The sequence below is a fragment of the Haemaphysalis longicornis genome, unplaced genomic scaffold (genome assembly GCF_048455015.1).
Source record: "Haemaphysalis longicornis isolate Haplotype H1 unplaced genomic scaffold, Haemaphysalis longicornis Haplotype H1 scaffold_8, whole genome shotgun sequence".
In the NCBI taxonomy this organism is placed as follows: Eukaryota; Metazoa; Arthropoda; class Arachnida; order Ixodida; family Ixodidae; genus Haemaphysalis; species Haemaphysalis longicornis.
The window spans coordinates 137,654,730-137,798,908 of record NW_027526445.1 but is presented as its reverse complement, the minus strand read 5'-3'; the positions used below and the strand labels follow the sequence as shown (position 1 = coordinate 137,798,908).

General features: G+C 49.1%; 1 protein-coding gene and 1 non-coding gene across 2 annotated transcripts; one reads left to right on the top strand and one right to left on the bottom strand.

Moving 5' to 3' along the window:
• Positions 1-28,946: 28,946 nt before the first annotated feature.
• On the top strand, positions 28,947-106,060 carry LOC144150209 (pancreatic lipase-related protein 2-like). Its single transcript, XM_077682057.1, has 6 exons — positions 28,947-29,066; positions 46,503-46,853; positions 67,908-68,157; positions 71,303-71,515; positions 104,182-104,436; positions 105,849-106,060. The coding sequence occupies exons 2-6, from the start codon at positions 46,578-46,580 to the stop codon at positions 105,926-105,928; spliced, it is 1,074 nt and encodes a 357-aa protein (XP_077538183.1). The 5' UTR covers positions 28,947-29,066; positions 46,503-46,577; the 3' UTR covers positions 105,929-106,060.
• A 24,479-nt stretch (positions 106,061-130,539) lies between these two features.
• On the bottom strand, positions 130,540-130,611 carry Trnak-uuu (transfer RNA lysine (anticodon UUU)). The gene has a single exon. It is a non-coding gene; the product is annotated as a tRNA-Lys (tRNA).
• Positions 130,612-144,179: the final 13,568 nt, after the last annotated feature.

The following is a 144,179-nucleotide window of genomic DNA, read 5'->3' as shown; positions in this document are numbered from 1 at the left end:
GCTAAGGGCAATGTTCCGATACTGCAATAGCTGACAAGCGGAATTCATGTACGCGTGTTCCTTCTGAAGCAGTGCAACGCTGGGCTGACTAACAGACTATTCGCCTCTTTTTACTATCGTATATGCTTCAAAAATGGGGTGCGTGCGGGAGCCTAAGTAGCACTTAAGAACCTTTCTGCTCTCTAAAAGTAGAGCTGTGCACCCTCACAACTTGCAATGCAAAGAGAGAGAGAATAAACATATGTAATTCCGAGCTTATTGGTGCAAGATTGTGGGAGCAGTCCGCTAGCCCGGGATGCCCTGGTCCTTGATGGCTGCTCGAGCCCTCCCTATCAGCATGCGGTGGGTCGAGAGGCCTGAGGTGAACAGCCGGTCCTCCCATTGCTCATACGCGGAACGGAGATTGGGTGTGAGGGATGGACATTGTTGGCTTTCCCAGACTAGACGGTGCAGGGTGCCTGGCTGGGAGCAAAAGTTGCCGGCACTATAATATTGGGTGGGGTAGATGGGTGGAGAAGGGTAGAGTTGTGGTTGGAGTTGGCCTGGAGCCGACGAAGTGGGGTCGCTTGGGCTCGGGAATGGTGGTAGTGGGGTGGAGGAAATAGTTGACGTTCGTGTCTGAAGTGCGAGAGGATGTCCGCGTAGCCATTGAGTATGTGGCGGGTCTTCTCCTGGTCTAGACTTTCTTCGGAGATGGCTTAGGGGGTGTGTAATCGGGCAGCAGCGTGTGCCACTTCGTTTCCGTCGAGGGATTCGTGTTCAGGTGTCCAAATAATATAGATGTCGCGAAGCTGCGGAGTAATCTTAAGGATCATGAGGTTGAAGGGGGGATATGCGGTCGAGCTAATAGTTGCGGCACGCTACTTGCGAGTCCGTGACGACAGGGATGTGTTCATTGTTTGTTGTGGCTGCTGAGGCGATGGCAACTTCCTTAAAGGCGTTTGTAGAGGGGACGCATGTCGTGGCTGCAGTAAGTTCGTTCCTCTGGTGTTCCATCACCGTGATTGCGTGGGCAAGTTTGCGGGTGTGGAGTGCGGCGTCCGTCTAGCACGTCGTGCTTTCGGCGTGCTTTATTGCAATGGGGGTGCATATTTCGCGGCACAGGAGCTACACGAATGTGTTGTGGCTGGTATTCTTGTGGCGGAGACGTTGTGGCCGGTCCTCTTTGGGTGGTACTGGACATCCGAGGAGTGTAAGGGTGTCTCGTCCGGTTGAGGTGAGCGTGAGACGAGTGGTTTGGGAGCAACGATGAGCTTCGTGCAATTCTTCCAAAGTGTCGTGTATTCCTAGTTGGAGCAACTTGCTTGGGTATATTAAGGGGGTAGGCCTAGGGAGGGTTTGTAGGCTTGGTGGATAAGAGTATTGAGTTTTTCTTTTTCGGCGAATATAGAAACCAAGCATAATGTTCCGCAATTTAGGTGACTGGTTACTATTGATAGTGCTATTTTCACACTGTCCTTCTTCTGAAGGACGTAGCAGCGGTGAGTAATGCGTTGCACGGGTGTGTGAGTTGGGTAAGCGTGCATTTTATTGCAGGTAATGTTTGATAGCCGCTTTCGTTTTTGAGGATGCTGAGACGGATTATGCGGAGGTGGGAGACTGGTTACTGCTAGGTTGTTGATCCTTAACACCGGATCGGGGATTGAGTCTGTCCGCTTTTTTAGGTGCGGGCACACAGCGTGAGGAGGGCCCAATTTTAGTGTGCATTCTAGTCCACGAGCTTGGAGGCGCGTTTGGTTGACGTGTATGCTTTTCTGAAGTGCGTCTTGTTGGGAGCCGGTGCAGCCGTTGGGAACCCACAAGGTGAGGTCTTCCGCGTAAAGTGCAAGGCGTAAATTGGGGATTACTGCGAGCAGCGGAAGTAAATCTTTAATAGTTATGGTGAGTAATAATGGCGAAACGACGGATCCTTGTGGGGTTCCCTTGGGAGCCATTGGTGGTGGGTCGAAACGGTGATGGTCAGTGCTTATCGTTGCTGTGCGGTTTGTCCAAAATGAGGCGATGTAGGGATATGTGGCTTCACCGCAGTTCATAGAGGCAAGACCTTGGAAGAGGGAGTGATGTGCTACGTTATTAAATGCCCATTTGATGTCTAGCGCTAGTACTGATTTGTGGCTGCTGGTGCCGACAAGAAGGGTATAAGCGTCCTCACATGAGCATTCATTGAGGTATCTCCCTGTCTATCCAATGCACACGGAGCCGCATCTGAGAACTCGTAGACTACGGTTTCGCCGCAGGGAATGAAGCGTGCGGCTTGTATTATTCTGCATGCCGCCCTTGGCGGTGTTACAGTATTCATAGCTTTGCCCGCTCTCCCAATATTCTTAAATACAGAAAAAACAGTCCTTGTTCTCACCTTCTGTTCTATCTTCTAAAGTTCATGAGACACCTTGTGCACGTAGGGAATGACGTTTAAGCGTTCATGCCTCGTCTCCGGCATCGGAGACGCGACCTTTGATGTCGTCGATTTAAAGCAGTCTCGGGGATGGTTCGAAGAAAAGTCCGCAGGTACCCTGGCTTAAGAAGCCTTTCTGCTTGTGCCTGGAGACACTTGAACATCGTGTGAACACGCGAACGGAGCACTGAATTCTTCATGGCCGCAGTCGCAATGCCTCGGTTTACGAGCTTTGCATGGGCGGGCAAAAAAGGCAAAAAACACTTGCGGTTTGCGGCTTCTGGGCGCATACGTCCAGCAGGCATGACTATCAGATAAAATAAAGCTCACATCAAGGCCAAGTTGCAGGTGCAGGAGACGAGGCGTGTGCGCCTAAACGTCATACCATGGGTGCAGAAAGTATCGCATGGACTGAAGAAGACTAGACAGTAGGCGGCAATAAGGGCTCTGTTTTCTGCTACCAATAAAATTGAGAGAGCGCGCAGAGCTGTGAATACTGTGACGCCGCCAAGGGAGGCATGCAGGATAAAAAAAAAACGGTCGCCATCCCACCCTGGGAAAGTAGATGTCCCGCGAAGCTGATGTAAACAACTACGCATGCTGATGGGGCAGGGCATGAAGTATTTGTTGTCGTAGCGGCGGCTTTGTCGCTTGCGCTCAGGCTCTCTTGTGGCAAATTCTTCGTCCTGCCAAGCCTGACGCAGGCGCTCGGCGTCTTGGGCAAGAACTGCTCCATTGAGTGACACTAGTCCTGCTTAGACTTCAAACGTAATCTGCGAACATAACCTTTACCAGGAATACATAGGGGCGGGGTGGTGCCTTTGTTCACAGGCGCCCAGGCGCCTTAGAATCCATAATGCGGTTTCGATGCTTGTTTTGGTGGTGGTGAAAAACGTTCTTTAATGAGCTCAAGGGGTAGGGAAAGGGGTGTGGTCAGCCTCCTTCGTCCAAGAGGCCGCGGGCCTGCGCTGCATCCGTGGCTCGTTGCACCAGCGCGAGTTGACGCTCCGGCGCCGAGCTGGTCAGCGCAGACTCCCACTGCTCAGGGGATGGGGATGGGATGGGGTGAGGGTGGTGGGGACAGGAGTATACTAGGTGGTAAGTTGAGAGTGGGATGTCACACTGTGGGCAATTGTAGGGGAACAGAGATGGGGAGATGTGGGACAGGATGGTGTGGTTGTAGTATGTCTCGGTTTGCAGTCGCCGGTAGATATACGCTTGATGGTTGGAAAGAGTGTGATGAGGAGGTGGGTATATCCTTCTTGTGTTTGTGTAATGAGAGAGAATGGAGCTGTATGTGAGGTCGAGTGGGGTCAGTGCCTGTGGGAAAGGTGGGGCTTGTCCGGTTCTTCCTGGCCTTGCTGTTGGGAGTGCCCGGTTGAGGAGGTCGCGGGCTACGGCGTGGGCCGCCTCATTCCCTGCAAGGCCGGTGTGGCCTGGTGTCCAGATGATAGAGATGTCGATGTCTTCGGGGAGGTGTTGTAGGATCTGGATGGCTTGAGGGGGTGCGAGGCCAGCTTGGTATAGGCGGCAGGCTTGTTGGGAATCCGATATGATGGTCAAGTAGGGTTTTTGTTGGTGGGTAGTGGTGGCGTGAGCGATGGCTAGCGCTTCGGCCGTTGCTACAGGTAGGTTCCGATAGGAGGCTGCAGTTGCTAATTTACCAGTTGAGTCGAGGACTACCAGGGTTGTGTGCTTGTGGTCTGTAGATCGAGCAATGTCTGTGTACCGTGTGTGAGGGTCTGAGCTGTGTCGTTTTTCAAAGAGCCTCACCCTGGCCTCTCGGCGTCCCCGGTTGTAGGTAGGATGCATGTGTTTTGGAACAGGATGGACCTTGAGGCGTTGACGGATGGTAAGAGGAATACGTTGCGGTGCTTGCTGTAAAGAAGGGGTAGTGCGTCCGATGTCCTGGAGAACTTTTCTTCCTGCTGGTGTCAATATGAGTCTCTGGAGGTGTGATGCGCGCTGTGCTTCCAACAGTTCACTTAAGGTATTATGCAGGCCGAGTTTGAGGAGACGATCGTTAGATGTGTAGGTTGGGAGGCCGAGGGCTGCTTTGTAGGCTTTTCTGATGAGGGTGTCCAGTTTGTTGATTTCCTGCGGTTTCAGGTTGACAAATGGGGTGCCATAGGTGATGCGGCTGACTATCAGCGCTTGGATTAGCTTGCAGGTATCGTGTTCTTTAAGTCCGTATGTAGAGCCTCGTATTCTTCGGATGAGGTGTGTTAGCTGTGTGACTGTTTTTTGGAGTTGTGGTAGAAGGGCCGCTCCGGAGCCATCGTAGTGGAAAGGCACGCCGAGCACGCGGAGCGTGGTAACTTGTGGGATGGGGGATCCTTGAATGACGACTTGGGGATCTGGGGTAGTGGGAGGGGGTCGGCCTCTTGTGCGGGATCGTAGAATCAACAGGGCCGATTTGTTAGGTTCTGCTGTGAGGCCCCTGGGTTGGAGATAAGCAATGGTGGTGTCGATGGCTTGCTGGAGTGCGTCTTCTTGTTCTCCGCTCGAGCCATGTGTCGTCCAAATGGTTAAATCGTCCGCGTATAGGGCATGACGAATGCCGGGGATATTGTCTAGTTTGCTTGGTAATTGGAGGAGTGCGATGTTAAATAGCAGGGGTGAAATTACGGACCCTTGCGGGGTGCCTTTGGCCGGTGTTTCGAAAGTTGGGGATTGTATGGGTCCGAGTCGCAACGTGGCTGTGCGGTTTCCCAGGAACGCCTTGACGAAGTAAAAGATTCGGTGGCCGCATTCGGTATGGTTGAGGTTTTCGAGAATGGCTTGGTGTGTTACGTTATCAAAGGCGCCCTTAACATCTAATGTGAGTAGGGCCTTTGGAGCGTCACGGCTGAGGTGGTCTAGTATTTGCTCTTTGATTTGTATAAGGATGTCCTGCGTAGAGAGGTGCTGGCGAAAGCCGAACATTGTTAGGGGGTACAGGTGTTTTTCTTCTAGGTGGGTAGTTAGGCGTTGATGTGCTAAATGTTCGTAGATTTTTCCGAGACATGATGTCAGGGAGATAGGTCGGAGGGTGGTGGGTGATACAGGCTTGTTAGGTTTCGGGATTAGCGTGATGTCGGAATGCCGCCACTGTTCTGGATAGGTGCCTTGTTGCCAGTGATGATTGTAGTAGTCAAGCAGAACTTGGAGGGTATCTTCGCTTAGGTTGCGGATGGTGCGATAAGTGATGCGGTCCTTACCCGGCGTGGTGTTGCTGGTTAGCCGGGCCAGGATGGCTCGGAGTTCGGCCAGGGTGAAGGGAATGTCAAGAGCTTCGTTAGTTGGTCCGGTGTATTGAATGTCCGGTGTGGAGAGGTAAGTTGCAGGATCTCCGAAGAGGTGTAGCTGTATGGATTGCAGGAGGTCTCTTGGGGGGAGGGCACTATTTCGTATGAGTTGTTGTATCCGGTGATTCGTTTGTTTGTGAGTCGAGCTATTGTCCAGGAGAGATCGCAGCAAGTGCCACGTTTTCTTAGTGTGTAGGGTTCCTTGCAGTTGGTTACAAAAATCGTGCCAGTTCTGGGTTTGGAGTTGGGCTGCATATGTCTGGGCTTTCTGGATCAAAATGGCAATGCGCTTTTTTAGGGTTCGATTGTGTTTTTGGCGTTTCCACCGCTTTGTGAGGCTCCGCCGAGCATCCCAAATATGCATAAGGTGGGGGTCTACCGCAGGTATGTCTTCCGTGAGGGCAATGAGTTGGGTGTGTTTCCCGACCCGTTGCTCAAGGGCTTGGGTCCAATCTTCCAGGTTTTCGCTGATGGGTGGGAGGTCTGAGTCGTCCTTGCGAAAGGCTGGCCAGTTGGTAAGATGGGCAGTGCCTTTTCTGCGCGGTTTTCTTTCGAAGGGTATGCTTGTCAATATTATATGGTGATCACTGCCAAGTGTTTCGCTTAGGCAGAGCCAGGTGGTGTTGGGGCAGTTTTTTGAGAAGGTGAGGTCCGGTATAGTGTCGCGGGCAACGCTATTTCCGATTCTCGTAGGGGTAGTAAGGTCGTTTTGGAGGACCAGTTGATTGTTTTGGGCAGCATGGAGTAGGGCAGTGCCCTTTTTTGATGCGAAATGATAACCCCATGCTGGGTGGGGGGCATTGAAGTCGCCAAGAATAAGTAATGGATTATTGCAGGCCTTCCGTGTGGCTTCATGTATGAGGTTGTCTATGGTTTTCAGGTTTTCGGATGGCGGGCTGTAGATGTTCAGGATGTAAACGCTTGGGCTTGACGGGCGGGTCGGGATGAGTTCTACAAAGGTGTGCGGGATGGTCTGGTTGAGGTAGTGGGGCTGGGCTGGGTGGATGTTATGTACTAGTATGGCGGTGCGGTATTGAGGGTCCTGCGTGAATGCAGTATACTGAGGCAGACAGGGGGTGGAGGTGTTAGTTTCTTGCAGGGCTATTACGTCCGGGGGCTCAGTCTGTATGAAGAGAGATAGTTCGTGCCGTTTGCTGTTGAAAGAGCGGCAATTCCACTGGTACACTATGATGGTGTCGGCCATGGCTTTAGTCATAGTATGGGTGGTGCTTGGTTTTTTTGGGGGGATGGGCATTCGATAGGGTTTCCTTTATTCCTTGCATGGCCAGTTCAATCTTGTTTTGACGATCCGTGAGTGTTTGAAGATTTCTGCATAGAGTGTTGAGATTTTCAGCCTGTGTGTCGATGAGTTGCTTAAGGGCTTGAGCTAGTTTTGTTTCGATTATTTGTGTGAACGTAGTTTCGATGAGGGCAGAAATTTGTTCCGGAGGGGTAGTTGGTTGTGAAAGCGTTGAGGGGAGTGGGGTTTGCACCAGCTTTTCTATTTTGTTTGTGAGGTCGTCCAGCTGTCTCTGGAATCGTTGTTGCTGCTGTCTGAACTCTTCAAGCATGACAGTGAAGGTGTAGTTGTGCTGAGGGGGTAGGGGGTGGGTAGAGGACAAAGGGATTTGAGCAGTGGGAGCATTCGTGAGTTTGGCTGACCAGCTCACCTTTGTTGGGGTAGCTTTTGGTGTCTCCTTGCTGATGACCGTTGTTGGAGGGGAGAGTGGCGGGTAGTCTTCAGCTGGAACCTGAAGGTTGCCGTGATTGTTAGTCTGGTTGTTAGGGCGCGTCTCATGTGGAGTCGGGGTTGGGCGGAAGCGTTTAGGGCAGTCCCGGTTGGCAGTGGGATGGGGTCCGTTGCACAGTTGGCAATGGGGGACACAGTCGTGGTCTTGTGGAGGGTTGGAGAATCCGCAATTCGGGCAGCGTGGTTTGTCGGGTTGGGGACATACGTCTTGGCGATGCCCAACATCTCCGCAGCACTTGCAGGTCTGGAGCGTGCGACGGTACGGTCGGCAACGGAGCATTTCGCAGTCAAACTTGATGTAATAGGGGACCCGGGTTCCCCCGAAAGTCAGAAGGGCTGACCGCGTTTTGCCCATTATACGTGCGTGGATCAGATATGGGCGGTTTGTGGCTGTTAGTTCCAGAAGTTGGGCTTGCGTGATATTATCTGGAATGCCGTGTATCACTCCTCTTGAGGTGCCGGGGGTAGGCTTCATGTAGGCCGTTATGTGGTAGGTAGAGTTTCGCAGAGTGAGGGACGTTAGTTGTGAAAGCCGGTCTGCAACGTGTAGATCGGGTGTGCCGGCAACGATAAGGTTGGTCGTCGGTTGTGCCTGGATCGTGATGAGAGTCCGAAATTGTTGTTCAGGGATGTGGCTGGCGGCAGCGATGCTTCGGGCCAATTCGTGAGTTTGCCATTCGCTTATACGTAGACCGTCATGTGGGCGAATAACGGTGATGTAATGGCTTGGCGGGAAACGTGTTTTGGTTTTTTTTAAACGAATACTATGCTCTATGCTGTATGCCTGATTAAACTTATGTATGCGATCGGTCTTGGGCAAGAACTGCTGGGTCCTGCGTGCGTTTTTTGTTGTGCGACACGAAATTTTCCGACCAACTAGAGGCTAACAGCTCCGCTGTTAAACATGCCATCAATTTCGTTTCCTCTGCTGTGAAAACGTAGGCTACGAGATCTCGCTAAGATTCGGGGCAGTGTATATTGGACAACCAGCCTTGTTGAACATTTCCGTTAGCACGCGTATGCCTTCCGTGTCGGCACCGGCACCCACCTTGTTTCCCATTGTAAGGTCTGTGGGTGCACCCCCCCCCTTTTTTTTTGTTAGAGCAGAAAGATCCTTAAGCAGCACTTCAGCTCGGGCACGCGCGTGTTTGGAGCATGTACGATAGTGGAGAGGGGCAAATATTTTGTTAGTAAGCACTCTGTTGCACTGCTCCCAGTGTGTCGAACGGAAAAAAGTACCGGTTCGGTTACGGTTCTGGTTCAGGCGAAATCATTTCGTTCTGGTTCAGTTCCGGTTCGACAAAATCACGTTCCAAACCGGTTCGCGAACCGGTACGGGAGCTTGAAGCGGTTCGCGAACCGGTTCGATGAGTTGAATTATCACTGAGACTAGAAAAAAAGATTTAGTAGTTTAAAACGACAGTCAAATCAAAATACAAACACAATTCAAAACGCTACTGTTCCCCAAGGGCAGTGGCGCAATTGCAAAGCCAAATTTAAAACAATTACGAGATAATAGAAAAACAGATGAAGTGGCGGCGATTTACCGCCTTCTTTCTCGCCCAGACTTTATGTTGTCCTAGCGACTATTCGTAAGCCCACCGCCAAGAGATGTGACGCCGGAATATATTTTCTGCCGTTTCCTTTTTTGTTCAAATTGCAATCTTCGCTATGGAATCGCCCATCACGCTAACCTTGAAGCCTTAAATTTACGTCTGCGTACTGGCGCGTTCAAATACCAGCGCTTAATACCAATGGCGCACATTTTTTATATTTGTAACAAAACAGAAAAATCCTACAACAAGCACATCAATACTAGCAGTGAATTAGATTATTTGGTCACTCTGAATAATTTGTTAGCTGTCACGTACCTTATCGAATGTCTTAGCCACACTTTTGTTAAAAGTAAGCTTCACTTACCGCTCAGTCACTGCATTATTGCTCTGACCACTGCAATTCCTTTTGCGATAGCTATAGCGGATGTGTTCATTACAATCAGTATGTCATTGTACCGCCTAACCCCTGGCCATCGTTCCGTGTGCTACATTGCGGAATCTTATAACAGATTATGCTGTTACAAAATGGAATGAAAATTTGACGCACGGAGCATGAAATGGGAATTTTTCGGGTGGACGCTCCTTAATTCTTCCCCAGCAGTACTCCCCTCCGGAACGAGTAGCAGTAGAAGTAATGTAGCGAGTTGGGCAGTCATTACAAGTGCACCTTCGAAAAAAAGCAGATCTGAAAGAGACAAAACTGTAGAATAAGCAGAAAAGATGATCGCTGGGCGAATGGGGCAGTGTGAGGTACCGGCCTGCCTTTCTGCACGTGTCATCTGCTTTATTACTGTTTCTGCTTCCAAGACAAGATCGAGCGCTGCAGTTTCTTGCCAAGGGTTTAAGTGCGCACCTTAACAGTTTTCCCTGGCATACCTGTTGTTATTTGTATCTGTAAAAACGAAACTTGTCCACTGTACTGTCCTCAAGAACTGACCACGAAACTCACTTCCTTCGAACTGATGACACGTTTGGTTGTAAAAGGCAGGGCAAAAAAAAAAAAAAAAAAAAACGTATAGAGCAATGTCCACGTTTTGGTGTTTTTTTACTTTTAAGTTTTACTTGCTTTTCGCGTAATATTTTAAAACAACGTGATTCGCCTTTTCTTTTTGTTGTTTTCCGTGTAAACAGATAAAAAAAAAATTCCCCCGCATTTCCCCGTGGGGGAGAATGTGAAAGTGCGAATGCACGGTTGTCGGCCCGCTTGCGGCGCTTGCGCTCGGTCCCCGCAGCCCACCGCCTCGCTGCCTTCTCTTCCATCTCTTCCATCGGGTTTGTAGTATCACGTGTACACCACGCAGTTATCAAGCCGCTATAACGCCGCTGAGTCGCCAACGCACGCCGCTGACGACGTAGTTTGAATGCGTTAAAGATATAAGGCGCGTCACTAACACTGATATCAGCGTCGGGTCCGTGGCTTGATCGGTAGAGCGTCGCGCTGCGGCCGCGATGTCCTCGGATCGAAACCTGGCGCCGGATGCTGTTTCTTTTTTAAATATGGAGGAGCACTGCGGACGCCGACGCCGCCGCCGACGCCGCCGCCGCCGCCGCCGGCGGTGGATGGTTTGGGGTCGATTCGCACTTAAAAACTGGCGCATGTGATGCTTCGTGCTATTTCTCTGCTCCGAGGCGCAGCTTATGTTGCAGGCCGACCGATTTAGTTTAACCAGCTGGGGATATTAAACGTGGATCAAAATCTCGATGCACGGACGTTCTCGATTTACATCTACTTCAGAAAAACGGTCGTGGGGAAGGGTGATCGAGGCCACTTGTGGTCAGCATCAAATGGGTGAGCCACTGAGCAGCTCCTGCGGTCACACTTGTCAAGTATTAACAATTTGCAGGTGTCGGACCTTTTAAAGAATTAATGAAATGCAAAAAGTTTGCACACATCGGGTGTGGGCTTTCGCTGTTGCGCAGTGGAGCACTCCTGCAGCCTGATTGCTCCAATAAAGTCGCAGCTAGGGAAGGGCAAAGTCGTTTTATATCCCCTGCAAGCTGCCGAGAATAACATTTCGTTTGGTCAGCTTGAACTACGCTCGCGCTTCTAGCAGCAACAGACCATTGCTACATTGGTGCTCATTCATTTCCCCTGTTGTTACTTAGAGCGTAATAGTGTTCAATTGTCTGGAGGGGAAAGTGTGCGAGCGGGTACGAAGTTGATGGTACGTGGAAGAAAAAAAAAGGCCTGAATTACATTCACTGTGAATAGCAACAATGGGGGGCAAACCCTTTCGGCATGAACCGGTAACCGTGATTTCTTTCTCCGGTTCAATTCCTGTTCGGGTTCAGCGTGCTCGAAAAATAACGGTTCGGGTTCAGTTCCGGCAGAATTATCGGTTCAGTTCCGGTTTTTGGTTCGATTCCGGTTCGACACCTTGACTGCTCCAGAAGGTACTCGAGTGAATGGACGGCGCGTGTCAGGGACTGAGTGTCGGAACGTTGATCTTAGCGTCGTGAACGTAGTTTGTTTTATACTTCCATGTTTTCTATTTCTTCATCGTAGTGCGGTGATACCATTCGTGTCTTAGTTTATATTGGGGCACGCAATAAAGTGCCCCCATTTGTCGGTAAGCGCCCGTAATGTCTATCTTTTTTTCGCTCCTCATCCCTGGGCTATTTTCTCCGATGTGTCATGCAAGCAACGAGAGCAAGCTCAAGCTTTAATTACATCAGACAGCCATAATAGAACTAACAGCCCTATGCTTGTGAAAGTACAATTTTCTTGCTTCAATAAAAATAGTTTAGAAGGAGGGTAAACCGACGTTTGCAAAGAATTGTGTTTGTTTCTTGCACCTAACGAACTGAGCCCCAGTAAAACTGCGATTCAACGCGGATGGGTGTCATTCATTTTGTGTTGCCATTTTCGTTAGTATTTTAACAGCTTCGTGCGGCAATTGTGGCATCAAGGCTGATCGGTAATTCCGTTGTAAAGTAGCAACATTGTAGTACTAGGAAAGTTGTAAATGTGTAGCCTCCAAAGGAAGTTCGCGGATTTGTGTGGCGGACCGGTCCGCATGTCTTCGAAACGCGTAGGCAAGGGCAGTGAGGCTTAAATGTAATTTGCATCAGCAGGCACTGCTGGTTGATCTTGAAAAGGATGCTTGCCTCATAGGTATACGATGCGCACAACGGTCATTGTGAAATACAGCTGAGCTTGCCATATGAAATATAGCTACAAAGGATATATTGAATGCGCGCCCTAGTGCGGTGACTAATCATTCTGTAAAGAACGTGTGACCGTAGAAGACCGTAGTTTTGGAAAAGTGAGGCGGTGTCAACTGGCGCCACAATACTAACGTTCCACTAGCGCATTGCGAACGAAACCGAAGCTGCAAATGTTCTGGGGAATAGTTCAAGGATGACGAGTTTAATACAACATGACCTGTCTTGCGTTCAAGCGGGCTTTGGAGCTACAAAAAAAAGCTACAGTGACCACAAGGGTGGTGACGTGGCAGAGAAGCAGCCTCGTCATCACTAAGCTGTGGTGATGAGTGACGAGGCAAGAAGAGAGCTAAGTTGGCTCCCAGGTTGGAACGTCGGTACTGTGTATGCGTCGCGTTTCTCCGAGGCCGTGACCCGTCGGCTACAGGCACCGTGCAACATAAGTGGGCGTGCGCGGCCCGCCTCTACGCGACGGCGTGCCCTGCCTATATACATATAAAGCAACATTTACACGGGCGGGCAGTCTGGGTGTGCGTTAAAGAGGTCTTTGCTGTTGTGTACACCGCCGTGTGCTACGCCTATCGTGAAATCCAAATTTAACAAAAAGAAAAATCCCGCCATCTCCACGAAATGAATGATGATGAGAGGGGCGAAGCCAAAATGCTTATCGGTAAATCCGTGAAACATTCGCCGGCACATCATATAAAGACTCGACACGTCAAGCTTACCACCGCTCCGTTGACAAGCCCGTCGACGACGTCGATGTTTGTGGTGATTATGTAGGGCTTGTTTGGGACGATGATAATTTCCATGGGTAAGTTGGCGAATTCGGTGTGTGACATTTTAGCCACCTTGGCCGTCGCCTTCTGCAGGCCGTCTTGTGTCGCGTACCCCCGTTACGTGTCTTGAGCTATCAGGCGACGAGCGACAACCTCTTCTTCTTCCTCTCCTTCTTTTTGGGTAGCAACGAACGCGTTGAACGTTTTGACCTCTTCGGCCAATCTTGGGTTGGCCAATCCCTAGGGGGATCCTGCCACAATCATCATCAATGTGCCGGATACAGCAGCAACGAGGGACGGGACAGGGCCCAAGCAAGAGGAGCTTCGCCCCTAAAACTTTGGGGTCAAAAATAATACTGTCACGTGTACAAGAAGTTTAAAGATGACGACGACGACGAAGGGAACGCCTCCAGCCACCTGTCTTCAGCGCGTGCCCACGAACTATCGACGACGACGAGGAGGAGCGGAGTGTCTCGGGCAGTGGCGCGCGAGAGCACGTGGACCGAGCTGGGCGAGCTAGAACGGCAGTCTAGCGCGTGGTGGGCTGGAGGAAGGAACTTCTTCGCTGAGTGGCTAGGAGGCACAAGTTCGCCTTATTAAATTACCATCACTCACCCGGACTATTTCGTCCTTATTCTTGTTACGTGACACTGGTGGAGGTGCGGGGTAAGCCCCTAATGTTCAAGACCCCTCCTGCCTCTCGTCTGTCTAGCCCCGAGCGGCCTACCTTCGTGGACACACCAGTTCATCGCTCCAGCCGGCGCCTGTTAGGCTTATCTCCCGAGTTCAGCGCCCTGTCTGAAACACGCTCTGTTCGTGGCCCCCAAGCGATGGCGTCAGCGAATGCAGCGCAGGTGACGTTCCAGCAGCCTCGTGAACCCAACTGCTTTCACGGGGAGGCCTTCGAGGATGTAGAAGATTGGTTGGACCACTTAGAACGTGTCGCCAGATTCAACCAGTGGAACAACAACAACAAGCTGCATAACGTCTATTTCTCTCTTAAAGACGGCGCAGAGACCTGGTTTCTAAATAACGAGGCGAGTATGCGGACGTGGGAAGAATTCCGTGAAAAGCTTCTCGAGAAGTTTTCGAGTACAGACCGGGGTGACCACGCGATGCTTTTGCTCGACTCCCGCATCCAAAAACCAAACGAAAGTGTTGCCATGTTCGCCGAAGATATGGCACGTCTGTTCAAGCGGGCTGATCCTGCGATGGCCGAAGCTAAAAAGTTGCGCTACTTGATGCATGGGGTGAAAGAACAACTTTTCGCCGGACTGGTGCGAAATCCTCCTCAGACGGTGCAGGCGTTCATTAAGGAAGCCACTGCAATTGAACGCGCCCTTCAAGACCGGTCTCGCCAGTACAACAGGCATACGAACCATGCATCGAGCAACGTTGCCTTGCTGTCCACTGTCAACGAGAGGGAGCTGCGTGACCTCGTTCGGACCATCGTCCCGGAAGAACTGGGGAAATTGAAAGTGAGTTCCCCAGAGCCGGCAATCGCTTCTGCCTCTTCGATCGCCGAAATCGTACGCGAGGAACTCCGACAGACACTTGTTACCCCGGAACACAGTGTAGAAGCGCCCCAAGTAACCTACGCAGGGGCCCTCCGTCGTCGCCAATTCGTCCCTGCAGCGCCACGTCAGGAGCCACTAGCTGACTTCATGCCTCCCACACGGCCTACCTTTCGTCCTCAGGTCCCCAAGACCGACGTGTGGCGCACCGTGGACAACCGCCCTCTGTGTTACCATTGTGGAGAACCAGGTCATGTCATCCATCGATGCCCGTACCGCGAGATAGGGCTGCCGGGATTCTCGCCTACTGCTCGCCGTCCACGCATCGGGGAACGACCAGCAGCAATCGAAGATTACCTGGCTAATAGGCCCGCCAACACGCCGAACCATCATCGGTCCCGCTCTCCGTCGCCGGCTCGTCCCAGTTCCCCCTACCGCAGCAGCGAGACACGAGGACCAAGGTCGGCAAGCCCCCTTCGGGGAAACTAGAGGCAGCAACCTCAGGAGGGAAGGTTGCCGACGGCCGAATTACTAATGTCCCTCCATCAGCGCCGCGATGCGATCCACAGACGAATTCCCACGAAGAGGTGAGCGCGGACCTCTCCGTATGTGTCGACGGGCACCCCATAGTTTCTTTAGTGGATACCGGTGCAGATTACTCAATTCTAAGCAAAAAACTGGCAGATCGCCTGCGGAAAGTAAAGACCCCGTGGAGTGGACCCCAGATCCGTTCCGCAGGAGGTCATCTAATGACGCCCATTGGAAAGTGCACCGCGAGGATTGCCATCGGTAACTGTGATTTTGTTGCCACCTTCCTCGTGCTCCCACAGTGCTGCAGAGACATGATCTTGGGAATGGACTTCCTGCGGGAGCATGGTGCCATCATAAACATTCGTGAGCGTTCAGTCATTTTTTCGCCAAACGGTGCACCGTCCACAGAAAGTGAAAGAGAGCGAATTCACGTGCCCCTGCGCATAGGTGGCAGCGACGTACTAATGCCTGCCAGGTCATGCGCGCTTGTTTCAGTCGTCTGTGACAATCCGCACAGTGGTGATGGCATAGCCGAGCAGATAAGCGGCCTTTTGCTCAACCAAGGAATTGCGATTGCCCGGGGTCTGGTGCACCTTACCGAAGGCTGCGCGCAGGTGTTGCTCACGAATTTCACTAACGAACGTCAGAGCATCGCGAAGGGAACTGCAGTGGCCTGCTTTGAGGAAATCGACGACGGGCAAGCCGGCTTTGTACTACAGAGCGATACGTCTAGCGATTGTACATCTCCTGCCGCTGTTGACGTGAATCCTGACTTGCCACCTGATAAGCAACAAGTTCTCTATGAGCTGCTGAACCAGTTTTCCGACTGCTTCTCCACGACATCAGGCGTCCGTCAAACTGCACTAGTGAAACACCGCATCATAACAGACGAAACTGAGAGGCCTATTCACCAGAATCCATACCGTGTATCCCCAAGAGAACGCGAGGCGATACGGGACCAAATCGAACAAATGCTTAAGGATGACGTCATCCAACCGTCAAGGAGCCCATGGGCGTCACCTGTCGTGTTAGTCAGGAAGAAAGATGGGAGCCTCCGTTTTTGCGTGGACTATCGCAAGCTGAACCACGTAACTAAGAAGGACGTATACCCTTTGCCAAGGATCGATGACTCCCTCGACAGGTTGCGCCATGCGCGCTATTTCTCATCCATGGACCTAAAAAGTGGATATTGGCAAATAGAAGTGGATGAGCGTGATCGCGAAAAAACAGCCTGTATCACGCCAGACGGTTTGTACGAATTTAAGGTTCTTCCTTTCGGACTATGCTCTGCACCAGCAACATTCCAAAGGATGATGGATACCATTTTGTCCGGGCTAAAATGGCAAACATGTCTGGTGTATCTGGATGATGTGGTTGTATTCTCGCCGACGTTTGACGAGCATGTCAAGCGGCTGTCCGCAGTGCTACAGGCTATACGGTCCGCCGGACTCACACTGAAGCGAGAAAAATGCCACTTTGGATTCAAGAAACTACGCTTTCTAGGTCACGTCGTCAGCCGTGATGGAGTTCGTCCAGATCCTGATAAAATTGCAGCTGTTTCCAAGTTTCCCACGCCGGTTGACAAAAGGGCTGTTCGGCGGTTTCTAGGACTCTGCTCCTACTACAGGCGCTTTATCGCAAACTTTTCCCGAATAGCGGCCCCACTTACTCACCTTACCCGGGATGACGTTGTTTTCCAGTGGACCGACAAGGAGCAAGTCGCTTTCCATGAACTTAGACATCGCCTACAGACACCACCCGTCCTAGCCCACTTTGACGAAGAGGCTCCTACGATCATCCACACCGATTCAAGCAACGTCGGACTTGGAGCCGTTCTTATACAGCTACAGGATGGAGTCGAAAGAGTGGTTGCTTACGCAAGTAGGTCTCTGTCCCGTGCGGAGATGAACTATTCAACAACCGAGAAAGAATGTCTAGCGGTTGTTTGGGCCACAAGCAAATTCCGTCCATACATATACGGCCGGCCATTCAGTGTTGTGAGCGATCACCGCTCGCTCTGCTGGCTAGCAAATTTGAAAAACCCTTGTGGACGTCTCGCACGCTGGAGTCTGAGGCTGCAGGAATTTGACATGGTTATCCAATACAAATCTGGAAAGCAGCATAGCGATGCTGACTGTCTCTCACGAGCCCCCGTTGAGCCTGCAGGTGGAGAAGACGACGCTTCATTTGTGTGTGCGGTGCAGGCGACAACCCTTGCAAAGCAACAGCGGAATGACCAGGAACTGCGGCCGCTAATTGATTTCTTGGAGGGACACACTTCGACTGCACCTAGGCTATTCTCCAGAGGGCTTTCCTCCTTTTGCTTGTTCAATAACATACTGTACAAGAAAAACTTTACCCCCAACGGCAGAAGCATCTTGCTTGTAGTCCCAACTCCCCTGCGAGAAGACGTTTTGCAGGCCTGCCACGACGAACCCTCGGCAGGTCACTTGGGCTACACTCGAACATTAGCAAGGATACAACAAAGCTATTACTGGCCTAGGCTGTCCAGCGTTGTCAGGGAGTACGTCCGTACCTGCAGGGATTGCCAGCGACGCAAAACGCCCCCGAACCGACCTGCCGGCTTGCTCCAGCCAATTCAAATACCTGCGAGGTTATTCGAACAAGTGGGAATGGATCTGCTTGGCCCCTTCCCAACATATTCGCAAGGTAACAAATGGATTATCGTGGCTACAGATTACCTGACCCGGTATGCGGAAACAAAGGCTGTCTCGCGGGGCACTGCAGAAGAAGTAGCCAATTTTTCGTGGAAAACATCGTGCTTCGACACGGTGCCCCTGCTTGCGTTATCACGGACAGAGGCACAGCCTTTACAGCCAAGCTGGTGAGCGCCATCATGACGCTGAGTGGCACATCCCACCGACGAACGACCGCCTACCATCCTCAAACCAACGGGCTTACGGAGCGCATGAATAAAACAATTGCCGACATGTTAAGCATGTACGTGGATGCCGAGCACAAGACCTGGGACGTCGTTCTACCTTACATCACGTTCGCCTATAATACGGCACAACAGGAAACGACGCGGATGACACCTTTCCAGATTCTGTACGGTCGAGAGGTTTCTACCATGCTGGACGCCATGCTCCCTCACGATTCAAGGGACGACGCTGCACCTTCCTTCGACTTCACCCAGCGCGCCGAAGACGCACGGCAGATTGCGCGTCAGAGGATACGGCAGCAACAGCACTTTGACGCTGCGCGTTACAATCTGAGGCACAGACACGTGCAGTTTGTAGAAGGCGACCAAGTCTGGATATGGACGCCGGTTCGTCGACGGGGCTTATCGGAAAAGCTACTCCGGCGATTTTTCGGGCCCTATACAGTGCAAAGGAAGTTAAGCGACGTGACTTATGAAGTTGTTCCGTCCTGCCCTTCTCCTCGAACACGCCACCGACAACAACCTGAAGTAGTCCACGTGGTACGCATGAAGCCTTATTTCTCCCGATGACGACCTTTGTGACCTCAGCGCTACGTGACCCCACCATTTACGCTGCATACCATACGGTGACTCTACGCATCGGGACGATGCTCTCTTGGGAGGGGGGCAAATGTCACGTGCACAAGAAGTTTAAAGATGACGACGACGACGAAGGGAACGCCTCCAGCCACCTGTCTTCAGCGCGTGCCCACGAACTATCGACGACGACGAGGAGGAGCGGAGTGTCTCGGGCAGTGGCGCGCGAGAGCACGTGGACCGAGCTGGGCGAGCTAGAACGGCAGTCTAGCGCGTGGTGGGCTGGAGGAAGGAACTTCTTCGCTGAGTGGCTAGGAGGCACAAGTTCGCCTTATTAAATTACCATCACTCACCCGGACTATTCCGTCCTTATTCTTGTTACGTGACAATACATTAGCTACGCTTCAAAATGCGTAGCTAATGCGTAAGAATGCATGAAAATCTCCTGTCCCCCTCAAATTTGAGGCTTGGCTCGTTGCGCACTGGTCTGTCCGGCATTAAAAAATCCGCAATGAGGTGTTTGTACACCTCTCGTACATTGGGCCAACCGTGAGCTTTGTGCTATAAGCGTCGCAGTAGTCACTTTAGAAGCGGCCTTCCCTGCTGCTCATTTTGTTGTCCGCCAGTATCGCCATTTTGTCCTTTTCATTTCCATTGAATTCTTCCTGGAAACCTCAACGTCTGTGCAAGGGCAGCGCGCCTACAGCCACGAGCTTTCTTATTTTCTCTACTTATTTCGCTGTAATCACGAATCAACAAAAATTTATGCCGACGTGTTAAGGCTGTCGCTCACGCAATGTAATAGGACTTTCGAATTGGCCAGTGCAAAAAAATAGTGTGATATTATTCCAGAAAAAGAGTTAAAGGTGAATAGAAGTCTTTGCCAGCATCACGGATCGTGTAATTGCATGAGGTAGGAAACCCTGTGAGGTTCGCAAGAGATATTTTCCCCGTACAAAACTTACTTGTACGAAAACTTACTTGTGCTTGTGACGGCTCGTGTTAGCCGAAAAGACTTTGGCGGGTGGTTGGCCTCAAGAAGCTGAGCATGGTGCCATACTTGTAAGGTGCCATCCGGCAGCACCACCAATCTCGGGAACCGGTGCTAAAAGAGACTATCGCTGGTTGTAATCTTGTACAGGTCCGTGTATTTGTGTGCGCGTGTGTGCATTGAACTTATAAGGATCAGCGATGGGACACCGGCCTGTCACCCTTTCGAAAAACGGTCCAGCGCGCCACATGTGGACGGCGTCACCAGGCCAGCAATACGCCAATGACTCACAGTGCAAAGGGCACCTTGGTACCGTCTTGAAGACGCTGCTCGAACCTCCCCGATAAGAACTCCTTTTGTGACAACCTGAGTGGCTCATTATGCCCCTGCCGGACAGAAGGAGACAGCGGTCGCTGACGGCGCGGGAGGAGGAGTGGAAGAACGGCGAAAGGTTTAAAAGAGGAGACCTCCGGGAGGGAAGGGGAGTGATTGGGGGCGGACGAGACTGGTCGCAAGAAGCGCTAGGCAGAAAACAGGGGTGCTTAGGGCTCCGGAGTCTAGCCATAGCTAGGGTGCGGCTACTGACCACCCGCCTCCACACTTAGTCAGCCGACGTCCAGCTACCTTTCGAGCCAGCAGCCCAGCAGGCTCATTGCGGCAGACATCTGGCCTTCGTTCGAGCCCGAGCCATAGGGGCGTGAACGCGGGGTACTCCACGTTTAAGCCCGCACAAGCCTCGTTGCAGCAAACGTCAGGCCCTTCCTAAAAGCCCATGCCGCATCACGCTGAAGCAGCACATGACGCCATGCCTTAAGCGAGATCGAGCCAGTTGATCCTAATAAATAATATGTAAAATCTTCCACCTGTCCGTGCCTCAATGTCCTCATGCCCAGTGTGGATCCAGGATCACGTTGACAATCGCCGACCATCACAGCGCGCCTACGCTCTCATTTTCTTTACATATTTCGCTGTAATCATGAATCAACGAAAATCGAAAGTAATCCGGGGACCTCTAGCACGGCTTGCCTCATAGCCCAAGTGTAGCTTGTGGATTTTAAACCCCCTAATAATAATCGGTCTGTGGATTCACTCCTAGAAGAAGAGAAACAGGTCGCTTTCCATCCGCAGAATTTGCAGTTATGTTCTCCGAAAAACCGGCGTTGTAGTTGCCAGGTACAGAACCGAGTGGCTGCTCTACGGAATAAATCTAAAAGATCTCAGGTCGTATGGGATTTCAATACGGGTCTCTAGAGCAGGAGCCGAGTGCACTGCGGCAAAGCTACTCCCCTTTCCTCGTCACTTCAAGAGGGGTACGGCAAGAGTTTCAATCTTTGTGCCACGTACTGGCTTGGGGTAATGCTCAGGAATCTGCCGCCTTCCCGAAAATAGGGTTTGGAAGCAGAAAAGTTATAGGATTGTATGCAGTGGCTGACAGGCAGGGAGAGAAATACCAATCACATACCAGACGGTCACACACTGGGAATATTTCCCACGTGCTTGTATCTACCCTCATATCGACACGTCGCAACACAACAGAAATACTATTCACTGTCCCAGGACGATTACTTGCCCCCCGTTACTCCCTTTTGAGATTGCTAACCAGAAATGCGATTTCTATGCGAGATAAACAAATTCATCCTATTCACCACCAAGTTACCCTACCGGAACGAATGCTTACTTGCCCAGTCTGGCCCCGGATAACGTGGCACGCGATAACCACACGGAAAACTAAACCTTGCATATACAGAGATTTAGCATAGCGTCTAGCATCTTCTGAGGCTACGGCAGCGTGTGCCTGGATCCGACGGGGTTGATACACATTCGTTCGGCGGGAATGGTCGGCTATTGGGCCTATAAGCGCCTATATAAGCGCCTATAAGCGCCTATATATATAGGTCGGCTATAAGCGCCTGTGTCGTTCCCTTTCTCGTCCCTGTGAAAAATTTTGCACTTAAGTTTCACTCATGGAAATTGCGAACCAACTAGCTCGTCTCTCCATTTTGCTTCGGCTATTGGCGCTGAGCGCGACCACAGGCCTTGCTGCGAAGCGCACCTCCATGACGTCGGCTCAGGGATTCTCGCATTTTTCGTCTGCGTACATGGGGATCACTCTCCCTGCTGTTTCTTTGCGCTAGGTTGACGTCTGATGCTTGCCCGCACCAGATTGTGTGCGTCCGTAACTTTTAAAGACGAACTTCGGCTACATAAGCGCAGAAATTTGGTCTGTCCGTCGGTCTTTCTGTCTGTTTGGGTTTAAAGGATAAATTTATTATAAAAAATCCTGGTGTCAATGATGCAACGTAACAGCCAGAAACAATCAAACAAGTGCAGCATTTGTTGCTACAAAACTAATAGAGCCCGAAGGCTAGCAATTACAAACGCTTACAGACACACAAACTGCTTCAAATTCATTGCAGACAAAATATTAACATAGAAACAATTTAGTGTTACTTACAACCAAAAGATAAACATGCAAGGGAAACAATGATACAAAAAAACAGCCAATGCACTCGCAGTTTGTACAAGTGCGGCACGCACACACACAACTGGCTGGCGCCGCATCTTTTCAAAGTGCTACGAGTTGTGCCGCGCCTCCGCCAGATGGCGCCACGGGTCCCGCGACCGAGAGAAGACGCAGTGAAACATCCCCCTCGCGAGGGGCACGATCAAATGCAGAGCATTTCCGGGGGCGCACGACGTTAAGTAGTTTGCGTTACGTTAATGTTGTTGCACTTGTGGCAACTGCTGACGAGAGAGCGCTCGTCAGCAGTAATTTGAATGAGTCAACGATATAAGGCGCGTTCGTAGCGTCCCATTCTGTGTCTGCTTTGTGGCGCAGTGGGTAGAGCACTGCTAATTGAGTTTGCAGAACGGAATAACCTACGCATAATGAATACCTTCTTCTGTAAACGGGAGAGTCGGAAGTGGACCTGGAGGAGCCCGAATGGGGAGCACAAAAATGAAATAGACTTCATATTATGCGATAACCCTGGCGTCGTGCAGGATGTGGAAGTGCTCGGAAGGGTAAGGTGCAGTGACCACCGTATGGTAAGATCTCGAATTAGGCTAGATCTGAGGAGGGACCGCAACAAGCTAGTACGAAAGAAGCCGATAAATGAGCTAACAGTAAGACGTAAAGTAGAAGAATTCAGGATCGCGCTGCAGAACCGATATTCCGCCCTTAACGAGGAAGCCGAGCTTACGACACAGGAAGCCAGCGACGACCTTACACGCATTATCACGGAGTGTGCAGTAGAAGTCGGGGGCACTATGGCTAGACAGGATACTGGTAAACTTTCACAGGAGACGAAAGATCTAATCAGGAAACGGCAAACCATGAGAATCTCTACCGCAGCTGACAGAATAGAACTAGCCGAGCTCTCGAAGTTAATCAATAAGCGTAAGACAGCTGGCATACGGAAGTATAATATGGAGAGGATCGAATACGCTGTAAAGAACGCAGGTAGCCTGAAAGCAGTGAAGAGAAAAATCAGATGTATGCACTTAAGGATAAGCAAGGCAATGTCATCACAAATACGGATAAAATAGTCACAGTGGCTGAGGAGTTCTATAGGGATCTGTACAGTAGCCGGGACATACAGGATAATGCCGAACGAGACAGTAGTTCAGAGGAGATAGACATCCCACCAGTAACGACCGAAGAAGTAAGGAAGGCTTTCAAAGAAATGAAAGGGGGCAAAGCACCTGGTGAGGATCAGATAACAGCAGACCTCTTGAAGGATGGCGGAGAAATTGTACTTGAAAAACTGGCAAGCCTGTATACGCAATGCCTAATGACCGCAATGGTACCGGAATCTTGGAAGAACGCGAACATCATCCTAATCCATAAGAAAGGCGACATGAAGGACTTTAAAAATTACAGGCCGATCAGCTTACTGTCAGTCGTCTACAAGCTATTTACCAAGGTAATCGCCAACCGAATCTCTGCAACCTTAAATTTCAGTCAACCTAAAGAACAAGCAGGGTTCCGTAAACGTTATTCAACAATGGACCATATTCACATGATCAATCAGGTGATAGAAAAGTGCGCTGAGTATACTGAACCCCTATATATAGGCTTCATAGATTATGAGAAAGCATTTGACTCGGTCGAAACCCTAGCAGTCATTCAGGCATTACGGAACCAGGGGGTAGATGAGGATTATGTAAGAATACTAGAGGATATCTACAATGGGTCTACAGCTACCATCATCCTCCATAGGGAGAGCAGCAAAATACCTATAAGGAAGGGTGTCAGACAAGGAGACACAATCTCTCCAATGTTATTCACAGCATGCTTACAAGAAGTATTCAGAACGTTGGATTGGGAACAGGTGGGAGTAAGGGTTAATGAAGAATACCTCAGGAACCTCAGATTTGCTGATGACGTTGCCTTGCTAAGTAACTCGGGGGACGAATTGCAAAGCATGCTTTCCGCACTAGGTGAACAGAGTAGAACTGTGGGTCTGAAAATTAATATGCAGAAAACTAAAGTAATGATCAATAACCTCGGGACAGCACAGCGATTTGAGATAGGTGGCGAGGCAGTGGAAGTGGTAAGCGAATATATCTACTTAGGTCAAGTTGTGATCCCAGATCCCAACCATGAGGCAGAGATAATTAGAAGGATCAGAATGGGGTGGGGTGCATATGGCAGACATTCTCAGATAATGAATAGCAGCCTACCATTGTCGCTGAAGAAGAAAGTGTATGACAGCTGCATCTTACCGGTACTTACCTACGGGGCAGAAACTTTGAGGCTCACTAAGAGGGCTCAACTTAAATTGAGAACGACTCAGCGGGCAATGGAGCGGAAAATGATAGGTGTAACATTAAGGGACAAGAAGAGAGCGGAGTGGGTCAGGGAGCAAACTGGTGTTAAAGACATATTAGTAGAAATTAAGAGGAAGAAATGGACGTGGGCAGGGCATGTAATGCGAAGGCAAGATAATCACTGGTCATTAAGGGTAACAGAGTGGATCCCTACAGGAGGCAAGCGTTGCAGGGGGCGGCAGAAAGTTAGATGGGCAGATGAGATCAAGAAGTTTGCGGGGATAAATTGGTCACAGTTGGCACAGGACCGATATAATTGGAGAATAATGGGAGAGGCCTTTGCCCTGCAGTGGGCGTAGATAGGCTGGTGATGATGATGATGATGATAGGTAGAGCACTATGTACATTGCGTTCCGCCCGCAGGGTAGAGGGATCAAAACCGGGCGCCGGATAGTATTTTTTTTTATATAGTAGGGAGGGGACGGTGCGGACTACGGACGTTAACGCGGGTGACATCGTGAGTTACTGAAATGCTCTGCATTTAAAACATTCGCTTCAATAATGCAGCAATAATCAGAACAGGTTTGGTGTTATGTCACAACGAGTACTGTAGCGCACTAACACACAATTCTAACACCAAAATCAATTGTTATAACAAAATCCCTGAAAACACGGGTCTGGAAAACTGGCATGAATAATAACCCTTTCGTTCGAAACCTTTATAAACCGGGTACACCAATGTCGCAGAAACCCTTCCTCATGCAAAAGGGCTAACTCGCCTTCCAAAAAGGTCACGAGGGGTTGTCTGAAAAAGGAAAGCAAGGGCCACTGCATCCGTAGCCTGCGATTAGGTGCAACGGCCCCGTAGCGATTACGCCGTAGTATATAATCGCCAATTACTACGAAAGTGTGCCAAGGGGAGTTCCAGGGCACTGTTCTCTCAGTTGGTACCGTGCAACTCGATTCAGCCACCCGGCCATAGAAAATCAGAAGCTGCACAATAACTGTATATACCCGCAGCGAAATCTATACGTCTAAGTCCGGTGGCAGTGTTTATAGTTGTCAACATTGTTGAACAAGAACAAAACATTAGGCAAATATGAGACAGAAAATCAATACATAAGGGATATTTGCAGTGTTCTTTTATAACAAGTTAATGGATGCTTGATTTTTTGCGATATCAAATGAAATACTACATCCACGGCGTTCATGCTGTCACACGCACCACTATAGCTTCTGGAGGAATTTTATGAAATCAAACGACCACAGTTTCGAAAGGTTCCACTAGATAGACTCCACGTTCCGCTTGGTACGCACCTGGAGTAGGGCAACGGGGTTCTATGAATGTTGATGCACGGTGCATCGATTCCCGCGCGTCTCCGCCGTACGGCAGTGCTGGCATCGAGGCACCCAGCCTGGAGCAGCGGAACTCGGTAAATTTAAATTGAATTCAGCAAACCTCTCGAGCATTTACTTTGGGAGGAGCGCGATCGAAGAGGAACAGCATGACAGGTGAGCGGGAAAGCGCAGGGAGGCATTCACTTTACAAATGTCGGCGAAACACTAGTCTTTTGATTAAATGTCCAACAAAAGGAGCAGATGCGCGGCCCGTTTTGCTATCAATAAATTAACTTAAAATCGCATTCACAAGATCAAGGCGTGATTTAGAGTATAGTGTTGGATACCGCTGCGTAAGAAACATTGTCGGTGCCGCCACATTCCTTGCGAAGTCGCGGTCCTGTGCGGAGGATGAAGAGTCGGAGGCAGGCGTCAGCTACTGTAGTCAGCAATCATTCAAACAACTAGAACAGCCAGCTGCTAATCACCGCAACAGCGAAAATGCAAGACCAAAACAAATTACAGGCCTGCGGGGCTGTCGGCTCTTTACAGAAGGCGTTGTGGTTCCAGGTAATCGTATGTAAGGTAAAACAGTTTTTGTAACCTTGCCGAACGCTCAGAAGTATTCGAGTACGTTGTCATGACATTGAAGTATTCCGACATGCAATATGGGCCGCAAAACCTGTAGGTTCAGTTCCAAATAACCTAGTACGTGCATTGGCGCGAGCTGGTTTTATACCAGGATTATACATCGGTTTGATTGATTGATTGATTGTAGGGTTTAACGCGCCGACGCAACGCAGGCGATGAGGCGCGCCGCAATGGAGGGCTCCGGATTAATTTTGACCACCTATCTCTATCGTGCGCCGAAATCTCGTACACACGGGCGTTTTTGCTTTTCGCCTACATCAGAAAAGTGGCCGCCGCGGCCAGGAATCGGACCCGCTACCTCGTGCTTAGCAGCGCAATGCCCTTAGCCACTGAGCCACCGCGACGGGTATTCATCGGTTTCGATTCCTGTTATACTGGAAACCGGCACGTATTCTACTTATTGCCTTGGTTAGCGAGTATATGTAGCCTTTAGTACCGCAATCATGTCATAACTGTTCGAGTTGAGAGTCTGTTCGTTATGATAACGACGGCCACCATAGAAATTCGGAGCCCCAAAAAGCCGCCTTCGAGTACTCTGGACAACGTTGTCTGAGGCACGATCCCGGTGACTTAGCACAAACCTCGTCGTTGTATTTGCATGTGAATAGACAACGCATGCTGCGGATATATGCCCTTTCTGGCCGGCAGCCATAACGAAAGTAATTTGTAAATAGGGGAATGTATCCCATACAGCCACACCATCTTTGAGAGCCTCCCAAACATCCCCAGACCTCCTAATAAGACGGTTGTGACGATGCCGAGAACTTAATGCGTTGGGCACAGAAAAAAAGCATTCATCTGATACAACTCAACAACAACGGAATAAATAGAAGACAGCCGCTTTATTTCCTGCTGTGAGATGCGTGTGTAAAGGCCCAATCCTTAGTGCGTAGCATTAGACTATCGAGCCTTCATAAGAGCACATCAAAAATACTGTAGGGAAGCCTCCGCACTTTCAAAACTTATAGAGGAGCTCTGAGCACGGAAGCCCGAAAATAAGCTAGAAATGACGAGTTACACACGATCTTCTGATCGATGTTCTGAAGAAAGTTGTTCTCTATCCCCTCGTGTCTTACACACTTGTGTGGGATACAACTTGAAATTGTTCCGATGTGTCAGAATCAGGCAAAATTAACTGAATTACTGGAAATGCGCTTTTTCACCCACTAAAACATCAAAGCGAGCGATTTCTAGCACAGGCACTGCTGCCCGTCGCAAGCGGTGTGTAGCAGACGACAGGGGCGCGAGTCCCCAAGCTGACGTCAGAGCCAGGGGGCGCCACTCAAACATCCCACCGCAAATACTTCATGGAGCGCTCGTATTCATTCCACTGAGGGTCAACCTCCTCCCTCCCCTCCCCCCGCGCGCGTACGCGCAGGCAGGTCCTAGTACCCGCCGATGTCGCGTAAGGGTACGCTAGCCGCTATGCTAAAACTCTCGATTATTGCGCTTTCGTATAGTAAGATTCCCTCAAAGCATTGATGGATTCTGGCATAGCGTACGCTAAGATAGCGTTAGCGTTTATCGGGACCCGACTGCACATGCGCGGGCTCACTTCGTTCGCAAAACAGGCGATTTGCTACCGTAGTATCCTGGTGGTTCCGGGGCCGCCAGCTGGACCGGCACGCGCCACCTAAATATTATAAGGTGGAACTCGAATTTGGGGGGATGAGATACAGAGGATAAGAATTTTTGCCGTAGCCTATCCGTAAAACACACTTGGGGTTTCCTCTTTATTGCGCTAGATGCATACGAGAAAATTTCGTGATACCGCGTAATGTCGTAAAAACGTACAGAGCATAAAAAAAATCATGCAGCGATATGAGCAGAATAGGACTTTGTTACAACCTACCGGCTACTTCATTCAGTGTAGCTAAGAGTTATACTGCTCATACCAAGAGACATACTAAATACATTTAAAGGCTACTATATTAATTCAAAGCGTGAAAATAAATGCTTCATTGCCTGTTTGATTGATTGTAGTGTTTAACGCGCCGACGCAACGCAGGAAATGAGGCGCGCATTGTGGAGGGTTCCGGAATAATTTTGACGACCTGGGGATGTTTATCGTGCGCCGAACTCCAGTACACACAGCTAAATGCTTGCTACCGACGTTCGCATCCAACCGCCCTTATAGGTGGAAACAAAGACAAGTAGTGCATTGCGTGGTTACAAAGGGGTGATTAAACTCGAACCGCACGCACGCTCGCACGCACGCACACACACACGCACACACGCGCACACGCAAGCACGCACACGCGCACGCGCACTCATGCACACACACACAATGACTCCTGTGCGTCGTATGACAATTCCAGTTCTAAACCTGGCCAGTTTTAGGGGTCGCTTTGCAATATAAATAATAACACACTGAGGATTCGGCCTCGAATCCCAGACGCACTAAATTTCCTTTTTTGCTTTTATTCCATTGGCGCTATTGATTGTTTTTTGGACAATTTTCAGGTCGAGAGGGTGTTTGGGGCCACATTTTGGCTTAATTGAGAATTTAATGGTTTCGCAGTGCTTCCTACGAGGTCACAATGTTTAGGTGAGGCAATGGCCGTTTAAACATACGGGAAATGGCCTAGTTCAAGTTCGTATTTTCATTATGGTGTTTCCTTTATACCTGACTTCCATGTGCGCGTGTAATTGTGAAATATACCTGTGGCTATATCTAACTTAGATAAAAAATTACTAACGAAAACCTTTGTCTTGTGGACTTCTGTGTATTTCAGGAGAGTCGAAGTGTGGACCATGTTAGTAGCGGGTCAGGAAGACCAGTTCCTGAAGCAAGATTTCTATCTTGGGCACAAAGTTTTTTGCCGGCTAGAATCTTATTGGATGCGGCGATAATTTATGTAAGTAGAAAACCATGTTTCATCAGCGTCGATAGCTACTAATTGCTGTCGCAATCATTGCCCTACTGCCTAGGAATTTATCTGACGTCGTGAACCTCCCTATTGGGCAATGTTTTTTGCCGTGTCCTAAATATTGCCACAGTGACAGCATGTATCTAGTCTGAATTTGTGGTGCGATAAAAACAGCCTAAACACGATTCGCGTCGGAACTGATAATTTAGTTGCTTTAGTTTTTAAACTACTGGCAAAGAGAATGCATAGAAAGTAATGCCACACGCGGTGCCGAAACTACTGGAGGGATACAATTTTCATGGTATTGGGGCAATATTTTGTACAATTTGATTATCTCGTAGGTGTTTCTTATGCCATTACCGGTGAAGGTAGACCGTGTTTTGTGGCATAAAAGTTGACATCGTTGGCGAGTTGGAATCGGTGAATGGTTGAGTCTCGGTAAAGCAACCGTTGTGATTACAAAGGTTTTTTTGGGAGGACTTTGCTTAAGCTTTTATTTTAACATACCATGACAAAATATTTAAACGCTTTTGTCCCATGTAGTACGCGCAGTTAAAAATATTTGTTTCTGGCTGTGGTGCGAATACAATGGGTAATTGAGCTGGTTTTAGGTGTAAATTTCAAGCCGGTTGGATTCATAGTTACACGTGAAACAGACGGTACTACTAATGCACAAAAATACATAACATATCAGTGGAGGTGGTCTTCACTGGCACCCTCCACATTTATGTTTTGAAATGCAGCGAGAGCTTTGTAATTCTAACTTCAGTTTTTTTAATTTATCCTAATTTAAATTGTACGATTTGGTCCGACCAGTCTCCGTAAAAGTCGATGTGTTTAATAGACCGTTCAGCTGAACAGAGCTACGTTCTTCTAGGTTTAATTTAAACTACCCACCACAGCGCTGGCGGCTTGAAACCAGAGAACCTTACCTTTCTGCTACACGCGAGGCTGTGTCACTTCCGAAACGGAAAAAGGAAGTCTGTGTCACTTCCGAAACGGAAAAAGGAAGTGAAGTCGAGTGAAAACCATCATGGCGTACGGTTTAGAAGACACTTTTTGCGGAATATGCCAATGTGGACACGAGGGTAATGGTGTGTGGTGCGTTGCCGGACAAGCACATCATTTCTCAGGCCACAAGCCCAAAAGCGTTTATAGTAGCGACGACGAGATGGACGACGCCGTACCAGTATGACCGTCTGTTCGAAAGTGATGGAAATATACAATGCAATTCGTCTCAGCTTCCGTTCTGATGAATGTGAAATATCTTTATCGCCACATTTACTCTTTAGAGAAAGAAGTGCTGGCTGTCGCCTTTTAATCACTGACTTTTTCAGGCATCAAAGTGTTTAAAATTCCCTACTTTTCCTCAGTCTCCCTGAACTGTTGTTATTATCCACTTTCATTAGTTCGAAACTTCCTTAATTACAACAAAGATGGATTCCCCCTGCGGTTTGAATGAACGTGCGTTCACAGTAGTTGCTATCTTCTTACTGTTTGTTTTATAAAAAAGCTTGTCACCAAAACAGTACAGTTCTTCTATGCGTATTCATGTTGCTTCGAGGCTTTGTTGGCGAATCACCGAACTTTGATTTAACGTTTGTTTGAAGCGTGAAGTGTACTTTTCAAACAAGTCTGTCAGCACTGAAGTCCAACATCTTGGGATCACATGTAAGCTTTTACAGCAATAGAAAGAAAGCAAAGCCAAAAAAAAAAACTCGTAATTTGAAGCTTTAGATTGGGATTTGTATTGGTGAAAAGACGTTGTACACACGGAAGTCCATGTAAAACGTCTTATGTGGTAGTTTTTCTCCCCTAGTATCAGTGGTAACGATTGAACAGACTGCATAGAATGTTGATAGAAATAATAAAGAAGCGGCTCGCATGGGCATGGGGACAAGGACAAAGGTCATTGCTCGCATGATGCCGAAACCGGGGAAACTGAAGCCATGAGCTGACCTGACCAGATGCGGCACATAAGTTGATGACGAAAGGCCTGATATATCTTTGAAGCGACCCGATTCTTCTGGTCTCGTCATCAAACGTGTCTGCCCCTTGTTCGTGCCGAAGAAACCCGGTCGCCTGGCTTTGCTGATTCAGCAGCCATGAAGGAGCTACGTCGCCGCCTTGCCTTTGTGAGAAAAGCCGTCACAGGGGCATAGCTGCATTTTAAAGGCTTCTTAAGAATCCTGATACCTCGACCATCCAGTTCTGCTAACACCTGCGCGCTGTAAACAGGAGGAACGAGGAAATGAAGTTTCACGATAAGTGTACTCATCATAGAATCGCTTTGTACGAACTGGAGGCCGATTTGTTCGTCAGCGATGAGTACGACGAAAAGGACATCAATACCTGAATGAAGTCTACTTCGACAAACCCTCCGCAAATTCTTCCTTCATTTGCTGCGCAGAGTACCGGAGCACTAAGTCCTAACTTCGCCTTCATCCGGCACGGAAAGACCGCGGTGCCCCTGGCGACAGCAAGCGAAAGGAGGAGGCGGACATGGTTGCGACCGGGCCCTCGTTGTGTGGGACGTGCGCCTGCGGCTTACACGTCCTGACAGCCAGCGAGGAATCTGGTTACCCAGAAAAACTAGCGGAGTAGTGCACCCAGTTCCCCCAGCAGTGCACCCAGTGCAATAGTGCACCCAGCAGACTGCGACGTGCTCGCGGGTGGCTAGGGCACCAGGATTTAGAAGAACTTCGTTATCACTACGTATAATGAGGCGGCCGACCCTGAACCGCCCAGATTGACGTTCTCCGACGGCACGGATGTCGTTGCCGGTAGTTGGGGTGCCTTGGTGAAAGCGTATGTTGTTTGGCATCGGGAACGGGTGCTGTTGCCACTTGCTACGCGGTGGCCGTGATACTCCCGGCGCTTGCTTCTTTACTGGCGTCTCCGCAGGCATCTCAGCTTCCTAGAATCTGTGCGTGATCGGAGAATCGGCGCTCCGATTCGGATCACGCGAACCACCAAGTGAACCTAGTTGCGGCAGGCTCATGTACGGCAACCGGGCAGCTTCAATGGCCGTGCTTGGCTACCGCCTGAAAAGATCCTGGAGGTTCCCCCCCCCCACTGCCTCAATAATCGCTTCGAAGGCACACTGGTGCACCTAAATATGCACCTAAAAAAATTCACCCCACCTCCCCGAAGGGAATCGTGAGGACATGCGAATGCACCAGGATCGGCCCGGCGCCGCTGCCGCTTGGTCTCGGCCTCGCGCCTCTTCACCTGAGGATCGACCGAGCGAACGGGAGAGTGGGGCGAGCGTCGAGAGGAGAAGCACCGAAGCACCGCGCCTACCCTCGCCTACACTCTCCCACACACGCGGGAGCTCCGGTGAGCTCCCGCGATGCGAGCGCCCTCACACGCCCGAGCGCGCTCCTCCTCTCCACTCACTCGCCGCTGATCCGCCCGCACCACCTGCTCCGGTTGCTAGGGGAGAGGAGGAGCGGGCGTGCTCGCAGCTGTTGCTATGGGAGAGGGGGTGAGAGCGGAGAGATAACATCTGCGGGCGCGTGGACGTCGCACGGCGCCTGACATGGCTCGACTATGAAATGCATTCGCATTTAAAAAATCACACAGGCACCGGCAGGATTCGAGCCTGTGTCTGGTAGACCAGGCATAGTTGGTGTCAGTCGTCTTACCCATTGGGTTACGATCGTGAGTTGGGACACGAGAGTCAAACGGCTTACTCCCTCGCCTGTAACGGTGCGGAGTGCCTTAGGACCTCCCAATGTCCGTCCGCGTCCATCCGTGCGCACACCACCATCAAGCGAAAATCAAGCGAAATTATTTGAGCCATGAGTTGCTGTTTTATTTAGGGAAGAATCGAAGTGCAACTCACGGCTCACATCGAATGACGGTCGGGGCGCAAATCAGATGTCACTCGGGGCGCAACTTGGATGTCATTTCGAGTCCCCGTAATACGCACCCTCGCCATCATCCACGGAGTGGAAATGCTGCTATTTTTTTCTTGTATTTTCAGCTTTGATTTTCTGGTTTGCTTTTTTTGACAGTGCGTTTTGGTATTAACCTGTTTACTTCACTTTTCGTTTGTTTTTTTTGTTATTTTTTTATTTATTTCTTCTCTTTTGAAGAAAACGGTTCCGTTTTCTACTTCCCCTAACGAAAATATTGGATAGGAGATGGGCTAATAGGACGTGACAACATATTTGTTTTATGCACACTTGGCTTTCCCTTTTCGTTTTTCATGTTTTTTCCTGTGCTTCGTTTTTTGATGTGTCAAGCGGCTGTTGCCAATTGGTTGGTTGTTGCTAATAATGTAGTTACAGCAGGTATCCAACACTTCCCCTTCCGAGACACCGCTGCAGTCCCGCCCTTGGCTCCGACGAACAGCAAGCAGACTGCCAGCTTTACAGTACACGCTATGGAGCCGCAAGCCGCACGTGCTCGTGGAGCCAGGGCGGGCTTGCGCTGGTGTTGTGCTTTTATGTTTTATTTCTCCTTTTGAAATAGTTCGTTAGCCGCATTCTATGCGCGCACGAGGAACTCTGGGACAACCACTGCTGGAAACACTGCCTCTTAACCTCATGAGGTGCACAAGGCTTTCACTTTCAATGGCTTCTGCTGCCATTATACCTGTCCTGCTCTTCGGCCGCACAGGATCGCCAATTATATCCTGGTGAGTACACCCTCCCAAGAGCGCGCAAAAACATATGTGGCGATACCCTCCCTTCAAATCAAGAACCAGCCTTTCTCGGTCTCGTCCAATGTGGCCGCTCCGTCCAACACGGTCACTGGAGTAATATTTAATATCCCTGAGGAGGACACCGAAGAGCAAGCCTAGAAGAGTATTTGCGAGTTCAACCCTGACCTTCTAATTTTGGACGCTAAAAGACTGAACACGTCGAACATGGCCCAGATTCTCTTTCACAGAACAAGGGTACCTTTCTGGATACGATATCGCTCAACGACGAACCGTTGCCACCCATTTCGATGAAAAACCGAAGCCTGCCCCCTGTGCTTGTCTTCAGGCCACAGGTCGGACGTGTGTCCCCGCACCAAGTTGCCCCCCCCCCCCCCGTTGCCCCCGGTGCGGCCAAGTCAACCCCACGGAGCAACACCCATGTCACGCCCAATGCATCGTGTGTGGTGGCACCCTTCTCAACGGCTCATCGCACTTCCCCAGGAGATATCAACTCAAGCGCCGCACATCCACCTACGCCCAGATCGCATCGCAGAACCTTTCCCAGTCCGCCACTACCCCACCTGGCCATGGAAAAGAGGACTCCACACGTCACCCTCCCGGGCCCGGTTCCTCCGGACAAACCGGGCGTGGACCGGACCTCTCTCATCGATCCCAAGCCGGAGCTGCTACCTCGCCACCCCTGCTGAGCGCAGCAGGAACGACCCACCAAGCCAGCAATCTCTTGACCCCCAGGTGATCTGCTTAGCGCCGTCCCACCACTGCTCAGGGCCATTCTACTCTTCCCCTCGGTCGCATACGCGGATTTCCTCAAGGAGCTTGCGGCCATCAAAGCCGAAGTAGTCTTTCTGAAAAAACAAAATGAAGCTCTCCGCCAGGAGAGTCTTATGCTCAAAACACATGCTTCCCCCTCGCGTGATGACACCTCCCATCCTGCACCTCCTCCCATTAAACGGAAGGCAGTCTCGGAAGCCCCATCCACCCTCGAGGGCGTTCACCAACAGGACGCTGTATTGAGAGACCAGATCGATCAAGTCGAGAGCAAATGTACTCAAGTCCTTGCGACGCAACAGGCTGAATACATCTGCCTCCACCAGACCCTCTTCGCCAATATAGGCACTATTCAAGGCAACATTGAGTCATGGGGCGCGGAAATGCACCCAGCCGTCCGCGAACTATTCGTTGCAGTAAACGCTCTTACTCCCTCCCGCACACCTCTCCCGGATTCCGATGCACTCACCGACGAAATGTAAAACGGATACTCTACGGGTCTGGCAGTGGAACTGTAGGGGGTATCGTAACCAGCGATGCGCCTTACGGACCTTCGTACAGGCCGAAGAAACTCCCCTCATTGTAGTCACTCTTCAGGAAGCAGCTACAAAAGTCTCGCTTGCCGGCTACAAGGCCCATCAAGGAACGCGCGATCTAACCATTGCCGTTTTGGTGAATCGAAACGTGTCGGCCGTGCGTATACAATTTTACGGCATCTCGATCCCTCACGATTTATTGGCGGTATACCCTCCGCAAAGTGGTGATATCAAACTGTACGTACTAAACCTTTATAGCACTCCCAGATCAGTCAACGACTCATTCGACCAATTACTCTCCTTAGCAAAACGCGAGGCCGGTCCCCACGCACTCCTTGTCACGGGGGATTTCAATCCGTCACATACCGCCGGGGGCATCACCACAGCACCCGCAAAGGACAGCGCCTCTGGGATCTCATACAGGCACTCCGCTTTGTGATTGAATCGGACTGGCAGACCCCAAAGCGTGTGGGTAACGGCGTTTAGAAGGACTCCTCCCCGGACCTCACGCTCACGTTAAACGGCTCTGAGACAGCCTGGGCCAACCTGACTCACACACTAGGCAGCGATCATTTCATCATTCAAACCACGCTGTCCTTAAGCAAACATTCTCATACTCGTCTCCGCAGGACCCACTTACCGAACTGAGACATATTCCGAGAGGTGCGCCGTGGTCATGACGACCCAGAAATTTCACCGCTAGGTCTCGAGCGCTAGGTCCAGAAAATGGCAGCCGATGTCCGACACCAGTACTCCCCTTGATCCACGCATACCGGCGGAAACGGTCGACCCACACCTACATCTTTGGGCAGCGCACTGCGGCATACAGCGCCGATGGCGGAAGCAAAAACATAATAGGAAACTTCGGCTTAGGGTTGCTCGTCTCGAATTCTCAGATATCCGGCTGAGGTTACCCGTAACCGATGGTTTGAGATCTGTGACGGCTTTAAAGGCACCCTAAACATGAAACACACCTGGTCCCTCTTAAGGCACCTTCTAGATCCGACGGGCTCTAAGACGGAACAACGCAACCACCTCACAGTTATATTGCAGAAATTCTCGGGGGATAACGAACAACTCCTGCGCACATTGAGCAAGTATTACATCCCCACCGGTCCCTCGATTCCACTCGCGTCATACCCCGGCTCGCCTAACGAAACACTGGACGCACCCGTCATGGAAGCAGAAGTAAGAAGCACCCTCTTACTGATTCGGCCAGGATCCGCACCTGTGCAGATGGCGTGACCAACAAACTTCTTCGCAACCGAGATGAACCTGCTATTGCGGCTCTAACTGCTTACTTTAATTATTACTGGACTCAAGCCACCCTTCCCCCAGCATGGAAACATGCCTCCATAACATTCCTAAGCAAGGCAAACCTCTTACCATCGAACACCTTCGACCCATATCTCTCACTTCGTGTATGGGCAAGGTGCTAGAACATGTAATCCTTAACAGACTAACCGCTCACATCACGAGCACGGAAGCCTTTCCCTCACAGTTCTAGGGCTTAGACCTAAACTGTCCACCCAGGATGTTCTCCTGCAGCTACACCAAGAGATAATTTCCCAACGACCTAAACGCGACGCAGCGGCGATCCTTGCGCTAGGTTTGACAAAAGCATTCGACAGACTCTCCCATAGTGCGATCCTCAGGGCAGCCAGGGCACCCCACAAGGGGCAGTCATCTCCCCCATGCTCTTTAACCTCGTGATGATCCGAGTGGCCAAGAGATTGATACAGATCAAAGACCTGTGCCACACAATCTACGCGGACGACATTACACTGTGGGTGAATGGCGGAAGCGACGCGCACATTTAGGCCACTATGCAAAGGGCGGTAGAGGCGATAAAAGAAAGTTTGGAAGGGTCTGGCCTGTGATGGTCTCCCAGCAAATCAAAGCTGCTGATCTACCAGCTAAAGAAAGCGCACCGAACCAAGACCAGAGAGAGCGAAAAAATCAAAATCAGAACCGGCGAAGGCAACGAAATCCCAACAGTCAACAAGATCCAAACCCTGGGCATGCTTATTGAAGCACACTGAACCAACGGCGGCACCATCACACGAATAACAGGCAAGGCAGCAAACGCACTAAGAATGCTCAAACGGATCATGAACAGGAGAGATGGCGTGAGAGAAGACAATCTCACAAGGCTAGTCCACTCCTTTGTGATATGCCATATCACGTACGTGGCAGCGGATCACAGATGGAACCAAAGCGAGAAGAACAACTCAGTGTGCTCATCAGAAGAGCGTATAAGACGGCCCCAGGACTACCGGAAGACACGAGCACGAAGAGACTGCTCCGGCTAGGCCTGCACAACAGGCTCGACGAAATAGCGGAAGCGCAGCGTGCAGCCCAACTGGAGAGACTCACTACAACAAATGCCGGAAGAAGAATTCTGGGTAACCTAAACATCACGCATCACAGACAGCAAGGCTCCAAATGCTCAATACCGGACGAAGCCAGAAGATGCATCAGGGTGGACCCTCTAACGCGGAATATGCATCCAGAGCATAACGCGGGCAGAATACAAGCCAGAGCGAAAGCCATGGTGGGCATGCATGCAACCGATACATATGTCAGATACGTGGACGCGGCGGAGTACGCCCATAGAGACAGCTATGCCATAGTACTAGTGGACAACGAAGGGAAGACAAGAACAGCAGCCAGGGTGAACTGTAAGAAGGCTGAAGAAGCCGAAGAAATAGCCATTGCCTTGGCCCTTGCTGATCAAGACTGCAGAACAATCGTCAGTGACTCAAGACAAGCAGTCAAGAGCTATGCCACAGGAAGGATCAGCCCTAAGGCCATGAACATCCTAGAGGCGACCGAAATAAAAAAACGAAACGTTAAAATCAAGTCGATACCGGCACACACCGGAGAAGTATCGGAGAAAAACACAAGCCGCAACGAAACGGCAAATACTCGGGTGCGAGAGCTAACGGACCGCGCCCGAGAGGAATGCCCGGAGCTGTGGTACATCAACAAAGACAGAATGACAGGATACGATGAAATCACCAAACTGTAGAGACTGGCAAGGAGAGAACTGCAACAACCACTCAAGAGCCTAAAAAGGAGACAGGCGGCCCTGTTCTGACAGCTACAAACATGAAGGCTGCCGAACCCAGCACTACTACACAAGGTGTACCCGAACACGTACCCAGACGACAAGTGCAAGGTGTGCCGTGACGAAAGAGCCACCATGAAACACATTCTGTGTGATGGCAAAAAGCATCCGGATGAAGCACAAAGACGAATGTTGCCGCCGCCGCTTGAACGGGCGACGCGGACAGAAGACCAAGAAACGCAACTCAAGGACATCCAGCGGGTCATCAAGGCGTTAGCCAGGCAGGGAATCGTCGAGCCTGAAAAGGTGAGTCGAGACACTTGCAGGCGCGCCAAGAAGACGAAGTAGGCCGCGTCTAAAGCGCGCGAGCTTTACTGCAGGTCAAATAAACGTTTTCCAATCCAATCCAATCAGAGGCCTAGAGTCTATCTACTCAGGAGAGCGCACTTACAACTACGTACGTGATGTTCTCACCGCACGCACCGCCGTACTCCAGGTAGGCGAGCTCCGTACTGATCGCATCCGACTTCCTTACATAGGTACACCCCAGGGTTCTGTATTGCGTCCTCTTTTGTTCAATTTGGCAATCCTGAACATCCACAAAAAGTTAGATTCGGTACCTGGCCTCCGATACGGTCTATATACCGACGTCATTACGATGTGGGTACCTGGAGGTAGCGATGCTCAGATAGAAACCATCCTTCCACAGGGTGCCCATATCGTGGAGACAGAGGCTCAACTCGCTGGGTTATGCTGTTCTCCAGAAAAACCTGCCCTACTCATTCTCTCTGCCCGGTCTTGTCGTGATTCGCCGAACATACAAGTTTCCCTCGGTAACCGAATCATGCCAACGGTGGAAACACTTAAAGTGCTAGGCGTAATAATACAACGCAATCGAGGTAACGCTAAATTTCTCTCCCTACTTAAATCTCAAGTAAATCAAACAATTGGCCTTATTCGACGAATCGCTAGCCGTCACCACGGGCTCAAGGAAAGAGAACGAATCAGTCTAGTTCAGGCTTTCATCATCAGTCGGATCACGTACTCTCTCCTCTACCTTAAGCTTACCACCTCCGACATAGACAAAATTGACTGCCTCATCCGAAAGGCATACAAGGCAGCATTAATCCCCCCCCTCGTTCACTGCCAGACTCGCCTCGTATGGAGTACACAATACTGCCCACGAGCTACTAGAGGCCCATCGTATTAACCAGTTACGCCGCCTCCCTTCCTCTTACACAGGCCGGTACATTCTTCCCCGCTTACGAATTGGCATCCCGGAATTGGTAGAGAACGAAGCGTCGCTGCCTCGAGACATCCTAGACTGCCTCCGCATACGTCCATTCCCGCGCAACATGCCCCCAGTACTTCACGCGGAGCGCAGGTGCCCTACAGATAAATACAGGTGCCCGTGCCCTTACAAATAAATACCCCATCTCCCCGACCACCATGTATGTAGACGCCGCGGAGTACCGACACGCGGAAGGATTTGCTCTAGTAGTGGTCACTCACCCCAACTCTCCCCCAGTCACTTCCCTCACCGTACGAACATCTTACCCCGCAACGGCGGAAGAGGCGGCAATAGCCCTGGCCCTTATCACTTGGCCGCAACCACACATTATAATCACTGATTCGAAGACGGCCGTTCGAAACTTCATTCGCGGTAGCATTTGGGCTACGGCACTCAAAATTATCCTCCAAAATCTCCTAATCAACCAGTCGACATCGTCTGGACCCCGGCCCACACTGGTGTGGGAGGCAACGAGGCGGCGCACAAAGCAGCACGAGAACTCACCAGCCGTGCCAGGCTCGCTCCTGCTCTCTACCATGGTGCTCGGTCAGCCCGCGATCGTCTGCTCTCGTACCAAGAGGTCACGGAACATTACCGCCTCTCCCGCCACCGCTACCACTTAGCCACACATCCCTCACCTACGATCAGGAGCGCCTATGGCGACTGCTTCAGACATACTCCCTCACCAGTCGGTCCCTCCTCCAGAAGATCTAACCCTCTGAGTTCCCTACACCCAACTGTCCCCTCTGTGACTCCCTGGACACACTAACCCACGCCATGTGGGCCTGCCGTCTTAACCCACTCCCCCCCCCCCCATCTCCAGCGTCGAGCAGTGGGAGGACGCGTTGGGCAGCTCGCAACCGGGGGTGCAGCTACTTCGGGTTGACGGAGCTGCCAGCTTCGCCGCCAGCCTTTGGCCGGCCGCCACCAAGCGTTCCTAGCCAATTGCTTGGAAAATAAAGTGATTTCTCTCTCTCTCTCGGTATTGTTTGCGTACTTGCGTAGTCCACTGTGCGTAGCCTGCACAGAAACTGCTCCACCTTAAAGTACTTTTCATACTCTTCATGCATATACATTACGAGTATCATTCCGAGAGTTCCTATGAACAAAAGGCAGACTGATGGCGTTTCCTGGCACGCAATGTGTCGTACGGTCTCGTGGAGCCATGATGGGTCGCTCTGTATGTGGTTTTTGCGTTTAGTTTCTCTTCTTGGCTCGATTGTGTTCTACAGCTGCGTTCCACGCGAGCACGGGAAATTACCTGGGGCACCCGCAAGTCGCAACGCCGGCCTTTTTGCCTTGTTGGGCAGATAGTGTATTCGCCTTAGTAACAACGCAAATTAGCAGGGCAGAGCATATGAAACTAATACTTAGTATTAAATTTCAAACATCGTTCAATATTACCCGTCACGACAAATGACGGCCGTCCGAGTGAAACTACTTATGAGTTACCGAGCTGCTCCTCCTACACAATCCGTCTCTCGTTTTTTTTGAGGGGGGGGGGGGGTTGAACCACACTGCGTCAGCTACACGGAAGCGTCCTCCGCTCTGCGGCTGGTTGTGCACGTGTTTGAGCAAAACCCTGATTTTTGAAAGTTTTAGGTGTTCATTCGGGCTTCTTCCGTCAGGCCAACAGAGATGTATCTTTTAAACCTTGAGCGGAGCGTGAGTTCCTGCTGCCTCCATTCTTCCAGATTCTTTTATTTTTTTTATTTCTGGCTCTCAGAGAACTGGTAGACGGCTGTGTCGCCTTCATTCTTTTCCTCGTTTTATAACGACAATAGTCTTTCTTGGGCGACTTCGACGCGGAAATGTCTTGTTTTAGGTTTTTGTTTGTTCCACATCTCTTATGCTTCCAACTCTTTTTACATACTGAAAGCAGAACCCTTCTGACCGTGACTGGTAACTTCTGCACACGGTTTGCAACAAATTCCTATGCGGAGTCATGATTTCTTCAAGCTTATAGTTCGAGTCTTCTAAACTGAGGATCTGACAGACAGTGTTATGTTTTCCTGAAGACATAGATTTTAGAAGAATGATAACATTTTTCATGGACGTAGCATGGTACTCCTTGACCTTTACTTCATGTGAAAAATATTTTGTAATGGTCTCATTGATGTCTATTAGCTCTCTCTACGGCGAATGATTCGCAACACACGTTAGCAGGGCTGCAACGCTACACATTCTGTCGCCCCAAGAATGCGGGCAGACCTCGCTTATGTGTGCGCATATTTCAACACGTTTCCTAAACTTGCTTGGCTTAAGCGAGCAAATTGTGAGCAGCTTATACCTGTTTATACGTAAGCTTGAAAACGCATGTATAAAACGAATTTTAAGGCGAAAGCGACAAGTGCCCCCTTCAGCGATTGACTGTCGCTGTCGTGTTGCAGTTGCGGTTCGGTCAAGAAAATGGCAGCTGTTTTTAAAAACAGGTATCCACCGTAGCAGGTAAATGCTCCACCACTGCGCTATTCTAGAACGTTGCCAGCGGCGGGGAGAAATGTTGTCGTTTCTGTCGCCTTTTTAGGGGCGAAGCTCCTAAAGCCATGGGTCTGTCCATCCCTTGTGTCTCGTGGTACGTGACCGCCGCATGCTTTCGGAGATGTCGCAAAGTGGGACGCGTTGCACGCGCAAGAACCGGCTGCAACCGGCAGCGCAAACTCGGCACCGGGAGCGCGAGCTTGTCTGTGTTCGCCAACGGAGGCGCGAGCGCACGTGCACTGCGAGGGGGAGATCACGCAAGAGATCACGCCACGAACGCAGGCAGTCATTCTCGGAGATCGAACGAGACGCAAGGACCTTTGCTCGTTTCCTCGCGGGTTGCTCAGCTCGTTGCAGGTGCCGCCGATCCCGCGCCACATGCACCCAGAGGTGGATCGAGGGCGACGGCTGGCGAGGGCGAAGTCCCTCACGGCCACGCATGCGACGGACAACGGAGCACGATACGTCGACGTGGCGAGGTACCCGGACAAGCCGGGAGCCTACGCCGTGGCGGTGTGTGCGGCGACTACCGGAGAGCTACTAGCGTCATGCAGCGTGCGGGCGCGAAGCCCGGGACAAGCGGAGGAGCTGGCTATCGCGTTAGCCCTGGCGGACCCACACTGTACCACGGTGCTGAGTGATTCGAGGAGCGCGATCATGAAATTTGCAAAGGACAATGTGTCCCCGCGCGCGGACAGGGTGTGCGGGGCCCTAAGACACAGAACGATGCCGGTCACCGTGAAGTGGTTCCCGGCCCACATGAGGCCGGTGACCACCGGAGAGAACCGCAATGAGGGAGCGGACCGGGCGGCGCGTGCGCTCACAAGTCGTGATGCGTGCCCGAGCCCCCGACATGCAGAAGACGAAGACCACGACGAGGTGTTGCCGATCACCTCCTACCGGGAGGTGTTGGAGTGGTACCGGGAGGGCAGGCGAGTGTACCCGCCGCGCCACCGAAAACTCACGAAGCAGGAGGCGACGACGCAACGTCAACTACAGACCCGAGTGGTGTGGACACCGGTTGTTGCAAAACACGTGTGCCCTGAGGTGTACGCGAGTGATGTGTGCGCGGTGTGCGGCAAGGGCCGGGCGACCATGGCGCACATACTGTGGAACTGCAAAGTGAGCGAAGGGACTACGGACGCGTTGCCACCGAGCCTGGAAAAGGCGGTGGCAAAGGTTGACTACGACGCCCAGCGCGAGGCCGTCCAGCAGACGTTGGTGGCCCTCGAGCGACAGAGGCTGAAAGCGCAGCCCTGCGAAGGGGCGGTGCGAGTAGGCAGCTGAAGCCGAGCGGCCCGCCAACGTGACGTTTAGGCCGCGTCACAACTTGCCGGAAATAAAGATGTTGTTTCTCTCTCTCTCTCGTCTTGTTCGGGCACAAGTTCGCCCTAAATATCTCGTCTAGAAAGTCGCCCTTAAACCGCGCGTCGGCAGCTTCGGGCTGAGCTCGCTTGATGCGTTTTGCAGCCGCCTCGCGAGCTCTCACTGCATCGGGGTTTGCTTGCCGATACGAGCGCTTGCTTGCAGCCTCATGAACCCTACAACAACAACAACAAACGAACAAGAACAAAATAAAAGTTGATTTGTACAATGTACGCACACAGTCTTACGTCTTTCTTAATGATGTAATGGGCGAACTTTCACGGGAGAGTTACGGTTACCGATGATCTCCCCCTCTCGAGCTTCGCCCCACTTATCATCATTCATCCCGTGGATATGGCGTGATTTTTTTTGTACCCGTACCCACTTGAAGGTTGGCCAGGAATCTGAAGATTTGAGGGGAAAATGTGCCAGCTTCAGAAAGTTTACGATACTCTTGAATCACAGACCTAAAAGATTTAAAACAGTACCACAACACGTCAGTAGCCAAGGTGCACATGAGGTGCGCAGAACACTCGTTTTAGGGAAGCTGGGATGTGCGCCACTGTGGTTGTTTACGTATTTCGCGCCGAAATGCGAAAAAACGGAGGTGAACAAAGATACGCAAACACGGTACAGCAGAAAAAAAGCCGGCTGAAGTATTTCACAGTAAACAACAAAAAAAAAAGAAAGAGAAGAAGGAGAAGCAAATACAATTAGGCGAAAGGAAGTTTTCATTAGGTGTTACAAGGCTTTCACATTCAAAGCAAGTACCGTATTTACCTGGTTCTAACGCGCCCCCGATTCTAACGCGCACCCGATTTTCTTGGCAAAAAAAACCGAAAAAAATTGCACCTCCGATTGTAACGCGCACGGAACTTTGTGAGCAAGAAAAACGAATGCGAAAGAAACGGACGATTTATTTCCCGAATTGACCTCACTCATCTCACTCCTCGTCGCTCTCCGCTGACCAAAACATCTCGTACTCGGTGCCATCAAGCGCGTTCGCGATGCCACACTTCTGAACGAGCGTTCAACCATGGTCGATGGGATCGTCGCCACCGCCTCGCAACCCCATCCCGCGAGCTTCCCCAGAGGCGCACGCTTCAGCCGACCGCTCGTTTTGAACGCGTGAGAGCCGCGTCTGCCACTGCTGTTATCAAGCGCGCAAGTGGAACGATTTGACGATTTGTGTGAACGCCGATATAAAAGCCCAGGCGCCTATGCTTCATGCGTCCGAAAAATTGTTGCTTAAAAACTTTGGTGCCATCTTGAGATGGCGATGGCGATGGGTGGGACGAAATTTCCGCTGTTGCGGCAATTTCGGTTTCGTATCTGATTCTAACGCGCATGCGATTTTTCGACCTATTTTTCCGGGAAAAAAGTGCGCGTTAGAATCGGGTAAGTACGGTAGGCAGATTTCAGTGCCCCGAGGAATTCGTTCATGTGCTTGCTATCGATTTTTGCACTGTCGTCTATCAGCTCATGTTCAAGTTTGCTTATGTCCCTTTTTCATTTTCACCGTATAACTGCATGAATGTGCGGATAATGAGTTTGTTGGCCAGGGATAGATTCATTAAAACATATCACAAAGGAATCAGTGGGTATGCTACGTACAATCCGATGTTTGATTGAAATGAACTATGTACAGGCGCCCCAAAAATTTGTCAATAAAAAGCATGTGTTGGAATAGCAAAGACGCATTCAAGATTAATTGCAGTGCTGAAAACAAACGCTCGCTTTTATACAGACAAATTAAACTACGAATAAGGCCGCTGTGGATAGTTCACATTGCAATAACACACATACAGCAGACCACGCGTCAGGAATGAAATACATCGTCAGTGGTAGATATGACAGACATGATCGCTGTCCCCAAGACAGCAGCAGTCAAATTCATGTACAAGGCATTGTCAGTCGATGTTACTTATACTTTTTTAGGGGCGAAGCTCCTTAGGGCGTGGGTCTGTCCTACCTCGACGTATGTATGTAGCCACCTCTAGTTTAGTTCTTGGATTGTTTACTAGATGGCGTGGCTACCTCTAGTTTAGTTCTTGGATTGTTTACTAGATGGCGGTACTTGTATATGATGAAAAGATGCGCTTGGATTGTTTACTGGATGGCGTGGCTACCTCTAGTTTAGTTCTTGGATTGTTTACTAGATGGCGGGGAGCGTTGTAATAAAATCCGTTCGCTGTTGGCGCGCGCTCGGAGTCGCCCGATGGATAAGGCTGCAGATGTGCGAGCCCGCGAGGCAGAAGCGCTCCGTGAAGCTGTGCGACGCCGCCGCCAAGATCCTGCCGTACGAGAGCGGGAGGCCGAAGCGTGTCGTCTGGCTGCGCGACGACGCCGCCAAGATCCCAGCGTTCGAGAACGAGAGGCCCAAGCGTCACGGCAACGGCGCGAGGACCCTGCCGTACGCGAAGCGGCACGGCTGCGGCGCGAAGAGGATCTCTAAAACGTCAGAGAACGGGAAGCGGCGAGAAAGCGCGCGTATCGGCAGGCAGACCCCGATGCAGTGATAGCTCGTGAGGCGTCTGCAAAACGCATCAGGCGAGCTCAGACCCAAGGTGCCGACGCGCGGTTTAAGCGAGACTTTCTAGACGTTACGTTCGGACACAGATGTAGTGGGCGAACTTTCACTGAAGAGTCATGGTTTCACCGATGATTTCCCCTCAGGAGCTTCGCCCACTCATCATCATTCACCCCGTGGATATGCTGTGAATTTTTTTCCCCTTTTTGTTGTTCGTTGTGCTTGATATTGTGTGATGCGAAAAAAAGTCTTTCAAAACCTGATCTACCCTGGTTGATTGTAAAACGGATGACGGAAGATCATTCTAAACTTTAACTCCGGTGTACTTGAGGTAGCGTTGTCCGGATGTACTAAGAGAGAGAGGAATTAAAATTTTTTCCTCGGAGGCTGGGTGTTTGGAAAATTTTCCCTCGGAGGCTGGGTGTACTGGGTGTTTGGAAAATACTTTAGAAAATGGCTGATTTTGTGCCTTAATTTACAGGAGTAAGCAAAGGCGTAAATGTACCAATTATTAGTGTCAATTATTATTATTACTGTCAATTTGGAGGGCGTACAATGAATTGAATGAATTTATTGTTTGTGGGGTTGATCGCATAAACAGTGGAAGCTTTATATATTTTCAACCACAGGTGGGAAGAAATTTCAGAGCCATTTAATTAAGTAGCACTTAATTTATTTTGACAAAAATCATGAATATGTCCTGTTTTTCAGGCAACAAGTTTAAGCCGTCCATTCGTCCCAGATAAATGCTATAACGGTGTTGGCTGTTTCAACTCATCTGAGGGAATGCGACTTTCCATTGGGGGTCCACAGTCACCTGAAGACATTAATGCGACTTTCTACTTTTTCGACAATGCCTCCAGTGACAGCATAGAAAAGCTGTTGAACGCAAGTAGGAACGACTCCATACCGGAAATGACATGGACACTTCAGAATTGGAACCTGACCGCTATGAACGGGACCCTTGACACGAGCAAGCCCTTGGCAGTTGTGACCCACGGCCTCACAGGCAACAAGCGCACACCATGGATGGAACCACTAGTCCGAGCGATTCTTCAAAACGTAAGCAAATTTCGGCTACTCTTGTAATGTATTGCGAACTTAATCTTTCATTGACGTTCTGGAGAACGCGAAATCTAAAATAGTGTCCTTGTGGTTTTGATTTTATTCAATTTAATTCAAGGATTCTTGTAGGTAACGCCTAGCGTTAAGTACGGCAAATATGGGTCAGTTGAAATTTATGGCTAGCTTCGGATTTAGATAGGATTTTGGGTCGTAGCGGAAACATTTATAATTTTTAATTTTTGCAAAGGCGTTTCGCAGGTTTCTTGTGTGAAGTACAAAAGAAAATACAATAAATGTAATGTTTTTGTTTCGGGAAATGTATTGACTAATTAAATAAAAAAAATCTCAAAACACCTATTTGTTATTTCGTGTAATTTGCTGACAAAGGTGAATGTGACACTCCAAATATTCAGGTAAAACCAGTTCATCAGGAGTTATTATATTCTTAGGGAGTTTCTGTAGAACGTAAAGAAATAGCCCAATCAGAGAGAAAGCAACGCCATGCGCAATGAGATCAAGGTATTTACTCGGTGAAGGTGTTGCTGCTATTTAAAAATGGGGCTAGATATTAAGAACGATTGCGGTCGCGGTGTAGTTAATTGTTTCTACCTGTATGGGGCTATTATACAATGATTATCGACAGTTTAAGGGGCACAGTGGTGGCATAGAGGTTGAGCAATGGTCTCGCGTGCAGAAGGATCGTGGCTCGAATCCCGGTGCCAGGCATTTCACACCGGATTAAAAAATTACACCATCTTCCCGGAGGGGAACCCTGAGTAGCATGCGAAGCTGGCATGGGGTGCCCATTCAAGTGCCCATTAGTTTTCAGTTCGTCGTTCCCGTGAGGTTGAGGTACGTAGCTACCGTTATATTTACCCTTTGGTTTCCATAGTAATTACCACACTTTTCACTTACCGGAACTACGAAATGGGATATTGCGTTGACCTGATGGCTGTTTCACATACTACCCAGGTTTCCCCTACGGGAAGGTGGTGTAACATTATTGGACGGGAGGGGGGTGCTACAGTGGAGAGGCATTAAAGATAGAGAGAGAGAGAGAAAGAGAGAGAGAAAGAGAGAGAGATGTTGTACGTGGAATAAGTTTGCGTTTATTTAAGCATTATCATCATCATGTTCAACGTAGTTGATGTCGAGCTGTGGTTGGCGTTCCGCTTTGACTATGACCACCTTATGATCTGTGAAATGTAAAGTCAAGGGCTCTTTTAGTGGATGAACCCTGAAGTTGCTGAAGAGGAGGTCGCTGCACGTTCCCCGGATGGTTGTGGGCTGCTTGTAATCACGGCCCGCCGAGACTCGCCGACGCAGGCCGCTGCTGATGACGATGAAACATCGAAGGCACGTGAAGCGTGCTCGTCTCGTGCCGGCCCAGGAAGACACCGGCAACACTGTCGCTCCAGGAGCTATGGAAGAAGGGACCGGGCATTCAGCAAGCCGAGCATGCGCAGTGGGGGTGTGGACGGCGCAAAAACGACAACGACAAGGAAGGGACATAGCCCCGACCATGAGATACTTCGCATCTAAAAAAAAGTACGCGTGTTCTTGAAATTGTAGAATGAGGCTGGGGGTGCGGCCGGACCCCGGCGATCATTGCCGGTAACGCATTCTTTCACCAGAGCAGGATTGGCCACCCTGGTGTGGTAATGGCCCCAACCAGCCCTCATTCTTGAGTGGCTGCGAAGCAACTGACCACGGCGGCGGTCAGACCTGTGATGCAGCTGAGGGTGCTAAGAATCCCTGGAGCCGGACAGGACGCAATTGGAATCTGAACTTGGCAACGTTTAACACGAGAACTTTATCTAGCGAAGCGATTCTAGAGGTGTTGTTCGAGGAATTAGAGGACATTAAATCGGATGTAATGGGGCTTAATGAGGTTACGAGGACAGGTGAAGCCTTTACAGTGCTGGGAAATGGACATGTCCTATGTTACTGTGGTCTAGTGGACAGAAGAAAACTGAGAGTAGGATTTCTTGTCAATAAAAGCATAGCTGGCAACATAGACGAATACTATAGCATTAACGAAAGGGTAGCCGGTCTTGTAATCCGGCCTAATAAGAGGTATAAATTCAAGGTGGTACAAGGCTACGCGCCTACATCAAGCCACGACGACCAGCTAGTATCATAGGTCGGCGTACTCACTCGTGAGTACACTCATTTGTACTCATTTGTACTCAAACTCACGAGTGAGTACAATTATGATTGAGTACACACCCAGAAAAAAAAGGTGAGTATGATGATGAGTGAGTACAGGGGTAAGTCCACTACTCGTGAGTACAGTACTCATGAGTACACTACTCATGATTATGAGTACTCAAGAGTACAGTATTCATGAGTATGAGTACTCATGAGTTTGAGTACTAATGAGTATGAGTACTCATGAGTACACAGTACTCATGAGTACAATACTCGTGAATACTGGTTTTGCGAGTGCTTGCACTCTTGAGTATACTCGTGAGTACAGTAGTGCAAACAGTTTTATCACGTGCTCGAGTCCGGACGGGCGTGTACGAGTCGCAAACATTTAGCGGTGCCGCTGTGCAGCTTCGCAGTCAAGGATGGCAAAATTAGACAACGAAAACTGCACCTCCCCCCTTTCCGGGTCCCTGTTTGGCGCTGTAAGCGTTTCTGGGGGGTCGCTCGCAAAGGGGTCACGGTGAAGGGGGAAAAACGAGGGGGTGAGGGCCCGTTGGGAAACGTGGCCGCAGTTGCTCTTCTCCTATGGCACTTTTTGACTGCGGCAGTTATTTTAAATGCAGAGCATTTCAGTAACTTACGATGTCACCCGCGTTGGCGTCCGTAGTCCGCACCGTCGTTGTCCCTACTATATAAAAAGGATATACCATCCGACGCCAGGTTTCGATCCCTCGACCCTGCGGGGGGAACGCTATGTACATTGTGCTGTAACCACTGCGCCACAAAAAGCTTTATATGCGCCTTATATCATTGACTTATTCAAATTACTGCTGACGAGCGCTCTCTCGTCAGCAGTTGCCACAAGTGCAAGAACATTAACGTAACGCAAACTACTTAACGTCGTGCGCCCCAGGAAATGCTCTGCATTTGATCGTGCCCCTCGCGAGGGGCATGTTTCACTGCTGCTTCCTACTGGCCAGTACACTCGTCGCCATCTGTCGGATGTTGTGCGAACCCTTTACGGCTGATAGCGCGCGATTTGAAATTTATGTACACTTATGTTCATACTTGTCAACAATTTCTGCGGTGCTAACGCTTTTTAACGACAGCAGCGCCCTACGTCTCAACGTTTACGGAAGCTAGTTTTTGTTCATCCGCATGCAGCGCAACCAGTGGCCTTCTATAGCGGTTTTCTTTGTTGACGCGGCCTGTGAACGCGTGGCGACTTCATTGCGCTTGCTCCCATCCAGTTGTTTTAGGGGAGAGGCGGTGGAGGCTGCTAACAATGCGCGCACTAGGCGTACTGAATTCCCTCTTTTTCAGTCTTCAGAAGTTTCCATAGACGCATGTCACGCTGTTTAGTCCTTTCGTGAGCCGAACCGCTCATTTCAACAGTCGCAGTTAATTTACGTAACTCGCGCCAAACCGACTGTGTGGTTTGTAACGTTTGTCTCACCGAAATTGTCCGCACCATTCCGCTGGGCGTATACACGCGACAATTTGGCTGATGCACGTGCGCCCATATGGTTTTATTAGGTTCTCGTTTTGAAACATTTTGCTCAGGTTCGCTAGTAATATGGTCTCGTGTAGTGCCATTTACAAGTGAGCATATAGCCGCACCGTACAGGCGCGGCGGTGGAATTTGTCCCAGCAATGGAAATAAAATATCCGAGTACACCTAAGCACGTTTGAGAGTTGTGAATCGGACATCATAACATCCAGTTGAACGCGTGCGACGCCTGGTTTAGCCTCGCATATTTTGTTTAGCCTCGCATAATTAGTTAAACATTTTATTTTTTTGTGTTTAGCCTTTTATTCGAGCCACGACCTAGCTAAGATGTTGCAGTCGACAGGATCAGGATTTGAGGCCATGAGAGGACGAACGGATGAAGAGACGAACAACGTGGACGAACCGCACCACGACTGCGAGAGTGAGGCACGCAGACGTGAGGCACCGACGGACTCCATGTCAGTGGTGGTCGACACACTGCTGTCTTCAACGGAACGCTACGTCCTATGCTCTGCGAAGAAACAGCAGTTCGTGAGCGCACTAGGATTACGAAAGCTACCCTGCTCTGGCCGTAAGGACGACATCGTCTTGCGTCTTCTCGAGGACAACGGAGAACGTCGCCATCTCTCCAAACGAACGAATGTGCCAACGCTACGTCAGGCTACCTCCGACACCAAACGGCAGAGGACCCTGCAAGCGGCGCTGTTTGAGAGCAGGAGGCTGCGTGAGGAGGAGAAGGAGGAGGAGGAAAAACTTTCTTAATGTACAAGACAGAGTTAAAGAGAGGGAGAGGTGGTTAGGCCTTTCTTGCGTGGGTGGTATTCCTCAGTCCGGAATCCCATTGGTCGAGGCCGCCGCCCGTGCCCGCTGGACGAGAGCCCGCTGAGACTCTAGGTCCGAGCAGTCGGACAGGGCCGCCTCCTAGCCGTCCCTCGTTGGCTTCACTTTGACTTTTAACCCTGGATTATACTGGCAGGCCCATACCATATCATACGTGTCTGCCCACTGACCGCAGAAGTTACACGAACCCGAGAAGGACGGGTTGATGTGTTTGAGCATTGCGGGGCTGTAGACTGAGCCCGTCTGCAGCCGGCGAAGATGGCGCTCCTCAGTTCTATCCAGGCCCTTGGCGGGCACCGGGAACGCCCGCCTACTTTGGCGCAGGTATGTTGTGACCTCAGAGAATGTGGTTAGCGGGTAAGGTACAAGTGTACAGTCAGAGCCTGGGAAGTCAGAGGAACTCCGGGGGAGAGACGCTCGGGCGGCTGTGTGCGCAGCCTCGTACCCCTCTACTCCCTGGTGGCCAGGTACCTATACAAGTTGTTTTATGGTGTCGGATATTTCTGGATTGGCATTTGTGAGAATTTGTTTTTCTAGCTAGGAGTGCTATCCGACCCCTGATGAAATTTCGGCAAGCTTGTTGAGAGTCAGACATTATGTGCGTTGCGTCAGAGTGAGGGCCGGCCAAAGCTATAGCCGTCGCTTCAGCAAAGTCAATTTTACTCGTTTTCACCGATAGTCCATCTACCTGTGTTCCCTCGTACAGGACCGCAACCGTACAGATGCCCTCCGGTGTGGGCCCCGCTGCGTATACATAATACACGCCTTTACGGGTGCCATATTGTTTTGTTATGCACTGTTGCTCGGGCTTGCCTTCTTCCTGAGTTTCGGTCAGGATGCATATTACGGGGCAGAAGTTTAACGATTAGTTTGCGGAGCCAAGGTGGAGGGATGTCTGCTCTGTCTTCAGTGGTAGGGGGTAGAGCGATGTGGAGATCTTCAAGGACCTGCCTGCCAGTAGTTGTCATTGACAGTTGCATGATTTGACTCATGCACTGAGCCTCTCTGAGCTCAGCGATCGTATTGTGCATCCCGAGCTGTGTTAAACGTTCGGTGGACGTTTTAGAAGGGAGTAATAACAAATGCAATAACGCCATTGCCCTTCACAAACTTAAATCCACGTGTGAACAAATCTGCCGCATGATCGGTCGAGTATCAGTCAAACACGGGGGCCTCCAGGAATGCGAGACGCTCCGCCTAGTGCAGGCCTTCGTCACCAGCCGCATAACATATGCAGTGCCCTATCTCAAGGTACGAGAAAACGATCTTAAGAAACTTGACAATATGATGAGGTCAGTTGTTAGGAGTGCGTGATGAACGAGAAAGTTTTCAGAGACAACTGGCGAGAGCCGGCCGCACGTTTCCCACGGTGCCTGGACTGCACGAGATCCGGACACAGGCAGAATGCACGACGGCACGCACAAGAACGAGACTACGCATGCAAAATTGTGATTGCGTGCTCACCGGACCTCTCCCAGGTAATCCCCACGATTACGGAAACGCATCGAAGGTCAGTGCATTTCTGGCGAGATAACGAACACACGTTGCTTTACTACATCGCCCACGCGCAGGTCATTCCAGCAACGAGCAACGAGACGCGCTACGTACGCACCGTGCACGAGCCAGAAGGCACCACGTTCCGGCACCCGCTATTCCGGTACAGACGTACACGAACGGAACGCTGAGAGCACGGAACGCAACGGAGCCAGTACGTACATTTATCGCTCGTGCTGTCACTGCGCCGGTCCACGCAACCAACGACATCACATCCGGATTGGTGGATATGGCCACGACAAGCAAACAAGACGCACGGCGGCCGAAATGCACCATACGTGGCGAACAACCGCACACCAATTATAGGGGAGTTTCCTAGATAAAACGAGACGCACAGCGCACGAAACGCACCCAAGGCGACGAACGACATCCAACTTGAACCAGTGGAGCTGACCACGGCGAACGAAATGCACAGCGCACGGATCGCCACCAAGCCAGCACACACGGAGGAAACTACTATTCGCGACATCCTTCGCTCCCACTGCTGCTATCTGGACTTGGCCAGCGAATGTTACAACCGCAGAAATCACCTGGCCACAAGCAACAATAGACCCAGCGCACGCAGTTCAACCTTACCGGAACGTACGAGCTCTCCACACCGCTGCTCCGGCCCGATGTCCAGCGGACGAACGACATAACACTTGTGCAGGTGGGTCCGTCAGCGAGCAACGACACGGCCAGTGCACGCGGCATGTCCGAGCTAGAACGAAGAAGATCCCCGGCACCCACGCTCCGACCGAGACTCACACGACAAACACCACTTCGTACAAGAGGACGCAACCGCGAGCACGCGGACTCGGGACAAACGGAGCCTGCTAGCTTGTATGGGAGAGATAGCGATTATAACATTCTCGAAACAACGGGCAAAAGACGAGGGCTTGAGCGACGACATGGACACGGCAAGAATGGCAACAAATGAACCCGATCCAGACGAAGGCATCGAATGCCCTAACGATGAAGTCACGCTTGCGACACCAAGGAATGTGGGACCGAACTGACGGCATGAACCACGCCTGCTTCCCCACCACAACGGTTTCACTTCCGAAACAACCACTGCGACTGCGAGCACGGAGCCGCAACGACGTTGACCGATCAGCCATGCCCCACTACGAAAACGCCACGCTACCGCACACTAAACGAAAAGACAAACGGCTCCCGCACCATACGCAACGCACACGACAATTCAATCAACGTCCTCAACGCGCCGAACTATGCCATCCCTACACAACGCAGCTCGCCACCGGACAAACCGGACGTCTAAGCGTCCACATGCAACAAGCACGCGACGAGCTACATGAACACAATCGCCGACGGAATTGGCGCGGCTAACGCAACGCCGTAAACACTGTCAAGTTCAGGTCTGACGAAAGCAATCCTACGGCACACACACAATAAAATCAAGCAGATTTGAAATTCATCAAAACTCAACGAGACGAACACCCTCTTAACGAAGTTTCTAGTATCCGGAACAACAAGAAACAAACGCCAGCATCGAGCATCTGTGAATAAGCGGACAGTGATCTGGATACGAACGTAAGTCAATCTACGCGAGTGCTTCATTGTGCCTGGGGGCAGGCACAATTCGGATTCGGAGCACGATTACGAGAGTATCAGCGTGCTCGGAAACGAAAACGGACGACAAAAGATGCCACCCGAAGACACGCACAAAACCGTAGTTTATGGCCACGGCCGCACCGACAAGCCCCGAGCTCCCGTGAGCCCGATCCTGCCCAGACTTAGTCCTTTTATTCCCGAGAACAAGAGACGCCAAACGCAACGCGAGTGCTTACGCTACGTTTTTCTCTCTCACATGTACGTCCTTCGCGCAGTAAGTCGCCCTATGACAGTGCACCACCTCAGACGTTTCTTCCTCTGTCCTGATATATACGCAACCTGCGTTTTTCTAATCAATTAAACATTTAATTTTTTTCTATTTATTCTTCCATTCGAGATATGGCCTAGCTAACAGTGCAGATAAGTTGATTATTCATGAGTAATACAAATTGAGTACTCATGAGTGCAGAATGAGTAGTACTCATGAGTACAGAAAGTTTAGTACTCATGAGTACAGATTGAGTACTCATGAGTGCAGAATGAGTAGTACTCATGAGTACAGAAGGTTGAGTACTCATGAGTACAGATACAGTACTCATGAGTACAGATTGAGTACGAATACTCGTGAGGACAAATGAGTTTGAGTACAAGTGAGTATGATTATAAATGAGTATTTGATAAGCGAGTACGAGTGATTTTGTGAACAGACGAGCCTTTTGAGTCTGAGTTTGATTGAGTACAGCGTGAATGAAAAAAATTGTGATTGATTTTGAGTGAGTTCTTTCTGTTTTACCGACCTATGACAGGCAGTGAATAGTCTTATTGTGAATATTTCACATCGACGGTTATACCGTCGTCACCTGCAGCTTTTCCTTTTTTCGTTCCCGTGATAGCCTTCCCTATCTCCTCTTTAGTAACTAGTGGGGCACCGAAAGCTAATCTCGTACTTTCAGTAGTTCCCCTGATCTGACGTCGCTGCCATACAGTCTGGTGTAGGATCGTTATGCTTCTTCGATGCTACCTCGACGGCGGCAGATTGCAAGATCTCAGCGGGCGGCTCACGTGCAACTCCCGCCTTTATATTTACCAATAAACTACCAAACCCCCTTGGGTGAGCTTCGAGTACGTACATACTACAGCGAATGACAATGCGACCGACCTTTGCCCCGGCGGGATGTGGTGGCCAGCGTGCCTTATTCGGCAAGCACCATTCCCGCAGCAAAGCGAGATGTTCCCGCACACCATCGTGAGGTGCCCTACTCCTTCAGCTGTACGTGGCCACCGGCCAGCCCGTCACAGTCGCACCCTCCACGCGGGCCCAGAGGGGCTCCTGAGGCGATGTGAAGCCGATCTGGTGCGCGATCGTTGCTCATGCGGCGCACTACAACACTACATATATGCACCAACATGCCATCAGACCTCCGTGGGTGAGCTTAGAGTACATAATGCGGCGACTGACGCTTTGAGCGACCCCCGCCTCAACGGGAGGTGGCCGCCAGCGTGCCCACTTCAGATGCGGTGTTTGAGTAGACCTCACAGGCGTAAAACTGGCTTTAATTTCTTTATCTTGTTTTGTTTGATTCTCTTTATCTTGTTTTATATTCGCAGATGAAGTGACCTCCATCTGGGAATGTAAACTTCTCCCGCTCTCTTTAACACCACCCTCCCCACACGCACCACTTAGGCCAGGTTGCCATTTTTATGCCAATAAAATTCTATTCGTTATTTCATTCATTTCGTTTTTCTTCCTGCCCGGAACAGCACGAGTAGAAGCTCTGTTCTTCCTGTTTGGTTCTACCGCACCTGATAACGCCTTTCCCCGGCATTTTTATAGCGTTTTTTTCTCTTGCTGTCGCAAGAAGTAATCCAACGTACAGTCTTAACTAATAAAATGCGTACTACCAGTTAAGTACCTACATTTTACCTTGAATGTGCGTGAGGCATTCTTAGCGCTCGGGACATGTATGACTTGGTCAAGCAGTTTAGAAGTTGGGAACTGTCCTGCTTATATAAAATTTATTTTTTAAGAAACATTTTCACTTGTGATGGGAAGGCTGAATCCAGGACGAAAAACACAGATACAAATACAGAGCAAACCTTTCGCGTTTTAGTAACCCACGAATTAAACATGTAGCCAGAAGCACTCCAAACTACTAAAACCGCTGGACCAAGTTATACATGTCCCAATTTCTTAACGCAAATAAATTCACGCCCATTCGAGGCAGAATATGTATGTATTACCCTGAGTTCTTGTAATATTTTAGTTAAGGATATATTTCGGGATGGTGTTTACGATAGCAAGTGCAAAAAAAGTGCGATTTAAAAATTGCGCAGGTAGGCTACAGCTTGTGCGGTAATAAAGCAAGAAGAAAGAGAAGAATGCATGCGCGCTTGTGCTGGTGCCGGCATAAGAGCCAATAAGCATAAAGAAAGATGTTTGCACTGTCCCAACAGACAGCTCACGAGCAGTGTGAAGACGGGAAAATTGAATTGCATTGAGCAAACCTTTCTTAAATTGGTTATGATAGGAGGGAGGGGAGCAGGAGAGCTTATAAGGAGTTGCGTGGAATGAACGGTTGACGACTATCGTCCTTCATTGATATTCGTAGCGAAGCAAGCAGATACACGGCCAATTTCTTAAACAGTTATCAACAAGTGAGGTTTTAAATACTGTGTTTCTTGGAAAACAAACTTTACAAATAAACAAGCAGCAAGGGTCGCGACCTTTGGATAAAATGGGTGTGCAGGGCAAACTTTTAGGGTGTGCACACTCGCACTTTGTTAATAATGGGTTCGTGAGAGCACAGACAGGATTCAATATACTGATACATTTAACACTCGCAACACTTACACCTTGACCACACATTTAGTAGGCTGGAAAACTAAGCTGAGATGCCGGCTGAGCGCAAATACACTTACGGGACCTCTTGGATATGCTGCTCTTCTTAGTTTATAGCGCGAACAGGGAAATAGTTTGTTATAATTTGTAGGCTCGTAAGAAAATCTAAATATTTTGGCGCCAATTTTGGATTCAGGAATACTAATTTTCGCACAAACACGTCAGCATGCAGGTTTCTAAAAACTGTTTATAGTACTAAAAAGTTCGACTATTGTTGTGTTGCTTTGCATACGAAGTATAACATTACTATTTGCTAGCAATAACCAGTTCCCCACCCCTATATCATATATATATATTTAATATCATATATTCCGTAAAATATCATCGCCATGGTTCTCCGGAGCATGCAGGAAGATGACGAAGACGACGGAGACGCTGCGATGGAGACGCTGAGGGCATAGCTCGTGCGCCGGGCTCGATTCTCGCGGCACGAGGCTCGCTGTTCCCACTGTCGAACATCGAACGCCAGTCCTGGGGTCCACGTAAATAAATCCTCTTCTTCTGTTTTTTCACGACAAGCTTCATTCATCGGTTCATGCCATGCCTTGGCTCAACATATTTTGGTGCCGACGACCGGGACCCACAGCCGGCACCTGCCGAGAGCATCGAGGCAGCGGAGCCAACATGGAGGAGGAGCTCAAGTTCAAGAGGACATCGAGGTGGGCGCAGAACACAAGGATCATCAACGAGGCAAGTGCCGCCATGACCGATCCTTGCGCAACGACCAACCAGCAAGCGTCGCTTTAAGAGAGGCTTAAGGCGAATAACGACGAGTTAAATAAGATCAACGGAGAGCTAGAAGCTTACATTCAGGATCAAGGGGCATTTGAGGCCGAATATGCGAGCATGATCGAGTACCAAGATAACGCGACACGTGTCCTCGCTGAGCTAAAAAGCAAGATCAACCACCTTTCCCAGGCACCTGCACCTGCCAGGGCCTGTAACAAATGTCGCGCCCCCAGTCGCCGCTACAGCTTTGCAGAGAACCGGGAAAAACCCGCCGAAATTGACCATCACTCCTTGTGTAGTGACCTGGGCCGATGGAATGAATTTTGGGAGCAAGACGATCAAACGATAAATAAAAATAGCGGCCTTTCAGCTTGTGATAAATTCAACTACCTACGACTCTTTCTGAAAAGAGATGCTGCTTCGGCCATTGGAGGGCTACCTACGATGGAGGCGTGCTACCAGGATGCTCTTGCAATGATGAAAAAGCGTTTAGTTGATCGCACACAACTCGAGCAAGAATATTTCGCCAGGCTCCGAATGATCAAGGCGGTCAGCTCCTCAAGTGACACAAGAGGTCTACGCAGGCTCAATGACCAGGCTGTAGTAAACATCCGTGGCCTCGAAACCCTCGGCGTGAAACGGTCCTCCTTTTTATCGCCGCTCTCAGACATCCTGTTGCGACCGCTACCGCATGACATCATTCACCAGTATCACCACACGCGCGCTGCTGAAACGCCTACATCGCAAGCGGACGCTTTTGAGGAAGTGACAACAGACCTAGACAGGCTTCTGAAGTTCCTCAGCACCTGGCTGGAGAACCTTGAAAAGAGCGACTTCAAAAGTCAGAGAGGACGAGACACCAGGAGTGAATGTGAGACAGAAAAGAACTTCCGCCTTAGAGAGTCCAAGCCCGCGTCATGTGTTGTCCACAGCGATTCGGCGAAGTCCGTTGACGGATGCGCATTCTGCAAGTCCGAAGGCCACATTACAGAGTCTTGTCCTGCGTATACACCCCAGGAGAAGAAGAAGCAAATTTTATATAAGGACATGCGATGCTTTCGGTGCACGCTGAAAGGGCACCGAGCACGTGACTGTCGCCGGAAGATTACCTGCGATGGATTTTGCGGTTGGCATGCATCAAGTTTGTGCGAGCCGAGAAAAAGCCATCCACGGGAGTTTCGTACTGAAGGGGGTCTGCGCATCAGTCGGAAAGAAGTCACGAGTTGACTATAGCAGTGGCTGCGTTCTCCTTCAATGTTTTTGCCTGGGCGGTGAATAACAACGCTTGGCACTACGTCAGAGACATATTCGATGGTGGCAGCCAGCGGACATTCGTGACCGAAGAACTTTGCCGGCACCTCAAGTTGAAGTGCATAGGATTCATCGATGTTGCTCTGAACCCTTTCGCAAACGCCAAAATTCAACTGGTCGCGAGGCGTCGGACCGTTGAGCGTCGACTATAGAGCCTATTTTCCGACACAGAAGTTGTGATGAGCGCCATAGAAATACCGCACATCTGCCAGGACATTGAGGGCCCGATGATAGATTCGTCCTTCGTTCTGGCTTGCAAAACAATGCGGAAAGGACATTGCTGATGAGCAGCTTAACCCTGACGTCATTACTCACGGTGGCATAAGCATTCTCATTGGATCGGATCAGATGTGGACCATAATGTCTGGCGAATTGGTGAGGTCCGACGAAAACCAGGCTCTGATCTCTATAAACACGAAATTGGGATGGACGTTTCAAGGTAGCAGTACCGAGGTAACAGCGACAGCGAATATTTCGCGTACGATGGTGGGCGTTCTCAAGGACAACGTAACCCAGTACGACGATATCCTTCGAACATTTGGGGAAGTCAACAGCACAGGTAATTTGGATCCGGCGAGAAGTGGTACCTCAAAGAGAACAGCGTTAGATCACGTCGACATGGACGATACGAAGTGGCGCTACCTTGAAAAACTAACGTCAATGTTTCGGAGAAGAAGCACGTGGAATCCGAAAGTTTTGCGACAGATATCAACTATACGACGGGTGCAGGGGCTTCTGATGCTTCAAGAATAAACGATCGCAACCCTTCCTTCGGTGTGGACGGTATCCTGCGGGTCGATGGGCGCTTAGCACATTTGAAAGCTGCGGACATGCAGAAGCACCCAATCATATTGCCTGCAAATCACCCATTTTCGTCTCTGCTGGCAGCTAGAGCCCACACTGAAGTTCTACATAGCGGCGTGAGAGACACGATGACACAACTCGGAGAGAAATACTAGATTTACCGAACAAGATACTTGGTGAAGCGAGTGGTCAACGGCTGTCATCTGTGCAAGCGGTTCCAACTGAGGCCCGGAGATGCTCCAGCTGCCTCCCTCTTGAGTGACCGCGTATTGTCTACAACCGCGTTTTAGGTTGTAGGAGTGGACTTCGCTGGGCGTCTCTACATATGATCCCCAAGCGGCGACTCCAAGTGCTACATCGCTCTGTTCACGTGCGCCGCATCACGAGCGCTCCCATTGGAGTATGCCTCTTCGACCACAGCAAATGACTTCTTGCTCGCCTTTGGGAGCTTCGTGGGACGCAGGGGTTTACCCAGGGTCTTGTACTCAGTCAACGTCCGAACTTTCAAGAAAGCCTCGGTGGAAGTAAATCGAGTCTGCCGACTACTCTCCGATCAAGAAGTCACTGAGCATTTAAGCAATGCTGGGATCGTGTGGAAGTTCATTGTACCTAACGCCCCGTGGTTGGGTGGTTGGTGGGAGAGGCTGGTTAGGACTGTTAACCAAGCAATCAGAAATGTACTGGGGGGAGCCGAGCTTGGGTTTGAAGAACAAGGTACCATCCTCACCGAAGTGGAAGCCGTTGTGAACTCGAGGCCTCTTACTTTCGTCGAGTCGACATAAGGGAGCCGTGTGCTCCCAGTCCTGCCGATCTCCTCATTTATCGCTGACTCATGCATGTACCGACCAATAGCGACAACCACCTGTTCGCGCACAGTTGCCGTGTGGCGGTGTCCGTATCGAGAACGTTTGACAGAACACTTCTGGGCAGGGTGGATGAAAGAATACCTGTTGCGGCTTCAGTCGGCACACTTCACAATGAAAAAAGCGGCCACTGAAGTCAAAGTAGGAAGCGTGGTGTTACTGTACCAAGAAAAAACAACGCGCGAAATGTGGAAACTAGCTGGAGTTCAGGAGGTCTACAAAAACACCGGTGGTGTCATACGTTCTTGCAAGATCAAGCTGTAAGGTGGACGTGTGGCAACCAGACCCATACAAAGACTTTACCCTCTCGAAATTCGAGTCTAGCCATTTTCTCGGGGCTCGGAATGTGTGAAAAATATCATCACCATGGCTCTCCGGAGCATGCAGGAAGACGACGAAGGCGACACCTAGATACGAAGGAGAGGCTGTGGGCATAGCTCGTGCACCGTGCTCGCTTCTCGGGGCTCGCGCATACAGCAGGCGAGCGTCGATCCCCAGCCTGGGTGCCACGCAAATAAATCATCTTGCTTTGTTTGTTTACGACGAGCTTCATTTATCGGTTACCGCCACGTCTTGGCCCAACACCCTTAAAAAACATTCTGTGCCTAACCACTGCTCCCCCAATCCAGAAAATGTAAACCTGTGTTGGCACTAGGGAAAAATAAGTGTAATCACCTTGCAAAATTTTCGCGTCTTTTTTAGAGGATTAAAATGCCGTGAAGTATAGTGCATGCCATTAGGGTATACAGCTTCTTACCTTTTGAAAATTTATTCTAACTGATACAAGAAAATTTATTTATAACATAGAAAAAAAACCTGTGCTTTACTACACATTATTCACGACACAATTTTCTCCATCAGTACCAACAATTATATATTGTTCGAATGAGTGACTCTGATTGGTTGCTGTGTAATTAACGTGCAACCGTAATTAGCCTAACAGTAATCTTAGAGATATATGAAGGGGACCGTACAGACTGAAGAACTGGGGCTGGGCTTAAACTTTTTCATCAAGGGATGGGGTGGGGATGTCTTGTGCATCGCAGTGTTTAAAGTTATATGCATAGCCTTAATGAACTGACATCTCAACTCCCCTTCGGCACATTTCCAACAACCCCCAAAATGGCAAGGAGTTCACTATATGAGCACGTGTGCTGCTACACAAGATGGGTGTAAAAGTACGAATGTGCAATGACGCGACCAGAGGTGTGGGGTAGGAAGGTATGACCATTCTCCGAAAACTTTCCAGCAGCGCCTAAACGAGTCGTACTGCCCCTTGAGGCAAAACTCCTTCATGTGGTAACCTGCTGATGATGATTGATGATTGCTATTGGTTTCCCCTTTGAAGCGGGGTGATGACATGTCATCTTACCAAAAAGGACTAATATAACTATGTTTTACACTTTTGGTTTAATACTAGCGCTGCTTAGGGCAGGCACTAAAGTTTATTAGGCCCGAAATACTTTCTTTTCCCTGTTACAGGTGGTAACTGTCCTAGGCAATATTCCCCTCTCTGCTTTTCGTCCACCAGCATTCTAATCTTCTTTTCGTCCCCTCGACAGCCTTGAAGTTAACTTCCTCTCTGATACCCTTAAATCCTAAGGCTTCTGGAAGCCCAATATTCCCTTCATGTAGATTTGGATGGATACCCTCACATTCTAACACTATGTGCCGCATAGTTTCTGTCTCTTTTCCGCAGACCACACATACCCCATCATTTTGTGAATACTTCCCCACAAAACTCTTAGTTCGCAGGCAACCTGCTCTACCCTCAAAAAGCAAAGCACTGCCCTGCGAATTATCGTAGAAATTTTCCTTTCTGATGTTCATTTTCTCAGCCCTGTACATCTCTAACAACGTTTTAGCTTCCATTTTTCCCACCATTTATTCGTTTCAATCTGCCTTGCCTCTTTTAAGTGAATACACTTTATAAGCGACCCCAAACCATCCACCGCCGGCGGCGGCGTCGGCGTCCGCAGTGCTCCTCTATAAAGAAACAGCATCCGGCGCCAGGTTTCGATCCGCGGACTTTGCGGCCGCAGCGCGACGCTCTACCGATCAAGCCACGGACGCGACGGTGATATCAGTGTTGACGCGCCTTATATCTTTAACGCATTCAAACTACGTCGTCAGCGGCGTGCGTTGGCGACTCAGCGGCGTTATAGCGGCTTGATAACTGCGTGGTGTACACGTGATACTACAAACCCGATGGAAGAGATGGAACAGAAGGCGGCGAGGCGGTGGGCTGCGGGGGCAGAGCGCAAGCGCCGCAAGCGGGCCGACAACCGTGCATTCGCACTTTCACATTCTCCCCCTCGGGGAAATGCGGGGGAATTTTTTTTAGTTACCTTGGCTGTTTTGGATTCTCCACTGTTCTTTCTGTATTTCATCGTTAGCCTTCTAGTCTTTCTTAACCACTGCGTGTACACGCTTTTCAAGTATAGGTACCTAAAAACCTTAACTGCCCACCTTCGTTGATCCATTGCCCTCAACCTCACCTCAAAGCATATTTTACTCTGAGCTTCTCTAACTTCAAACGACGCCCAGCCCATATCTCCCTGAACTGCTTCGTTAGTTGTTTTTCCATGCGCGCCTAAGGCCAAACGTCCTACCGGTCACTGGTTTACTTCAAGGCCTGATAGAACGTCTGATTTTAAGCAGAGTACAGCATTCGCAAACGTAAGACCCGGAACCATTATTCCTTTCCACATTCCTCTTACTACTTCATATTTGCTATACCCCCACAGAGCTCTATGCTTCATTATAGCTGCGTTTCGCTTTCCCTTAGCCTTAAAGGGACACTGAAGTGATATGTAAACATTGCGGGATTACTTGCGCAAATTGTAGTCCGGAGTACCCAGGCCATGTTTCGACCACCCTGGGCGCGTTTACGCGATTTTATTTAGTAGAAAAATTAATTCGAAAATGCTGTCCTCCTCTCTTTACGCTCGCCCATTTTCTGCGGCGTTTTCGTGTGACGTCAGGAGGGGATAAGCTGGCAATTGGCCGCGCTACTGCCACTACTGCACGGCCGGCACGGCTCCCCGGCCTTCAGACAGAGTCAGTCGGCCCAGCGTTTCGTCTGCCGGCCGCCGACGGGTAGTCGCAATTCGTTCGCTCAGTTGAAACGAAGCCAGGACACGTTTGTGAATGGTAGAATTTGCCTTTCTTTACTTGTTAGTTTGTACACTGTATCTAGCTCCAAGTCAAGGTCGCTTCACACAAGCCCTGCACAAGCGCACATGCGACGCTTCGCTGACTGGTATGCCAGTAGGAAAATATAAGGCCTCTTGAAGGCGGGAGAAGAGTCAGCGAAGTCAATATAGGTACTAAGGAAATAAAATCAACTGATATTTTTACCGTACAGCGTAAAACTAGGGTGCGGGAAGCACTTTTTTGCGCTGGGCGAACAAGCACAGTGGTCAGCAGCACAACTACACATCTGCGAACGCTTTTCCGTCTACGAAATGCAATTGCTAGACGTGAGCTATTGTGGAAACTCGGGCGACGCTTACTGCAGGAGCGCAATACAACAAATAGTCACCTAAGCTGCTTGAAATGTCAAAACTAAAGAAAAGTGTAAACTGGTTGTACAATATATACCCTATATTACCGGTGCCAGCCCAGCCCGCTTCGTGGCTGAGCGGTCTGGGTTGCTAGGTGTGCCACCGCAAGCATTCGAGTTCGATTCCCCGCGGGTACGTGCTTTTTTTTTTTGTAAGTTAACTTTTTCGTTTTCCGTCGATGTTTTCTATATTGAGCTCACCTTTTTTTGATCCGCAACGTTCATGTCTCCACGAACTAGTTCACAAAACGCGCACAGGCTGGCACTGGCGCGCTAGCGAGTTCTCGTTGGCATGCTGTTGCCATAAGCACCGACTGCTTGCAGGCAGTGGGCACAGGCCAGAATGAACATACCCTTGGCCTGGTGCGAACACGCTTTTTACGACACAGGCATGAGGGAGGCAAGCTCCAAATATGGGGGAAAAGCGCATGACATTTGGGCGTCTGCTGGTACGCGGAGGGCGTTCATGCACTGCGTAGGTTTCGGCTAGTGAATGCTACGATTCCAATCCGTCCTAGGAGGCTTATCTTTATGCATTTTTACAGCTGACAACATGGCAGAAGCGCGGTACGATGATTACTGAGTTATTGAGAATGCCCATCCAACAACGCCAACGGTTCTTTTTTACAGAACCGAAACCGAAACCGAAACTTGTTTGGTTGCTCACCTTGGGCATCGTCCAATCACGGTGCCCGCTCCTCCTAACGTCACAGCTTTAGTTGGTGCGGCCGCCGCAAACCGCGCATGGTAGTTTTTCTTCTTTCGCGCTTTGTAAAATAATTACCGATTTGTCAACCGAATAAACGATGAAAAGTGTGCTAATTTGAGCCAGTCTACGCAGTGAATGCAAAAACGGGAGCTTGACAAATTCACTTCAGTGTCCCTTTAAGTTGCTCCTCGTGAGTACTTAAGTAGTTATCCCCTTCGTTTATCCAAACTCCCAAATATTTATATTCCTTCACTCTAGGTAATTCGCCTTGCTGGATAGACACTACGTCGGTGGTAGCGTCATTGAAAACCATTATTCCTAATTTTTCTGCACTGAAATGTAACCCGAGGTCAGTGGCTTCCTGGCCGCTAATATTTATTAGCCGCTGCATATCTCTTTGGTTATCAGCTGAAAGAACAATGTCGTCCTATACCCGGCACCCTCCCCCCGCTCCCCCCCCCCATCCCCGAAAAAATTCTGGCAACGGCCTGGGAATGAGGGAATTTGGAATTTGCGCCGGAAGAAAATGGGCGTGTGCACCTCCTGCTGCATTGATCAGGCCAATACCGCACTTTCTAAGGGCTTAGCACGTTAAAAAAATTGGCTTCAATCCACGCTGTGAAGGTTATTGGAAACCAAATCTTTAAACGGCAGCCACAACAATTGCGCATGCGACGTCACTTGAATTCACACACGTGGCTCTACAAAGAGTGAAACGAGAGATTCTGCCAGCCGTTACTTGGAATTAGTGGGAGCGTCGTCTCGAAACACAGCAGCATCGTCCCCGGCCAGGCTAGAGCAATGGATGCCGCCACCGTAGCAGGTCCAGGCGTCGGCAGAAAGAAAACGGAGAGGAGCGTCTTTCGAAGGGTGAGACAGCGGAACGTAGTGATCCTGATGTGCTAGCTCGGCCAACACCACCGCGCGACACAACCGTAGACACCGAAACAATTTGGTATGTGAGCTTAGTGAATCCCATTTATACCGATTTAAACTAGTTAGTTTAGCAAGTTTTAGTAAGAAAGATGACCGAACTTTTGTAATCGCTATTTATCAGGACCAGTTGCTCCTTCCGCCTTTGGTAATGCCTCTTAAAACATAACCCAATCCGTATTCATCAATTTAGAAAACGGAGTCCCATTCGTTGGAAGCACTGTACAAAAGGTAGCGTTTCTCTAGCGGCCACATGTCTGTATGTGGTCTCTACATATTGATTTCCCGCCCGTCAAACCAATCCTTAAAGTATCTTTGCCATAAGACCACTTAATTTCGTTGGGTCCAGGTTAACCAGGAGGTGCTGTCGAACAAGTTAATCAAGCCGTGCAAAGGAAGTTCGCAATCGACGCGAAGCTTCGCCAAAACAGGACCAAAGTAACCGTCGCTAAAGCAGACGACAAAGCCGTAACGCCGACGCACGCGCCGGTGAGCAGGCACCTCCGCGCGGGGAACGCTGGGTAAATTAGTCGCGGCATCTTCAGTGTGCTTCGTGAGTGAAACCCTCCACGCCTCCCCCCCCCCCTCCTGCTCCCCTCCGCGTTCGCCTGCGCCGCGTTGGGAGTTTATTGTTCCGCACGCTGCGAAAGAATCGTGGGGTGAAAGATGTAGAAAAATTTGCTTAAAATGTTGTTTTGTTAACACCTAACTTTTTATGGCATGCCGATACAGGGTAAACGTTCACGTACAAACAAAAATTGGCTACCTTGTGCGGCACCATGCAAGCTACTGTTTAGGACTACTTGCCCAAACTAAACACTGATGTTTGTGAGACCACGTAGTATAGAACTCGATCAAACAGCAAACCTTGAGACGTGGTATAATTCACACGACTAGGAGTAAGCGTTGTGTCGTGCACGCCAGCAGCACAATGGTCGCTTATGAATGATTTTATGTAAAGTTACTTTTATTATTTGGCTTAAAGTAAGGCGCTGTACGATACAGAACTCAACACATCGCCATTCGCTCTTGGACAATGTGAGCTGCAGTAGTGGATATATCTCAGTTTTAGATAGCTTCGTCCCACTAGAATGGATGATGTTTGAGAATATGCAAGATTGCCTTGCTTTTACATTCAGAAGTGAAAATGAAAGCTTTGTTCGAACAAGAAAACAAATATTTTCCACAGCTATGGTCAGGGAAACGTGAAGAAATATTTTTTGGAACAAGTCTGTCATATTTTAAGGCACAAAAATGCTAGCGAGATGTGGCTGCCGCATGCATACAACGCATACGTAAGTCGTTAGCTCTCAGGGCAGTTGTTAAAAAGCCATGGCCAAACCCAATTTTTTGCCTGATACCAAAGTGTATATGTGACTCGGAGGACCAAAAATATTTAGAAAAAATACCAAAGTGATCAAAAATGTATCACAAACTTTCGCATATATAAGGTATATCGGTAGCCTCATGGAAGTTCTTCCTAAGCCACAGAAACAAAAAAATGTGCTTACACATAAGTTTATTTGCGACTCAAAGGATCGCAAAATAAAAAAAAACAACCCAATTGATAAAAAAGTCCTCAGAAAAAATTGCTTGTCTATATTAAACGCTAAAATATTTTTCTTACAGCTTAACGTCACCGTTTTGGTTGTGGACTGGGAGAATGGAGCGAAGGGAACATGGTCTGACGCCGCAGTAAACACACCCATGGTCGGCGTTCTGATTTCCAAGTTTCTTCAGAAGGTTATAAACGGAACGAACTGCACTATTCAACCTGGAAACGTCACTCTTGTGGGATTTAGTATGGGTGGCCAAGTGATGGGTTTTGTGGGACGGCATTTCAACAAAACTACGGGTACACCCATTGGGCGAATTGCAGGTATGCCAAATCACTTTTCCAATTTTTCAAACATGCTTAGTTTTAAAACGTAAAGTTGCAGAGTTTTTATGTTTGTGTGCTTTAGTTCAGGTGTGGGCGCGAGAAAGTGCAGCGGCGGGGTGTTCATGGAGGAGAGAACGGGTTGTTGCAAACCGTAGATATGTCACTCTGAAGCCAGAGTATGCCCACGTGGCGCCATCTATTGTTTGGAAGATAGAGGTTGTAGCGATGACCAGGATGCCGGAGATTCGAAAAGTCATTTGGAAGTTTCTGTGCGTCAATAAACGCCATGTACTCGGTATAGTGATAACTAGGTGAGGTGACATTTTAGTTTATTTCATTTTAGTTTATTTCTGTAACTAATCTCGGCCTACAATTAGATTTGTCTGGCACGTATTTCTGGATCGCTTTTATATAAGCGACCAAATGTTAGGAAGGAAATCAGTGCTGACGAGATAGGCGCTTTAGTATGGTGGCTCCAGTTCCGCTACGTCTGGAGACCGTGTCTGCACTGCACCGTGCGAAAACAGGCGGGTGGAGAACGAACTTCACTGCGTAAGCGCTGGTCCGGCTGTAATCGCTCTCGTTTCTCTTTTCGCCGTAGTACGGAGATCCTTCCGAGACGCCTTGCCCTTTCCCCATCCCAGTTGTCACTGGGCCCGTATACAGCTTCAGGAGAGTGTCTACTCCTGGTGGCCGCGTCGTAGTTGGTGGTTGCGCCGTCCATTTACTGGAGACATTAGAGCCTAACACATTGTCAAAGGTCCACCAATTTATGTTGTGTTTGTTTTTTGGGATTTAAACACCTGCGGGCTGCGAAATAATTTTAAATTAATAGATTGAATGAATGAATGAATGAATATGCTTTATTATAAAGCAGGAACGAAGTTCTTTGGGGGGCGGAGGAGGTAAGTGAGGAGGGGATGAAGAGGGATACCACTAAGGTTCATCGTGGGATCATAGGTCCTTTCGTGGCGTCTTCGTTCTTGTGTGCCGCCTAAAAAACACATGGTCTGGCCCGCTCTATATTGCTTTGTAGAGAGCACTCTCTAGTGCGTATCGGCCTATTGCTCCGAGTAAGGATGCGTTACTCCAGAGTAGCTGCAAGTGCTCCTGAGCGTCAGATGGCAGTGGCCATTTATCAAGCAGAGCGGCTCTACCCTTGTCAAATGTCGTACAGCGTCAGATTAAACGGTACAGGTTAGGCGTTTTAGCGCAAAAAAAGGTGCACATGGGTACCGATGTGAGCGAAGTGGCGCCGTTATACCATTTACGGGTTACGTCTGGGGTATATGAAATTTATTCTTGCCGTCTGAGGGGGGTTCCAGCAGGCAGGAAGCCCCGAGGGGGAATGTCTTTGACTCGCTTACGGCTTTCTTGTTGTTGCGAGCGTTGGCACTGCAAATGCCATCTTACTGGAGTAGGCGACGGCGGATGGTTGGAAATGATGGGAGGAGAGGTTTGGAGGCACTCCCTCGCAGCGTCGTGGGCTTGCTGATTTCCGTTTGCTCCAACCGTGTGACAAGGTGTCCGCACAAGTCGAACAATGGTTGTTTGTTGCTGGAGGGTCTGTATTAGTGGTATGATTTGATTGGCAGTTGCATTGTGAGTGTAGGCCTTGTTGATCTCGTGTAATGCTGTATGATAGTCCGCAATTAGTTTGAACTTGGTGATGTTAGTTGGTGCAGAGTATTGCAGTTTTTGAAACGCCCCGAGTATTCCAAGGAGTTCAGCTTCCTTGGCGAGGCCGTAGGGGCGCGCAATTAGGCGGCGGCCATTGCGGGCAGGGTGTTCAGGGCATGCCCAGGCAATGGCCGCTGGCGCACCCTCCAGTGAGGCACCTGTAAAGATGTCCAATTTATCAGGACCTTTGTCTTCCTTGAGTTTACGTATATACCGTTCCCATACAGCCGTGTTTCGTCTTGGGATTGGTTTCCGTCACACGATACCGGTTGTTCGACGACCGCAGGGTGGGATTGAAGGGGGTGTTAGCGTGTTGAATTGTTACATATTTAAATAGGCTGGTTTTTAGAACGGGCTTAATACGCTAACAGTCTTCAGTTTTGCTTACCGTTGACCAGTGATACGCTTTGCGAACTGGAGATCAGTCAGTACCAGAAATAACTGCACCTAGATTGGGCTCGAAAACAGCAAATAAATGTTGTACTGGCGACCTTCTCGCAAGTCATAAACATTAATACTTTTAATTATTTACAGTTTCATCCGAAAATTGAAAGCACCTAGAGCTTAAGGAAATATCCTAGGTTTGGGAATATTTCACCAGCCCGAACCTGCTCGGCAAAATAGCACCAACATCCATGCAAACCAATCTCCAGTTTATTGCAGGTAAAATAAAAGAACTAGGGAAATAAATATACAGAAAGTATGACGGCAAAAAAACAAGAAACCTCGGGCTGCTCGCCCAGAGTGTAAGTGCAAGGTTAAATACAAAAACAACAGTTTCTCCGATCCACTGATACGCGGCTTGGCTTAGCGCATAAACCAGACATGGGGTCACAGGCCTCGTGTTGGTTCTTGGCGCTATATGAAGCCATGGATATCACTGGCAGCAACTATCACCACCCACCACTACGAATTCATTGTACCAAAGGCGGGTAACGCCGCCACTTGCGCCCCCTACCTGGGCGCTCGCTGTCTCTGCCGCTGTCAAACTCCCCCCCCCCCCCCCTTCCCGTTTTTACGAGACTTGCCTTCATGCGACACCAGGTGCATTTGCGCATGTGGTGTGGTCAATGGTGTAACGCGCACGTCGCAGCAATGGGTTTATCACGCCCTCACGCGTCCGCAAGTTATTGCATAAATATTTTCAATGCGGTATGCACAAGGTCAACTTGTCTACACAATAAAGATATTATGGATCGAAATACTGAAAACACAGTGCAAAACTTCAAGCAAGCGAAGTTTCTAAATTCGCACAATCATGGCTATGCATTTTCATCTCTTATTTACGCATCTCTGGTCACCCACTCAAGGGCAACAATAAAGAAATACAAAGTGCAAAATCTGGTTTAAAAATGTGAAAAATACACATGAACATCTTGAGTAAAAAAAAGGTTTCCGAAAAGCGCTTTGTTACCTGTTTTAGTACAGCATTTCTTGACATCCTCATTAAAATTTTCCTTAGGTCTTGACCCCGCTGGATATCTGTTTGCAAACCAAAGCTATTGTTTGTCAAAGGACGACGCAGTCTACGTTGATGTTATCCACACACATGGGGGAAGTCTAGCCAATTTTAAAATTGGCCTTTACGGTCCTGTCGGAGATGTTGACTTTTACCCCAACGGAGGAAGAACGCAACCCGGATGTCCGGATACTCCCAGCTTGTTGGACTTCATGAGTGAGATAATTTTACACTTATAACATCAAAAACTGCGGAAATTCGTCTTTTTCATCTATTGTAAGACGAGAAAATAAGAATTGTACTTGCATGTGTGACGTATAGAAGACAAGGGACAACAATTTTATTTTTGGAAAAATACCATAATGCTACAACTTTTGCTCAAACTTTCGGTGTCCTTTCCATTTGAACAATTCCCCCAAAATTTATTTATTTATTTACTCAAATATTTATTTATTTATTCGTCACCATGCTGTCCAGGATGCGCAATCTGTGGCCGCAGTTGCCTGCACCTCTTGCTCCACAGGAGCCACGCCCACTGTACACCGCATGTTGTGGGAGTGTCTCGGCCTTCAAGCGCTCCGTTTACAGTGTCTTCCGCCCGGCGTCAAGCGGCTTGTGCAGTGGACAACACCGCTGCAACCCGCCACTGCACGGCAGACGCTGCTTTCTCTGTGGTAGTTCGCGAGCTCCTCAGGCGTCAACCGCCTAATGTAACCTTTAAACTCTCTCCCCCCCCCCCCTTCCTCTTTTCCCCATGCTGACCGACGCGTCCACCTTCTGTAATAAAGTTTTGTTATGTTATTTTTAGGTGCGGTGCATCTCTTGCTGTGAGGCATGTCCCTCCTGCGCCGTCGTCGTCGGCGGCGGCGTCCGTCCGCAGCCCTCCTCCGTTCGCCTCTCCCACAGCTGTGTGCAACACTCTCACTCCGGCGCAATAGCATAACGACAGCTGGCGCGCTTCGTTGGCGCGCGCTTCGCTGCGTTAAAGGGGCCCTGAAAGGTGTTTTGAGCACACTAAATGAACTAGTGCAATCGTTAGATTGGGTCGTCAACGTCATCTGCGCCAAGTATTACTCTTTTACGCGCAGCGGAAAGCTCACACTTTTGTTGCAAAGTTTGTCGCTTTTTTCTCACCCTTCCCTTCGTGTTTTTGGACGCCGCCATCTTCACATGTATACGTCATCGATTCCCAGATGTTCGTCATGAGCTAGACGTCCTGCTATTGGGCGGCTTTTTCACGCACTTCCGGCAAAGAGATGGGTCGTCTGCCAAGCATCGGCTCGCCGGCTGATCTGCCAGCGGAGTGCTTGGACATTTTACGACAAACGAAACAAGTTTAAACAAACGCTTAACCGTTTGTATTGAATGCAACACGGCCATAACACGACATGAATATTCTCTTACCTGAGTACGTTCCATAAAGAAAGCGTTGAAGCCCCGTGGCACTTCTTTCGTGCAATCGCAGAGAACGCCCTGAGCCGAATGCCCAGTTTTGACGCCTACATTTTATTCAACTTCAAAACAATCCAGAGATGCGTTTCGAACGAACCCAACGTCACAACATGCGTTGCAAGTCTGAACCGCGATTGACAGACGATGGGTTGCTTCCTCCTGCCCGTCGTACATTCGGCACTCACCTCGCGCGCGGTTTGCGGGGACGAACAGCAAGTCACTTAACTCTGGCGCACAAGCAGAGATGGCACTGCACATACCCCATGCGAGGTTGAGTCGTACGTTGCTCGAGAAAGATAATCCGGACCATGGGAAGCACTATCCACCCGCAGAAGCACAACGTCGCATTTCATCGCGAAACAAAGGCGTCCACAACACACACACCATCGCTTCCTCTAATGTCAAACGCATCTCGCACTTCCCAATTCGAGTCAGTCTTACGCCTGCAGTGCCCACATGTCGCGAGGTGGGGCCCCAAGCTGAACCGGGATCACGCAACCGTAACTGACTTCTATAGCGGTTTGTGCCTTGTTGCCAAGGCAACTGATGTTTGAGATTATCAAAAAAATGGCGCTCGCTCCAGCGCTAGAAAGCTCAGAGCCGCGGCGGAGCATGTTTTACCAACGTTGCCGCTCTTCACCACGCGTCGCCCCAAGCTGAACTGGTCACGTGATTGAAGCGTTTTGTGCACGGGTTCTGTATCGGTTTAAAATGTGTTTTTCACATGCCGCCGGCAGGAATTACCACCGCTGCAAAATAAGACCTGGCACCAGCGGGGCCACATCTGATACGGCGTTTTTGAATAAACAGTGCGCAGTGCATCATAGGGAACGAGCGCACGATCCTCCCCGTGCGGCTGCGAGTTCGCCGCCGATAGCAACTGCAGCAACGTACACCGCGAAAGGGCAAGGCCAGGCCGCCGCACACATGCGGCCAGATTTTTCGTTCGCTTTTCCAGCCATCCCCAGGATTGAGGGACACGCGCCGCGGAAACCTGACTGCGCCCCTCTCCCGGCGCTTCGCCCGTCCGGGGCGTAACTGAATGGGGCAGAAAAAAGAAACGGCCGCCGTTTAATAACGAAGACAGCTAGAAAAATCGACTCCGGGATATCCGTAGCACGGCTCTAGCGGCATGCCGTGACAAAATATTGGGCTTGTACGACTAACTCACGAGGTTCCCGGGCCGTCTAAAATTTTTCTGCTGCGGCCTATGAGAACAGGCTGGATTTCAGGTCGTTCCGCACTAGTTAACACAAAATTGTGGCGCTCAGAAAACAGATAGAAAAAACGACTCCCGGGTTTGAGTACTTCAGGTTATGGGCTACAAACCTGTTATTGTAGATTTTTTGCAACGTTGTTTGTGTAGGTTCCCTGCAACACTTTTCATGCCCGGGGTGAGGCGTATCGCCACAAACTTCGAAAAACTGACGCTACGTGGCGCCCCCATCCCCCTCCTTTTTCCTGGAAGGAGTGGAGAGGAGGACCGTCTCCACCCGAACACTCGCCTCTCCTCAGCGGAACCAGGGAGGGTTCCCATCTGTTGTCGCTGAGAGTAACAAAGAGGCAGTCGGTAGTGTGCACGAGGACGAACAAGGCCTGCGCCCCTGGTTTATCCCAAGGAAGTGGGGGAGATAATTGCTGCCACTGAAAAGGTTTGGCTGACTTGACTGTCCCCCCTCCTCATTTTTAGATTGCGCAGAGCAAACAAAGCGTGCTCCCCTGGTTTTTTCGCGCGCGGGGGGGGGGGGGGGGGAGGGGGGGGGAAGACTTTCCAGCACAAGAACTGTGCCTGAAGGACCTACGACGTGTCCACACGCGCTACTCTGTACAGTTTTTGCTTCTTCGTTTTCTTTCTTTTTTCTGAGGTGGCAAATAACGCTATGTTAGTACGGTGTCAAATGTGAAAATAAGTTATCCGCACGGTATCCTGCAGTGATGCGTTAAATGGTGTAAAACGTATATGTTTGCGCGCAGGTATGCCATTTTGTCTTTTTTTACATACGGATTAGTATGAATGTATTTGTAATCTGTTTAGCGTTTTCTCTTCTTTTGCTGTATTGTGTTTTTCTTTTGTATACAGGTAATCATGCCGTCCTTGTTACTGTATATATCTATTCCCACACATGCCTAAGGCCTGGCACTCAGGCTGGAAGTATGAAATAAATAGTAAATAAATAAAAATAAAGCACTATCTTAAAGTTTCTGAGACTGAAATTATGGCGCAAGGGGGGTTGCCAAGAGCTGAACGAGCGCCGCTTTTTTAACGCTATTATATATCGAAGCGGCGTCCGTTTTATCAAAAATCGTTTTCTCGAATGCCGGTTTATAGATTCACCAATGTTCGTTGGTTTTTTTCGTTTAAATTGTTATTTTATTCAATTTATGTACCATTCATCCCAATGCTATTTAAACGCTTTTTACCAGAGGGAATATATTAATTAGAGGTGTGTTCAAGTTTAATTAATTGTTTTTCATCCTTTTGAAAAATTCCCAGTATATTGTCGTAGTTTCGCAGTTTTTTTCCCGCAGCTTTTTGTTCAATATTTGTTGCCTTTAAGCTTTCCGAATTTTCTCATTCTTGTGTGCGCTCTAGAGAATGTGTTTGATATTTTGTTAATTGTAAATATTAAAATTGTGGCCGCGCTCCACTGCTTCCAAGGCGCTTCCATCAGAACAGCACCAGTTAAAAACTGATATGCGTTAAAAACGGTTATAAAAAGTATAAACGACGCCGTAAGAAGCATGAATATACGTGAAAAAGTCAATGGCGCTTAACCGAAATGGAAGCAATTATACATTTACAGCACACTGTTACAGTTAAAGTGTCGTGAATTATACGAACGCAATGGTAGTGCTGCACCTGAAATTAACCCCAATGTTGAGCATTGATGTTTGGGATTCCAAGTTACTACTATTTAGACGCCTATGAACGGCCCATTTTAGACGGGTCTAGGACATTTCGATGTACTGGAACATTTCAATGCGAGATGTTATGGTGCAAGCATTCCGGTGCACCGACATTTTCGTACGCCAACTTTTCTGCGAACGGATTTGTGCGCTTATTTGTGTGAAACTTTCGGCAACTTATTATTTGCGTAGGTATTAGGTTATGGATGACTGTCTACGCACTGATTGCATCGTTTGTGTTTATGCTTTGAAAGTTTTCGGTCAGAATTTGAGATTTTTTAGAGCTTTATTTAATAACTCCTTTAGGCAATACCAATTATTATGTATCTTATTTTTTTCTAGGGGCGCGGGCGAGGGTTCAGAAAGTCACAAAAAGAGCAGCTTCTTGCCGCCTTGTGTGGCGCCTTGCATCTGCGCAAAAAGAGATATTTAACGATGTTACGGCACATATAATGTTACACTGACGTCGAAAGGGACAAATTATGCAGCTCTTAAAGCTTTATGCTGTCGTTCATGAAACTTTGTGTAAATGAGCTGAAGAAACGGTTTTCATTAAGACTTGTAACAAATAAAACTTGCTCAAACGTAGGCACTTCCAAAAAAAGACGTCTATTGCTAAGCTTGCGCACCAAGCTTCTGAACTGTGCCTTTTCTGTGCACCCTTCGGTGCCACACACAATAATTGCAGCTCTCTTTCCTAGGTGTAAATTCCGAGGACACCTAAGCACTTTTTTATGATACAGTGATTGAGAAAGCATTAGTGTCCAGTTGCCGAACGTGCACTCTCAATCGTCCTTTTTTCTTTTCTGTCTGTCTATCTGTCCGTCTGTCACTCGATTCAGCCGCTGGGCCAAACATGAAACAATGCTGGAACAAGGAGTATATATAGGCAAAACCGTCCCAAGCTACTGAACCTGGCGGAGTGCATATATTTCTACGTGTCAATAGTGTTCAGAAGAAAAACTTGGCCGCGTATCTGCTCGCTTCGCTGCAAATGTCGTCGAAAGGCGATAGTCTTCTGCAGCCCCTGCCGTCTCATACATTCTCCTCCCCCCTCTCTCACTCCTCGCGCGTCTGACGCGATGGAGGTTAGCTAAATTAAATCCACTTTTCCCGCGCTGCAGAGCTCGCACGCCATCTGTTGGAACCTTTGCTACTGTTCGGCTTAGGGTTGCGCTCGAGCTCGAGGCTCGGGCGCCAGCTTCTTTTCGTATTTTTTGGTCAAACCATTGTTTTAACGCCTCTTTTTTAAATTGCTATCGTGAAAACCAAGGCCATGTCTATGCTTATTTAAAAGAACGCGCGTAATCCCGGTTATGTGCTTACATTTTGCCTCAAATGTACCTGGGGTTTCCTTCGCGCCATATTATTGGGACATGTATGACAAATCTTGGCAGTTTTAGAAGTTTGGAACGGTTTTGCGTATATAAGCGTCTTGTTTAATAATATTTATAACTTTTGAACCGGTGGCTGAATCGGTGCCGTCCACCGGGCGGGCGCCCTAACATCTGCGCTTCATGCTCGCCAAATAAAGATATTGTGAGCGCGAGACTCCGAAGCGTAGGAAATCATTTATTTCACTGCTCCATTATCCGCATCACCAAACACATCGAGGAACGCTTCGTCTTCTACGAGACTGAGGATCATCATCGTTGGTTGCTGGTCCGGTGTTCCGAGACGGCTTAGTCGTACAATAAACGCCTTACCTCACCGAGTAACCAAGGCCCTTACAATATATCAATCAATCAATCGCGTTTAAGTAGCCCAAGAAAGACTATCGTCTTTAAAAAAGCATTAGGCATAATTGAGGCAAAACATTAGTGCATAACTGGCCGCAGCAGCGTTCTTTTATTCAAAAATAGACGTGCGATTGGTTTTAATAAAAATGCGGTAAAATACGGTGTTAAAAACAGGCCAGATAAAAGTAAATATAATAAAAGAAAGATGTCTCCTCAAGAGTGAGAGAGAGAAACCTTTATTTGGGGCAAGGCTGGCCCTAGGCCTGTTGGGGGAATAGGATCAAAGGAATGGGTAAGGAAGGGGAGCAGACCGGCCGTTCTATACAGCTCGTGCTAGACCGCTTGTGACTGCGAATACAGCAATCTTGTGAAGGATGGGAGTGCCCACGGAGTGAGGGTCTATGGCTATCGCGGGATCGTTGGTGGGGGCAGAGAAATTTCTATAGCGAGTTAATTTGGGGCAAAACCAAATGAGGTGGTGCAGATCAGCTTTGGTTAGGGAGTGGCACTTGTTCACGAATACCTCAGCAGCTCTTGGAAGCGTAGGTAGAGAAGCCAGGAACCCAGGCGGGGTGAGGTTTTTGAGGCGCTGTTACAAGAACAATTGAAAGAAAAGGTCCCAACAGGTGGCGCGCGAACCAAGAAAACGAGGGAAAATTGAATCTAATTCATCAAACTTCAATTGCATTAATTATGGGGGAGGCAGGGGGAGAAGAACAGCGTGAGGGGGAGAGGGGAGGATGTTACGAGGCGGGGGCGGCCGAAGGCTATGGTATACATTTGCAGCGAAGCAACCAGATACGCAGCCAATTTCTTATCTTCTCCTCGTGACTATGACTCGGCACATACCCGGGGAACGTACTGTAAATAAAAATACTACTTACAGTACGGTAGCATACCCCATTTCAGGTAGTATGACGGACAGGGCGTTTCACGTAAGAGCGCTAGTCCAAGAATATTGTTCACTGATCATGTCGCACACTAGCCGGTGGTTGGGGCGGGGAGTATTAAAATATTTTAGTGTACGTCTAAAAGAAAAGAAGAACCTACCCGCAATCAGTAGCACCTTTCTCTTCTTGAGCAAAGCTGCCTCAGGGGCTAGCGCGTGCAAGTCGATCCAGCACGTGCTCTTTTCAGAAGCGTTCTCGTCGGGCCGGCGTGCGTCTTTTTTAGCTTTGGAGGCACCGGAAAGCCCGTTGAGCGGACGCGTCCCACGCAATAGAAAACATTCATAACGTGTTTTTCTTTTACTTGCCGAAGACTTGCATATGCTCATCTGCTTGTTTTGGCACTGTCGCGTTAATTGCGTATTTCTTTGTTTTCCGTTACTCGTAATGTTAGTATACTTGCACCTCAACCTTAACGCAAAGTAGGTAAGGGTTGAGGCATTTGATTTTTGGTTTTTTATGAACCCCGAAATAATAGATTATGATCTTGCTCTACCGCTTGTGCTTTGCAACAATAACGCGAAATGTTTTTGTGCTGCAAATTATTTGTCAATGCAGATATTAGCATAGGAAAAATAATTTTCCTGAATTCGGGTGTGAATGTTCGCGCGTAGAAATTAAAAGCGAGCAGAAAAAGAAAAGCTCGTTTCGTTTAATTGCATGCGTCTTCAAAAGACGCCCACATATCAGACACCTGATTAATTCTAATGTACAGTCGGGGACTTAATTTTGCAGACCACGCGAGCGTGTGGCAAAAGCCACCGATGCGCGCTCTGGAGGCCCAGCGCCTGTTGTCGATACCGGCGCGGCGCGCATGCGCGTCCTGTTTTACTCGCAGGCACGCCGATTTCCTCGCTTACTGCAGCGGTGCTGCAATGGTCACTCAAGCACCGCATAGCGACGCCTTTGTAGCATTCCTTTCTTCGCGATGGCACATTTGGGGCCTAACGTGACGATTGCGACGCTTTCGCGCAAGGGCTCTTGGCGTCCTGATGAACACTTCCGCGGAATGTTTTCTTTGTTTGATTTGCGCTTTATCGTGTATAGACGATGAGACTAGCGGCTTGCGAACGGCGTCCCCGAATGAAGCGCGTACGAAGCACAGTCTAACGGCACCGCGCTACCGACGACTAAATGCCAGCTGTATGAATAGCCGACCTTTATTCACCTTGTTTATTTTGTAATTTGTCCACTGAACCTATATTTCAGCTCGCTCTCTGCTGCCCATGAAGTAGGTGATTTGCAAGTTTGATAAAAGAGATTATTTCAGTGTTTTTGCTGCCTACTTCATTACTTAAAGATGATAGAAATGCGTACCCATATAAATTGTCTGTTCGTTCTGCGCGTCGGCATTATTCAAAACGACACCTCAGGTTCCCATCGAGAAACGCCATAGCATTATTCACTACTTTTCGCCGTGATATTAATCACCACTTAGGGCCTTTCAAATGCTTTTGTCACTAATGAACGGGTGTTCAACCACTGAAAAACAATCAGCTCCTTTTTCGTTGTTGACCTTGTCCTTCCGCTCCGCTGGGCATCTGCAAGGTGGCCCTTTTCTGATGGCGGCAAAAAGCGAAAAGGTTCAAGAGTATTCGGGGTTTCGGTGCATGTTACACGTCCCCAGATCAGCAAATTTAACCTCATAATCAATCAATGCATGCCGACCTTGAAGAATCGCTCCGGCCTTGGAGCAATTCATCCCCGTAGGCATGAATTCCTCCCCTAACAGCAGCTCTTGGCCTATTAGTAAGCCGGCAAATGTCCCTTTGAAAAACGTATTCTCAAAAGTAGCGAATAATTTCAATTCAATGGGAACCCGAGGTACCATTTTTACGAGTGCGACGGGTAGAGCGAACAGACAATTTATATTGGTGCGCATTTCTATCATTTTTAAGTAATGAAATAGGCAGAAAAAAAACCGAAATAATTTCTTTTATTAAACTTACAAATCGCTACTTTATGGGCAGCCGAGAGCGAGCTGAAATATATGTTCAGTGGACAAATTACAAAATAAACAACGGGAATAAAGGTTCGCTATTCATACAGCTGGCATTTAGTCGGTGGAGCGGTACCGTGAGACTGTGCTTCGTACGCGCTTCATTCGGGGACGCCGTTCGCAAGCCGCTAGTCTCATCGTCTATACACGATAAAGCACAAAACAAACAAAATAAAACATTCCGCGCAAGTGTTTATCAGGACGCGAGGAGCACTTGCGCGAAAGCGTCGCAATTGTCACGTTAGGCCCCAAATGTGCCATCGCGAAGAAAGGAATGCTACAAAGGCGTCGCTATGCGGTGCTTGAGTGACCATTGCAGCACCACTGCAGTAAGCGAGAAAATCGGCGTGCCTGCGAGTAAAACAGGACGCGCATGCGCGCCGCGCCGGTCTCGACAACAGGCGCTGGGCCTCCAGAGCGCGCATCGGTGGCTTTTGCCACGCGCTCGCGTGGTCTATAAAATTAAGTCCCCGACTGTACGAATCAATGTACCAACGCAATTTGTGCAAGTTGTTCAACAGCAAAAAAAAAGTTCGGGATGTGCCAAGTGCGAACAAGTATCATGCAAGCGGAAGGAAATAAAAATGCCCTGTGACAAATTGAACAGATGACCCCTTAATGTCGAAAAGGTGACCCATGGGACCTGAAAGGCTTTCGGAACCGACGTCCCCCAACAACACGTTTCATTCCGTGAAATAGCCAGGACACCGGGCTGGTCGAGCGGCGCGGTGAGCAGACGATGCGTCCGTAGCAGACGACAAGACGACACTGGCAAAAGTTAACTCATTAGCGACGCTGCAGTTGACCCGAGCCTGCTCGATACGTACTAACGCACATTGTTTCACAAGTCGAAAGAAAATTTTACCCGGGTCTTTCCTTCGAGTGAGAAATGCGGCACGAGCGCCACGAAAAAAGCAGGCGTCCGAGCGGGGCGAGCCCTCCCCGTCCACACGGGTAAGGTGCCTCGATGCGCGCCCGCAGAGCGGGGGCGCATCGAGGCACCCTACACACGGGGGAACCGCAGCCCATGCGGGGTCGTTTTGTGAGGGCTCCCCTCTTGTTTTTTTTTTTTTTTTTTCCTTCCTGGTTCGGCGAATTTCAAAGGCGAAAAGCTGGCCTCTTTGGGAAACCGTCGCGAGCGGCTAGACCCTGTGTGAAGGCCCTGCTTCTCGCACCGCGGGGGAGAGAACAAGAGAGAAGGAATTGTGTCTTCAGGTCGCGACGCCACGTGGTGTCAGTTTTTCGAAACTCGACGCCGTGTCCCGAAATCCTGGCCATGCTTGAGCGGAGTGCGGGATTCATGGTGTCAACAAAGCTTGCCCGTAGCAGACGGCAGTCTAAGAAGCGTGATAGCGGAAGTACGTCACCGCTGAGGAGCGCAGCATCATGGGAGGGAGTGCTCGCGCACCGCCAACAGCGAAGAATAAGTAGAAAAGAGGAGGAAACGCGGCGCGACGATAATGCGCGGTTTTTGATTTGCGATTTCTCAGCTAATATTCACCGCTTTAACAAAATTCTTGCGGGAGGAGATTGCTAATACATTGCTTTATCTGGTTACATGTACATGCATGGATCGGCGGAAGGTAGTTCATTACCCCTTTAACGCTGCGTTAACAGCTGCTCCGGTGCGCATGTGCGCGCATTCGCGACTCTCCTCTTTGGTCTCCTCTCCTTCAAGCGCTGTGAATATAAAGCGGGTATCGCGCGGGGTGGTGGCCGCTAAACACGTGTACTCTCTCATTTCGCGTATGCAGGTGCATGAAAATGTAAAATTGCCTCCATCGTCCCGTGTATGAGAACATCCGGATGTGATGGAAGGCATCCTACGCGTTCACAATACGTTTCACGCGATGTAGAGAATCAACCCAATGGAAACGCTAATTGAACCCCCAGATGCGCCGCATCACACCAGGGTTCCCTCGCGGGGAGATGGAGGCAATTTTTATTTATTTGTTTATTTATTGATTTTTTTGTATATACTGCCAATCAATGAGGATTATCGCAGAGGTACAGAACAGTCAAATATATGCATTTGTTCATCAAACGAAAGAAAGTAAATTGAACAGCTTTACAGATCACACGTGCATTGTTTTAGCCCTTGTATGCAGAACGACAATAGCAGGTGAACACGACCGCATTTGTCATGGTGTAGCAGTGTTCAACAACAAAAAAAAAAATTCACAAGAACGTCTGAAAACCACGCCAAATACGTAAAAAGTGTAAAAAACGTCGCTACGGTAAGCTCAGGAAGTAGTTCAAAACAGGCGCACCCTACTTGTTTATGATTTGCTTATGCTTATGTTGCATATTCGATTTGTTACATACAAAAGTGTTCGTAAACTTATCCAAAATAGTTTCGGGCATTCTGAAGTACACAATGCGATAAACTGTCTGAAGGTTGGGGAAGCACGATGTTCGTTTGAAATTTTTGGCAACTTTGACGGTGTTTGTATGATTTGTACCAACGGCATTTGCGAATGATATATAAATGAGGAAGATTTTCCAAAGGCCCGACTGGATCACACTGGAAGGAAAATTAGAAGTGCTAAAATACCATATGCAATGCATTGTGGATAATAAGATAGTAATTCTGGTCATTGTATGGCTCTGCAATGGCCATCTAGATCGTTAGTGTGTGTGTGTGCGTGGGGGGGGGGGGGTTACAAGACTGGTGCAATGGTTTCAAACTTTACAGATATATTCAGAAGACCGCCCTGAAAGCATTGGTAGTCTGGAAAATTATGCCATTCCTTCTCGGGGAGAATAAAATGCAGAATATATGTATTGATAACAACCGCAGCGACATGCAGACTTTAGTACAAGTTTATGGCTTAGACGTACACGCGCGCGCACGTGCAAACGCATGCACGCACGCACATACATGTACATACACACGTATAAATGCGCAAGCACGCATGAAAGCGCCCGCCCGCACACAAACACACGCATACGCATATGCACACGCACACTCACGCACAGTCACACAAATACATGCACATACAAAGATGGGCAGGCGCGTGCATGTGTGTGTATGCGTGCACGCGCGCGCGTGCGTGTAAGCCACTAGGTCACAATAAAATCCGTGTTCTCCGTAGCGGTTGTTAGCAACACGTTTTTATGCACATTTCATTCTCTTCTAGCAGGAAGGAATATATTTTGAAGATTCTAATACCCCCAGGGACCCCGAGAAGTTATCTGTGGAACCATAGTGCTAGTACAAGAACTTATCAACCCTCTCCTGCGAATAGGTTGCGTTCCATAACGATCGGGACAACTCTGGCGTAGCTATGGTTCATGTAAATGAATAAGACTACTATTTAAATGAACACGATTTGTTACATGTGTTTTTGCACTTCCAGTCACACTTCCAGTATTATGCAAGGCCTCGAGTAAATACCCTTTTTTGGTATACCGCGCAAGATATGTCGGTTCACTTGGTATAAATTATTCGCCAAATACTAACTTATTTTCGTATTATCGCAGTTTTTCCCTTTACTCAACACTGCTTGCGCGCTGTGCTCCCAATACCGCTGTATGCTGACAGCCGCTATGATAATGTCCACTAGTCACGACAGTGCACAATCATGAATAAGTTAGACGTTCCAAATTTGTCATTGTTATAAAATTCGTTATAATCAGAGAAATGCAGAAGTTACACAAAAGAGGACAAAGGGATGGACCACGAAACACTGAAATAACAAACGTTGTGCAGCTGGCCCCTGCATAATACTGGCACGTAGTCAAGGATGATGCAGTTGTATTGAATGTACAAAAATTATAGGAGCGAGTTTGTTCTAAAAAAATATCTGCGGCTTAGCTCGGCTAACATTGGATATTCAAAGCAAAAGCTTCGCTTAGTCTGGATGAATCGTGGTTTCGCTGGTTAACATTTTGGCTCATAACCATGGCTCAAAGGCGTGCGGTCCCGTGCAATGCTCACAGAAGGAGGCCCGCCTCGCTCTCGTTCACGGCTAACGCGCCGTTCCTCTTCGCCGGGCGCAAGGTGAGTCCTGTAGCCCGAGAGGACCCGGCGGCGCATGCGTGGGAGGCTGTGGTCGGCTCGCTAGCAGCTGATTCGCCGCATACGAGGCGGCCGCCGCCGCTCGCTGAGCAGAACGACTGAGAACGGGGCCTTGCGCCCAGCGGTGAAAGTCACGTGATGCGCTTCAATGGGTGTGTCCCAGGGGGCGTGTTTGCGACCAAAAGGTGAACTTGCACATCCGCGGCGAAACCGCTCGACGAGAGTAGTAAAGCTTTGCGTTAAAAACACACATGCGCTTAAGTAGCAGTCAACAAAACGACGGGCTCTGAGGGGTGTCGGCGAATCGAATGCCACGGAGATTCCCTTGCGAGCCCTTATCTTTCGGCGTTACTCCTTCGAGAACCGTCGAATAAGATCTCGAACATTGGAAATCAATGACAAACACTCTATTGCAGTGACGACAGGTGATACAGTCTTTTTAAAAGATCATATAAGATAGCCTGCGCAGCTTACGTGGCTCAGTGGATAAGGCATTGCGCTGCTGAGCACGAGGTTGCGGGTTCGATTCCCGGCCGCCGCGGCCGCTTTTCTGATGGAGGGGAAGCGCAAAAAACGCCCGTGTGTTCGAGATTTCGGCGAACGTTAAAGATCCCCGGGTGGTCAACATTAATCCGGAGCCGTCCACTACGGCGCGCCTCATCGCCTGCGTTGCGTCGGTGCGTTAAACCCTACAATCAATCAATCAATCAATGAATCAATCAATCAATGGGCCTCTCTTGTACACTTCAATTTGCCAGTAGCCGGTTTTCAGATCCACGGATGAGGAGTACTTTGCGCGGAAGAGGTAACCGAGGGTGTCGTCGTTTCGTGTCAGGACGTACAGGTCCCCGTAGAAGTAAACGGAGCACGCGAGGGGCCTTAGGCCGAACTGCATCGCTGCGCCGCGTATATATATATGGGCACAGACGGGAACCAAGGGGCGCCGGTCTAAGAGTGCGTTCGCGCTGCCTTCGCCGCCCTATCTAATACGTTTAATTGCCGCTCTGCTGGCGTGCATACTGGGCGTCACGGTTTTCATATAGAAGCGCTGGGCTATAGAGGGTCGCTGGTGGCATCGCCGTCGCAGGCATCAGCGGCGGCCGAATCTGCCGCTGTTCAGCTGGACGAATCTGCCCACGCTCGGACACGTGCGTTGTTGCGCGCTGTACAGGGTGGCATAAAATTGTAGGCCGCTGCGGTTTTCCACAGCATGTTTTTACGATATAATTTATTGTAGGCAGTTTCCCCTTATGCTGATTAGCAAATTTCCGCAATAAAAAAAAATTGCCTTGGACAATATATATATATATAGAGAGAGAGAGAGAAAGAACTTTATTCTGGAGCTGTTGGACAATATAGAAAGCACATTCACAGAAGTTTCGGTTATTTGGAAAAAAATCTTTCGCTTCCCAAATTGTTTTTCTTTTAAATTGGGGTTTCTCGCGAGATACTGCTGCAACTCAGTTCAGGTCTGTCCTAAAGAAAGGAATATACAGAATACCCATGCGGTGGACATACCGTAAAGAATAAGTGCAATTGTCTTCTTTTACAACGGAGCTCATATGGCGCATATTTTCTGTCGCATTAAACCAACGTTGGTTTTTAAAGACGATAGTCTTCCTTGGGATACTTAAACCCAGATTTGTTTGTATGTCTACTTGTCTTAAGGTCTGTCTGTCTGCCTGTCTGTCTGTCTGTCTGTCTGTCTGTCTGTCTGTCTGTCTGTCTGCCTGTCTGTGACTCGATTCAGCCACCCAGCCGAAGTAAAACGAGGCCTACGCAAGAGTCTTATATAGTCACCGTTAAATCTACCCGTCTAAGTCCGGTGTATTGTTCATACTTGTCAACATTGTTGAAGAAGAACAAGACGTTATGCAAATATAAGACAACAAAAATAATACAGAAGTGGTATTTGCAGTGTTCCTTTAAAAAAACCATACATGCTTCATTTTTGCGAAATGAAATACTTCATGAATTGCCGAAAAAAAAAAATCGCGCCGCCGTCTCCTGCTAAAGCCCGCACCACTATAGCTTGCATGGCGCCATTTTAAGAAATAAACCGGCAACAGTTACGAAGGGTTCCTCTAGATAGGTTCCACGTTCTGCTTGGAACGCACGTGGAGTAGGGCAACGTGGTTCTATCAACGTACAAGTAGGGCGCCTCGATTCACGCGCGTCTCAGCCGTACGGCAGCATTGGCATCGAGACACCCTGCCTGGAGCAGCGGAAGGCGGTAAATTTAAAATGATTTAAGCAAACCTTTGGCTTCTTTACCTTCGAAGGAGCGCAACGCAAGAGGAACAACATGAGAGGTGAGCGGGAAAGCGAAGGGAGGCATTTACTTGGCAAAAGTTGATAACGACTATCGTCTTTTGTCGACATTTGCAACGAAAGGAGCCGATACGCGGCCAATTTTTTTACGAGCACCTTCTATTAGTTAAGAAAATGTTGCAACTTTGAATTAAACACTGTGGAGCTGTTATGCCGATGGTAAGATAAAGAAAATATTAATTAGCTGATGCTTCGACACGCACCGTTAAAAACATTCAGTGCCCTTACACTCTGTGAAGAAGGATGACCAGCGAAGCTGTGGTGCATAATTCTTAGCGAATAATTGTCATATATTTTATTTCCCGACATAGTTCCGGTAAAAGAACACTTACCCCTACGAAATCTTGAAGGTGCGCAAAAGTAATCATACGAAATGGTAAAAACAAAAATATATGAAGAATCCCCAAATCTACAAATAATAAAATGTAAACTAAAGCTCTTAAAATTAGTTACGAGAGCGGAATGGTACGCTTTATCACGTGGCCTTGCGCAAAAAACCAAACCAGAGTTATCCAGAACCGTCAGGACTTTTAACCATTTTTGTTGAGGCATCCTCAGAAGTATGAGTGTAATGAAAATATCTTTCGCGCTGCTGCAGTGCAAGGCAAGGAGTTTTTAAAAGTGGAGCTGTTCTAGGGCTCGGCTTTACGACAGTCGGGTGGGGAGCAGGGTTTTCCGCCTAAAAAAACCGGATCCCCGTGTGGAAAAAAAATCATAAAAAACATAAAAGCGCTCATACGGCGTTTATATATAATAGAAAACTGCGTATATTTCCCATAAAAAATGTCTTCTAACAATGCCTTTCTGCTTAGAGGTGAACCGACTTTCAAAAGATCGGCGTAAGTTTGGTTTTTGTAGGCTGGCTTTCTGCATTGCCGTTTGCGCCGTGAAGCATGGCCAGAGAGAAATTATATTATATTCCGAGCAAGTTGGCAGGGGAACGTGATGATGGTGGCGGCTCGGTCAACCATAAGTAGCTGCACCCCCGGTTGCCAGCTGCCCATCGCGTCCTTCCACGGCTGGATGCTGCAGATTGGGGGGATGGGTTGAGAGGACAGTCCACATAGTGTGAGCGACAGTGTCAAGGGAGTAACAGAGGGGACATTTAGGGGAAGGAAACTGAGAGGGATGGGTCTTGGTGGGGGAGCAGGAGGGATCGACTGATGCGGGAGTTGGTCTGGAGGGGCGTTCCTGAGCGTTGGTTAGGGATTTGTGGTCAAAGGGAATAGCGGCGGCGGGCGAGACGGTGATGCTCCGTGACTTTTGTGTGACAGCAGTTGACCGCGGGCCGACTGAGCACTGTGGTAGGGCGCCTCCGGGGAGTATGATTGCAGAAAACGGCTCCAAAGTTGGTGTTATTCAGTTAACAGTGCAGTTGTAAACGATACAGAATTACTGTCTGCCGTCAATAAATGGCCATCCACGAAGGGAGTTTGGTTACAGAAAACGGCGGTAACTTTTGTTTTTGATCAGTGGGGATCGCATTTGGCGAAAAAATTCGACCCTCAAAGGGCTAGTGAACGTTACGATTCGAACCGGTGCTGGCAGGCTTACCTTGCGCATTCTAAATCCGATGACATTGCAGAAGCGCGGTATGCCGATTACTGAGATATCGAGAATGCCCAGCCAATGATAACTGCGGATGCAAGCTTGTTGTTTCACGGAACCGAAACCGAGACTGGCTTCAATTATAATCGTAGCCATCGTCAAATAACAGTAGCACCTCGTATGGACGTCAGTGTTTTAGTTTGTGCGACGGGCGCTGACTGCGTGTGGTAGTTGTTCTTTTTTCGGGCTTGATAAACTAAAAATCGGCTTATCGACAGGATAAACATTGAAAATGCGTTTACTTGAGTCAGTCTAGAGGATGAAAGCAAAAACAGAAGTTTGAAAAATTCACCTCAGGGTCCCTATAAGGACACACCACCAATTACTGGATTAGGTTTGAAATTGTTTATTTACATGTTCCTTCTGCGCTTTTAACTGGGGCTGTAGTAGTCATCATCGTATCCGTCTATATCATTGTCTCCTTCATGCATGACGTTGTCTCCTTCATGCATTCAGTCCCCGAACATAGGCAACCCCTAAAATTAGAAAAAAGATTGTTAGTAGACTACGTCATTCTCTTTAGAAACATTATCCAGCAGGGTATAATAATTGCTTTTGTGCATATGGCGTTTAATATAAGAATTTAAAATACTAAAATAAACAAAATTGTGCACGTTGAATAAGTGGTGTTCGAGAAACAGTAGGTGGGAGAGGGGAGTCGACTAAGCTTCTCCCCACACTGACAGCGGATCCCAAGAGAGAGGGAGCAGTCAGACCATACCAGTGCAAGGCCATTGTTGGAAGGCTCTGTGAAGCAAAGACCATTAAAGTATGTACTGTGCTTTATTCTGAAGCAGTTGTCGTCATACCTTTCGTCGTCGTCTTCCGATGGCACTGCTGCGTCGCACAAGTTCCCCTGTAGCGCGTCCTCGCCTGGGTAGGCCTCCACTTTGTCGCAAGCCGGTCCGGTGGCCGTCTCTACCTGTGCATTGTGAAAGGGTGGCTTGACAGATTCGTTGTCGTTCCATTCGGCGAAGCAGGCCTGTAGCGCTCCAGTCGCTAGAAGACGACGAAGAAGGCACGACCCCCTCGTGTGACGAAAGCCCATGCGTAAGCGTGGATGACTCCGGGCACTCCTCTGGAGGCGCACGCACACGTGCGTTCGGCACTTTTTCTACTAAAGCCACTAAGCTAAAATCGTGCCGGACACCTCACTCCGGGGGAGTGTTAAAGATGACATTTCTTATGTGGCTACTCACACGCGGAAATTTTTATCGCTCTGTCTGTCTGTCCCTCATACTATCGTCCTCGACATTTGCAGTGAAGCAACCGGACACGCGGCCAATTTTTTAAGTGCGAATGCACTTAAAAAATTGCGAAAATTGCGAAAAAATTGCGAAAAAAAAGTGCGAATGCACTTTATAAGCGACCCCGAACCTTCCGCCGTCCGCATAGCAACAGCTGCGGGTGCGCGCGCTTTTCGTCTTCCTTAGCAACGGGGGGAGATGGGCGCGCGCTGCCTGGCCGCTAACATGGCACAAACCCACGTGGGAGATTGGCCAGCAATAAGTGCGAATGCACTTCTTAAGCGAGCCTGAATCGTCGCGCTCGCATAGCGCCTCCTCTCCCCCCTCGCCTACTCTCCTAAAGCCCCTTTACTACTCTCCAGATCGCAACACCCTCTCTCGGCGCGCCAGCCAGGCCACTACACTATATAGAAAAGAAAACAGCATCCGGCGCCAGGTTTCGATCTGCGGACTTTGCGGCCGCAGCGCGACGCTCTACCGACTAAGCCACGGACGCGACGTTGATATCAGTGTTAGTAACGCGCCTTATATCTTTAACGCATCCAAACTACGTCGTCAGCGGCGTGCGTTGGCGACTCAGCGGCGTTATAGCGGCTTGATAACTGCGTGGTGTACACGTGATACTACAAACCCGCTAGTTCTGCATTCTCTCACGTGACTGCGCCTCCTCTCCCTTCACTCCGGTCGGCGCTTCGCAGCTGCGGTGCGCTGCGGTGCGGTGCGCTCCTCCTCTCGAACATACACGTTAATTCACCAAGATTTCCGCAGAGGGACAAACGAGGCGTGTTAAGCCGAACGTGATCACGAGGGGGTGTTAATGTAACTAACGGGCAAAATGCCACCAAACTTCAACAAACTCCCCCTCATAGCATCACCCCGTGCTTCGCACTTCCTCATACTCCCCTTCGGGGAAATGCGGGGGAATTTTTTTCTTCCTATTTTTTTTGGAACCAAACGAACCAAGCACAAGCTTGAGCAATTTTGCCGTTAAAAACAATATAGAAAACGCAACCGCAACTGATTATAGTATACTTGTCCTCCATTTGCAGGATGTGAAGTAATAAATGAAAAGTATGAATTAAAAGTTGCCCATGTCCTGTTCCTGTCTTAACGATGGAGCTGTTTAGGCTTCTAGCTCCGCCATCCAGCATAACCAAAAATTCCAAGAAAAATGGTGAACACCCTGTTAAAAAATTGAGTAGTTTCCTCCATGCGGCCCTTTTATATGCCAGCATTCAACAGTATTCTCGACGCCTATTTGCTCATCATCATCATAATAATCAACAACAACTACAACGGCCTATTTATGTCCACTGCAGGACGAAGGCCTCTCCAACTGACCTCGAACTGCTCCTGTCCTGCGCTGCGTGAGTAGCTGCGCACATCGCTGCCCAACAGAACAGGCTCACGACGTCAACCTAAGGTCGCACCATCCTGGCTGACATAGGGTTTGCGACATATCAGTTATCTACTCTACCAAAACAACCTCTACCATGGGACACAATTCCTAGAATAATGGTCAAGCCCATCCCACGTCCCATGGACCCGTCTTCAGACTCCGGCAGGCGCCGAAGTAGAGCCCTCCATCTTTCCAGCCCATCACATGACACATATTACAGAGGCGCCACATTTGCCGACAACATAGCCATAATTGTCGCGGTAGGTCCACGTGAAGACATCATCCGTCAACACTGTAATGTACCTTCTTCTACCGCTGCTGAAATTCAAGCCATTGCCGATTCGATCATGCTGCAAACCCATTCAACTGACCAAATTACCATCCGCATGGATAGTCAATCTGCCCTCAGAGAATTCGCCACTAACTCCTTACCTGCGCACATTCATCACAACCTGACATGGTACATGGCAGCCCACAGCCACCTGCACGTATTTCTAGAATAGGTCCCCGGACACTAGGGAATTGTAGGGAACGAAAGAGCTCACACCCTTGCTCGTGCAAATCGAAACCCGAGCGACCCTCAACCCTGGCCCCAGGACTACAGACCTAAGGAAGAACGCGCCGGCCATCTCAAGGCCCCGAGGCAACAGCTTAAGGACCTTCGCAGTTCCCGCCGCAATCTTCCTCCTCCCACTTCTGACCTCACACGCCACGAAGGCACACACATCCGCCAGGTTCAGACTCTCTCCCTCTCTTGTGACCTAGATCTTCACTAAATAATGACCCGAGATGGCACGCCCCACTGTCAGGTGTGTAGTGCCTATCCCGACGTTAAACGCACCTACTGGACTTGTCCTCGCGCCAGGCGATCACCTCACTTTCTTCATCCACACCTTTTACCATCCCACATTCCATACTCAGCAGTCATTCAGGCATTACGGAACCAGGGGGTAGATGAGCATTATGTAAGATTACTAGAGGATATCTACAATGGTTCCACAGCTACCATCATCTTCCATAAGGAGAGCAGTAAAACACCTACAAGGAAGGGCGTCAGACAAGGGGACACAATCTCTCCAATGTTATTTACAGCATGTTTACAAGAGGTATGCAGAACATTGTATTGGGAACCGGTGGGAGTAAGGGTTAATGTAGAATACCTCAGTAACCTCAGATTTGCAGATGACGTTGCCTTGCTAAGCAACTCGGGGGACGAATTGCAAAGCATGCTTCCGCACTGGACAAACAGAGTAGAACCGTGGGCCTGAAAATTAGTATGCAGAAAACTAAAGTAATTATCAATAACCTCGGGACAGCACAGCGCGTGAGATGGGTGGCGAGGCCGTGGAAGTAGTAAGCGAATATATCTACTTAGGCCAAGTTGTTACCCCGGATACCAACCATGAGGCAGAAATAATTCGAAAGATAAGAGTGGGGTGGAGTGCATTCGCCAGGCATTCTCAGATAATGAATGGCAGCCTACCATTGTCTCTTAAGAAGAAAGTGTATGACAGCTGCATCTTACTGGTTCTCACCTACGGGGCAGAAATTTGGAGGCTCACTAAGAGGGTTCAACTTAAATTGAGGAGGACTCAGCATGCAATGGAACGGAAGATGATATGTGTAACATTAAGGGACAAGAAGAGAGCGGAGTGGGTCAGGGAACAAACGCGTGTTAAGGACGTATTAGTCGAAATTAAGAAGAAGAAATGGACGTGGGCAGGGAATGTCATGCGAAGGCAAGATAACCGTTGGTCATTGACGCTAACAGAGTGGATCCTTAGAGAAGGCAAGCGTTGCAGGGGGCGGAAGAAAGTTAAATGGGCAGATGAGATCAAGAAGTTTGTGGGGATAAATTGGTCGCATTTAGCACAGGACCGGGGTAATTGGAGAATAATGGGAGAGGCCTTCGCCCTGCAGTGGGTGTAGATAGGCTGGTGATGATAATGATGATGATGATTCCATACTAATTGGAAAGCTGGGCCGCTTCTGCGCCTGATCTTCGCCCCATCCTTTGGCCTCTCCTCGCCCAGCACATTGCCAACGAGCGGGGCCCTGACACCTGCGGAATTCCCGCCTGAACGTATTCCAGGCCCACCAGAACCCCATTTTCGGCAGCCCGGACATGGACCGCTTTAAATGAAGTTTGATCTCTCTCCCTCGAGTCGATTCTTTACCCGCAAATTTCCTTATTTTTCCCTACATCGAGTTAATGGTACTCATCTTCTTGTGGTCCTGTCAGTTATATTTCACCTCTCTATTTTCTTGGCGAATGGTGAAGAGGAAATAATGAAGTTCTTTTGATGCTAGAGCCGAGAGGACAATCTTGACTCGCTGCGATGGCCGACGTCCGATGCTTGAAGCACGAGAGGGATGAGCACTGTCTTTCTTGCTGGATATTAGGTTTATTTAGACAATTTCCATTACTCCAAGCATTTAATTGAGGGCAGAATGGCGGTTACATTGTCACTCTGCCCGCAGCGTCCTGTTCGGCCAAGATCTGTACTGAACTAGATCCCCTGTAGACCGACCCCGGACAAAACCCACCACTCTGGTCTTGATCCCAAAAACTACGCCTCCAGTGGGGGACGTCCAAGTAAGAGCAAAAACCCTTTTCAGCATGATTGACATGGAGAAAGGACTGTCCACAAGAACCAACCAATCCTAAAAATGCCCCCACCTGCGGTTATATGACCAAACGTTCTCTCTAATGCACTCATAGTACGTTTCCCGCGCACGTTATTGCAATCGACAAGCAAATGCAAGGCATTTGCCACCTAAAGTCACTGACCATGCGGAGTGGTCACACCATTATGCTAACCGGGCAGCACATACACAAAGCAAAGCCGAACACTTAGTGTCCTCTAGCTAACATCTTAGTGTCCTCACCTTGCCGCCCCGAATTTGTCCACGCACGTTCGCCGGCACAATGAGAGAGTCGTTGCTAATCCCCTCCCCAGACTGAGGGACGCCGCTGGCTGCCACTTGACTCGTTGGAAGAGCTGCCTTAAACCCAGGCGAGAATTCTCGAGGCGAATGACGCATAAACGAACAGCACCTACGCCGGCTTCGCAATCCTCAAAGTCTACGCCGCGCGCCTTTTCGACACTAAGAGATGGCATCTTTTCGCTTCCCGTCAGCTCGTCAGCCTTGACAAACGACCGCATACCAACGCAACAGAGGTACTCGGGATAAGCATCCCCGTCTTTTGCCACACAAAAGGAAGAAGCACAAAGCATGCACTCGGCGCCCCCCAACTTCGCGTCCCAGCGGCTGCATAAAAGGAACGTAGCATGACAGCCACAATAGGAGGTGACGCCGATGCATGAGTCACCGGCGGCTTTCATTAATTCAATGAGGAGCACGAACTTAACACCGTCTCTCGGTATCCGATATGTCACCCTGGTGGTCCACCTGTTATGATCTCGTCGAACTAAATGGGCTGCTGTTTGAGCTATAATATCATCTACCAGAGTTTGTTCCCTAGTCCAGCAAGATCGCTTCCGGTCGGTAAGCGATGTTTCTATCATTTTTCGTTCCATCGTCCTTTGGGGCGACTTGCGGTTGCTTTCCCGTTGTGTAGTAAGCCGCCAAGTTTCCATTCCGTATATCATCATGGATAGGAGGCATAGCGTTTGTATTGTTATTGTGAGTGATAGGTGTCGCTTACGTTCCATTGTTTGTGATTGTGTTGGCCCAGTCCACCCCAGTTTATACCTATCCTGCGCCGGATTTCGTAAACGTGGTTTGGGTGGGTCTGCCCTCATAACTTGTCTGAGACAGTTAAAATCTTCTGCTTGTTCTAAAGTTGCGTTTCTTAAGCTGAAGAGGGCGCTTTTGGCATTTTTATTTAGCATTGCCTTAGATTTATGCATAATTATTTGTAGCCACACGGCAACACTTTCTGAGAGTAGTTTTTCAAGCACTTTTGGCAGCTGCTCTGCCGTTTCGCTGAGCAAGGCTATGTCGTCTGCCAACATCAAAATATTCCCCGCTTATTTGTAATCTCACGTTGTCCCTGTCAAGCTTCCTAAATGTCCCCTCTAGGCAAGGTGTGACCGATTTTGGCGCTATAGTATCACCCTATTGGACACCCCTTCTTATCGGTAGCGTTTCGCTTTCCATCTAAAGGATTACCCTAACCGTACATACCTTATATATGTCATCAAAGAGTTTTATGTATGTCTCCTTTTTATCTGGTCATGTAATGCTTGAAGCATAACTGCGGTGTTTACTGCTTCGAACTCTTTTTCATAGTCTAAAAGGGCCATGTAAAGGGGCTTACTAAACTCCGCGAATTTTTCCGTTACTTCATTGACGACATAAAACGTCTGTCAGTTGTTGCGTATTCTTCCCCAAACCCAGCCTGCTTTCTGGCTTGTAGGACATGTAGGCTGTCATTTATTCGGTTCACTGTTATTTTTGCAAGCAGTTTGTGCACAACTGAGAGTAGGTTGATGAGGTTGTAATGCTTATTGTGTTTACAAACTACCTTCTCCTGAATCTGGATATTGCTGGTATTTTGCCGTGGCAATATTGCTGTGGGAATCTTTAGAGTCCTTAAAGGAACACTGAAGTGATTTGTAAACATTGCGGAATTACTAGCGCAAATTGTAGTCCGGAGTCTATAGGCCATGTTTCGACCACTCTGAGCGCGTTTACGCGAATTTATTTAGTACAAAAATCAATTCGAAAATGCTGTCCTCCACCTGCACCCTCACCCATTTTCTGTGGCATTTTTGTGTGACGTACGTTAGGAGGAGATGAGCTAGCAATTCGTCGAGCGACTGCATGGCTCGCCGACCTTCCGACAGAGTCAGTCGGCCCAGCGATTAGTCCCCCGGCCAGCGACGCGTCGTCGCAATTCGCTCGCTCAGTTGAAACTAAGCCACAACACGTTTGTGAATGGAAGAATGTGCCTTTCTTTACTTTGTTAGTTTGTACACTGTATCAAGCTCCGAGTACGGGTCACTCCACACAAGCGCTGCACAAGTGCACATGCGACGCTTCGCTGACTGGTCCGCTAGTAGGAAAATGTAAGGCCACTTGAAGGCGGGAAACGAGACAGCGAAGTCAATATAGGTACTAAGAAAATGAAATCAATTGAAATTTTTACCGTATAGCGCATAAATAGGGAGCAGGAAGCACTTTTTTGCGCTGGGTGAACGGGCACAGCGGTCAGCACCACGACCACACATCTGCGAATGCTTTTCCGTCTAAGAAATGCAATTGCTGGACGTGAGGTACTGTGGAAGTTTGAGGGACGCTTACTGCACGAGCGCTATACAACAAAGAGTCACCTAAGGTTTTTGAGATGCTAAAACTAAATAAAAGTGTGAACTGGTTATACATTACATACCTTATATACCCACCGTCGGCAGCTCTGGCTCGTTGCCGAGTGGTCTGATGCGCTACCATTATGGTTTTGCAAGACGCAAGTTCGAATCTTCGAGAGTACATGCATTTTTTTTTGTAAGTTGATTTTTTTGTTTGCCGCTGATGTTTTCTAAACTGAGTTCCCATTTTGGGCCGTAACGCGTACTGCTCCACGAGCGAATTCGCAGAACGCAGCGAGTTCTCGTTGGCGTGCTATTGCTACAAGCACCGACTACTTGCGGGCAGTGGGCACAGGCCAGAGTCAGCAGACCCTTGGCCTGGTGCGAACACGCTTTTTAAGATACAGGCATGACTGAGGCAAGATCCACATATGGGGGAAAAGCGCATGGCATTTGAGCGTCTGTGGTGACGCGGAGGGCGTTCATCCACTCCGTCGGCCTCGGCTAGTGATTGCTACGATTCCAAGCCGTCCTGGTAGGCTTATCGTGGGTATTTTACAGCCGACAACATGGGAGAAGCCTGGTATGATGATTATTGAGATATCGAGAATGCCCATCCAGCGATAACGTCGGATGTCAAGCATGTTGCTTTACAGAACCGAAACCGAAATATGTTTGAATGCTAATCTTGGACATCGTCCAATCACGCTGCACCCCCTCCCGACGTCACAGCCTTCTTTTGGTGCGGCCACCACAGACCGCGCACGGTAGTTTTTCTTTTTTCGGGCTTTATAAAATAATTGCTGACTTATCAACCGGATAAACGATGAAAAGTTCGTTAATTTTAGCCAGTCTACGCAGTGCAAGGAAAAACGGGAGCTTGAGAAATTCACTTTAGCCTCCCTTTAAGCATTCGGAATTTCGTGCAGAAAGCTTTTCCAGTACAATACCTCGTCCCTCTATTAAACGGTCCATGGTTATGCCGTCTTCAGCTCTTTCATGCCTTTGAGAGCCTCTTAAGCGTCCCCTCCCCTTATGTTACTTGTGGGACATCGCAAGCTAAGCGTGCACGTTCAGTTGTCTCCCTTGTCTAACGTGGCTGGCATGCTGGTGTCAAATCTACCTGCAACGTTGATCATTTCGTCTATGCTGCGCGTAGTGTTGCCTTGCTTGTCTCTAAGAATCTGTCGTTGCCGATAGCTAGCTTCGTCGTTGTTATACGCCTCGAGCGCGGCCTGTAGGGGCGCCACTGAAATCCCCCTAGCGGCCCGTTTCGAAAGCAGCCGCGGGAGCCCGCGCCCCGCTCCCCAGTGCCGCCGCTGCTTTTGCGGCACGTTCACGACTGAGATTTACCGTTTGCGGGCGTTTGAAATCCATGTTTATATGGAGCAGTCACTCTGTTCGCAAATGGGGTGTGTTTACGAGAGTGTAAATGTTTCTGACGCGATCTTAGTGTGGTATATTCGGTCTGTATAAGCGTCAGGTGTGTGCCACAGGCCAGCGTCGCGGAACCGGCGTAAGATGGAGCCGATTGTAGTTACACTGACCTGAATTTACTAGCCGTGTCTACGTAACCACCGGTTCCTGAGATGTTCATGCTACGGCGGTACACTACGATTTAAATCGGTTTTGTGCCCTTACATAATCAGCGCCCGGCACTCATACCTGACAGCACGCCAGTTACGTTTGCCAATATTATACCTCAGATATTGCTCACCACCATTTACAAGCCAGCCTGTGTTAATTTCGGGAATATTCAACAAAAGTGTGATGGACAATGCATAAGTATACTCGGGGATCAGCACACGACACAGTCGTCTTGTCGTGAGGTGAGCGCCCGCAAACATTCATCTGCTATCCTCTGCGAGCAGCGCGGAGACGGGCTTAGAATATAATCCACGTCCGCGACTAAACACTTTTTCTAAATATCGTCATATGGCACAGGGAGCCTGCAGAATAAAGCAGAAACTGAAATCAGAGGGCCTTATTTCATACCACACTCTTCCAGAGACACCTTTCATAGCTTGATTATTGAACAGCCTATCCTGTATACTTCCAAAAATGCGTCCGCCGTACGATCAGCTCTTCGTTGAAGTAGAAGAACAAAAGGAAAGTGAACACGGGATTTGTGTGTGGGATTACTAAACCGTTCATTGCTTGATTCCGCTTCGCATTTGTACACAGCGTCCCCCTGCCCTCCCCCCCCCCCCCCCACCGATGTCTCGCGAAAAAGCAGTGCATTTCGCGTATAGTTGGTCTAGTGAACCCTACCTAGCTGAAGTTTCGACGAACCTCTTTAGCATGTCAGAAGCTGCACTGTTTTGTTTACATTTCTGTTTCTTAATTCCGCACTTGCACCGCATTTCTTTTCCTGTGGGTTCAGTAACTTGCCTTGGTTCTTCCTATATGGCGTGTGTGGGCACATATTTAACGACGCAAATTTACTTAACCATTTCGCATGGTTTATATTCTTATAACAGGCATTAGTTATTGTCCGGGATTGGGTAATCACATCCCCGAAACACATTTATCTGCGACGTATATATTCGAAACGAAGCCGCATTCGTTGTCCACGCTGCAAAATGAAGCCAACCTCTCATTGTGCCAGTATCAAACGAGTCAATTCATTCAATTCAGGTCAAACGAGTCAATTCAGGTCAATTCATTTGTGCCTGATGTTTTGGAGGTGACATGGGTGATATGCTGCTGCCGTCGCCGACGCCCGGAGAGCGGCGGCGAAGCGCGCAGAACCGCGTCCCCGGGTAGCTCTTGCAGGCGATCGCGTACTCTACGAAGACGCAGCTGCTTTTCAAGTGACCTAAACGAACTCTTTGCCTACAGACGTCACCTTAACAAGTTCTTTTAGGGTGCGGAAAGGCGAAAAGAAGCGAAACAGAACCCGAACACTCTCACGAGCCCCTATCAGCCACGCAGCGCAAATCCCGTCAACGCCGCGGAGAAGCGGCGGCAGGCGGCGCAGCGATCGCGAAGCTCGAGGCGTATATTTAAAGGGACACTGAAGTGAATTTGTCAAGCTCCCGTTTTTGCTTGCACTGCGTAGACTGGCTCAAATTAGCACATTTTTCATCGTTTGTCCGGTTGACAAATCGGTAATTATTTTACAAAGCGCGAAAGAAGAAAAACTGCCATGCGCGGTTTGCGGCGGCCGCACCAACTAAAGCTCTGACGTTGGGACCGTGATTGGACGATGCCCAAGGTGAGCAAGCAAACAAGTTTCGGTTTCGGTTTCGGTTCTGTAAAATACAACCGGTGGAGTTGTTGGATGGGCATTCTCAATACCTCAGTAATCATCGCACCGCGCTTCCGCCATGTTGTCAGCTGTAAAAATGCATAAAGATAAGCCTCCCAGGACGGCTTGGAATCATAGCATTCACTAGCCGAGACCTACGCAGTGCATGAACGCCCTCCGCGTACCCGCAGACGCCCGAATGTCATGCGCTTTTCCCCCATATTTGGAGCTTTCATCACTCATGCCTGTATCGTAAAAAGCGTGTTCGCACCAGGCCAAGGGTCTGTTCATTCTGGCCTGTGCCCACTGCCTGCAAGCAGTCGGTGCTTATGGCAACAGCACGCGAACGAGAACTCGCTAGCGCGCCAATGCCAGCCTGCGCGCGTTTTGTGAACTAGTTCCTGGAGCCATGAACGTTGGGGCCCAAAAAAAGGTGAACTCAATATAGAAAACATAGGCGAAAAACGAAAAAGTTAACTTACAAAAAGAAAAAGCACGTACCCGCGGGGATTCGAACTCGTGACTTGCAAAACTTTTGCGGCGAAATACCTAGCGCCCCAGACCACTCCGCCACGGGGCGGGATACGCCGGCCCTGCTAATATAGGGTATATATTGTACAACCAGTTTACACTTTTTATTTAGTTTTGGCATTTCAAGCAGCTTAGGTGACTATTTGTTGTATTGCGCTCGTGAAGTAAGCGTCGCCCGAGTTTCCACAATAGCTCACGTCTAGCAATTGCATTTCGTATACGGAAAAGCGCTCGCAGATGCGTAGTCGTGCTGCTGACCGCTGTGCTTGTTCGCCCAGCGCATAAAAGTGCTTCCCGCACCCTAGTGTTACGCTGTACGGTAAAAATATCAGTTGATTTTATTTCCTTCGTACCTATATTGACTTCGCTGACTCTTCTCCCGCCTTCCAGTACCGCCTTCCGGTACCAGTCAGCGAAGCGTCGCATGTGCGCTTGTGCAGCGCTTGTGTGAAGCGACCTTGAATTGGAGCTAGATACAGTGTACAAACTAACCAAGTAAAGAAAAGCAGATTCTTCCATTTACAAACGTGTCCTGGCTTCGTTTCAACTGAGCGAACGAATTGCGACGACCCGTCGGCGGCCGGCGGACGAAACGCTGGGCCGACTGACTCTGTCTGAAGGCCGGGGAGCCGTGCAGTTGCGCAGCCAATTGCGAGCTCGGCTCCTCATGACGTCACATGAAAACGCCGCAGAAAATGGGCAAGCGTAAAGAGAAGAGGACAGCATTTTCGAATTAATTTTTCTACTAAATAAAATCGCGTAAACGCGCCCAGGGTGGTCGAAACATGGCCTTGGGACTCCGGACTACAATTTGCGCAAGTAATCCCTCAATGTTTACATATCACTTCAGTGTCCCTTTAAGACCTCTCCTATTTACAGCGCCTAATCCATCACTGCCATCTGCTGCGCTGGAATGTCAATAGTTTGTCTTGTTTTAATCAGTTTCTAAAGTTTACGTTTCGCAATGAATTCCTCCGTCTTGTTAATTAGTTTTCCAGTTTGTTTACTTCATGTTAAATCTCCTGAAGCTCCGGCTCATTGTGTGATGGCCGTTGGTAGGTTGTCTTTTAACCTGTCAACACAATCCTGCTTTTCCTCTTTCAAAGGCGGGAATTTGTTTCGAATGGTTATTTTAAATTTCTGCATCTTGGCTCGGACCCATTTTCTCCTTGGATTTTACTTTTCGTGAGATTCCTGCTTTCTTGTTTGGAATTCAGCCTTACTTTGCACCTAGCCACCCTGCGATTTTGAAGCGAGCACCAGGGGGTAAAGATGATCACAAAGGAGAAAGAGACACTCACGGACGGCACTGGATGATACGAATAAGGTGTTTACCACTGCATATTACCCTTCAGAAACAATAATTCCACTGAACCACTTTTTAAAGCAAAGCTCTAGTATCCTCACCGATGCGTTGTACGCCCATACGCTCTGGAGGAAAGGCATCTTTCTTTGAAAACGATGACAAATACTCGTAGGTTAAGTGAAAGAAAAGAAACGCTTCTAATGTCCGGAATCCAACCTTGTTACCTCGCGTTGTGAAGCCGGCGTCTATCCGTGTGCTCCATTTAGATATGGGCGAAGCGAACGCGAAGTACAGTCAAATCTCGATATAACGAATTTCAAGCGACCGATAAACATAGTTCGTATTTTGAATAATCGTTATAGTACAAAAATAAAAAAATGCGCGGTAAAAATTGTGAACGTAACAAAAGCATCCACCTGCCTTTACTGGGAACATGTGTACGATCGCGTTAGCCTCTAACTCGGGTCTAGATGCACGTTTATTTGAAGAAATCGGTGATTTTCGCTGACGTGTGCCATACAACTGCTGCAAGACAAACGATTCGAACCTGACCATGTTCTTGTGCACTGCCTCGGTGGCATTGGTGCACATGGTAAGAAAAGTGCGCATTTTTGCTGCGCACTGCAAAACATCGGCGTTAGACACATCTTCTCCGCATTGGCTTGCGGGCCCTGTCTCAGCGTCGTCGTCGTCGCTCTCGGCGTCCTCATCGCTGGTTCCGTTATCGAGACGAACGGTGTTGACGATGTCTTTAGTCGTCAGTTCAGCAGACGTGCATGCTTCATCGTCGCACTGCACATAATCTTCAAAGGTGGCGGCAGCGTCCACAGCAAGCTTTTCTGCGACTTCATCCCATCCATGGCATTCTTCGCTGTCTTCTCGCCCCCATTGGCTAGCATGGCGGCGAGACCCCCCAAGCGCAGGCGATGGCGATAGAGCTAACGCGCATGTAGTATGCTGATGATGATAGTTGTGCATGCCCACCATTAGTCGTCATTGACACCAACAAGAGTACTTTCGTAAACTCGGAATTAGTTAGTTGGAACTTGTTTTATATGAGGATGATAGATAGATAGATGTAACTTTTTTAGGGAAAGGGCTGGCTCAGAGCTCTATAACAATGGTAGGGCGGAAAAGGAGGGGGTAAAATTAAGTCCGGCTCAGAATGTCAGCCTCGCGTGCGAAGTCCCAGAGGGAACGCAGGACTCGGGCTGCTTTCGTGTGCTGTGGTGGCGAGATCCAGTACTCGTACGTCGGAACTTGGTGGCGATGGCGCGCGCGAATAGCCGCAAGTCCGGGACACGGCCATACAAGATGCTGCATAGTGGGGTGGACCCGCAGGTCGCATGTCCGACAGGTGACGTCGGGATGGGAGGGCTCAGCGTCTTCAGGTGACTGGCGTCCACGACAAGGGATGTAGGCCCACCATTTAGCAATGCCATCATCGTTAGTGCCGCTCCAGCTCCAGCCTTATGGATAAAAACCTCGGCAGCACGCGGCAGTCCGCTCGGCAATGGATGGGGGTCAAGAGGTGCCGATGCGAGAAGCACGTGAGGATGATAAAATTCGATACATTATTCTGAAATAATCGTGCTCTGAAATTCGTAGTAGTGAAATATTTTTACATAGAAATTAACGGGGATCTGGTAGCGGATTTTCAAAATGTTTGTTAGTCTGAAAATTCGTTAATTTGAGGTTCAAAATACCGGGATTTGACTGTAACAGGTTCCGATTCTCTTAGTAGACCTCAAAGTCAAACTTAAGGCCTTCGGCGTGCACACCCGAGAGTTGCTTTGGGTACCTAGGAAAGAGGAGCGTACGTCCAGAGTAGCACATACTCGCAGTGTGGGATTGGCTAACCAAAGAATCGATCACGATAAACCTTCGCGTTCAACCATCGTCTTCGTTAGACTTGGCGGGGTGCTTGATTTTTTTTACCGTAGTCATCCTATGATCAGTGCTTCCAATATTTCCTCGCAAGCACCTCTACTGTTGGTACAACACCTGGATTGTCTGCGTCTGCTAAAATAAAGGTATCTGATATTTTGTCGGAACGGTTGGAGTTTTTGATGTCTATTTCCTATTCTTTCGTTTGTAGAACAATTTGTTCATCAACCTCATGTTATTTCGTTTCGCGAATCCCACCGGTGTATCTCCTATACTGCTGCGATTGTCTTATCCAAGGTTTCCATCTGATCGTTCTCCTATTTACTTCCTACCAAAATTCGCATTGAAGCCTCTCAACAGGATCGTAAACTGCATTGTTGCATTCTTCATTGCTGATTCGACGTCCTCGTAGAAACTGTCTACGGCTTCGTCATCGTAGCTAGCTCTTCGCTCACAGGCTTCTATTATTTTTAATCTGTGTCACTTGTTTAGCTTATTCCCAACGACTGAGACTTTCTCGGTACTTGTGAAGAATTCCTCCCAATTCCTTGTTTCTCTGTTGTTTCTCTCTGGAATTCGGTGTTTCTCCGTGGAATAAGAATCAAATGTTGTGCTCTTTATTTTCATGATAACCTGGGTAGCACATACTATTCCTACAAAAGAAGCTTTGTGAAGCCTTCTCCGGGTCCTGTAACTTCACTAAACTCTATAATATGCTACTCTTGTCCGAAAGCCCCTCCAGCTGAGATTCCCTCGCTAAAGAAAAGTCTAGCGTTGCATGTTACCAGTTCCTTTGTGTAAGAGAATTTATCACCTCCATAAAGCCACTTACCTTTGCACTGCTAGTGGGCATCCTGTGACCACATGCACGTAGGCTGGGTCTCAATATCAGGACAGCGGCCGCGTTTCTAGTAAAAACGGGTAAATAAGCTGTGTAGATACTTCACACGTCACTCTAATTTTATTTTACGATTTCTTTCAGACACATTATCATGCAGCCACTTCCGTGCACCGCAGCTATTTATTGAATCTTTGAACACTACAAACTGCTCATTTGTATCATATGGCTGTCCCAGCTGGGAATCGTATAAGGACAAGAGCTGCTTTGAAAACTACAGCATCTCAAACACGGGCAAAATGGGATATTATAGCTACGAAGCCACAGGCCGCGGTAAGCAGTACTTGTACACCAACGACAAGCCGCCTTATTGCCGCGGAGACAAAAGGGACCCCCCTGGTAAGTAATGTGAGGAATATATAAATGCTATTTTGTTGGTGTTAGCACTTCTTTTTCTGCGCTTAGAATTTTGCATGATTGTTATGCTTTGCGCGTATGCAATTCATGCCATCGCCATCGGTTATTCTTTAAGAATGTTTATTTGGGGCCGCGATTTGCGAACTAAAGCCGCGTCGAATGTACTAGATTTTAATATGACAAAAAATGTTTTTACCCAAGGAGCGTGTGTTTTCTGCGGTAAACGTTCTAATTAGGTTTTAAAGTACCATAAATTCTCGGTAGACGGGAGTCGCTTAAACGGAATTGCCGCTTAAACGGAACAGTTGCCTGTAAGTTGGTTGATTTTGTATTAAGACACGTAAAAAAAACTCTCGGAAAGCGGAACAAAAAATTTTGCGTCACCGTGTAAACGGAATTCGAAATTGAACTTCTGGTGAATCCCATTGCATGAGAATCTATTTTTACGGTTCGGGCTGTTTCGTTTTTTTCTTCCTCCTTGTTTTTTTTAGCCTGGTTGGCCTCGTCAGCCTTGTCTCGTTAGTGGTCAGCCATGTTACAGCAGCGAATGCAACATCGGTAGTTATTGTTCCAGTCGTTCGGTCTCGATTCATGACGCCGAGGTTATAGCTAGGGCTCAGCTCCTGCCGCCTCGTTAGTGCCATCGTGGTGCTATTCGCACTTCATTACCACATTGCCGTCTTCTAAATTCAGTGGCTCGTAATCACTCGCGAAGTTGAGGCCTCTAGCTTCCGGGAAGATGCAGTTGCAAGGAGTGAAACAAAAATTATTTATGCATTTTGTCGTGCACAGCCACTCATTATTGCCAAATCAAATTTGAGAATGCTGTGTTTAAACCTCTCGTCGTTTTCTTGCTTTCTGAAAAAACTACCCGCTGCATTCACCTTTCAGTGCTTAGAGTTGCACGAAATGGTATTAAGATAGTGTAGACACATATATTTGCACTTTCACACATCTATATTCGAAAACAAAAGTCCTGTTAAACGGGACAAATTTTTCCGTTTCTTTAAGTTCCGTTTATAGAGAGTCTACTGCACTTTGTTGTTATTTTATTCTTGTGAGAAACAGCACTGTAGTTACAAATCGCAATGTCCTATTCATAATATGGCTCAGCAAGGATTGAGGTTGCGTTTTAATTTGTCGTTGGCTATAATAGAATGCATTTTCATATGTTTGCAGCAAAATTCCAAACCTTCCGGTTTGTCATTGCGCTATCGCAAGAGCCCAATACTTCTAAACCGTGCTGTCGCAAAATAGCTTTTTAAAAATGTAGCGAATTAATACGCTGTTACTTTTAATCTACCCGAATTGAGGTAAAACGTTTCTGCGGCAAACTGCACTAAAAACGTGCGAGTGAATGAACGCTAAAACTCATTTTACTGTTTAAATTTCAGGAATGGATAATACTAACGAAGGCAACAGTGCTCCACGAGTACTTCCAGAGAGGTCGTCTCCACAACTAACTGTAAAATAGATGCAGCAAGTGACCTGGTAGAGGCAATTTAAACAAGAACGTTGCCGGACTTCTGGATTTGTGGGGATCAGATGTCTCCCACGACTTTTCAGGATTTTATACAAGGAAATCTGCAGAAAATGTCACAAAAGTAAAAAATATCATGTTTCCTTTCTTTTCGAAATACAAGAAAAATTAAAATGGTGAACTGGAATTTACTACGCGGAAAGTTTTACTGAACAAATTAACAAAGCGGAAGCGACCAAAATAAAACTAAATAAAAATCGTATTATGGGGCCTCAAAATTGCACTTAAAAATGTGACCCGTAACAGAGCTTCTTATTCCTACTGGAAAATGTTTGAACGTAACTGCTGTATTGACCATTGATGCGCTCGAAGTGCTAAATTTACACTCAGTAAGAGAGAGCGGCTGGACTAATGTTATAGACACCCTAACCTGTACAGGAAAAGCTGAGAGCCAACCACTTTTTTAAAATACGTCCGCCTGAAGTGCATGCTTTAACTTTGACAACAGATTTGTAACTTATTGACTAGTTGTCAACCTGCGCTTGACTGGCCGGGGCCCTCTTTTGCAGGTTCTGGCACGCACAGAAGTATCGCTTCATTGGCGAAGTCCCGTAGATAAGAAATTATAAAGGGTATATCAGTGTGTTATTTTCTTTTTATTTACAGTGTGACTAGCTGACCTCCAAATCCGTTACAGATGACACATGGTTTTTGCAAAATAAACGAAATATTCTGTTATGGCGGCTTCTGTTATCCGGCCATTTCGACATCGGTTATAATCCGAAAGTCATAAGTGCCCATTGTGCAAAATATCATCGTGCTTGTAGTTCCAGGGTCAAGGTAACGACCACCGTAGCAAGCGGTGGTCATTTCCTTAAAACAATAAAACAAAATAGAACTTGTGTTAATAAAAACACAAGTGCTACTGACGAAGTTGAAACTAGAGTTTACAGAGTACCAGCCGCATTTGCTACCGCTGTACTATATCTGCGCCCCGCCAGCAGTAAAACAAAAATTGTGTCTTTTTTCGTGGCACACACCCACTAAAGACAGAGGCCTGAATCGGCAGTTTTATGGGCTCTTTCTATAAACAAAAACAGTTTTTAATTTAGCAAATTTTTATACGTACCAGTGCTGCGAATAAAACCTCGATATATCGAACAGCGCAGTGCCCGCAAAATAGTTCGATATAGCCAGAATTCGATATATAAAATCGCGTAAAAAACGCGTCATAAACTGGTACAAATCAATAAATGGACGAATCGTGCAGTAAATACTCCCTTAGAGTTTCAAAGTATTTATTCTTTTGGCTTAAAGTACTGCAGCAGGGTAGCCAGCTTCTTGCTGGCAGTGGCGTGTTTAAACACGGCTTCCTCAACGTAGTCCAAACTTTCTACAAGCGATAGGCCCGTGCCTTCTATAGCGCTGCAGTAGCGGCGCAGCAGGGCCAAAGCCGCTGAAGCATCGGTCGAAGTCGGGAGCGGGGCACTATCAGCGCTTGCGGGTTCAACCTCGGCAGCGTTTTAGTTTCTCCGCTCAGTAGTAACCTCCGCTACGATCTACACGTCCGTCAACTCCGCCGTTGTTTCGGTGCTGTCGTCAACGCCAACAAAGTCATCAATGTACATGCTTCGTTGCTCAGCACCGTGCCCTCGCTTCGAAAACTCATTTGTGCAGCGGCTTCTCTACATCTTCAAAGGCAGCTTTGCGCACACGCCGCGCGCCTGAGTGCTGGTTTTGCCTTGGCTACTGCCTTGGCTTTTATGTCACGCTTATTCTTCAGCAAAGTGCTCAATTTGCTTCTTGGCATGCCTAAAGCTACGGCGACGCTCGCCTTCTTTTCACCACTCTGAACCAGCTTGATTGCCTCCAACTTTTGCGCGAAAGTCAGGGTAGTCCATTTTTTTCACGTTTGCAGCCTTCACTAAATCAACCACCCCACGACGCGCGACAGGTGAGACAGGCCTAACTCCGATCGTAGCACTAGAGTGTACTAGAAGTTTTAGAGTGGCCCGACCGGCCGCCCGGAGAGGTGCTCGTTTCGCGCAGAAAATAGCGGCGGCGCTGTAGTCAACGACAACTGAAAGCGAAAGCGGCGGCTGGCCGCGCGCACGGCCGCGCGCGGGCCAGGAAACGCTGCTGCTTTACGCGCGGAGCGCTCGAAATTTGTTCTGCGGTTAGTCCAATTTGTTAAATATACTGTAAATACAGTGGACTGTGGGTAACGAAATGAAAAATAAACGCTGCAGCTCATTTTGCGTTAGTTTTGCCTTTCCCGCTCGACAACAACAAGGAAAATTACGTATTTTCCTTTGCAGCATTTGTAGCGGATTGTAAATAAAGTAATTGCAGAGACATTTTCGTTTTTTCAATTTCCCATAAAAAGGTATTTTGCGTGAAATTGCCTGGTATGATCCAGTTCATGATTCCTTTATGATTGTGTCCTTATTGTGCTGCTTGATGGACATAGTTGGTCGACGCAAAGGACATGGAAAAATGAGGACTGGGATGATAGCTTCTCAGATGAATTTTTTATTTATTGTGTTGCAATTTACGCTCGGACTTCAGTTATGTGGGTTAATATCATAAGTTGCGTTTGTTTTTTATTGCGTGAGTTGTTATTATAACAGTATTTAAGCAGTGGCCCGCTTGGGATAATTACGGGTCACCGTGGTGGCCGATCAGAAAATGACACGCGCAAGCGAGGTATCCTTTTAACTAAAAAGGGGTTAGCCCAGCGGTTAGCTCAGTTGTCCCAATGACCGTCTTTTGTAGAACTATTCCCGCAACGTTCTATTAATCGCACCACCTTTCACCTGATTAGGTCAAGAAAGGAGTTGAATAAAAAAAACACAAATTTAATTCACAAGTATGCTGAGGGTACAATTAGACGCACATAAAACAAATGCAAAACATAGATCAGAAAATATATTGACCGCAACAACAATGAACTCCCAGATGGCGCGTGACAACAGCGTTCTTGACAACAACAATGACAACAGCGTTCTTGAACCTCTATAGGTTCACGAACGCTAACATGGAGGTTCAAATAAATGGAACTGGAACAAAATACACATTTTGTTTTCATTTTCGATAGCCCGGAAAATGAAATGTAACGTGGGAAATCATGCACAAAGTCTACACAGGTAAAGGTTTAGGAATAACGCTAACATGGAGGTTTAAATTGACATTTTTGGCCAACGCATTTTCATAACTCACCCTCGATCATTAGCGACGGCTAAGTTTAAGGTGTTGCTCCCACCTTCGCATGTAATCACGGAACTTGATTAAACCTTTTATATAGAAATGAATCCGTGCCACAATGTATACAGAACCCAACCAAATTTGCTGTCAAGGTCTCACGTGCTGGTCGCAACCAACGCCGTTAAGGTGTTTGCTGTGAATAACGGCTGCGGCACATCCATAACGCTGTCATGGTGGAGCTCGTTGTTGCTGAAGCAACCGGTAAAAACGTCCTAGAGATCGCTAATAAACTTTCAAAAATGCACGAAAGGAATCAGAAGCCCCCCCCCCCCCCCCCCCCAAAAAAAAATAAAAAAATACAAGAGGTAGTAAACACAGCGGCATCTTCCTCTGGCATGCAGGATTGGTCATGCAGACTTGGCACTTTGTTTTCAGTACACACTTCCTTACCAAGTGCCTGCAATATGCAACATAGCAGTTTAATAAAATAATTAAGAAAGCCCACTAACGACAGTACAAGCATCAACGGCAGGGGAAGCCCAGAAGAAGGCTCTTGGTATTTTTGTTCCAAATGAGAACGTAAAAAAAGTAAAAAAAGACAGCCTATATAGAATGTGCGCCCGCCGCTGTTGCTTCATGCGCAGAGTCAAGAAGAGGAAGGGAAAAGCATTGTGCCTGTCCGTCAAATTAATCCCTCGTTAACTCGAACTCTGTTATCTCAAAATATTTTCTCGAAACTTTTTCTCGCAGTGTGTTTACCTCCCATAGGCGCAAAGCATTAGCCCGCTTTATCTTGAAACGTTTTTTCGGAGGACCACGGATGTCTCGAAATACTGGCAGAGAGGACACAAGGCAAAGTCCGCTGCAGGCAGCTGATAGCAGAGGTTACTAGAGGCCAATACGAATGCGTGAATTTATGTAAATGGCAAGCTAATGAACCCGTTCGAATGGTTACGCCCGCCGAACGCGGTCGTGAAGTGCAAGTTTACACGGACTACGCGTCCCCGTTACCGGAATGCTGTCTGGCGCGTACATCATTGCTGTGGACGACGCAGCTGATCATGCGGACGAGGAGGAGCCTCCAGAAGTGCGTGCGTACAACGCCAGAAATAACATACATGCTGCGTCTGCTTTGGAACAAGGTAGAATGTAGCGGTGGCGACCACCAATTCACGCGCTCGGGTACGCTTTTCTGGGGAGCAGATGCGAACGCGAAACAGCCGAGCGCAACACAGTTCTTTCTTCTGCAATAATAAAAGTTTCTTTTTCCTGCGAATTATTTTGCCTTCATTACGAAATCTCCCCTGTGCTTTTGTTAGCCCCACTAGCTGTTATTTCAGGGACCTGGCTACAAATTTTCTGCATTTGACTTGACTCGAAACTCTGCGCTTATCTCAAAATTTTCAGCTAATTTTACGACTTTGAGTTAACGAGAGGTTACTGTATATCAACAATTAACGTCTTCAGAAAACGCATAAAAAATGAGAAAGTATCGTTCAAGCGGAGTCATAACGTTTCTGCGTCTACTTTCTAAATCAGCTGACCGAAGGTGCAGGTTCGATTCCCGGCGGCGGCGGTGCCGCTTTTGTGATGGAGGATAAAATCGAAAAACGCGCATGTCTTCGAGATTTCGGCGCACGTTAAAGATCCCCAGGTGGTTAAAATTAATCCGAAGCCCCCCAGTACCGCTTGCCTCATCGCCTGTGTAGCTCCGGCGCGTCAAACTTCATAATCCAAAATAAATCAGCTTCGCAAGGCAAAACACCGCCGCGAGCAACGCAAATTTTGCCGCACGCAGGCTTGGAGCTGGTGCCGGGGAGCGCCGGCTGTTCAGTTGTCGACGACAGCAGCGCCGCCGCTACACCGGTTTTCTTTTCTGCGCGAAAGTCGACCCGACGGAGCAATGGGAGAGGCCGCCGCTTGGGCCACTCTAAAACTTCTAGTACACTCTAGTAGCACAGGTTGCACTATCGAGGACGAGTCGGTGCGGCAACTGGCCGGGCAGCGGCCTGCGTTCGCCGCTACATTGAAGTAGCGCCATCGGCGCAACCGATGCGCAGCATTCGGGAACGCCCCTCGTGCCACCGCTGTCCCCGAGGGTATTGAGGGAAAGCTCGCCGGCTGTCAACAGAGCGCGAGCGGTCTGGGGTGGCGGAGTTCGATATACCCATTTCATGTCCGTCCCAGTTCGAAATAAAAAATAAAAAATGCATATAATTTTCCGCGTCATATACAAAGTGTTCGATATAGGCAATAATTCGATAAACCCGTGTTCGATATATAGAGGTTTGACTGTACTATCTGAATCCATATCCAAAAAGCTAGTCCGGTATACATAAAAAAATTTGCATTTTTGTCTCAATCCTAACACAGAACTGTACGAAAACACCACGTACATTTCAGTGGGTACAGTCTCCACCGCTATAAAAATACAATGTACAACAATGCAAACTAGAAGCATGGTGCGAAACAAAACAAACTCGGAACTATAAAAAGAGTCAGGCAACAATAGTGGTGGTGGTGGTTGTTGTGTAACATCAGGAGGGGTTAGCCTGTGTGGATATGCTAGCAAATGCTCCGCCCAAGCTTCTCGTAATTACCCAATGGTAGTGTTCTTTCACCACGAGTTTGCCAGTTCCGTCTCCTGAAGGAAGTTCAGGAGAAGGCGTGACACGTCTCTGCGCAGCATCCAATGTCCCCTTGGAAAGACGATGCGGTCCAGAGTGCTGTGTGGGGCTGCCAGCTTTCGAATCGCGGAGAGCATTGCAGTCCGCTCGACATCATGCTCTGGGCAACACATTACGTAGTGGTGTACATCCCCTATCACTGCTTATAACGAACACAGAGGCGATCGCACGAGGCCCACCTTGAATAGTCATGCTGTGGTCTTCGCTGAGCCGGTTCGGATGCGGTACAGCAATGTTGCCTCCCATTATGTACGTCCTTTTTTGACGCAAGGCTGGTGATAGGGATTTCCCAAGGACTTGAAATGTTCGGCCACTGTTCGCCTGAAGTCGTTCCAGTGATTGGGGGCAACTTTAACAGTCGGTGCGAATTCCAGCGCACTCCGTGCCATCTGATCGGCGGTCTCATTGTCCTTGTCGCAAACATGGGATGGAATTCATTGAAACCGCACATTAAACCCTTGCTGCTGAGTTCTTGTACAAGCCGTAAGGAACGCTGACGGTCGTTTTTCGCGGCGACCCCACGCTGCAAAAGTTGTACTGCTGCTTTTGAGTCAGTCAGAATTGCAACTTCCTGCGGCTGATATGACTTAAGTTTTCTCAAAGCAGCCGCGATGGCAATGCACTCGGATTCGGTGGAGGACCCCACATGATCCAGGTGTGCTGCCCAGAAAACCTGGGCATCAGGAATGACATAAGCCGCTGCACTAGCCCCTCTGTGCGGATCGACTCAGCCATCAGTAAAAACTTGAAGGTGATTGGGATAAGAGTTCTCCAAATATCCAAGAACCAAAAATCGGGCTGCTTCCACTGGCGTGTTTCGCTTGAATCTCATGCGAAGAACATGTAGCTGACACTGAAGGCTCTCGTTTGACCATGGCGGCATTGAGATGGGAAGTTTCCCCGGCCACTGACGGCGCAATATTCCCAGACGTGAGAGGAAGCCAGCGGGTCAATGTTGCGACGTAATCACTGCGCTCACGCGGTACAGTTCGTACGTAGTGTTGGCGTACCATTGCTGAAGCAATGGGTAGACCACTACCGAGCCGGGGGCGTGCACACCCCTGTAACCATAGCTTGGGGCTCGTTCTGTTGAACTTGCGAACTGATCTGCAGGCCGGGGGTTGTGACAAACCCTTGTAACCTAATGTCATAGGGGCCAGAGCGTGGAAGTACGGTAATTCCACGGGACGTCCTCGAGGAATCGGGGAGGCCGCACAATCTCTGCCCAGGGAGCGTGCAAAACGGCCGCCACTGCGGAGGTTCCTGGTACAACTGGAATCAGGTCCTACGCGGAGGTCGGGCGGTCGGGTGTCAACCCGGCACTTGGCAATGCGATTGAAGCAGGAAAGTGGGTCGAGATCGACCAACTATGACTTTCTTTGGCCGGGTGAAGTAACGCACCCCTGTAATCCAGCGTGGGAGGAGGCCGGCGAGTCAAGTTGCGAAGGTAGCAAGTGCCGCAAGCGTACAGTCGTTTGTATTGGGAATACCGATTAAATTCGGGAAACCATTACGGGCCGGGGAACCGGCGACCCTTGTAACCGCAAGCTTTGGCGGGGCCAGCGACCTGATCGCAGAAAGCTGGGGGGAGTGACTGACCCCTGTAACCGAACGTCACCGGGGGCTAGATCTTGTACAGTCCGTATGAGGCCGGGGGGGGGGGGGGTCGCGCCCCCCTGTAACCTTGCTGCGAGGGGCCTATAGACTGATCTTCTCTAACTGATCTTCTCTAGCGCATGCGTCACACTAATCAGGCATGCAGCATAGAGCTCAAAATTCGCTTCAGGAAAGAAAACCACAGAACAAGCACCAATCCGCATGATGTGCAATCAGGCCCTCAGAACAATGGGAAAACCCTCCCACATGTCCCCAGTAAAGATTAGGTCGCAGCTGCTATCGAAATGGCTGTTTGACGTCATTCGAAGCCCTCGTGTGAAGTGCAAACTGCATAAACTCAGTACGTTCACTATAAGACTGCCGTGGTAGACCAACAAAATTAAAGACACCAGGTGTGCAGCGCTAAAATAAAGCATACCCTCCAACCGCATGTATGCTGTTTCATACAGCTTCTGCCCATTTACGTTCGCAGGGCGGGGCGGCGGACAATTTTTTAAAGCAAAACTTTTTTGCTATCACTGATGGCGGTGGCGTAACCAAAACGCACTAACTTTAAACAGTGAGGGCACATGATGATGATGATGATGAAAGACGAAGAACTGCTTCCCTTGGTCGGAATCGAACCAGGGTCCCTCGCGTTATAAAGCCAATGTTTATCCGGTTGCGCCATCATCGTCTTTTTCTTTATTGCATGGTATTCACACGAATTCTTTGCGCTTACAAGGCGCACTCTACAGTGAACTAGAATGTCTTGATCCAGTGGCGCGAACGGGAGCGCTTTGCAGCGTTCGGGCTGAAGCAAAGCGCGTCTACCGCCGCCAGGGGCGCCACTGCGCCTTCTTCGAAAACGGTACCGCGGTTGCACGGGCCGTTCCTTGGGGCGCTCGCCAGCTATTGCCGCTGCCGTTTTTTACTGTGGTACAGTAATTAACCTTTATGGAAGAAAGATGCTCACTTTTGTTGTCCCTGTACTTTTCTAAGAACGTTTTGTTGCTTATCAGACCCGTTTGAGCCATCGGGCAACGGCTACAAACAAATCGTCTGCTAGCGGCGCAGACGATACGAGCGGATGTGCGATACGTTGGCGGCGCGCGGTCGGACAAACTCTCCGTCTGTTTATGGCTGAGGCCAGCCTTTCATTTTCTGCGTGTTTTACGTTTCCGTGATGTTCCACAGAAGCAAGAGGTATACAATCGTCAGGAATATAGTTATTGCGAGTGCTGTCGAATAGAGGTTGGCCAGGCCGGGTACGCGATGTCAAAACGAAGGACGGACACCTATTGCTTTGCTCCGGGTTGTCACAGTGGTTACCCTGCAGGGGCTCCCAAGGCGTCTTTGTTCGCCGCTCCTTTGGACGATGAACTGTGCAAAAAGTGGGGACAAAATTTGGGAAGACTGGACAAACTCTTGACCATATCTTCAGCCGTTGGTGAGCGCCACTTTGAGCCCGAGTGCTTATTGCGTGATTACATCCACGTAATAAACGGCTGTAAAGTGCGACTTGTACGCGGGAAGCTGTCACTGGCTCCAGGTGCTGTACCTACCATCCTGCCTGACTGTGCTTCGAATTCTGCGCGGAGCATGCACGCGGAAGCCGCAAAGGAAAAGGCGGACAAGAGTTTCAGTTTCGGCAGCCAGCAAGCAAGCTGAAGAGCCGAAAAAGATGAGGTGCACCAGCCACAACACGAGGCTCTCTCTCCGCAGTGCTCATCAAATGAAGTCGCAAGTTCTGTGGAATGATGCTTTCACAATGAGCCATCTTCAAGAAGTCAAGCTTCCTTCAAAGCTCTGGTGCCGGCTAAATTGTGCCGAAGATCGAAACGTTCGTTTCGCTATACGACATCGATACGAAAAAAAAAAAGCTAGACATTTTCACGAGAAATCTGTGCTCTTCTATCCACATGACGACAAAGTGTCGTCGCAAACATTCTTTTCGTGGTGTGTTATGCGGAAGCGGTGACATATATTCCCTAGCTGTTGCGAACAGTGTGCTGCAAGAAGCTGACAGCAGTTCGGCCTGCAAAGGGGCCATGACGACTAGGAGGTTTAGTGATGTATTACACGTGCTAACACAGAAGCTGCGATCTCAAACGACACATTTGGAGACGCTGCCTTCAGCACTAAGTGCCTGGGGAAAGTTTCCTCTGAAGGTAATTTGTTTATTGCAAACTTTGCTGCTGAGAAAATCAGCCGGGTGCTACTGGACGCGTGAATACTGGGTATAATTTGCTTTTGTAGAGTGAAATTCACAAGTAGGTTCATGCCGGGACTTTATTACAGTAAATATAAAAAGTAAATCCATTCGTAAAGAATTAAACATAGCAGTTGTCCGCCGGCAGCACATCGAACGCGTACGCTCGCATCGATCGTCTGCGCAGGTAGCAGACGACACCAAACAACTCGATTTATAGCCGTTTCCCTACAGCTCAAACGGGCAGATTTGCAAAAAAACGTTCCTAGCAAGGTACGGAAATGCCAGACACGAGTAGCATTTTTTTTTTAAGGGTTAATTACTACCCAACATCGGAACAGCGACAGCCTGCCGCGGCGGCGCCTTTCGAAGATGGCGCAGCAGCGCCACCTGGTGTTTTCTACACAGAAGAGCACGCCCCTTCCTCGCCGTTCGCGCCACTAGATCATTCTAGTTCACTATAGCGCACTCTAAGGACTGTAAACACATTCACTGTTTAATAAGGGGACCAAGTCAAAAGTTTTAACTAAAAGTACGGAAGGCCCACACACACATCAAGAAGGAAGACCCATCGCCATCGTAGCGGCTCACTTTAGGGAGCATAGACGCTTCGTACCCACGCACATTTCTCCCGATAGAGCGACGTCGTTGAACAAGGAGGATCCGCGTACCGTACGATCCTTCAGCCCTTCCGCAAATTGCACCACCGCGTAAGTAGAAAGAGACAATATGCAAATAGATCATAAGGCACGGTGCTCCCCGGCGGCGACGCAAGGAAAAAGTGTTAGGGGGAGGCAGGGGACACACTGAGCCGTGGCGACGCGCTGGGAGATGACACCGTAGCAGCGCGTGCCGCCCTCCTCCTCACACTTTAGCCAGGGTTCTGCCGTTTTCTTTCTTCCTGGTGTGCCTCGTTCGTTCGCTCGGCTACGCAGACAGCGCCTTCCCCTTCGCTGCCACCGCCGCAGCCGCCAAACGCCTGTACTGGTCGCCAAAGTGCTGCGCTCTAAAACTTGGAGGTAGATACTTCGGCTCGGGTGGTATTTTAAATGCCGAGCTTTTTATAGGCTCGCCATGTCGTCTTAGCTCGCCAACGGTCGATGCGACTGCCGCAATCAAGCGGCGCAGCGAGGTAACGGGCCCAAGTAGAGCCTCCTGTACTGGCATGAGGGGATCACGCTGAGGCTTCGAAAAACCACGCGGTTTATATAGTCATAAACGTTCAAACCTCGTGAACCGCTGGCGCTTGTCATACATTTTCCCGTTGTTTTGCGCAAAGGAAACTTCAGGCACGTTTCAGGCGAAATCTGGGTATATAACCGGTAGCCCCCGCGTTGATGTAGTTAGGTACGCTCGTTGGGTTGCTTTTTACGATAGTAAGAGAAAAAAGCGGCCGCGGAAGAAAAAAAAAATGGCGCTTTCGAAAACACGCAGAAACGTTCCAGGCGTGCAATAAAAGAATGGCTCGTTAGAAATACAGCAGAAAGGCTCCATCCGCGCAAGAAAAAAATGGCGCGTTTTAAATGACGCAGAAAGGCTCCAGCCGCGCAAGAAAAAAATTACGCATTCGAAATGACGCAAAACAGCGCTAGAATACGAAATTAAAGCAAGCACAAAAAGAACAGACTCCCGCTGGCGCAGTTTCAGGCAGGGGGAGCGCGAGCACTGCGAATGCGGGAAATTTAAATGCGTTGGGTGGCAGGAGTGAGCGGATAACGGTGCTGCATCCCAATGTGGCGAATCACTGCTCTGCATTTCCGACAGCTTTCACATTGAGTGAAACAGCCCTAATTTTTTAAAGCTTCATTACTTGAACGAACTGGGATTATGTCACCATCTCCTTCGGGGCAGTCAGCATTTCTTTTGGGCTCTTTTTGCGGGAGTCGGCTTTCTTTTCGGCCGTGTAGATTTTGGACAGCGACAGTCGTATTACCACGACAATGGATGGGAGGGGGGTGGTTAGCCAGGGGCACCGGGGGGTGGCCCCGGGTGGCTCTAGCGCCCCCCCCCCCTGTTCTCGAAAAGAAAGGGCTTTCTTTGGACCGAATTGGCAAATCACGTCGCTAAAACTAAAGAAAAAACTTGCTGGTATCGTCAAAAGAAGTGCAGCTTGCTGGGCCAGTTGGTACATTTTGAAGGTGAAAAAACCAGCGAAATAGACGGAAGACGTAGAAGAGACGAGACAACACACACGCTGGACTAGCAACTGAAAATTTAATTGAAAAACAGAAACAACCAGAGAACGACCAAGCCTACGCATGCGCAACAAGTACGCACGTTCTGATAAAACGCTATCGAAATACACTTTTTTCCGCTCAGCGATTATTTCGATAGCGTTTTATCAGAACGTGCGTACTTGTTGCGCATGCGTAGGCTTGGTCGTTCTCTGGTTGTTTCTGTTTTTCAATTAAATTTTCAGTTGCTAGTCCAGCGTGTGTGTTGTCTCGTCTCTTCTACGTCTTCCGTCTATTTCGCTGGTTTTTTCACCTTCAAATCGTCAAAAGAGCGAGGCTCAATACGAATGAGTCATTTTAGCCATCCCCAAAGGACGATAGTTGCTTAATTTCCTCCCCATCTTTTTTCTTTTCGGCTTTAAGTTTATTTTAACACATACATATTGCACGAGTTTTGCTCATCCTGTAGGAAGGAGTGGACGATTTTATTCCTACAATTTTATTTACAAAGTCGACTATATCATGCGTGAAGGCGCTTGCAAGCTCAGTTAGAATGCCACGAGCAGGGTACGAGCGATTTTGAAGTGGTTAAAAAGCCGTTAAAGAAATGAGAATTGGAGCAGTTTGTGGAAGCAAAAAATGCGGGTTCAGTTAAGGTTCGGGTTTGGGTGAGTTCATCTTGTTCCGGTTCAGTTCTCGTTCGGCTAAATTACGTAGAGAATCGGTTCGTGAACCGGTTCGAAAGCTTTGAACCGGTTAGAGAACTGGTTTGGCGTGTTGAATAATCATGAAACGAAAAAAAATTCTTGGTAGAATATACACTTGAACCTCGATTTAACGACGTCACCAGGACCAGCGAAATATTTCGTTAAATCGGGAATTTTGTAAAATTGAGAGAACGACAAATTTTGTTCGAGGGAACAATAAAGTTATTGCCAACTGAGAAAGCTCGTAATTCTCGCCTTCGCGCGCTTTGAGAGCAGCGGGAGCACTCACTTCTCGTTGCTGGGCAGTGAAGTCAAATCGTCCGCGGCACCCTCGTGTGCCCTAACAAACCGCCTCATAAGGTCGACAGTGTCCATCACCTGGCTTGGTGTGGGCACAGGAGCTTCGACAGTATCCGAATCGTTCGCATCTTCAGACTCCTCTTGTGCGTTGGAAACAAGCTGCGCTATCTCCTCGTCGTCGAGAACTTCTGTTGTGTCAAAGTCACTGTCTGCACACTGTAAAAACAATCCGTAATTTTGCGGACAATTACGGACAAGATGGCCGTAATAAAACAGACCCGTGTTCCGTTTGATGCAGAACAAAGAAAACACTCGTAATTTAACGGAAGTGGGCTCCGTCCTCCAGCATACGGATGCTCTCCCCGTTACACGTCGAACGGAATCTTTTTCTGCTTAGCAAAACACGGGCGTTTCCTCTGTATGATTCAGAAGAGAAACAGATCAGTTTATAAATAATTGCAAGAAATATATTGTCGTGTTGATCGTCGGGAATCGACCGAGAAGAGAAAACTGCGCCCTGACAACATTAGTGGCGTAATGAATGCCGCTTTGTTTCGTTAGTGTCTAATGAGTAGTAAACTTAGTGAGGACCATGAGGCCCATACCGCTCAACACGAGCGCTGTATCTTGTCTTTACGACGCTCCGTTGACGCCGCTGCCCCGGTCCTGTAAACTGCACATGCGTGTGTGACCGGCACACTTGTAGAGAAAATAATGTCATTTGCGTGCAGAAGCAGAGTTGCGGAAGGTAATGTAGTTCTTAAGGAATCAATATCGGCCGAAGTATTTAGCTAAAGCTTAAAACCAAAGCACAGCAAGCACTATTCATGCATGCAGTGCGAAATCGCAGTCGCAGCCAGTCACACACATTTTTGCGAGCGCTTTCTCGAAACAGCGGAGTTGATGGCGATACACTATTGTGGGGGCTTCGCGAAACCTCACTGCGCAAGAGCTATTTAAGAAATCGCACTTTATCAGCCAGGAAATGTGTAAGCGAACTAGTGAACACCGATGAATGGCACACGAAGGGTGGGCATCCATGTAGTATACAGGTTGTTCGGCACAAGTTCAGCGTTCGTGCGTTGGTGCAGTGGTCTCGAGCGTCGTGCCCATTCGATCAACTTCGCGGGTTTGATTCCTCGTCAAAGTATTTTTTTTTCTGAAGGTTCTATAAATTACGGAAAGACGTGCTTTTTGAAACGGAGTGTTTGTTTTGTTACGGCCTTTCCGTAATACAAAATGTCCGTTCTTAAATTCTTTCCGTTGTCTAAATTACGGAAATGTGTCCGGCAACATATTACCAGCAGCTTTCTCCGTGAAATTAGCCTTTTTTTACAGTGCATCGTTGAAGTTGTGACCTGCGGCCACCTCGTCACACCGCCGCAGCTCTTTCCGCAACAGGGCGATGCCTATTCCTACTACTGTTGCGGTCTTGTGGGGCCCGACGCAGCCTCCGAAGTAGAAGTGTGTAAGCCAGTATGCCGGAAACAGTTCACAACGATCAAGGGCCGGGTTGCTCTCCACGATTTTCCCGGAATGTTTCGTTAAATCAAGTTTGGCGGCGAAGTTTGTTTCGTTATTTCGAGTTCATAAAATCATTAAGCCTATGGGCGACTGCGCGGGGGATCCGAATTTGCCATTAAATCGGGTTTTGTAAAATCGAGTTTCAACTGTCGCGACCCTGAGCACAATCCAAACAAAAATTTAAGATATTGCGCGTTCCCGATAAACGGGCACAATTTCAAAGATAACTTGAAAAAATTGGGCTGCACATTAGGAAAAACAGACGAAGTAGTGAAGATTCATCACCTAGTTAGTCGCCCCTTGTGTCGTATGGGGTAGTTTGGGGTGGTTTCATCAGAAATGTGGGATTGGGGTGTATGGTTCATATATTTAATTTGGGCGAAAAATTTCTATGTATCTTCTTGGGCCCACAGTATAAGATATCTGAAGGTAATCAACAGAAAAAAGACACGTTCCCACCCTATGAGAATCGCAAAGAAGATTCGAGTCAGTCAGGGACGCAGGGTACAAATCAAAGGAAAGTCAAATTTTACTCATGTAAAATGCTAGGTATTTACGTTATCACCGCAGACGCCTTTCTTGCGACTTCGTGTGTTTTAGTGAACTCATGTATTTATTTTTCTTCCCAGCAGAAAATCTGTCGAGTAAAAATTACAAACACGGCACTTTTTCGAATATTTCCAAAAAATTTCCAAATTATGTTGCTTCCTGTATTTTGCATCTAAACGAGCTTAGTAGCTAATTTTTAGTATTCTTCTTCGTAATTTTTTTATACTCGTTCCAATTTTAGTCAGTTTTGCAAAAAGGCCTCAATGTGCAAATATCGACGACACTGCGGATAAGTGTGGTACCTTAGTTATTTTGCAAACAACCAAAAAAAAAGAGTCGTTCTCGGCTAATTTCAAATTTCACATGTCGAAGCGAAGGTTTACATTTATAACATGCCTCAAAACATCTAGTCTTAGTTGCGTAGTTTGGTAGCTATAAAGGAGCTATATTGCGCTGACATCCAAGAATGGTTTATCGAAAACTTCACACGTCGACGTGGGACGAGATATGGTCGTGTACAAACTTGTTCGCTCTACGCGCCCTGAGATACTAAAGATTGTACCAGAAATTACACGCACTAAGGACACGTTTGCTTACTTGAAGGATCGGCTAAACGAAGGCATGAGAAGAGAAGGACCTACCTTTTGGTTTTTTGGTTGTTTGAGGCGTAGGGTCACCGAAAAGAGCGGAAACTCTTCGTGTATGAAACCTTTGGGGAATAATACAAACCAAATGATGACACTTAATTGTTGCTATCCCGCGGAAACACACCTGCCAATAAATATTTTGGCGTTTGATGGTCAGAAATGACGAAGCCTGGGCTGTGAGGTGCACAGTATATAACAACATAACAGAAAAGATTTGACCACCAGCGAATGTTACACGAGCGTCAAAATATCAACGCGTAGGCGTTTTCGTTTTTGCCATCAGAAAAACACCCGCCGAGGGCGGTGATGGCCCGCAGAGATGAAACCGTGGGGGGTAGATGTATAGAGCTTTACTGTAAAAGTCTCGTGCCCTTGAAGCAGCAAGCGTTCTAAAGCGAATAGTTTGAAAACGATAATATCCGTGAGTTATTTTATAAAAGAACGCATTTTTGCCTACTAAGATAAAATTTTCTTGCACGAGGTGTTGGAAAATAAATGTCCCGGTGTTTTTGCTCGGTGACTACATGAAACGAGATACGACAACGACGACCGGAGACGTCGACAGCCCGAGCCTCTAAGTGACTTCGCCTTTAAAACGCTGCGTTTATATAGAATCCCATGCAGAGTCGCGGAGCCTTGCGAAATGCGCCCGCCGTTTGCCGCCAAGCACAGCGGGGCGCGGCATTCTTTAAAAGCTATTTGTAAGCTTTTTGGTGCTGGTACTTGTTATTATATAAAAAAACTTGCGCATATCAAAAACCATCTCCTTAAATTCGAAGTTGTTATTTTATCATGAACCCACGACATCTATTTGCGTTCTAATGGGCTTTCGCAAGAAACAGTTGCCGTCTGATGCAGTTTTTAGTTTGTGTCAGCTTGGAAAGAAGATCGCTCAGCCGCTTTCACTGAGCTGCAACTCCAATTTCGGAAGTGAATTTGACGCGTACAATGAATTCACTAACTGCCCGACTCGCAGGTTTGTCTGCATTTTTAACATCCACAGCCGACTTGGTTCACTGCAGGACGAAGGCCTCGCCCACCGACCTCCACCTCTCCTGTCCTAAGCTACTCGTGTCCAGTGAACGCCTCCGAAATTCCTTATTTCGCCCCTCCATCGACTCACTGGCTTTTCACTTTTTCTAGACCCGCCTCGGTGTCCACTCCGTCAGTTTGGTATTCTAGTGATTGTCACTTCGCCTAACTACGCGGCCAGCTAAAGTCCTTTACTTTTTCTTTATTTGAAATAGGATATCTTGTACTCCAGCTGGTTCTCTGACAGAGGAAGGTTGTTTCCGTTTTCTAAGTCTTACATCTATCATTATTATTTCCGCGGCTCATTCAGCCGGCCTAAGCTTTCTTTTCAAGTTGTTCATTACGGCACCCAGTTTCCGATTCCTACGTCGTCCCAGCAGGACCCATTGGCCGTATATTCTCATTTTCAGTAATAGAGGTGGCTTACTTTTCATGATTTATGCGTATTTTGCCGAGTGTACCCTAGCCTTTACCGATACCGCCATTGCCATCTGGCCCATATACATCAATTGTGACCGCTTTATTTTGCGCCTGTCCGAAGAAGCAGCCCTAACATGCAGTCACGAGTCCTAACCGCTGCACCTCCGGGCAACTGCTACCAACTGCGTAACGTATGCGTTACTTTTCCTGCTGAAGTTTTTACCCTCATAGTTCGGGCGAATGCTGCATTGACCCCCCCCCCCCTTTCTCCATCCAACGAAAACCGCATTACCCGAATGGCGAGCCTCCGCCATACTGCCCATATTATCACACTGCTACATTGGTAAAATTCATACTCCTCATTTGGCACTGCTATGCTTGCCGATCCTACCACTCCGCCCTCATAAACGGCTTATTCAACCTAAACGAGATACCTTTATCGACACTCAGCGACCCCAATTTCTTCGCTGCACTTAGACACGTTGCTTTTGAGAGTGGCGTCTGTAATTTGCTTACCCGGAGACTTCCACCCGTATTTGTGCATTCAGGAATTGATTTTCGTTCTCACCAGGATCATCAACTCAGCATCGCAGCTTGAACACCTCTCCCTTACTCTTTTCCCAATTTCCCTTTGATGCCCGTGATCCGTGCTTGCGTAGACTAGCTTACTGAAAGTGCAAGCCCAGCGATACAGGATCAAAGATTGCGTATGACGCAGTGTTCAGAAACATGAAATGTAAGCACGTACCTTGGAAAACATTGTACTCTTATATAAACTCTTATACTGTCTTATTTAGGTACTCTCATACAAACAGAACTTTTCGATTACATACAAACTGGCAGGCTTTTGGCGCCACTGGGCCATAACGGGCTTCGTTACTGACGTGGTGGCAGCGCTAGAGAACTCCCAGTATACCCGTCTCGCCGTGGTGCTGGTGCTACTTGACGTCAGGGGAGTATTCGACGACCTCTAGCGCTCCGTCACCTCCTTGGCCAGGGAGGATTCGGGCTGTGTGGGCTAGCTGCGAGGATTTATCGAACCGTTCTTGACGGGCCGCACGGCACTTCTGCAGATGGGTAACGTCCTGTCGGGCGCGTCGGCCAGTGGATACGGGCACCTAGAAGCACTCGATGGTCAGCCCCTTTCTCTTGAACCTGGTAATGGTGACACTGCCAGACTGAGTGCTAGAGGAGGTGTGCAAAGGGTGTACATGTCTATGTAGGCTGACAACACTGCCCGATAGCTCAGGGCCCCAAAGCTGGCTGCCAAAGCGTTCTTGACAGCTACACTGAACGCAGTGCGGGTGAAGTTCGCCAACGACCCCTGCAGCTGTCGGTCACAAAGTTAGAAGCGACGCTTGTGGAACCGGAAGGCAACGCCAACCCCACGGTCACTTGCCTGCACAGTGACGGTGAGCATCTCTGGTAGAAGTTTAAGGTGCGCTACGCGGGGTTCAAGCTGGACCAATTGGTTGCTTTCTGCCAGGCCGCCAAGAATCTCCGTGTCAGGGTCAAGCTAGCCTCCTTGGCCCGCTCGGGAAGCAGATGCTCCCTTCGGACCGTGCTCCATCTATACAGCGGCTTGTATTCGAAAATGTTGATATACGCGCTCCCCCTATTCACCCTGCGGAAAAATGACTGGCGGAAGCATACGCGTATGGGCTGCTCTGCACCTGACCGGGACTCACAGTGCCACAAAACGATGGCCAATGTGGGGGCGTGGATGCTCGAGAAGACGGCAGAGGGAGCCTGTTTCCCATAGACCGGCTGTGGTAGGCCGAAAGTGAGGGGGGTGGGCTGGCGCATAGGCTAGATTCCTTCCCTTTACGAGCAGGTGAGGCCCTCGTGTACGAGGGGGCGCTTGGTTCACTGCCCTGGCGGCGGAGGTGCACATGGAAATCAAGGGCATGGGCATTCAGCGGCAGACGGCCCACTGGGGCAGCTCCAGCTGGCTCGGGCTGTCGTATGATGCGACCTTGAGTGTCACACCATGGCCTATTCCTACGGCTGCGTGCGAAAGTGACCGGCCGAGGCCGGGGCGGCTGCCGTGCTGGGGGAGGCCACAGAGAAGGGAGGAGTGCACTGCAACGCGTCCTTAGCTACGGGGGAGAGCGTGGACGTCTGCCCAGGCGGCGGCTTCCTGCTGGAGCATGAGGTAGCCCACGAATGCTGCACCCTGCTTTTCGACTCCTGGCTACCATGATGCGCATATTGGAAGATGATAAGTGCTCGATTTCGGTACAGGAATTGCGCGGAAAGGCCTCCAGGGGCACCCGGCTACGGCTGCAGTGGGTGCCCGAACGCCTTGGGCTCGAGGTGAACAACTGTGCGGACGAGCTAGCCACCGAGGCCCACAACTCTGCCTCCGCCCCCTCCGGCCTCCCCAACCCCCGCGCTACGGCGGCAGATCGGGCGGTGGCGGACGACGACCGCCCCCTCACTCACCGGCATGAAGACAGAGGAAACGGGATCGTCAACGTACCACTCGGCCCCCGACTTGTATTTTTATATTATCTTTGCGCGATGGATGTTAGGCTAATATAAATGAGATGTCTATGGAAGTGCAGCCTAATGACACGCCGCCATAACCCCAGAAAGGTAAAAGGTGCCAGCATTCGGAATCACTAGGTGTGTTCACATTTGAAGAGGCCACATACGCAGTTTCCTTGAGTCACATATCCAAAAAAACGACAGTACGCTGACGCTTACATTGGCGATGCGAGTCATTTCAGAAACCTATAATTTCTTTTTCGAGCTAGTTTTCATGTGCTGGTCATGTTCATATGTTCATGTATTATCACACTTCCCCCAAAGCCAGGTGTGCATGCAGACTGTGGGCATTTTGGGGTAAGGTGCTCCGTGTTTCTTCTTTTTATGTTCCATAGGTGCTGGGCCAATTTTATGTTAAAACCTCTCGATGCCTGGCCTGCATATTTGTCACCACAGAATAGGGGGATTACGTACACGAAATATCTGGGGCACGCAGCCAACGTTTTCATGTGTTTGGTATTGGCAGTTGTTTCAACGCTTTTTTTTCTCGACGTATTTACTTCGGAAAGCTTTGAAAACATTTCGGGAGCGGCAAGCACAACTTTCACCCTGCTACGCGCACCAATTTGCGTGAGTTTATGAGACACGGGGTGCATGTTCGCACCGACCATATGTCCGGTGGCTTCCTAACACATGTTCGATGGGTGGTTGGTTTTCTAGGAACGTTCTCATTTTCTAAGGGTTTTATTTACCCTAAAGGTAACAAGTAGTGCGGATATGCGACCTTGCATAGACAGTCTGTGTTTGCCCTTTGGCTAGCCTCGCATTTTTTTAAAGCCATGTCTAATTTGCGCATTTTCAGGAAGACGTCGGCGAAGGCATGTTCCAGAAGCTTTGCGCAGCCTCAAAAGCGAGACAGCTACGATATCATGCGTTTCTATTCTATTTCGGGCTGACGTGTGTGGAGAAAATTAAGTTGTATGCGGAAAACTTTAGGGCTGTCGTATTCAAGAATAATGCGCGTAATAACGAGTGGCATTAAACATGTTGTAAACACTCCTATGGCTGTCGTCACTGTATTAGAGCACTGCACGGGCCGGAATGTCTAGGCCCAGCCCGACCCGGCCCGGTGGAGACACGGCCCGGGCCCGGCCCGGGCCCGAGAAGTTTTTAAAACGGGAGCCCCAGCCCGGCCCGAGACCGACAAATTTTTAAAATGTGAGCCCGAGCCCGGCCCGAGCCCGACAAAAATTTAAACTATCAGCCCGAGCCCGACCCGAGACCGGTAGAATTTAAAGGAAATAAGTCCGTGCCCGCCAGACTTTGTAAGTATCAGCCCGAGCCCAAAGGCTATGAACATGAGCCCGAAAACGTTTGCTGTTTTTAACCTAAAAGCGTAAGCATAAAGCGACTACATAAAGCAATGAATGGGAAATACTGTGATCACAATAATATAATTATGATTTTGTTAGTGTTGACTCAACAGACTAAGTTTACGTACATTTACTGCTGGAATATTTGACAGCATTTTGCTTTTACTATCTGGTGCTAAAGGAACTCGGAGATTGCGCCACGGGTTCAATTCGGGTCCATACACGAACGCGCTTGAAATTTGAGCAGATGACGTGTCCGCTTTCATGAGTTCATTTCTATCGTTCCCTTCAGTGATGAAGGCAGCATTATTTTGTATGCGTTTGTTTTTGCCTTGAATCATGGTTTTAAAACTTTTTATCCGAAACATTGGCTGTGCTTCGAAAATTGGTCCCCGAAACTATGCACGGTTGTGAGTACCGCCCACACGAAAACATGTGGGTGTCCGGCGTTCCTACTTTCGGCAAAAGAATAGGGATGTGCGGACCTTGAAGGCAGCAGCTGATGGTAACAAATCTTGTCTGCCTTGCCTCGGCATTTTTGGGTGACAGCTTGCTTTCCGAAGTGGAGGAACCGCTTCAGTAGGGTTTGGTTTCGCCCTCCACGGACCCGTAGCATCCCGACGACGCTGCGGCCGCGCATGTGCGCTGTGACTGGCCCATTTATCCATTTATTTTGTTCGACGACGACTTCGAGCCAGCCCGTCACCACCGGGGGGGGGGGGGGGGGTTCCGGCAACCGTTCGAGACAAACCGACGACGCGGGCCGCACGACCCTTCGTGGAACTTCTGTGAGGCGGACCCCTGCGACGGAATCTTTACGGCTCCCAGCCTCAGGGGATATGTTTGTGTTGTTTTGTGAATGACTGCTTCTCCCCGCGTCTCCTCTCTCGTGCCTATTCCACCAACCCCCATCCGGTACAGAGCAGTGTATTCGACGTGTGCACTCAAAATAAAGAGCCGTACTCCCATTCTTCAGTCTCCCGCTTCTTGTGGAGGTCCAGGCGCTTGGAATGCAGGGCCACGAGTCGTGACAGAGGAGTCGCTTGCTACCATGGAGGTGGCAACAGTAGATTGTGCGAAGTCTTGTCGCCTTTGTTGTGTTTGTTTTATTTCAAAAAGCATGTTGTATTGTGTGTCTGGAGTGCGCTCGTCTGGCCTGCTCTCTCGGACTATGCTGTCCAGACTGTCTGTTTTATAATTGATATGAATGCTTTCTGAGCGGAATCGTCTATTTATCATGTTTTTTAACAGCGCCATAGTGACATTGCACTTCGTTTTTTTTTCTTTTCACTTAACCTCAAATATGAATGGGAAAACTTCTTGCTGTCAACAATTTCGAATTAGTGTCACACCACTGCCGTGCCTCAGGCACTGCTCGGGCCGGTTCGGGCCGGCAAGGCCCGAAACATTTTTCGTTTAAGCCCGAGCCCGGCCCGGGCCCGAGAAAATGTGTGCTATTACCCGGCCCGAGCCCGGGCCGGCCCGGGCCCGTGCAGTGCACTACCACCGACGCATCGGACAGCACTTTCTCCCATTTCGAAATTTCCTCTGGAGTAAATGTGCACATCAAGGGTGTGCAGGCTAGACGAAGGCCTTTTGGTGCGGCGTTCTGGTTGACGTATGTTTCTAAGTGAGCAGCATGCAAATCAAAGCGAACACGCTTGTCGATTAATTTCCTAATTTACAAAAAAGAGGGGGACCATGCATGATCAGGGCTACCCGTACCTGTCTCCACTGCAAGTCAATTCTCAGCATCCCGGCTTGGTTGCGACGCCACGTGCGTGGCCAGGCGTGTCATGTAGCGGCGTTTTGGGACGGGCGGGGCTCGGGAAGGCGTGGGACGGGGTGGACGTTGTGGACACGGCGGGCACGGAGGACAGGGGGGCAAGCCGGCCGGGGGAGGCGCTTGGTCATGGGTGTCCGTTTCTTGTGTGAGTCGAGGCGCGGAGGCCCAACGCGGGCGATGATAGCGAAGGCGCTCCTTAAAGTGTTGCGCCAGGACTGCGACGCCCTCGAAACTCGCGTGCAGCCCGTCGGCGGTGAGGAAGCGCCAAGGGGGAAGTGTCAGGAACCCATGATCTATGTAGAAAATCCGGGGCCCCAGTACCCCTCCACGGCACAGCTGTCGAACCTCCCGGTCGTAGCGCTGGGCCTGCGCGTTAAACCAACGAACAAAGTTCCGGTTAGCACCCCCTCTGCGACAGTTACCTGCCACCTTCCACCTTTCTAGCCAATCGGAATGCCTCACTTGCTTGAACTGTTTGAAACACCCCTCACCCGCCACCTCTCTTGGAGGGATGAGGGAAGGAACCCTCCCTCACAGAAGTTTTTGTATAAAGGCTAAATGTGTGAGAAATTAAAATACAGCCCTGAAGACGGAGTTTCTAACTCCGAAACTGCGGGCAACAAAAACTGGAAACGTGTCAGTCGACTTCTTTCACTATATATATATATATATATATATATATATATATATATATATATATATGTATAAGCAGTAAAAGAAAACTTCTCGAGGAGCCAGAAAAAATACTTGAGAAAATGGTAGGCGCACGATTAAAAACAAAAACAGTTGTTTCCTGACGTTTCGACTGGAGGAGCAGTCTTCATCTTGATTAACCTTTATTATAATTTGTCGTCGTGTGGAATATTTGTGTAGAGTGACGCAACATCCATTGTAACCAGGAGAGAATTGCTGGGAATATCCACATCTAAAACGTCCGAAAGGAAGTGGTTAGTATCTTTAATGTAGGAAGGAAAACTAGGCGGTATGATGCTAATTATCGAGTCCACGTACCGCGAAAGGTGTTCCGTGACGGTGCCTATCCCCGCGACGATTGGGCGGCCGGGATTATCTTTTCTGTGGATTTTTGGCAGCAAGTAAAACCTGCCAGCTACAGGATTACTCAAGATGAAGACTGGTCCTCCAGTCGAAACATCAGTACACCACTGTTTTTGTTTTTAATCGTGCGTCTACCATTTTCTCAAAGATATCTATATATATATATATATATATATATATATATATATATATATATATATATATATATATATACTGAAAGAAATGAATGGGGGCAGTCTACAACGCCAAAGAAGGCACAGGGGAATGGTTGGGCTATAATTTTTTTTTACTGTTAGTGAAATTATATATATGTTTTTTTCATAATAATTGAAGCGAGAAAGAAAGAAAGAAAAACACGCGCCCAGAGTGGGGACCGAACCCACGCCTTTCGATTAGATCTCGAATGCCTTACCAATTCGGCTATCTGGGCGACTGTGTTCTGCTTCACTTTCTGGGGAATTATATTTACTACAACTGTATCTGACGCTTGAGGGTGGTAGCCAGCGCCACTCAGACTACGCGGGGAGAAGGGGACCTTCTTTTCAACCCCCGGGGAGTGACGCGAACGTCTACAGCCTGTCATAAGCAGGTAACTGGCGGGAAACCCTCTTATGCTACCTTGGCATCAAGGCTGCCACAACCGAGGCCCTCGGTAAACTTTCGCAGGATAATATGGTTAGGAAATGAGGGGCTCGTTAGGAAATACTGAAAGAAATGGGGGCAGTCTACAACGCCAAAGAAGGCATAGGGGAATGGTTGGACTATAATTTTTTTTTACTGCTAGTGAAATTATATATATGTTTTTTTTTCATAATAATTGAAGCGAGAAAGAAAGAAAGAAAAACACGCGCCCAGAGTGGGGACCGAACCCACGCCTTTCGATTAAATCTCGAATGCCTTACCAATTCGGCTATCTGGGCGACTGTGTTCTGCTTCACTTTCTGGGGTATTATATTTACTACAACTGTATCTGACGCTTGAGGGTGGTAGCCAGCGCCACTCAGACTGCACGGGGAGAAGGGGACCTTCTTTTCAACCCCCGGGGCGTGACGCGAACGTCTACAGCCTGTCATAAGCAGGTAACTGGCGGGAAACCCTCTTATGCTACCTTGGCATCAAGGCTGCCACAACCGAGGCCCTCGCTAAGCTTTCGCAGGATAATATGGTTAGGAAATGAGGGGCTCGTTAGGAAATACTGAAAGAAATGGGGGCAGTCTACAACGCCAAAGAAGGCATAGGGGAATGGTTGGACTATAATTTTTTTTTACTGTTAGTGAAATTATATATATGTTTTTTTTTTCGAGATCGGTAAGGCATTCGAGATCTAATCGAAAGGCGTGGATTCGGTCCCCACTCTGGGCGCGTGTTTTTCTTTCTTTCTTTCTCGCTTCGATTATTATGAAAAAAAAAACATATAATTTCACTAGCAGTAAAAAAAAATTATAGTCCAACCATTTTCCTATGCCTTCTTTGGCGTTGTAGACTGCCCCCATTTCTTTCAGTATTTCCTAACGAGCCCCTCATTTCCTAACCATATTATCCTGCGAAAGCTTAGCGAGGGCCTCGGTTGTGGCAGCCTTGATGCCAAGGTAGCATAAGAGGGTTTCCCGCCAGTTACCTGCTTATGACAGGCTGTAGACGTTCGCGTCACGCCCCGGGGGTTGAAAAGAAGGTCCCCTTCTCCCCGTGTAGTCTGAGTGGCGCTGGCTACCACCCTCAAGCGTCAGATACAGTTGTAGTAAATGTAATACCCCAGAAAGGGAAGCAGAACACAGTCGCCCAGATAGCCGAATTGGTAAGGCATTCGAGATCTAATCGAAAGGCGTGGTGAGCAGGCTCACGGCCGTAAAGAAGGTAGAAAGGGGAAAATCCCATGGTGTCGTGACGCGAAGAATTGTAGGCGAATGTGATGTAGGGAAGGGCGATGTCCCAATCGCGATGGTCCGCTGAGACGTAGGCAGAGAGCATGTCCGTAAGGGTCCGGTTGAGTCGTTCGGTGAGTCCGTTTGTTTGCGGATGATATGCTGTGGAAAATTTGTGCTGAGTAGAGCATGAGCGCAGAAGGTCGTCAACAACTTTGGATACAAAGTATCGGCCACGATCGGTGAGCAATTGACGGGGAGCTCCGCGGTGCAATCGGCAACATCGGTCGCGCAACACGTAGGCCGGGCACGGGTGATGGCAAAACGTGTTGAATAGTCCGTCGCGACGGCCACCCACTTGTTTCCGTACTTGGATAGAGGGAAAGGGCCCAGTAAGTCCAAACCTACATGGAAAAATGGCTCAAGGGGAATTTCGATCGGTTGAAGCTGACCGGTGGGGAGCGTGGTCGGTGTTTTCCGTCGTTGGCAGAGGTCGCAGGCGGTGACGTATCGTCGCACATATTTGTACAGGCCGGGCCAAAAGAAGCGACGTCGCACACGGTCGTACGTGCGGGTTATCCCGAGATGGCCAGCCGTGGGGACATCGTGAAGTTGGTGCAAGATGGCCGCACGCAAGTGTTGAGGTATAACAAGGAGCAATTCGGGACCATCGCCGCGGAAGTTGCGATGATAGAGGGTGCCATCAAGAATTGCATAGGCACGTAGAGAAGGGTCAGGTGTTGCGCATTCGAGACCGTCAAAGATAAGGCGTAATGATGCATCACGGCTCTGTTCTTCAGCAATGTTCAGGAGGTCGGAGATGGCAAAAAGGGAGACATCAGAACTTGCTCCGCTGAGGTCTGGACGGTCCACAGGATTCCGTGACAGGCTGTCGGCGTCGTGGTGTAGGCGACCAGATTTGTAGAGCACAGAGAAAGTATACTCTTGAAGGCGGAGAGCCCATCGACCAAGCCTGCCCGTGGGGTCTTTCAAAGACGAAAGCCAGCAGAGAGCGTGGTGGTCTGTAATAACATTAAATGGCCTGCCGTAAAGGTATGGGCGGAATTCGGCGACGGCCCAGACAACCGCAAGACACTCCCGTTCGGTGATGGAGTAATTGCGTTCGGCTGGAGACAGGAGGCGGCTGGCGTAGGCGATGACGCGGTTCTGGCCGGCCTGTTGTTGCGCCAAAACGGCTCCTATACCATGGCCGCTTGCGTCGGTGCGGACTTCGGTTGGTGCCGATGGATAGAAGTGGCCCAGAACGGGTGACGACGTTAGGAGAGCGATAAGCGTAGTGAAGGCTTCATCCTGTTTGGGGCCCCATGCGTAGGTGACATTCCTTTTAAGAAGGTCTGTGAGAGGACGGGCAATGTCGGCAAAAATTCGCAATGAAGCGACGAAAGTAGGAACAGAGGCCTACGAAGCTCCGGACATCATTTGACGACTGTGGTTTTGGGAAGTTCTGCACAGCGTGAAGTTTATCGGGGTCGGGTTGAACGCCGTTGGCGTCGACAAGGTGTCCAAGAAGCTTAATTTGGCGGCGACCAAAGTGACATTTTTTTTTAGTTTAGCTGAAGGCCTGCACGTCGGAACACTTCCAAGATAGCCGAAAGCCTCTTGAGGTGAGTGTCGAATGTAGGGGAAAAAACAATCACGTCATCGAGGTAGCATAGGCACGTCGACCACTTGAACCCATAGAGTAGTGAGTCCGTCATCCTCTCAAAGGTAGCAGGGGCGTTGCATAGGCCAAACGGCATTACCTTAAACTGGTAGAGGCCGTCGGGTGTAACAAATGCCGTTTATTCGCGGTCGGATTCGTCAACAGCAATTTGCCAATATCCAGACCTGAGGTCTATAGATGAAAAATATTTGGCACCATGCAGGCAGTCCAGTGCGCCATCAATGTGCGGCAAGGGATAAACGTCTTTCTTGGTGATCTGGTTAAGGAGTCGGTAGTCTACGCAAAACCGCCAGCTGCCATCTTTCTTTTTGACTAAGACGACAGGTGAAGCCTAGGGGCTCGATGAAGGTTCGATGATGTCCTTACGGAGCATGCTTTCGACTTCCTGCTGAATGACCAGTCGTTCAGCATGGGACACACGGTATGGACGGCTGTGGACAGGGCTGGCATCACCGGTGTTGATACGATGTTGAACAGCAGTAGTCTGACCCAAAGGACGATTATCGAAGTCGAAAATGTCTCGGTAGGTGCTCAAAAGATGGCGTAGAGCGGCAGCTTGGTCTTCGGGAAGGTCGGAGGCGATCATGTTGGCGAAATCTTCGACAGAAGGAATTGAAGTGGTTTGGGTATCGAAATTTTGGGGTGGGTCCACGCACAAAGCTAACACTTGGTGTCACCAATCGGCCGCAGTGTAGCCAGAGATATACCCTTCGGTAAAAGTTGAGGGGATGATCCAAAGTTGAGGACCGGTAGGTGAACACTGCTGTCCACAACTGTCACAACAGTGTGTGGCACGGCCACTTCACGCGATAGCAACACGTCCAGAACAGGCGAAAGCACGTAGTCCCCGTTAGGAACCGGAGGGCTTGACAACAAGGTAATGGACGTTACTGCTTGTGGCCGTAAGCGAACAAACGCGTGGAGACAATGCGGCATAAAGGTTCTTCGGCGTTGACCACGACTGAAGGCATCTGGACGGGTTCTTCAGGGGACGAATTGGAAGAAGTGAAGGCGGAGGACACCGGTGGAGCAATCGAAAAGAGCTGAATGCTCCGACAGGAAATCATGGCCTAGTATAAGGTCATGAGGGCATCGCTCCAAAACGGCAAATAGAACGACAGTGTCGTAGCCCCCAAAGCGAATTCGGGCAGCACACATTCCGGCGACGGCAGAAGTCCCTCCATCGGCGACCTGTACGACACTGGGCACCGCCGGTGTGAGAACTTTGCGCAGGTGGCGGCGGAGGTGTGAGCTCATAACTGAAATATGGGCGCCGGTGTCAATGAGAGCACTTACTGGAATACCATCGACAGTAACGTCTAGTAAATTTCGTCTGGTGGGCAAGGTTAGCAGAGGATTTGGTGGCCGGGTCATAGATGCAGCGTCACCTCCGGGAGCTGCACTGCCTAGTTTTCCGGAGAGGAGCGGTCATACGGGGTCGGCGACAGGAAGCGGCGGGGCTGCGGCGAACGGGACTGGCGGCGGTGCGGTGACGGCGAGCGATTGTTGCGGCATGGTCGGGCGTCGTCGTCTCGGGAAGGCGTCGGAGGGCGGGGAGAGAAGCGAGCAGGGCCTTCTTCCGGATTGTTATAGGCAGGAAATCGGGGTCGAGGAGGCATAAATCGACGACTCTGGCAGTATCGCGCCACGTGGCCAACACGATGACAGTGGAAGCATATGGGTTGGTCGTCAGGCGTTCTCCAATAGGCAGGGTTTCTGATCGGGTAGTTGAAAGTACGAGTATAGGGCGCTCGCCCATCACTGGTAGGTGGAAAGCGGCTAGATGGGAAGTCAGCGCGGCTAATGGCGCAGACGGATTGAACGCCTAGCTTAGCAAGTTCTTCGCGCACGACAGCTTGAATTAACAGGACGGGAGGCCTGCTGTCTTCAGCAACGTATTGGGGAAGAGCGGCGGGGGCCACGGCCTCGAGCTCTCTACGTACTATTCTTCTCAAACCGTCAGGTGGAGCCGTGGCCGTGGTCACGCCAGATGAGATTGGAGGTGAACGGGTCTGTGGTGGAATGTCTTCGCAAGATGATGTGGCGGTAGTGTTTGGGAGCCGGGTGAACTGCGAAGTAATTCGGCGGCTCTTCGCCTGCTCGAACCGGCGGCACTCGGTGATGATAGCCTCGACCATGGCACAGTCTTTACAGATGAGCAGGTGGAAAGCGTCATCGGCTATCCCTTTAAGTACATGTCCCACCTTGTCGGACTCAGTCATCTCGGCGTCAGCTTTTTTACAAAGGGACGGGACGTCATGGATGTAGGCCACGTATGATTCAGTGGAGGTCTGTGCGCGTGTGGCTAGCGCATTCTTGGCTGCAAGTTGGTGACCAGCTGGGTTGCCGAACAATTTGCGCAGCCTTTTCTTGCAGATGTCCCAGCTTGTTACCTCCGCCTCATAAGTTCGGAACCAGGTCCTGGCCGGTCCGTCCAGACTGTAATCGACGTTGGCCAGCATGATGGTTGGATCCCACCGATTATAGGCGTTGACCCGCTCGAACGAGTCGATCCAGTCCTCAACGTCCGAGTCGTCGGCTCCGGCGAACCTACGAGTTTCACGGGGTTGTTGAGAGACCACGATAAGTGGCGTGGTTGAGCCGTTGGCCCCATTGTTGGCCATGATCGTTGGTGGTGGAGCAAGGTGACGTCCGCTGCGAAGCTCCGTTGTGCGTAAAGCGTTACCCAGCACCTCCCACCAAAATGTTACGGGGAAGAGACTATATTTGGAGGCTTGTTAGAGCGGGATGCAAGCACCGGGCAAGACGAACAAGGCTGAGCGCGAGGGAGAGACGTGATGATAATGACAGGGTCAAATGATGATGATCGCAGTTAGTCGCGTAGATTGTCCACCTTGTATCATGGGTCCTGCTCGCCAACAACATAACCATGACTTGTAACAATATTATCCTGCGAAAGCTTAGCGAGGGCCTCGGTTGTGGCAGCCTTGATGCCAAGGTAGCATAAGAGGGTTTCCCGCCAGTTACCTGCTTATGACAGGCTGTAGACGTTCGCGTCACGCCCCGGGGGTTGAAAAGAAGGTCCCCTTCTCCCCGCGTAGTCTGAGTGGCGCTAGCTACCACCCTCAAGCGTCAGATACAGTTGTAGTAAATATAATACCCCAGAAAGTGAAGCAGAACACAGTCGCCCAGATAGCCGAATTGGTAAGGCATTCGAGATCTAATCGAAAGGCGTGGGTTCGGTCCCCACTCTGGGCGCGTGTTTTTCTTTCTTTCTTTCTCGCTTCAATTATTATGAAAAAAAAACATATATATAATTTCACTAACAGTAAAAAAAAAAGTATAGTCCAACCATTCCCCTACGCCTTCTTTGGCGTTGTAGACTGCCCCCATTTCTTTCAGTATTTCCTAACGAGCCCCTCATTTCCTAACTATATATATATATATATATATATATATATATATATATATATATATATATATATATATATATATTGTACTGATCAACGACTGCAATGGACTGAGGCTTCCATGTGTATTTCTCCCCTAATGAGGTGTCCGCACTTTCTTCGCTTACAGTCGGCGGCCGGTCTCATAGCTTTCGTGGGAGATTGGCCACTAACCGCACTGGGAGCTTCTGCTTCGCGGAGCGTCGTTCCTGTACACTCAACCACAGCGCGAAGAGGCGCACCCACAAGCTTTGCGTATGGTCCGCTGGGTCTGGCACGAAGGTCCACTCAAGAACAGCTGAAAAGCCCGTTGTACATTTCCCTCCGTTAACTGCTAATCACTGTTCGGTTCAGATCTTCCTTTATGATTCGTGCTGGAGCTAAAATTTGTTCCAATGACAAGTGAACTGTGGTTATTTTCGACTAATGTCCAGAAAATGCGATGCAGAGGCGTGTGACACGGTCTTGGTATTAGGTTTCCTTTACGATAGTTTTGCCGTGGTTGAAGATATGGTCATTCCTTTATTTGCTGAGCGATTCTGCATTTGCTTCAGCGTACTTGCCTCCTGCAGGGTTGTCATCGTCAGCTTCAGCAAGTGTTTCTGAGCCGAGCTAGTTTGTGACAGGTGCGCTTTCTGTACTTCATGCATGTCGTCAGCCGGTTGGATTTTAGATGCGACTGCATCTCATTCACTCGCCTTGTCCCTGCATCCGGCGTCGGCGTTGTTGTCGGCGTCCGCCCCTCCCCCATTCTCCTCGCCGCGTGAGCTGCGCTCTCCGCCGCTCACCCCCTCTCCTCTCCGATAGCGAGCACTCTCTCGCGAGGGGCAGTGGATCGGATTCGAATGGATTGGCTTGGCTTGGCTTGGCTTGAATTGGATTGGATTGGATTTGGATTGAATTGGAATAAAGTGGATTGTGTTACGTCATAACCACGGCAGACGCACTGGCGCCGGCGCGTCCCCTCACCGTTATGCGCGCTATACAACGCGGTGCCTGCGCCTCTCCGTTCCATCGCTCCAGCGCCGTTCCTCCGCTGTCCAACGCTGCAAAGTGAACCCCCTATGCGTCGCATCTACACAGGGGTTCCCGCGAGGGGAGATGGGAGATTTTTTGCGCTGCTTGCTAGGTTTCCCCGGCTTGACTTTTTATTCATCTTCATTGCTCTCGGCAATCGAGTTCGTCTTGTCACATTCTTGTGGGGACAACAAGCGCTCCGTTAGGTTGTTGGAGTAGCACGTTGCAGTGGCCGCAAAGTGATAATCCGCCGTCAACTGGGGGGTGTTGATGTGCTCCAGGGTACTTTCGGGAGTCATGTTATCCTGGATCGAGGGTGCCACCGTCGAGAGGTCAGCAAAGTGATAGTATCCGTCCTCGCATAGTGGACTATGCGAGGACGTGAGTGCTCGAAGACGTGAGGACATGAGATGACAGACGTGAGTACTGATGCAATGGGCCGCCCCTCCACTGAACTGAGTTTGAGCAACAGGTGGTGGTTGGCTCTATTGAATTGCACACTTTACCGAAGCGGTGCAAGTCGAAGGTTGCTCAGGGAAAAGAGAGACCTGGGTCTCCACGTAGAAAACCATTTGCGGCAGGTCACTGGCTTGTTAAGAAAATTTGGAGTTCAGGGCCACTTGTTCCATACCCAGCTTTCTCGCTCAAAATTACAACCTCTCGGGAACCTAGAAAAACCACTTTAGGAAAATGATATGTGGCATAAAGCTAGAAGTACACGTGGAGATTAAAACGCTAAAAGAACATTTTAGGTTTCTGAATAGTGTTTTGTGTAATTCGCTGTCAAATCTAACTCCCCATGCATTTCTATGGGATAGTTCTCATGGCTCAGGAACCCAGTCGCGCAACGTGCGCGACTTGAAACTGTGCACAAAGCAAGTACAGTCGAACACAGATATATCGAACACGGATATATCGAATTATTGTCTATATCGAACTCATAAATTATCCCCTTGAAAATTCAGTGTAAAAGTATACGAATTCGTACGTTTATATCGAACCGTATTTTTCCCTACATTGGGTATATCGAACGCCGCGCGAGCTGGAAGGTGCTCTTAGGTAGTCGCTGCACCCCCGATTGAGGGCATGGCGAAGACTGGCTCGCGGAACCAATCCCTCCTACCGGAATGAATTTGCGCTTGCCCAGTCGGGCCCCGCTACCGGCCGCCGTAGCGTTAGCGGACGGAGCCCGGTATGCTAAATCTCTCTAGGCACACAAGCCCGAACGCTCGGAAAATGTGACAGTGCGAGGTACGGATCCCCGACTGCGCACGTCCTTTTTTTGTTCGGCTGCGTACGTTCCCCGGCTTGCCGAAAAAGAGTTTTTTTTCTCTCTCTCTGGGTCTGTCTTCCCCCGATGTCGTCCCGGGAAAGGGAAGAGGGAATGAAGGCGCTGACGGTATCCTCCTTCTTTTGCATTTGGCTGCTGTTGCTGCTGTTTGGCGAGTTGTCGCGCACCTTTCGGAGATCACTGTTCCTCTCGGAGATGACCATCGCGAGTGCTTTGTTGGAGTCCATTCAGACAGTCTTGGAATTGTTACCTTCAAAGTTCTTGTGGTACGTGCGCGCTGTTCTCTTTTGCGTGCGTGTTGTGCATAGTGTGCGATGGCTCAGCGTAATGCTGGAATTTTCTAGTTGTGCAGCCTCGAGAACATCGAGACCAGCGTCTTTAATTTCATTTCCAGGACGAAGAAGCAGGGCAAGATCAGCGATTTTTTTTTTCAAGGAAATAAAGCGTCCTGTTGCGTCGTGAGTGCGGAATTAGTTGTAATTCTTGAATGCGACGATCGGTAAGTGATCGTCCGCCATAGGTGAGGTCTCAGAGCCCATATTTTTTATATCGAATTTTTCATATATCGAACTATTTCGCGATCCCCTTGGAGTTCGATATATCCGTGTTCGGCTGTATTCACTTCAAATATTAGCTGTGCGAAATAACATTTTCATTTCGCTAAAAAATTGCAGAGTAATCACTGTTGAAAGGACTGCCATGAGCGGGAAAGCTGCACATGATTTACGATAAGAGACGCAGCGGTAGTCCCGTCCTCAGCCTTAACGACGTATTACTTGTAACCAGCTTGGAGCCCGCAGGCCATTCCACGGACTGCGCCGAGGTTTGCAGTTAAAACTGCGGTGGCCACCGGGCTGTGCTCGGCTGCAATTTTGCTGCGAGGCGGATAAACGCTTGAGGGCTTTGTTTCGGTGGCTGCACGGTCAAGACTGCAGCATAAGTGGGGTCGGCCAGGGCGTCTAGGACTATTGCCTCGCAAAAAGAGAAGCCAAGGTGAAGTCACAGTCAGCGATCAGGCGTAGCTTTTCGTAGATGTAGCTCAGTGGCGTTTTTGCTAGGGCCTTAGCAGCGGGCAGGGGTTTTTATGAAGCGAGCATAATAGCTGTGAATATAGTTACCGAATGCAGCGAATAACGCTCGACTCCAGCTTTGCCAGGACAAATGGGAGTGACTTTCATAAAGGTGTCATGCTCGAGCATGATTGCCCAGGCGTTCTTGTGCAAATAACCGCTTCGTGTTGTCGGGCCGGGTGTGGGGGGCGTCAAGGGCGTCGATTAGCGTTACCCAACAAACAGCATTGTTCTGGAAACCTCGGAAGACCGGGAAAACCATGCAGGCGGGCGATGAAAATGGGCTAGGAATGACTTTGTGAAGCCGCTGACATACATCTGTGAGGGCCTGTACAGCCTAAGAAGGGTTACCGTTACGGAACAGTTCTTAGGGGTTGCGTGGCAGCAACTTTCTACTGCCCCCTGCCGTGCTTGCCTTCTCTAGCAATGAACGCAATTACCCTTAATGAAAAACGGTTATCTTGCCTTCGCACAACACGCCAGGCCCACGCCCGTTCCTTGTTAATTTTTAGTAGTTCCTACTAGCATGTACTTAACATGCGCTTGTTCCCTGACCCCCTCCGCTGACCCACCTTCCCTGAATTGGTCAAATATATTTATCAGCCGTGTCACAAATGTCAATCTGGCTGTTTTGTGCGCTGTAAATTATAGTTTTAAAAGCGGCGCTGTTACGCAGGTTGTTATTGCCAGAAACGTGGACAGGCATGTCGAGCTCCATCGTATCACTCTGCGTCAAGCTTCTCGTACCAATACAGTGTTTTAGCATAGCGGCTAGCGGCCGCATACGCTACGGCAGCGTGTGGTGGGAGACGACTGGGCAGGTGCACATTCGTCATAGTCATAATCATCATCACCAGCCTCTCTATGCCCACTACAGGGCAAAGACATCTCCCATTATTCTCCGATTACCCCGGTCCTGTGCTAACTGCAACCAGTTTATTCCCGCAAACTTCGTGATCTCATCTGCACATCTCACTTTCGGCCGCCACCTTGCCTTGCTTGCCTCCTTTAAGGATCCACTCTCCTACCTTTAATGACCAACGGTTATCTTGCCTTCGCATTACATATGCCCTGCCCACGTCCATATCCTCTTCTTAATTTCTACTAATATGTCCTTAACACGCGTTTGTTCCCTGACCCACTCCGCTCTCTTTTTGTCCCTTAATGTTACACCTATCATCTTCCGTCTCGTTGCGCGCTGAGTCGTCCTCAATTTAAGTTGAACCCTCTTAGTGAGCCTCCAAGTTCCTGCCCCGTAGGTGAGTACCGGTAAGATGCCGCTGTCATACACTTTCTTCTTATGGGACAATAGTAGGCTGCCATTCATTACCTGAGAATGCCTGCCGAGTTCACTCCACCCCATTCTTATCCTTCGAATTATTTCTTCCTAATGGTTGGGATCCGGGGTCACACCTTGGCCTAAGTAGATATATTCGCCTACTACTTCCACGCCCTCGTCACCTATCTCAAACCGCTGTGCTATCCTGATGTTATTGATCATTACTTTAGTTTTCTGCATATTAATTTTCAGACCCACGGTTCTACTCTGCTTGTCCAGTGGGGTAAGCATGCTTTGCAATTCCTCCCCCGAGTTACTTAACAAGGCAACGTCATCAGCAAATCTGAGGTTACTCAGGTATTTCCCACTAACCGTTACTCCCACCTGTTCCCAATCCAATGTTGTGATTACTTCATGTGAACATGCTGTCAATAACAATGGAGAGATTGCGTCTCCTTGTCGGACACCCTTCTTTGTAGGTATTTTACTGCTCTCCTTATGGGGAATGATGGTACCTCTGGACCCATTGTAGATATCCGCTAGTATTGTTGCATAATGCTCATCTACAACCTGGTTCCATAATGCCTGAATGACTGCTGAAGTTTCGACCGTGTGAAATGATAGGACCTGCCTCGCCATGGCCGCGCATTAGTTCCGTTCAGGGGCAACCTCCGCGCCCTACCCGCGCGTGCATACGTGGTCGGGTCCCGGTAACCCGCCGCCGTAGCGTGAGCCTCCGCTAGCCGCTATTCTGAAACTCTCTAATATTCGAAAATGTTAGCATAACGGCTAGCGTCCGCTAACGGCACCCTAGCCGTTAACGGCGTGCTCGCTCGCCAAGGCGATTGTTAGCGAGGTCAGACTGGGCAAGTGCACGTTCGTTACGGTGGGATGGTCGCCAGGCTCACGGAGCCCGAGCATTGGCTCCGCTGAGAGGTGACCTGCTCGCCCTCCCCGCGCCCGCATGAGCAGTCGTGTCCCGATAATCCGCCCCCGCAGCATTAGCGAACGCTAGCCGCTATGCTAAAACCTTCTGTTGAAGGCAGCATAGCGTGTAGCGTAACGCTAAAAAGCGTAATGTGACAAGCCACCACCAGTTTGCGCTCGCTCACTCTGTGTGCGTGTTGCCCATGAACCACGCCGTACAATAATAAATTTATAAGTGGACGCCGAGGAGACGGCGCTACTGCTTCTTTATAAATGAACGGTTGTTTAGGCACAAAACGCACTTTGCTGCTCATAAACGTTCTACATAAATAATTAAATGTTCAAATTACACGCATACACATAAGTAATTCTGTCTATTATTCCTTTCTAACCACAAGGCCGCAAAGAGTGTCTTGGTGCATATCTTTTTTGTTCCTGACGCTGTTCTATATTCTGGGCAATATGCTTTGTTCACACCTAGGAAAAAATTGAGTTATTGTTTCGTGAACTTCAATAGCTAAGTTTGTTTGCAGATGTAGGCGTACTCAGGGTACTGAATCACAGAGGAAAAGTCAAGTCTTATCAGAGCGCACCCCATTTTCACCCTGCCCTCTGAAAAATTACATGTGATTTACGCAATTACGGAAAAACTGCATTCCCCAGCCGGCTGATTCCAGAGGGGCGAATTTTCGTACAAGCCAGGCCAATTTCGCAAGCGAAGTGGCCCCGAATATGGGTTGGATGCCGCATTCACATTACATGGTACGTAAGGCCACGTGAACAAGGCGCCATTTATGGGCACCTTTGAACATATACCCAAGTAATTCTTATTATCTGTATAAACGACGGGGGACGGGCTTGTCATTATGTTTAGTTTTGTTCCGTGATCTGATCGCTTACTAGTCTCCGGTCGTCCCCCTTTACGAAGGCCCTAACTATCTACGAGCTCTACGTGCTTTAACTGCAGAGCTGTTGAAGCTTGAGCTTCGTTCGATGGAGTTCACAAAAAAATAACAGGAAAACATTACTAGCGCACGTGATGGGCGGGTCGTGATGAGCGCCTGCCGTCGTCCAAGCTTGCGCGTGGGCTTGCGCCAGGTGAGAAGGTCTAACAAATCCTCAGACGAAAATTGGCGCAGTTTGCACTAGTGGTGGAAAGCTGGTGAAACAGCAGAACTGGCGGCCCCTCACCCCTCGACGAAAAACCTGCAGTTGCAGCTCACACGAACTTCCTAACTTGGGGTCTTTGAAAGTTCTCCATGACTAGCAGGACCGGATCGTTTTGTACGCAAGGTTACATATATCTTCCAAAGTGTACCGCGTTAGCACGATTTAGAATTCGCGGAAACCGGGTGCGTGATCTGTGAGTTACGCAATTTCAGGTGCGAACACGCTAACTGGCGAGGCGAATAGCACGCGAGAGGTCAGTCACGCCAAGAAAGCTTGGCAGTGTTCTCAAAGGTAGAGCTGGCTGGTGCCAAGCACTCCAAATGAGGCGCACGTCAATGTGCTCTTCGTACTTTTTTGCTATTTTTACAATCTCCTCGCGTGGCGCATGTCCACGCCCAAGATTGGGCGATACCGCATGCTCCTCACGAGATGCACGCTCATCTGCGCTTGGTATTATTCCGTGGTATTTTTTCTGGGAACGCTTGGCGACAGAAATAAAACCTTAAACAGTTCTGCTGTTACAAATACCGAGCCCACGTCAGCGTGCACGTCATGAGGGGCGCCCGGCGTCGCAAGCTTGACCATCGAAAGCATTCTTTCCAGCGTTCGTGGGGTGATCTCTCGCATGCTCTTCTTCTCGCCAGTTCACGTGCGTTCACGCCTACAGTGGGAAGCACAGAGCAGCTCACCGTGCAGACGCCGAGTTTTCGAAACCGGTTGCCACTGGCTCTAGTGCATTACAACGCACTCCACTTTGGGAGATATGTCCAAGTCTGCG

Bases quoted from the DNA above. Each gene is read 5' to 3' on its own strand.
- LOC144150209 (XM_077682057.1), top strand. From the start codon at position 46,578: ATGCGACTTTCCATTGGGGGTCCACAGTCACCTGAAGACATTAATGCG. The intron at 46,854-67,907 runs GTAAGCAAATTT...TTTTTCTTACAG, and splicing joins TCCGAGCGATTCTTCAAAAC to CTTAACGTCACCGTTTTGGT. The intron at 68,158-71,302 runs GTATGCCAAATC...AATTTTCCTTAG, and splicing joins ACCCATTGGGCGAATTGCAG to GTCTTGACCCCGCTGGATAT.